Source organism: Heteronotia binoei, chromosome 21, assembly GCF_032191835.1.
Source record: "Heteronotia binoei isolate CCM8104 ecotype False Entrance Well chromosome 21, APGP_CSIRO_Hbin_v1, whole genome shotgun sequence".
Taxonomy (NCBI): Eukaryota; Metazoa; Chordata; class Lepidosauria; order Squamata; family Gekkonidae; genus Heteronotia; species Heteronotia binoei.
This window is the reverse complement of record NC_083243.1, coordinates 63,672,020-63,816,198: the sequence shown is the minus strand read 5'-3', so window position 1 is coordinate 63,816,198 and position 144,179 is coordinate 63,672,020.

Here is a 144,179-nt window from a genome sequence, read left to right as displayed (position 1 = left end):
AAAGTCTACTAATATGTTAGTCAATGCTAGTGTCCACTGGGCAATGCGTTGGTTGGAAACCTGCCCATCTTTTACTTTCCCTGACAAGATGTACTTAAGAGGAGAATGTGTGGTCTGCACTACTTCTCTGGCTCCCCCTATGATGAATTCCCAGTGAGTAAGGCTCCAGACAAGTGCCAGACAGACTTTCTCACATGGGGAAAACTTCTCTTCCACAGCAGAGAGGTTCCGTGAAGCATAAGTTATCACCCGAGTTCCTGTCTGCTGCTGGATCAGGGTGGCGCCTAAGCTGTGTTCAGAGATAGCCAGTTGAATATAGAAGGGCTGTGTCATGTCTGGGTGGAAGAGAGCACGACCCTTTGCCAGGCTCATCTTAAGCTCTACAAATGCTTTCTGCTGCTCAGGCCCCCAGCGCCAAGCCACATCCTTTTTCAATAACTCATAAAGAGGGCGTGCTTTCTCTGAAAACAATTCAATGAAATCTCTGGAGAAATTGAAAGTTCCCAGTAGGGCTTTCAGTGAATGAGTGTCTGTGGGAGCGGGGAGCTTGGAAATTACTTCTACTCTTTGGGAGTCTGGTGTCCTTCCTTCTGCCCCTAGAGTAATTCCTAGGTATTTCACCTGTTTGCACTAACTGAGGTTTTTCACGGCTTGCCTTGAACCCAGTTTCTTGAATGATACTGAGCACTTCCTCTGTGACTTAACAGACCTTTTGTTCTGTTTCCGCGTGTATAAGGCTGTCATCTATGTAACTTAACACGTGGTCCTTTGAATCAGGTTGCAAGTGGTCCCACATCTGTACCACATGTGCATGGCAAATGCTGGAACTTGAGTGGAAGTCCTGGGGTGTTCGCTTAAAGACGTACTGCTGGCCGTGAAAAGTGAACGCGAATTTGTACCAGCAGGACTCATGTAAGCGGATAGAATGAAATGCATTGGCCAGGTCCAAAATGCTGTAGAATTTGGACCCTGCAGTAATGGCGGCCACGATCTCATTTGGCAACCATGAGTGCAACTGGAGGAGTTATGGCATTTAAAGCCTTGAAATCCACTGTCATTCTCCATGTAACCCCATCTGCTTTCAAAACTGGCCACAAAGGGGCATTGCAGATGGATTGCATCGGGAGAATGACATCCCATTTTAAAAGTCCTTCAGTGGTTGTCCCTATGTATGCCTCTGCTTCGGCTGGGTATTTGTACTGGCGCTGCGGGCGGGGATCCTTGCCTTCTATTAAGACACAAACTTTCTTTAGAGTTCCGCACTCTGCTTTGTCCATAATCGATACCCCGGGAAACTTTTGGACCCGTTCAACACTGGTGAGTGTCAAGTATGTCTGTAACTCTGGCTCAGTCAAAGAGCACTCTGGGTAGAACCAAAGTATATTCAAATGCTGGCCTAGCCTCAAGTATCAGTATTAATAAAGTAGCTTTTTTGTATCAACAACGACTCGTTATTGAATCTGCCGACTTGACATTTTGAAAAGACTCCCGATCCAAAGCTCAACCATCCTGGCAACTTTGTAACCAGATAGCCGAAAAGATTCCGGGAGACGGGGAGCTTCCGAATGAGGAAGGAGAGCAGGAGGCACCTTGGCATGTCCTGGACACCAGGAGAGTGGCCGCCTCCCCTCTGCAGTTCCAGCTGGTGATTACCCCCCGGCAGTACCAACAGCGGACCTCAACCACCACCATGGATGAGGCGCCGGTCTGCTGGGATGCCATCGTGACCCGCCACATGAGGAGGGTGCAGATGACTGAACCAGAGCCCATCAACCCGAGCACCATCGAGCCGGATGAGGTGGACAGCATCATCGTCGTCAGGTACCAGAGGACGACCCTGAGTGTTCCAGGGAGGGAGAAGAGGAACCACTGCCTAAATACATGCACGAGGAGGATGCTCACATGTTCTGAGCAATGGTTCAAAAAGAGGTCGATGGGGTGATCAAGGGGCTGAAGGATGAGATGCAAGTGATGACCGCCCAGCTCTCCTGTGTCCTGGGCTTGGCTGGATCCCAGAGACCCCAACCGGCCCCACAGACTTGGGCCCCTACAGCCCCGCCGCTGGCAGCTCCCCCCGTGAGAGGGCCGATGCCGAGATCCGTGGGCCCCACCGCCCCGAGAGACAGGGGGCGAGGCAGAGAGCTGGAAGCCACCTTTGATGGGGACCTGGAGGAGGTGGACTACTTCGTCATCCAAGCGAACAGTTATATGTACTATTGGGGGAATACCTTCCCCAACGAGTTCAGCAGAGTGGATTACTTAGGCTCGAAGCTGAGAGGGGCTGCGAAGAGGTGGTACGTGAGTCTGTACGAGGCCATGAGCCCCGAACTGGACTATGTGCAAACTTTCCTCCAGGCTCTGATGGCTCAATATGAAGATCCCCTCCAAGAGACGCGTGCACTGGCAGCTCTCAGGGACATGCAGCAAGGGTCCCGATCCATCCGGGAGTATACTGCGGAGTTCCGGGCGAATGCTGCAAAGGTTCGGGGTTGGAGTGAGCTGATGAAGATCAAACACTTCACCCAGGGCCTGAACGCCAGTATCCTGGATCGAGCCCTCACCCAAGCCAGGCCCACCACCCTGGTGGGCTGGATACAACTAGCAGGGGAAGTCGAGACTAACATGAAGTGGGTGGCAATGCAGCGCCAGCACCAGTCAGGGAAGGGCCAGCAGAAACCTGCCCTCCCCAAATCCGAGCCAAAGAAGCCCGCAAGGGGGGGGGGAGGAGTGACTGCGGGGCCCCGTAAATGTTTCAGGTGTGGCATCCTAAACCACCTGGCCTCCAGCTGCCCGAACCCCCTCTTCCCAAAATCCCACAAGGAGGGGCGAAGACCAACGTCCCTACCCCTAAGAAGCCACCCAGCCGCCCTAAGGAAGCGGTGAAGACCAGCGTTGCTGTGGCCAAGGAACCGGACGAGGAGGTGCTGCTGTCAGCGGAATTGGGCGATCTGGCCTGGGCATCCGAGCTGGTGGGAAACGAGACCGACCTGCTTTGAAGGGTGCCAGCCAGCAGATTGAGCCGGAAGAGGCACCAGTGAGGGTGAGAGTAACAGGACGTTTATATTTGTAACAGTGAAACTGCTGAACACTAACCTGAAAAGGTTCATCCAGGTCTGGGCCTTAATAGACTCGGGATGCAATCGAGAACTGATATACCCCAAAATAGTGGAAGTGCTGGGGCTCGAGAGCTCACCGCTACCTTGCCCCATGCAGTTTGAACAAATGGATGGGTCAGTGATGTGAGGGGAACCCTCACATCACTACAGTGATGTAAACTAGAGACCCAGCCCTTACCGGTGGGAATCGAGGAGCACTGGGACCAGGAATCCTTCGTTATTGCCCCATCGTGCTCCTACCCGGTGGTCCTGGGGGTGGGCTGGCTAGAGAAACACGAGCCCCACATTAGGTGGGGAGCACAAACCATTAGGTTCATAGACCCCCTTTGTGCGAACCACCTGTGGAATCCAGCCTGGGGCCCACGAGCTCCGGTAGCTAAGAAACAGGCGTGCATGTCCGTAGAGGAGGTCCACGCCGTCCCGAGGGCCTATCGGGATCTGATGGGGGTGTTTAGCGAGCAGGGAGCCAACCAGCTACCCCCCCCCATCGGAACATGGACTGTGCGATAGAACTAATTCCCGGGGAAACCCTGCCCCGAGCAAAACTGTACCCTATAGGGTGGGCAGAGAAGAAAGAGCTCCACAAGTCCCTAGACCAGAACTTGGAGAGGGGCTTCATTACGCCCGCTACGGCTCCCCACACAGCCCCGGTCCTATTTAGGAAGAAGAAGGATGGCTCGCTTAGACTTTGCACAGACTTTCACGGGATAAATGCGATTTCCACCTCTAATGCCTACCCCATCCCCCTCATCCGGGACATGTTGAGCACGGTGTCGGGGGGCGAGATCTTTACCAAATTGGACTTGAGGGACGCATACTTCCGAGTACACATCAAGGAGGGGGACGAATGGAAGACAGCGTTCAATACGCCCATGGGACAGTTTGAGTATCTGGTCATGCCCTTCGGACTGCAGGGGGCCCCGGGGGTGTTCATGAACTTTATTAACGATGTACTCGGAAAGTTTTTGTACAAGGGAGTGGTGGTTTACCTGGATGACATGATTATTTACTCGCAGGACAAACAATGTCATGTGAAACTTGTGAGGGAGGTGCTCAGCACCCTGCTGGAGCATCAACTCTATGCCAAACTGTCTAAGTGCAAATTCCACCAGACCGAGCTAGACTATTTGGGGTTCCGCGTGTCAGAAAAGGGGTTGGCGATGGACCCAGCCAAAGTGCAGGCGGTCTTAGAATGGGCTCCCCCGAGGACACATAGACAGCTCCAATCATTCCTCGGGTTTGCAAATTTCTATAGGACCTTCATAGAGGGGTTCGCACAAATTGCCCTCCCTTTAACAGAGCTCCTAAAGACGAAAGGGAAGGGGCCCAACGCCAAGCGGCCGGGAGCCTGATTAAATTGGACACCGAAGTGCCAAGTGGCCTTCGACAAATTAAAGTGCCTGTTCAGAAGCGAACCAGTCCTGAGCCACCCCGATGAGCAGCGGGCCTTCATTGTGCAATGCAACGCCTTCGACGTGGCCGTTGGTGCCATTCTCATGCAGAAAGACGAGGGGGGGGGAGTTGAGACCGTGCACCTACATCTCCCAGAAGTTCTCGGGAGAGCAGAGGAATTGGTCGGTGTGGGACAAAGAAGCTTTTGTGGTGATGTTCACCCTAAAAACGTGGCGGTCCTGGTTGGAGGGGGCGAAAGTGCCGTTTGAAATCTGGACCGACCACAAAAACCTCGAAGCCCTCACAAGGAAACAAAAACTGAGTGAGAAGCAAATCCGGTGGGTGGGATTCTTCTCCAAATTCGATTTTACCTTGCGGTACATACCGGGGGCAAAAAACTTCTTTGTGGATGCCCTCTCGCGTCTCCCGCAGCACGAGAGCCAGAGGGAGGAAATAGTAGACTCCTTAGTTCCGCCCTCCCAAGTAGCAGCCATGGTCACCACCCGATCGCAAAAGAAGAGGGAGTTGGAGGGGCTGAGCAAGGAAAAACTGGCCGCGGAGACAGAGGGGGAAGGGGAGGAACGGCCCAACGGAGTGCAGAAGGGGAGAGACAGGTTGTGGTACAAAGGGGAAAAACTGTACATCCCAAAAAGCTTAAGAGCAGAGGTGCTGCACTTCTGTCACTCTAATAAGCTGGCGAGGCACTTTGGCTACGTAAAAACCCTATATCTAATTAGCAGTCAGTTCTGGTGGCCATCCCTAAAAAAGAACATGTCCGAGTACGTGGCTTCCTGCCCCATTTGCATCATGGCCAAAAGAAGGGGTGGGAAAACCCCAGGACTCCTCAAACCCTTAGAGATGGCGAAACACCCCTGGTCAGTGGTGTCTATGGATTTCATAGTGGAGTTGCCCCCCTCCCATGGGAAGACAGTGATCCTGGTGGTGGTAGATACCTTTTCCAAACAGGCTCACTTTATTCCTTGTGCGCAAGTGCCCACTGCAAGGAAATTGGCCACGCTGTTCTTTAACCACGTGGTTAGACTCCACTCATTCCCGGACAAGATCATTAGCGACCACGGGCCATAGTTCATTGCCACCTTTTGGCAGGAGTTCTGTAAATTGGTGGGGATTGAGCAAGGCTTGAGCTCTGCCTACCACCCCCAGACGGACGGACAGACTGAGAGGGCGAACGGGGTTCTAGAGCAGTACCTACGATGTTTTGTTAACCACCGACAGTCCGACTGGGCTGACCTGCTCCCGTTCGCTGAATATGGGTATAATAATAGTGTGCATAATTCCACCAAGGCATCCCCCTTCTCCACGGTCTATGGGTATGAGGGAAAGCCCATGCCCCTATTGCCAGGAGGGGAGCCCCCCTTGGAGCCTACCGCCTTTGAGCAATGGTGGCAGGGGCCGAGTGGGAGCTGGAAAACGATTCAGGAGAATCTGGAAGCAGCCAAAGAAAGAGCACTCTGAGTAGAACCAAAGTATATTCAAATGCTGGCCTAGCCTTAAGTATCAGTATCAATAAAGTAGCTTCTTTGTATCAACAACAACTCGTTATTGAATCTGCCGACTTGACAGCGAGGGGTGCTAGTGGGAGAGGTGCTTTTAGAGCTGAGCACCAGTGAATAGCATTAATGAATTCTAGCCCTCCTGGAATCTGCCAAAGGAGGCAGTTGACCATATCAATAGTTAGCATGTTCTTGGTTAGAAAAGGAGTTCCTATCATGCCATCATCTTCTCCCAGATTGCTGCAGGATTTCATGACAGCCTGAAGCTTGCCTACGGTTACTGGGATATTTTTCCAGATATGTGAGGCATGGCTACCACTTGCATATCCTGCCAGTTCCATAGTCCTTTCAGTTTGAGTCCCTTGTGATACTAACCTAAGATGGAGCACATTGATGGAGGCTCCAGTATCCACAAGCAGAGTGGCACGTTTACTGTTCCCTGGAGCCCCAATGCCTGCCTTTACCATTGGCCTCCTCCATGCATCAGGCTCTAATTTAGCTATGATTCCATTGGGAAGATCAGTGGGCTCCGGGCATCCCTAGCACAAATCTGGGTTTTGGGAGAAGGGGTTGTGCAGGCAGCTCTGTGTTTGCACAGCAGCCATGGGATTGTGAGGGGCTGGAGATGGAGGGAGAGGAGGTACTACACTTCCTATTTCTTTCAGTATCTGTGCTTGTCGCCAAAGCAATACTGAAATGGCTGCCTTGTCGTATGGCTCCATATGCTCTCCTGCATTAACCAGGAATCGCCAAACCTCCCTTCTTTTATCCCTTTCAGCCTGGTTTTGCTGACAGACTGTGCTTAAGTCTGGGTACAAACTTTGCTGTGGTCCAAGTTGATTGCTTCCTTCCTGGAGGGTTTTTGGGGTCCCCTGGCTTGGTATTGCTATGCCTTGGGGTGCATCGCCATTGTTCACAAAGGGATTATTGGGCTGAACGTTGGCAAGCTGCTTGAGTTTCCCTGACTTCCCTCCTTGTTTTCTTGGCCTCCTCCGCTCTTATGTGGTAGAGCCTCTCCAGTGTTTGGCGTGGGGTTTTGAGTGTTGGCTTGCCTCTTTTGGTACTGGGAATGAGGTCCATTGTTGGCATACGTCACAGTATTGGATGGCCTCCTTTCCTTTCTCCTTTTTCCCAGCTTTACTGTAACCTCTTTAATTTGTTCATGAACTTGCTAACATGGACTCAGGTCACCAATCCTGGTACTCCCACCCCAATGTTCTCTCTTTGTTTATTCTGTGTTGTGAGAACAAGGGAAATCTGGTCATTGCTACTTGTTTTTTCTACTTCTTCTCATAATTGTTATACAGAGCCCCAGTCCGGGTTCTACAGGCGTTATATGGATCTTAACAACGTTTTTTTTTTTACTTTAATGTATCTAAATTATGTCTGACTTAAAGTTAATTTCTCTCAACTGCAGAGGCCTTAACAACATTATTAAAGCCAAGCGGCTTTCTTCCGCTTTGACCAAATTACAACCTGATCTTCTTTTCCTACAAGAAACCCACATTAAGTCGGCAAGCTCCACCATACTTCGATCTAAGTGGTTCCATACACAGTACGTAGCTCCTGGTTCTTCTAAATCACGCGGAGTCGCCATTCTACTTTCAAAAAATACCCGGTTTGTTTTGTCGGCTCAAGAAGTCGATCCCCAAGGACGTTATATCTTTATAAAAGGTACGCTTAATGACTCTCCTTTCACTCTGGTTTCTCTATATGCTCCCAACTCCTCACAAATTACCTTTATAAAAGACACGCTTTCTAAACTTGCCCTTTTCCAAGAAGGGGCAGTCATTATAGGGGGGGACTTTAACCAAATCATAGACCCCAGGTGGGACAGATCCTTTAAGCCACACTCTCCCCCGACTTCTTCCCCAGCACCTATGCAATCTGTCCTTCATAATTTTAACCTATGTGACGTTTGGAGACTGCATAACCCGGGGGTTAAGGACTACACCTACTTCTCGGCATTACACAATACCTTTACAAGGATTGATTATTTTCTTATTTCTCCCTCCTTATTGAACCAGGTTTCTTACACCAATATTGGCCTCAGGACACTTTCCGACCACGCCTGGTTGGAGTGCACACTGCATGTTGGTTCTCAGGACAGGCCTTCATTTAATTGGACATTAAATAAATCACTCCTTCTGAACCAAGAATTTTGTACACAATTAGAGCAAGAGATTAATCTTTATTTCAAAAACAATTTGGATTGTGGGGTTTCCAAAGAAATTGTGTGGGACGCAATGAAAGCTGTTCTGCGAGGCAAGTGTATCTCCCTGCATTCGGCCTACAAAAAAAGAAAATTAGAACTGAAACAACTTATTTTAGACAATATTAAACATTTGGAACAAAAACACAAGCAAACCTGCTCTAGTAAAATTTACCAAAAACTTGTTCTCGAAAGACAGAAACTAGACTTATTGGAAACATCTAATATTCGAAAAAATCTACTATTCGTGAAACAAAAATACTGGTATAACCACCCCCGTTCGTTGAAGCTACTCTCGTGGAAACTCAGGAAAGAGCTAGGTGAGAGACAGATTAAATGTCTTAGAGGCAACTCTGGCAAAATACACTCATCAAATAAAAAAATCTTGGACACCTTCCATCAGTTTTTCCAACAGCTATATACCTCGTCCAATCCTCCTTCTCACCTAATAGACCACTTTTTTCAAAACCAGAAGATCCTTACCCAACTCTCCCATGAACACCAAGCCTTTTTAGATTCTCCGATTTCTTCCCTTGAAGTCGTTGATGCCATTAAGGCCTCCAAAATCAATAAAACCCCAGGTAGAGATGGACTACCTTCAGAATTTTATAAAAAATTCAATCTTTCCCTGGTACCTCACCTTACCACTGTTTGCATTCTTGTTCTGGACTCCGGCTGTATGCCTCCCTCCTGGTCCCAGGCGAAAATAGTTATGATTCCCAAAAAAGACAAAGACCCATTAAATGTTAAATCTTACCGCCCCATTTCTTTACTAAATAACGATTATAAAATATTTACTTCCATTGTGACTGCTAGATTGAACACAATCATAGGGCTCTATATTCACACCAACCAATCAGGATTTATTCCGAATCGCGATATCACGGACAATACTAGACAAACAATTAACTTAATTCAATATTGCACTTTTCAGCCATACGACTCCTGCATTCTTGCCTTAGATATAGAGAAGGCCTTCAATAGTGTAGAACCTCTCTTCCTTAAAAAAGTCTTACATCACATGGGTTTCGGACCTAGGTTCAGAACGGTTATAGATTCTTTGTATTCCTGTCCATCCGCGTTTATACAAATCAATGGGCAACAGTCCCCTTCACTTATCCTAGAAAGAGGGACTCGTCAAGGGTGCCCCCTATCACCACTGCTATTCGCCATTGTCATAGAGCCCTTTGCAAATTTGATACGGCTTTCTTCAGAGATCTCTGGTATCTCTGTCCAAAATTCTACTTTTAAAATAAGTTTATTTGCCGACGATATAGTCTTATATATTACAAATCCACTACAGTCTATTAAAGCCGTTTCCTCTCTCCTGTCTGATTATAGTAAACTTTCAGGTCTTTCAGTTAACCACTCGAAATAAATTCTCTACCCGATTAAAATTTCCGATACTTCTAAAAAAGACATAGTTGCAAACTACCCCTTTCATTGGGTCTCTGATTCCTGATCCTATTTGGGGCTGAAAATCCCCTTAAATATAGCTGGCCTATTAAAAACTAACTACACGGCCACGGCTTCTGAGATTACTACCACGCTCAAGCAATGGGATAAGTTGCAACTATCCTGGATGGAAAGAATCCATGTAATTAAATCCTTTATTTTTCCCAAGTTTTTATATCTTTTTCGGGCTCTTCCTATTGAGATCTCTCAGCCTACTTTAAAATCCTGGCAACAAATACTGACCTCCTTTATCTGGAAATATAAAAAGCCTAGAATCAAAGTTTCAACTTTATGTCAATCAAGACAAAAAGGTGGCCTAGCAGTTCCCGACATTGCAAAGTATTATAAAGCTACTATTTTATCCCAGATGACCAAAATATTGTACCAACATCCCCCGCCGCCGTGGATGCCCATAGAGGAAGCTCACTTTACCCCACTGAAATACTACGAACTATTATGGCTCAAGAAAAATGAACGCCCACCGTGGCAATTCATGAACCCATTCCTCAGGGCGCTCTTGTCAGTATGGGATTCGGAGCGTCATTTTCTGGCTCTAGGACTCTCTACTATCTCATCTTTTATAGGACAAAAATATTTCCTTCCTGCCCAACTACCCTTTTCTTTCAAGGTCTGGAGAGACTCCTCAAAAGTTTTTTTCTTTAATCTTCTTTCATCTTCTAAACAACTTCTACCTAAAAATGATCTAGACCAAGTTTTGACTAAGCCAGCACCTTGGTTTGAATACTTTCAAATCAGGCACTTTCTTCAGGACCCTAAAGTGATCTCTTCATTTTCTCGCCCTTCATCTGACTACGAACATCTGGTTCTTCATTTTCACGAAGAGACAACGCCTAAAAGTCTCATTTCACGGCTGTATCGAATCTTATTGTCTAAACTCGAAGCAACCTTACCCTCTTACACCACCCAATGGCATAAAGACTGTGGCATCATCCTTTCTCCCGACCAATGGGACTCTATATGGGCTAGTGATGCCCTACAATCTACCATTATAAATATATCTCAACAAAACTTTAAATTGATAGCACGTTGGTACCTTACTCCTAACCAGTTCTCCCATATGACCCAGTTAGGCTCTTCAGATTGCTGGAGAAACTGTGGGCTCAAAGCCTCTTATTTTCACTGCTGGTGGGACTGCCCCAAAATCAGACCATTCTGGACCTCAATTTGTGCCCATTTCTCCTCCCTAACTGGGGTCTTGATCCCAGATGAACCAACAAGGATACTTCTCAATCATTGGTCTGATACCCGTCTTTCATCTTCTAAAAAATCCTTGATAGTTAAACTCCTGACAGCCGCTAAAACCACGATTGCGCAGTCCTGGAAAAACTCATTGAATTTGACACTTGACAACTGGCTACTTAAAGTCTGGGAACACATTGTAATGGATAAAATTCAGGCAGCCATAGACCACAAAGACCCATACCAAGCCTACGCTAAATATCTGGCAACTTGGCTTCCCATTCTAGAAAAGCTTGACACTGATCCATTTTATGCTAACTCTTATTCTAAAAATAAAATGTATAAGGATTTCCTTTTGCTATAAAATTCTCTTAACAAGTTAATTTCAAGTTATTTAAAGTGTATTATATCTTCCTTTTTCCTTTCCCTGATCTTATTTTATTTTCAAATACTGTGTTATTATAATTATAATTACTATTACCTTCAGTTTGTATTTTGTTTTTAAAGGTTATTTTTGCTCTGTATTCTGTCTATTAAGCTTACGATGTTATTTCTGTTAATCTTGATGGTAAACTTCTTGCGCTATGGATTGTAAGCTACTTTTATGCCTTAATAAAATGTTTAAAGTTTAAAAAAAAAACATGTACTATGTTAGCCTCCAAGTTGTCCCACTCAGGATCTCCAACATTTCCTAGACCTAGTAGCTGCTGTGTGGGCATGTTAAGATCCATAATGACATCACTGACAAATCCTTCGTTATGGTAGTCAGGGTCTGCATTTTCGGAAGGAAATATAACATCCGCTGCCGCTGCTAAGAACTTTTTCTTTGTTAGATAGTCCACTGGATCCTCATTGTGACTCTGTATAGTATGATGGTAGAGGTATTTTATAGTATCTCCATCCCGTGTGGCAGATATTATTTCAGCCATCCACTCCAGGGTGGTGAGGATGTTAGCATCTCTGCGATCTATGGTTTGTTCTATGGCAGTCAATTCCTGACCTGTTGCAGCTACTTTTAGGATCTGGTTCAATTCATTGATTGAAATGCCCAGCTATTGCTTCCAAGCCTGAGCCATCCACATAATTGATGTGTCTTGGTTGTATGGATCTAGAAACTGGTGTGCCATTTTGATGTCTTCCAATCGCCATGCTCTAGTTTCCCACACCACTTTTACAGACTCAGATCCATCCTCCTTCCTGGATGGACTGGGGCTGCTTGTTCTATGCTGTGAAACTCAACTTCCTCGTCCTCTCCAGATTCCTCATCAGACGAGAAATCGTAAAGTGCAGAGGGTGAAATTGATGAGATCAGAGCTCCCTTTACTTCCAATTTCCTTTTGAGTTCTGCTATCTCCTTTTGACATGCCTCGTGACTAACCGCGTCACGTGTCTTTTTATTCTTTTCTGCCAAATATTCAGCAGCATGCTGTAGCTTGCTGACTTGAGCTTGGCTATCTAAGAATTTGTTCTCAAATTTGGCTACTTGTTGCTGTGCCCGTTTTAATGCCAGCAATGTGACTTGTTGAGCAATGGTTAAGGTGCACTTTTCCAATTTAAACTGGGTTACCTCTTCTTTCAAGTGCAGATTTTCTATCTCCAAGCTATTATTTTCCTGCATAATTTCTTGGATGTACACTTCATGGGCCCTTTCCAGGTCTGGGATCTTATTCTGGGCTTGGGCCACTTCTCTCTTATATGTTTTACGCATGTTCTCTTTCTCAGCTTCATGGCTTTTATGCATCTGTTCTGCCTCTTGGTCCTTCTGCTCCAGCTGTTCCTGCAGCTGTTTAATAACAGTGGAGTTATCCTTTAGGGCTGTGAACTGTCCCCAAGATGCAAAAAGGTCTCACTTGTTGGGGCTAAGCTTTGCCTTGGTGCAATGGTCTTGGAGTTGGTAGGGATTAGGACTTGTAAACAATCCCTTTAACCATGGGTTACTCCCCTTCTTCACAAGCCATTTTTCTAGCTTTAAAAGTTCCTTTTCTTCTTTTGCAAAGAATGCCATGGTAAACGTGTGGGTTGGTTTCTTGGGGAAACAATGCCCTACACTAAGGTCGCTTGCAGTAGCAAGAGCGGACCCCAGGACTTTTGGGGGAATCAATGCCCTACACTAAGGTTGCTTGCGGTAACTAAGCGGACCCTGGGACTTTTGGGGGAAGCAATGCCCTACACTAAGGTCACTTGCGGTAACTAACCGGCCCCCTGGACTTTTTGGGGAAGCAATGTCCTACACTAAGGTTGCTTGCAGTAGCTAAGCGGACCCCGGGACTTTTGGGGGAAGCAATGCCCTACACTAAGGTCGCTTGCAGTTAGCAAAGTGGACCCCAAGACTTTTGGGGGATGATGCCCAGAAAAAGCTGATCCTTTTAACTTACCCAGCTCTGGGACTTTTTCTCAGTGGGTGCCTAGTACAAGCTGATCCGTTTAACTTGCCCAGCCCTAGGACTTTTTCTTGGTGCCCAGAAAAAGCTGATCCTTTTAACTTGCCCAGCTCTGGGACTTTTTCTTGATAGATGCCTAGTACAAGCTGATCCGTTTAACTTGCCCAGCCCCAGGACTTTTTCAGTGTGTGGATGCATGTGCAATGTGCATGTGAGTGTGTATAAGATACACGGTGCTCAAAGTAAAAGAAAAAAGGGGAAGGGGTCTCTATCCATTCTTAAACAATCCTGACCAGTCTTCACAATCCCTCCCCAGACAGACGCGTTCAGAAAGGCCTCAGGAAGCGGCCGAACTTCACGTGATTCTCCCCTTGCGTTCCAGTCAGGCTCAGCCCCTGTACAGGTGGTATCTCTGCTCACAACCTGAGTTCGGACCCCGTGGAAGGTGGATTCAGGTAGCCAGTTCAAGCTTGACTCAGCCTTCCATCCTTCCAAGGTCAGTAAAACCCAGCTTGCTGGGGGTAAAGTGTAAATGACTGGAGAAGGCAACGGCAAACCACCCTGTTTGAAAGTCTGCCAAGAAAACGTCATAATGTGATGTCACCCCTTGGGTTGGTAACAACTTGGTGCTTGCACAGAGGACCTTTACCAACCCTCTATTTTCTGCTTTTCTCCCATTCCTTTTATCTATTCCCTCTTTCACTCCTTTTTCCCATTCTCTGTATCTACACCCATCTCTTTTGCCCTCCCACCTTTTCTCCATCAGTTTACCCAATCATTACTGCTCTCCCCTCCCAGAAGAAGAAGAAGAAGATATTGGATTTATATCCCACCCTCCACTCCGAAGAGTCTCAGAGTGGCTCACAATCTCCTTTACCTTCCTCCCCCACAACAGACACCCTGTAAGGTGGGTGGGGCTGGAGAGAGCTCTCACAGCAGCTGCCCTTTCAAGGACAACCTCTGCCAGAGCTATGGCTGACCCAAGGCCATTCCAGCAGGTGCAAGTGGAGGAGTGGGGAATCAAACCCGGTTCTCCCAGATAAGAGTCCTCACACTTAACCACTACACCACTCCCACCTCTCACCCTTGGCATTTCACTGACCTCCAGCTTTGGAGTTCACCCTATCTACCCCCACTGTTGGCATTCACTCACTTGTCATCCTTTGTACTCCACTGATGCCTGCCTTTGGACTTCTCACTACTACCCCCCTTGGCATTCACTCATCTCCCACTCATGCTCTGTTCCCATCTACTCCCACTCTTGGCATTCCACTAACCCCCACCCCTGGCATTCTAACCCCCACCCTCACTTTCTGCCCACCTACCCCCCACTCTTGGCACTCCATTACCTTATTTTTCCCATTCACCCACACACATCCTTGCTGCTTTCCCCACCTACTTTCCAGAAGGCTGGCAGTAGGCTGCTGGCTTCATGAGCAGGTGTCACGGGAGGGGAAATCACATCCCCTCCCCATGTGCTGCATCTCTCAGGTTCTGTGCTTTGCTGCTGTTGGGCCCAACACAGCTCCTGGGCTGTCATATGACTGCTAGGCCCAAAGTGGCTCATGAGAAACTGTGCCACCATTGCCAAGCACAGTGCAACTCCCAGGTTGCCATACTTCAACCACCGGGCCCAGCATGGCTCTTGGAATGCTGTGCCACCACTATTGGGTACAGCACAGCTCCTGGATTGCTGTGCTGCCACCACACACAGCTCCTGACCTGCCAGGCTTCATGAGGGGAAACTTAAATTCCACACTGTTTTTTTTTTCCAGTCAGATTTTCGGAGTGCCCCAAGTATGTAGAAAAATCTCATTCACCTTTAGCTATCCACAGATAGGAGACACGGGTGGCTATTAGAATATTAAGATAGCTTGTTATTATGGAATAATGAAATGACTGTTGCTTGCACAGGGGACTACTTTTTGTTTTTAGTGAAGAAAATTGCACATTTTCAGGATTTATATTTAGACTAAGGACCACCATCTACCATGTTAACTTTTCAAGGAAGGAATACTCATTCTACCCCACTCCTATAATTAAAATCCAAATAATAATAATTCATCCCTTGAGCAGGAAACTGAATTAAATTAATCACTCACATATAGCAGTAGTCTGAGGCTCTGTTATAGTCAAATAGTCAAAATTTAGATTGTCTAGTAGTGACTCCCTAAGCAGAGGTATATCCTTCTGACTCCTTTTAAGACAATAGGCTTAGAAGGTGTAATAATGCAGAGTAAGCTTCTTTTCTTCATTAGAAATGCTTGAACCTCTTGCTTGGATGCTATACAAATTCTTTGAGCAAAGTATGTGATTGTAAAATCAATTGTCAATCAAACAAAGGCACGGAGTGTTAGTATACCCAAAGGTGATCTTAGAAAAAAAGCTCTTAAGAAAGATGGGCAATTGAAAGTGCTTTGTTTCTATCACTGTTATGGAAGACAGTGAACAATTTTTCTTACAGTGCATCCAAAGAACTGTATCAAGTAGAGGTGAGGAAGTTTTAGAACTAATTGACAAATTAAAACATAACAAGTCAGTGGGGCTGAATGACATTCACCCAAGAGTTCTTCGAGAACTCAAATGTGAAATTCTTGATCCTTTAATTAAAATGCGTAACATCACTCGAATCAGGTTCCTGATCATAGAATTGAAAGAGAGCCAATGTGTGTGTATGTGTGAAGTGCTGTCAAGTCACAGCCAACTTATGTTGACCTCAGCAAGAGGCTTCCAAGGCAAGTGAGAAGCAGAGGTGGTTTGCCATTGCTTTCCTCTGCAGAGTCTTCTTTGGAGATCTCTCTTCCAGGTACTCACCCTCCTTAGTTTCCAAGATCTGACAAAATCAGGCTGTACCATGCTGTCTTCCCTCCTAGAGAGTCAATACAGCACCATTATAAAAAAAATTAAAAGATTGATAATTACTTAAAGGCAAGAAGCAGAGTACATGACCTGTTTTCAAAATGAAGTAGGAGTCCAGTAACACCTTTAAGACCGACAAAGTTCGTTGTTCTTAAAGTTGCTACTGGATTCCTACTTTGTTCTTTTGCTTCAGACCAACACGGCTGCCCACCTCAGAGCCATCTTAACAGCATTATGGGCCCCAGGCAAAGCAGTATACTGGGCCCCTACGACAACTACTCACAGGAATTGATGGGGTGTGAACTGGCAGAGACAGACCAAGAGAGAGATCTTGGGGTCATGGTAGATAATTCACTGAAAATGTCAAGACAGTGTGCGTTTGCAATAAAAAAGGCCAACGCCATGCTGGGAATTATTAGGAAGGGAATTGAAAACAAATCAGCCAGTATCATAATGCGTCTGTATAAATCAATGGTGCGGTCTCATTTGGAGTACTGTGTGCAGTTCTGGTCGCCGCACCTCAAAAAGGATATTATAGCATTGGAGAAAGTTCAGAAAAGGGCAACTAAAATGATTAAAGGGCTGGAACACCTTCCCTATGAACAAAGGTTGAAACGCTTAGGGCTCTTTAGCTTGGAGAAACGTCGACTGAGGGGAGACATGATAGAAGTTTACAAGATAATGCATGGGATGGAGAAAGTAGAGAAAGAAGTACTTTTCTCCCTTTCTCACAATACAAGAACTCGTGGGCATTCGATGAAATTGCTGAGCAGACAGGTTAAAACGGATAAAAGGAAGTACTTCTTCACCCAAAGGGTGATTAACATGTGGAATTCACTGCCACAGGAGGTGGTGGCGTCCACAAGCATAGCCACCTTCAAGAAGGGGTTAGATAAAAATATGGAGCAGAGGTCCATCAGTGGCTATTAGCCACAGTGTGTGTGTGTATATATATATATATAAATATATATATTTGGCCGCTGTGTGACACAGAATGTTGGACTGGATGGGCCATTGGCCTGATCTAACATGGCTTCTCTTATGTTCTTAGGAATAAAATGGTTATTAGTACTGCATCACACACAGATTAGTATGGGGGCCCCTATGCTCGTGGGGCCCATGGGCAAGTATCCATAGGGCCCAAGCATTAAGACAGCCCTGGCCCACCTGTTTTCACATTGGAAGGGATTAAACAAAGGACCTCCCATGGATTTGTATTGGAACTCATATTATCATACATGAATAGTGAATTAAAAAACATTCCCTCAGTTATCTCTCCTTCCTACCCTATGTTTCAACTGTTGCTTTTATGTATATTTTATTGCACTGTATATGTATTGCAGCTCAGTTCTAAATAAATAAGAACATAAGAACATAAGAGAAGCCATGTTGGATCAGGCCAACGGCCCATCCAGTCCAACACTCTGTGTCACACAGTGGCAAAAAATTTTATATATACACACACACTGTGGCTAATAGCCACTGATGGACCTGTGCTCCATATTTTTATCTAAACCCTCTTGAAGGTGGCTATATTTGTGGCCGCCACCACCTCCTGTGGCAGTGAATTCCACATGTTAATCACCCTGTGGGTGAAGAAGTACTTCCTTTTATCCATTTTAACATGTCTGCTCAGCAATTATATCGAATGCCCACGAGTTCTTGTATTGTGAGAAAGGGAGAAAAGTACTTCTTTCTCTACTTTCTCCATCCCATGCATTATCTTGTAAACCTCTATCATGTCACCCCGCAGTCGACGTTTCTCCAAGCTAAAGAGTCCCAAGCGTTTCAACCTTTCTTCATAGGGAAAGTGCTCCAGCCCTTTAATCATTCTAGTTGCCCTTCTCTGGACTTTCTCCAATGCTATAATATCCTTTTTGAGGTGCGGTGACCAGAACTGCACACAGTACTCCAAATGAGACCGCACCATCGATTTATACAGGGGCATTATGATACTGGCTGATTTGTTTTCAATTCCCTTCCTAATAATTCCCAGCATGGTGTTGCCCTTTTTTATTGCAAACGCACACTGTTTTGACATTTTCAGTGAGTTATCTACCACGACCCCAAGATCTCTCTCTTGGTCAGTCTCTGCCAGTTCAAACCCCATCAACTTGTATTTGTAGCTGGGATTCTTGTGCATTACTTTGCACTTGGCCACATTGAACCGCATCTGCCACGTTGACGCCCACTCACCCAGCCTCAACAGATCCCTTTGGAGTTCCTCACAATCCTCTCTGGTTCTCACCACCCTGAACAATTTTGTGTCATCCGCAAACTTGGCCACTTCACTGCTCACTCCCAACCCTAAATCATTTATGAACAAGTTAAAGAGCATGGGACCCAGTACTGAGCCCTGCGGCACCCCACCGCTTACCGTCCTCCACTGCGAAGACTGCCCATTTAAACTCACTCTCTGCTTCCTATTACTCAGCCAGTTTTTGATCCACAAGAGGACCTGTCCTTTTACTCCATGACTTTCAAGCTTTCTAAGGAGCCTTTGATGAGGAACTTTATCAAAAGCTTTCTGGAAGTCAAGGTAAACAACATCTATCGGGTCTCCTTTGTCCACATGTTTGTTCACCCCCTCAAAGAAATGTAACAGGTTAGTGAGGCAAGATCTTCCCTTGCAGAACCCATGCTGAGTCTTCCTCAATAACCCGTGTTCATCAATGTGCCTACTCATTCTGTCCTTGATTATGGTTTCTACCAACTTTCCCGGTATTGAAGTCAGACTGACTGGCCTGTAATTTCCCGGATCTTCTCTGGAACCCTTTTTAAAGATGGGGGTGACATTTCTACCTTCCAGTCCTCAGGAACGGAGGCAGATTTCAATGAAAGATTACTGATTTTTGTTAGAAGATCCACAAGTTCAACTTTGAGTTCTTTCAGAACTCTCGGATGTATGCCATCCGGACCCGGTGACTTATTAGTTTTTAATTTGTCTATCAGTTGTAGGACCTCCTCTTTTGTCACCTCAATCTGACTCAGGTCTTTCAACACCCCTTCCAAAATTAGTGGTTCTGGGGTGGGCAAAAAGTTCTTGTCTTCCACAGTGAAGACGGAGGCAAAAATTCATTTAGCTTCTCAGCCATTTCCCTATCCTTCTTCAGTAATCCTTTTACCCCATGGTCATCCAAGGGCCCCACTGCCTCCCTGGCTGGTTTCCTACTTCTAATATATTTGAAGAAATTTTTATTGTTGGTCTTTATGTTTTTTGCAATATGCTCCTCATAGTCCCTTTTCCCCTGCCTGATCACAGTCTTGCATTTGATTTGCCACAGCCTGTGTTCGCTTTTACTAATATCACTTGGACTGGTTTTCCACCGCTTAAAGGAGTCCTTCCTACCTTTTACAGCTTCCATTACTTTGTTTGTTAAGCATGCAGGCCTTTTCTTATGCCTGTTTGTGCCTTTCCTAACTTGTGGTATGTATTTTATCTGAGCATCTAGGATTATAGTTTTAAATAGCGTCCAAGCTTCCCCAAGGGTTTTGACCGTATGTACCTTTCCTTTCAGTTTCCTCCTCATATGCCTCCTCATCTCAGTGTATTTACCCCTTTTAAAGTTAAATGTGGTTGTGGCGGTCTTTTTGGACAACTCCCTATTTATACAAACGGTGAAATCAATAACATTATGGTCACTGCTCCCAAGCGGCGCAATCACTTTTACATCTCTCACCAAGTCTTGGGCATTACATAGGACCAAATCCAGGATCGCCCCACCCCTGGTAGGTTCTGAGACCATCTGCTCCATAGCACAGTCATTGAGAGCATCAAGAAACTCAATCTCTTTCTCTCGACCAGAACCATATTGACCCAATCAATCTGCGGGTAGTTAAAATCACCTATTACGATACAGTTTTTATGTTTAGCCGCTATCTTTAAGCCTTCCATCATATTATAATCGTCCTCTCTCTTTTGATTTGGTGGGCGATAACAAACTCCCATAGTTAAATTTCCTTTGGGGCCCTCTATTTCAACCCAAAGCATTTCTAAAAGCGAATCTAATTCTCTGACCTCAGTCTTACTGGACCGTATATCCTCTCTGACATACAGAGCCACCCCACCTCCAACCCTTCCCTCCCTATCCTTCCGATATAGCTTATATCCAGGAATCACCGTGTCCCACTGATTCTCCTCATTCCACCAAGTTTCTGAAATGCCCACAATGTCTATGTTTTCTCCCAACACTAAACATTCCAATTCACCAATTTTACTTCCAACACTTCTAGCATTTGCATACAGACATCTATAATTTCCCAGGCAAGCTAGGCCTGCCACCTTCATTACAATTGTGTGTAAGTTTAAAGCCTTGGGACCCCACCCCCCACCCCCATTCACCCAGTATCAAGAGTACAGAGAAAGGATTGGAGTCAGACTAGGGATGGGCATTAACTGTAAGAATGTGGTTCATAGCCAAACCACAAACCAAACTGAGAGATTTAGGTTTATTCAATTTATATCCCACCCTGCCCACTAAAGCAGGCTCAGAGTGGCTCACAATTCGTAATAAAACAACAATAAAAACATTAAGTTAAAATGACATTCAGGTGCTAATTTCTATACAATTAAACAATATAGTAGCTAAATACATAGATGGCATTTAGTAGTCTTAAAACATCAGTTCAGATCTAATGTCCTTGGCGATGGCAGTCATTTCAGTTAATTCTAGTTAATAATTAACCAAATACTAGCTGAAATAGCGTGATCTTGCAGGCTTTGCGGAACTGGGCAAGGTCCTGCAAAGCTCTGATATCCTCTGGGAGTTGATTCTACCAATAAGGGGTGGCAATAAGAGGTTCCTTTGCAAACTGAACCAGTTAATGGTTCGTGGCCATGCAAACCCCATTGAAAGGGACTATAGTCCTTTAAAATGTGGTTTGCAGAAATTCCCCAAAACAACTGAGTGGCAAGGAGCAGTCTGCTTCGCACTGCTCAGCTGTTTTGGGCCATCTTGTGCAGTCCCTTTAAAGGAAAGCACCCCCCCCCCCAAAAAAAAAACAACAACAACAACAAACAACACAGCTGAGCATCAGGGAGCAGGCACTCCACTGTTTTTTCCGGCTGACTTGTGCAGTCCCATTAAAGTTTAAAGGGACTGCACAAGACACCTTGCAACAGTCATTCAACTGATTTTGTTGCTTTCTGCTCTATCCACAAACCATCATAAACCACCACAAATGGCTTTAGAAGTTCATGGATGTTTGTGATGGTAGAACCATGAATAGGGCAAAATTCATAACAACTTTTGCTTTCAGACTAATTAGAAAAACCAAAAACAAAGGAACTCTTTTACCTGAATAGAATATTCCTTCTCACCTACTGCTGTTGTACATTCATCTCTCTGAAATGCTGCTCCTGTGGAGCAGGAGGCCCTTAGTAATGGCATGAGGTCAATTCAGGGATGTGTGGCAGTACAGGAGAATGTGTAGACATTAGGGAACAGGAAATTCCATTCCTGTTAATGGAAAATTTTGTCTAGATCCAGTTTATGGGATCTTAATTGGCTGAAGTCAGTTTTAAAATGCAAAAAACAGTGTTTGGGATTAATAATATATAAGTGGAAACCTGCAAGAAACTTGCAGGAGCAGCTATCCTACTCCCCCTATTTTTGCTTCCTCCCATTTCTCCCTACTTCTCTAGCTCACTTTCTCCCTTCTGCCACCCCTTTTTATACTCTCTCTCCTCTATGACTGTCACTTCCTCTCTTTTTACTTTTCTACCCTATCACTCTCTTTTTCTGTCTCCACACCTCATCACTTTTTCTCTCTCTTTCCACCCCATCACTGTCTTATTCTGCCACCCATCATTCTCCCAGTCTTCCATGTACTTCCTTTCTCCACCCCCACATGGCAGCAGTGGCTCTACAGGAAACACAATAGATCTCCCACTAGACAGATGGATTCCCATTAGGGCTGCCAGCTCCAGGCTTGGAAATTCCTGGAAATTTGAAGGTGGGATCTTTGGGAGGGTGAGGTTTTGAGAGAGAAACAACATCAGCAGAATATGTCAAAGACTCTATCCTACAAACCAGCCATTTTCTCCAGGGAACCAATCTCTGGATGATCACTAGATCTCACCTGGAAGTTGACAACTCTCACCTGGAGCAAATGGCTGCTTTGGTGGGTTGAGTCTATGACATTATGTTTATCTGATGTCCTTCCCCCTCCTCAAACCCCACCCTCCCCAGGCTCCACCACTCAAATCTTCAGGAAATTCCCAACCTAGAATTGGTAACACTGTCTCCTTCTCACCCAACAGTCAACCCATCTGCCCTTCTGTCTTAAGCTTTCTGTCTCCTACCCCCCCCCCCCCGGCAGCCTCTGCTTAGGAAAAGTACACAGCAGAGATCAAAGCAGCTAACATCCAATCCAATCATACCTTTATTGGCATAATGAAAAGAGATATACAAAGACTTGTCAACCAAACAAGAATCAGATATGTCTGTTCAAAGCATAAAAGGCTAAACTAAGATTAAGCTCACAATAAAACCTGCTTAGAATAATTTTTAACAATTTCAGCCAAGGATTTGGCAACAGCTTTTGTGATATCGATTATGTTGTCATTTAATAGGAAATGGCAATCAATCCTATTTTCTTGAATGTAGGACAGTAAGGAAAGACTATCTTCCAGAGATTAGTGTACAGTTGACAGTTCAATAAAATATGCAGCTAACATTATTCTTTCCTCCTTTTATCTACACAACAACCCTGTGAGGTAGGTTAGGCTGAAAGTATGTGACCCAAAATCACCCTGTCAGCTTTTACAGCAAGATGGGGCTCTGAACTGAGGCATCACCAACCCTCCTCTGCATCTCTAATTGCTATACCATACTGGCTTTCATAGGGTGGCTGCTGTTGAACAGCAGCAAGCAGCCAGGCCTAGGGTTGCCAACCTCCAGGTGTGACATGGAGACCCCTCCAAAATTACAACTGAACTCTGGATGGCAGACATCTGTCCCCCTGGAAAAATGGCTGCTTTGGGGGGGTGGATTCTGTCACATTATACCATGCTGAGGCCTCTCTCCTCTCCCAAACCTTGCACTCCTCAGACTTCTCCACAAAATCTCTAGGAATTTTCCAATGTGGAGCTGGCAACCCTAGTCAGACCTGGTCTCAATGAGTCCTTCCTCAAAGGTCAAAATAAACCTGGAAAGGGTTCTGCCTCTCCCCTGCCCCCAGTCTTTAATTTACAAAAACTGAAGCCTGGAATATTCTGTTTGCCTAGCAGCAGGCACTGTGGGAATCCATTTTTAAAAAAGCTGCATAAACTTCTTTTATCATTTTTAAGCCACCCATTGATTTTTTTTCCCTTTAGATTTCCCCCCTGGAAATCTGGGGCCTTTTTTGAGTTTCTAGAAAGATCAGTATTGCCTGTTTTGTAAGCCAAAATGCCCTCGAAACGAGGTTGGAGAATTGTCAGGTGGGCACCTGGCTCACTCAGGATCTTTTTACCTGTGTATACAGGATTCCACGTCCAGAAAAGTAATGCTTAAAATATTAGGGACTCTAATTAAGTAAACAATTAAAATTTATTAAGAAAAATATAGGCTTCCATACAAGATAAAATATTCATAAATCATTCATACAGTCCTAGGAAATATAGATAGATAGGGGAACACATAGGTAGACAAACAGGGTAATATTTACTGATCGTAGTCTTCCAGGAAGGCTCCAATGGCGACAAGCAAGGAAGTGGGAGAAGGGACCCGAACCTGATCAGGAATCGGGGATGGATCTATGCAGAGGAAGTTGGGATACTGATAGAAGCACACCTGTGGGTAGCTAGTCCACATATTATAAGGACTCTCTTGAGCCCTTAGGGAATGGGAGGGAGAAGGGAGAAGGAAGGTGATCAGCTGGTGTGTGACCTCACAAAAAGGGGAGGTTTTGCAGTGACCATAAGGGCTGGACTACTGCGACAACCAATAGAAAGTTCATTGGTGGCACCTAATTGGGTGCTTGCTCTTGACCAATGGACTTGCCTGGATCCTGGATACCTGAGTAAACTTTCAGGTGGAAATGGACCAGGGGGAGGCTCCAAAATGACAGTTGGGGAGAAGAATAGAAAGATTACTTGGGTGGGGAGATGCTTAGGACTATTGGACTTATCTAAAAGGGTGACAATAGAGAGTCATATCTACTGGCTCTGGCTGAAGATGGTCTTCCTCATCTTCTGTCTTCTTCTGGGCACCAGTCTTTGTCTTGAGTTCCGTCAAACAAAGAAAGTGACGGTTGGACGATTAACCACTCCTGGGGGGGGGGGGGTAGGTTGCTTGCAGGCATAGGTGACATCTGGTGTGTATGTGAGTCATCCGCTTCGCTGGAATGGAGTCGAGCCTGGTAGGAAGATGGCTGCGTGTGGTGTTAGCCCTCCACGGTGGATTCCATGGTCAGAACTTCAAAACCATTTGCCTGGATAGCTCCTAGCGGTGCAGTCTCTTCTGCTCCATGGCTGAGATGGACGTCATGCGGAACGACGGGAAACCATTTGTTCTCCTGGTGGGCACTCTTGTACCGGTCTAGAGTGCCTTTTTTAGCATTATGGCTGCTAGTACTGCATAAGTCCCTTTTGCCCCTGGATAGGTTTACCCACACTCTCTGGCCAGATGTGTGCGAGTCACTTCTCCAGGTGCTCTGGCAACCAAGCTGGTAATCACGATGTTCTGTAAGGGGGTTTTTCCTCACAGTTTACAGCTCTAGCTGCAGGATTTAAGTATCCAAAGATACTTGGTTATTAAAGTCATAAAGTACTATGTACACTTTTTGATGTCCCATGGGAAAAAAATACAGTAGAGTATGAAAAGTACAGGACAGCCAAAATGTTTAAGGAGTGAAACAGCTGTTGAGTGTTGTGCTGGCTCCAGATTGTTATCATCAAGCTGAATAGATACATTGTAGGCCAGAATGAATTTCTGCTTACAAAATATATTAAATTGTATTTTTTAAAGCTATTAATGCATTTTTAAAAAATAATGTGGTATGAAATCACACAATTTTAGAAGCGATCTTCACAAAACAGCATTAATATTTTTGGCAGAATATGTAGTTCTTAAGTAATTTCCCAAAGTATAATACTAATACTTTGCCATGAGGATGGATAGCTATCTTGCTTTTCATTCATTTCCCTGTAATATAAAATAAACTAGTTAATTTAGAAAGAAAAACCAAATATATTGTTTTTCCAGCAGTAGCCAACTCAAATAGACTCATAAGGATATTCCAGATTTAGGATACCCATCATCATGGGGCTGTATTGTCTTACAAATTTATATTACTTGATTGACAACACCTTTATATTAAAATATAACTGCTATTAGAAAGTAAGTCCAGAAACCGTCTTCTTGTTTTCTTAACTCTCCACATATATGGAGCAATTTATGCAGCAGACTTTCAAACCATTGAACTCTCCTATTTAAACTGAGAGGGGATACAATCCTGTGAATGCCCTGTGCCAGCTCAGTTGAATAGATATTTATGAATCTGTGCCACAGTTATTGTTGTATCCAATAAGAAATTTTCTTTCAGGGTTTGTCAGGTAGTTGAATATGTACAATTAAAAGCTGATAGCTAACAAACTCCCACACAATTCTGCATCTTCAGTGAAAAGAGGGAAAATATCTGTTTTCTATCATACATTTGTAAATACTATGGCAGACAGTGGGGTAATATATTGACATATTTTTAGAGGTTTTGTTGGTAAGTTGTAGATAAGGTTAATGTGTTGGTCGATAGATGTTTGTATATATTTTAGTAACAAAATAATAGTGACACAGTTTGTCATACTTTTCTCTTGCATAGCCTTCTATTGATACTTATATGCTTCATTAAGTAGTAAGCTGCCAAAATAAATATAGTAGTACACATCCTGTCATAAATTTGAAAAGGTTTAAAGGTTTAAGTTATTCTCCCCCCACACACACCCCCAAAAAATTACTTGCATTTGGCTGCATTCAACACAACTTCTCTTAGGTTTTTGGATCTGGTTTACTGTCATTTAGCAAACTGACAATATAGTTTTGATATCTGAAGATTTTTTGCAAATTGTTCTTTTTCCTTATGATGGAACATAAGAAGAGCCCTGCTGGATTAGGCCAATGGTCCACCTAGTACAGCATCCTGTTTCACACAGTGGCCAACCAGTTCCTCTGGATGGCTAACAACAGTGTATAGAGCAGGGGTGTCAAACATGCAGCCCGGGGGCCAAATCAGGCCCTCAGAGGGCTCCTATCAGGCTCCCAAGCGACTGGCTCTTTTCTGCTTCCTTCTGCCTCTCTCTTGCTTCCTTCTGCATCACAGCTTGCTTTTCAAGGCTTGCTCAATCACACAGGAGCTACAGAGCAAAATCTTGATTTTCTCCATTGTTTGAGTCTCCTTCCCCTTCTGGTTCCCTGGGGAGGGAGGGAAGGAGCCAGAGCTTCCTTTGCCCAGTTCCCTGGATCCCATGGGAGAAATATAAAGAAAGCATCTTTAAGACCAACAAGTGCTAATGTTTTAAGCATGTTTTATTTTAAGGTTTTTTTAAAAAACTTTAGTTGTGTTTTTTCTGTGTTGTTTATATCTCTAATCTTAAACAGGTACACACATGGCCCAGCCCGACATGGCCTGGCCCAACCCAACAAGTTCTCATTAATGTCAGATCTGGCCCTCATAACAAATGAGTTCAACACCCCTGGTATAGAGGCTAAGGCCTTTCCCTGATATTTCCCCCTGGCTCTGGAATTCAGAGGATTAGTGCTTCTGAATGTGGAGGTTCTCCTCAGTTACCATAGCTAGCGGCTATTGATAGACTTATCCTCCACAAATCTCTCTTATCCCCTTAAAAAGCTGTTTATTTCTGTGACCATCACTACATCATCTGTCAGTGAGTTCCATATTTTAATTATGCTCTATGTAAAGCAGTATTTCTTTTTGTCAGTCCTGAACCTACTGCCCATCAGTTTCAATGGATGCCCTCGTGTTCTAGTATTTTAGGAGAGGAAAGAAAAGTTTTCTTTGCCAACTCTCTCCACCCCATGCATAATTTTATTATCATTTCCCACCCTTAGTCATCTCTTTTCTAAACTGAAGAGTCCCAGACTCTTCAGACTTTCCTCATAAAGTGTTCCAGTCCTTGTCTCTTGGGAGACTGGCAACAAGCCCAGAATTTTGTTGTGCATTCTAACCATTTCTTCCTCTCTGAGCTAAGAACAAACATCAGGAGAGAGGATGCTAGCCCTTGGTCTTCCAGATGCATCTCTTAATAATACTAATTAATCTAGTAGGAAAGACAATGAGATGGGCCGTTCCACTCCACCTTCTTTGCTAGCAGGAAACATAGAGTTGGGGATGTCAAAATTCTAGAAAAGCTTGAGGAAGTAACTCTTAGGAGACAACAGGAAAAGAAACCTTGACCTGGGCTGACCGGGGTCAGGAGGAAGAGACACATATTTATTTAAACTGTCTTGTGAGGGGAAGTGCTCTTTCTTTCTTCTAGGGATGTTGAACTGAACTGGCCTCTTGTCAGAGGTGGGGATCAGTCAGCCATTCTGGACCATGTGGTGGTCCAATGGGAGCAATCATTAAGGCAATGAAAGATCTTTAGCAAACTAGGGCACATAAGATAAAGAGCCTGTCCCGATTTTAACATCTAGCCTGTCCCGATTTTAACATCTAGTAAGGGCATGCTTTGGAGAGAGGGATAGAGGATTTGTGTTTTACCAACTTTTTTTGTTCTTTCTTGCTTCAATCTGGCATGGTGCTAAAAATATGCTTGCAAACATTTTCTTTTTAATAAATACTTTATACTTTGGATTCTGGAAATGGTTCTGTGTACCACATAGACCCCCCCCCACACACACACACACACTGTTTTGGATGTGCTGTTTAAAGAGGAGCCCCAGGAGGGAGGAATGCAGACAGTTGGCAACTGGCTATTCCCTCAGCGGCACACAAGGCATTGATCTGTTCCCATGGTAGCCAGGTGCTGGACTCACAGGAAACACTCAGGAAGGCCTCTGAGCTGGGAAGGCAAGCTGGGGGTCCTGATCCCCTCAGTGAGTAATCCCTATATTGATAAGGTAGAGGTGGCCGCTTCTTGAAAGTAAAGGAAAAGCCCTTCCAGGGAGTTGGCAACCCCTGGGTGGGCAGGACAGAATAGAGCAGGCACCCTTAATCATCTTGGTTGCCTTTTCTTTTTTTTCAGTTCTGCAATGGCCTTTTTGAGATATAGGGACCAGAATTGTACCAGTATTCCAAATGAAGTTGCACTATAGATTTATACAGGGGCATTACAATAGCAGCGGTTTTCTTCTCAGTCCCTTTCCTAATCATTCTTTTTTCACTGCTGCAGCACACGGGGTTGACACTTTCACTGAGCTATCTACTACGACTCCAAGTTCTTTTCCCCTCTCAATCTCAGCAAGTTCATACTCCATTAGCCTATCCTTGAAGCTGAGATTTTTTTGCTCAGTGTGTATCACCTTACTCTAGCAGCTCTGAACTTAATTTGCCACATTGTCTCCTGCTCACCCAGTTTGTGGAAGTCCTCTTGGAGCTCTTCAAAATCAGCATCAGTTTTCACCATCCTGAATAATTTGGTGTCATCTGGAAACTTGCCCACTACACTACTCACTTTTATTTCCAGGTTTAATGGACTTATGAATAAATGACTTTAATGGACTTATGAATAAATTAAATAGTACCTGTTCCAATATTGATCCTTGGGGAACACCACTGCTTGCTTCTCTTCATTGTGAGAACCATTCATTGGTTCCTAGTCTTTGCTTCCTGTCATTTAATGAGTTTTTAATCCATAAGAAAGCCCATCCTTTTATCTTATGATTGCTAAGTTTACTCAGAAGTCTTTGGTGGTACCTTGTAAAAAACCTGACATGTACACCCTGACCTGGATAGCCCAGGCAAGCCCAATCTAGTCAGATCTTGGAAACTAAGCAGAGCTGACCCTGGCAAGTACTTGGATGGGAGACCTCCAAGGAGTACCAGGACCAGGACACAGGGGCAGGCAATAGCAAGCCACCTCTCTGAATGTGTGTGTATGTGCATACACACATACACACTTGACACGCACATAGCACTGCGTGCCTTTTAAACAGAAATGTACCATAATTGTTGAAATCACTCACATTTTCCTTCAGTTTGAGTCCAGTGGCACCTTTAAGACCAACAAAGGCCATCAGGCTACCCAAAGGCTGTTTGGCTATCCTCAACCAGGACCAGGGCTTTTTTGGACCTGGCCCCAACCTGGTGGAATGCTCTGTCCAATGAGATCCGGGTCCTGTGAAACCTGAAACAGTTTCACAGGGCCTGTAAGACAGAGCTGTTCCACCAGGTATATGGTTTAGGATGAGTAGTGGCTCCCCATTATGGACCAACTCCTGATTTGCCCTATTGTGCCATCTAATGAAGAACTGCTATGTTAATTTCCAATGTAAACTGTATTTTAATTGTATGTTGTTTTAAAACATTGTGACCTGAGTAGGGGAGGGCAGACTAAAAATCAAATCTACTAATAAATAAATGCATACTTATTTAGGGTATGAGCTTTTGTGTCCATGCACACTTTCTCAGATACAATGAAATGGAAAGTTCAAGAATAACAAGCTTAGTCTTTATGGTTCTGGATGATGTGTAATAGGGTCTCAGTTAATTATTCTCAGCAACCCACAAATAAGGATTCATCAGTCTCCAAAGTAGAGGTATTTATTTCCTCCACTATGTTTCCCCCCCAGAACTGAACCCAAACAAATGGTAACTATAGAGACTAAACTTGTTATGCTTGAATCTGTTAAACAAGTTCATTATGTTGCATGTTAATTTATTGTTCACCCTCTAGCTATATGTATGGACTAGTAATTTCCATTTCATTGTATCTAAGGAAGTGTGCTTGACAAAAAAGTTCATACCTTGAATAAAACTTAGCATGTTAGTCTTAAAGGTGCCTCTGGACTTAAACATCATTCTGCTGTTTCAGACCAACTTGGCTACCCACCTGAATCTATTTTCCTTTAGCGATACTGTGAAATTTAGATTATTGTATACAATTAATCTACTGTTTGTGTAATCTTTCATCTGTGTCCTATATGCCATGTGTGAGTTGATTGGTCCCCCTTGGCATCAGCAACAGGCTGTTGAATACTGCCTAAGAGGGCTCACAGGTTGATGTGAACCCTACGGGGAATGGGCATAATAGAAATGTATATACAGTATACAAATGTACAAATAAATGTACAATATATGTACAGTGTACAATATGTACAAATAAATGGACAGTGGTTTGTAGTAAGAGCAGGTGCAGACATTTGGGCTGCAGAAAGAGGATCAGAAGAGAAACAGCATTTCAGCTTAGAGAACAGGCTCTGGCAGTTTCCATTCTTGCTCCAGCTTACTTGCTCTGATAAACCAGGACATACAGCAGACACCTTATATCTAGGAGGAATGTGCTGTTGCACAGTTCTGAAAGAACTCATGCTCTAGCAGCTCCTGAGTCCCAGTTATTACATATTGTATATGACCACTCTCTGTTCTAGAATAAGGAGGAAAGCTCCAACTGACTCTTAACAGGTCACATTTCACATAGCTTGAGGAATGGCCCTTGAAGAAACTGAACTGTCTACTATGAGGATATTATGAGATGATCTTCCTAGGTCTGTCAAGCAATGGAACATAATGAAGGCAGAGAGCCACACTAGTCTCAATATAACATGTGATTTCTCATTCAATTTTTACAAAGGTATGTATTTAAAGATACTCTTAGGCAGTGAAGAAAGTAATGTTGCTACCATTGTGATCCTAATATGAGTCTGGGTATTGTAAGGGACACATGTCTTTTTAAATACTATAGTGGTGAAGAGAAAAGACAGAGCTTTCAGACAACTGAGAGAATGCTTCTGCCTTTACAGTACAATGCTAAGGAGAGTTACACCATTCTAAGTCCACTGACTTTAATGGACTTATACGCTTTATGATTGCACTGTTAGAAAACAAAATGCACACAGACTCCTTATACATTCTGTCATACACACAAGAGGACATAGGAATTGTTATATGGGATCAGACCAAAGGTCCCACTTCCTTATCTGTACCATATATAATTATATTCCTTGTACTGTTATGGCAAAATCTATGGAACAAATCCAGCCATAACTGACGCAGAGTTTTATAGATTCAGGGAAACCCGTAAGTCTGCAGAAAAATCTGACTTGTCTAAACAAATACTAATTTGGGGTTAATCTACCACCACCCTAAACATAAGAGTGACATCTTCATGTGCAGACAACATAAAAAGCAAATCACTGGAGTTTTGGCACCAGTTTGGGTTGATATAAATGCAAAATCCTGTGGTGGTCAGGAGATGAAGACTAGGGCAAGGAGGAAACAGTAACAAGGAGGGGGGAGCATCAGCTGGTGAGATGGAGTGTGGAAATAGGATTTCACTTCCCCTGATGTTCCTTGTGAATCTCCCTCTTGTTTTTTTTCCCCAACAGTCCTCCCTTATTACCCTTAGTGATCCTTAATGATGAACAGCATATAGTTCACAAACTCTTGTACATAATGATAGGAAAAATAAACTTCCCAAGTAGTGTGATTTCTTCTATATATCTTATGCAGGAGAGAATAATAGAGTTGAAAGGGATCTCCAGGGTCATCTAGTCCAACTCCTTGCACAATGCAGGGAATTCACAAGTACGTCCCACTAAGTTCACAGAAACAGCATTGCCGTCAAATGGCCATCTAGGCTCTGTTGAAAAACCTCCAAAGAAGGAGAACCCACCACCTCCCAAGGAAGCTTTGTCCATTGAGGAACCACTGTAACTGTCAGGAAGTGCTTTCTAATGTTTAGCTGAAAACTCTTTTGTTTTAATTTCAACCCATTGGTTCTGGTCCGATCTTCTGGGGCAACAGAAAACAACTCTGCACTATCCTCTATATGACAGCCCTTCAAGTACTTGAAGATGGTGATCATATCACCTCTTAGTCATCTCCTCTCCAGCTCTTTCAGACTTTCCTCATAGGATTTGATCTCCAGACCCCTCATCGTTTTTGTTGTCCTCCTCTGGACACATTACAGCTTGTCTATATCCTCCTTAAATTGTGGTGCACAAAACTGAGCACAATACTCTAGGTGAGATCTAACCAAGAGCATAGTAAAATGATATCATCACATTGTGTGATCTGGACACTATACAGTTGATACAGCCCAAAATTACATTTGCCTTTTTAGTTACCACATCATGTATGATTTAAATTCTTAGCTACCTTGATGACCCTTATGAGGGCAGAAAGGTAGAATATAGATTTAGTAAGTAAAATAAAATAAATACATTTCCTCCTCTTTGAGGCTTACCTCATGATTGTTGTGTCTATTAGGCATCAGGTGAAAGTATTCTTTTTATCTGGGCTCTTAAGTGAGGGATTCCATCTTTTTAAACTTGTATTCCTGTTTCTAATCTGAGGACTATGTAATGGATATGTGGCCAGTGCATCGGAGTAGGCAAGGTAGGCAGCTGCCTGAGGTGCCACCTCGCCTACAGGGTGCTGCTGGGAACCCCCTCCACCTGCCCTGCTGATCTCAGCTTCTGGTTGCAGACCCAGGAAGCTAAGAGCAGCCAGACAGCATGCCAGTTTGTGTTCTCCTCTGAGCCCAGCTTTCTTGCAGGGGAGACAGCCTTGGAGCAAGTCAGAACAGCCCCATTGCCCCTTTCACCGGCCTGAGACCCGGGCAGATGAAAGAGGCAGCACAGCCTTGCTCCTGGCTGCCTCCCCTTGCAGGGGAGACAGCTTGGGAGCTGGGCAGAATGGCCCCGTGGCCCTTTTCACCCACCCGAGACTGGGGCAGACAAAAGAGGTGGTACGGCCTTGTTCCGACTCCCATGGGGGGTGGTGCAGGCATGGGGGCGATCTGAGGCAGCAAAATCTTCAGCGCCGCCCCTGAATGGATGTCATTTCAGGCAAGAATATTATTTTTATGACTTGTTTCAATATGGATTATTTTGTGGGGTGTTGCTTTTATTATTTTGTTGTACTTACTTTCACTTCATGAACCACCTTCAGCAATTCTTTGGAGAGACAGCATGTTATTTTAAAATAAGTATATATTAAACAAAAAACTAATCACATCCAATGTTGTTGTCAATAAATCTAATAAAGAAGAATTTTACTTATATGATCTTTCATTAGATTCATACTTCACAGTTTTAGGTGTAAATCTTTTCTTTAAGTAGAACATATGAAGTGGTTCAAATGCACTGTTCTGTGTGACAAAGCTATAGATCTGTCCATATAAGTAAAACAAGTACAAACTTTTTTTTTAACAGTGGACATTAAGAAAAGGAAATGGGTTTCTCCCACAGTTATATTTCCAGAGCAAACAGATTGCTCCTGGGTACAAACTGTCAAGAAATACTTCAGAAGTGCTTGGAACAGCCATCTTCAGGTTATCCCCATCTTAAGTTAGCATTGAATTACACAAGGCCAGCTGAATAGGTGAGAGCTTGTTCATGATATGTAATTGAGTGCTATCCTGTTGCTACTTGAAACTTATTTGATCTCAGTGAAATGTTGTAGATTTCTGTTTATTTTCTTTATGTTAGCCCTAGAGATAATACAGGAAGATGTCTACAAGGAGACAGAAGATCCTGACATCTTATATGTCAGTCAAGCTTTACAGTTAATCATAGACATTGACAATTGCACCCATAATAAGCCAAGTGCATTAATCCAGTGTGAAAGCTGACAATATGGTATTTTGGTATTAACATAAATACGCAAATGTGCAGGTAAGTCTTACAGCTCATTGTAAATGGCAGGTTGCAAATGGATTTAGTGTCAATTTATGGCCTGAAAGAATGCCACTGATTCCTTTTCAAGTACCAAAATTTTTGTCTGAAGAAACTGTCAGTAGCAATGACTTTTGATAAGCATTCAGAAAATGCCACAATGACTGCTGAAACAATGTACAACCTGTTGCATTATGTCACTATGAGCTGACTCTGGTCATCCTGCCAGTATAGTGCAATGGGCTTTGTAGATCTGATTTATCACTGACAAACAAAGGATGCTGGACTAGAAGGACCATTAATGTGATTTTTCAGCTCAATCCTTATGTTCATATTCTCAAGGGTAAATGCCACACTGGCAAGAACCATCTTGTTCAGAAATAGCATAATAATATGTAAAGTCACTGGGTGTGCCATACTGAACTGAGTATAGATAGAACATTGAGATTTGGGTCCAGTAGCTCCATAGAGACTAATGAGATTTTTGGAGTATGAGTTTTCAAGAGTCAAAGCTCCCTTCAGCAGACATCTGATGAGAGGTAGCTATATTGGCACATACCTGTGCACCTGAAAGACAGTTAATGGTTGGGATTATAACCAAAATGCAACTTAGTAGGGTGGGTGTCATGCTAACCATATGGCTGTGTATATTAAATGGCCTATATTAAATTTCTATGAGGCTCACAATCTCCTTTACCTTCCTCCCCCACAACAGACATCCTGTGAGGTGGGTGGGGCTGGAGAGGGCTCTCACAGCAGCTGCCCTTTCAATGACAACCTCTGCCAGAGCTATGGCTGACCCAAGGCCATGCTAGCAGGTGCAAGTGTAGGAGTGAGGAATCAAACCCGGTTCTCCCAGATCAGAGTCCGCACACTTAACCATTACACCAAACTGGCTCTGAAATGTCAATAATTATAGGTTGGTATGATTTGGTATGATTTTGAAGTGTGTCTCACTTCAAAATAGTTCCATGAAACATTGTTCTATGGTTGACTGAACTGGTGGCTGACTGAGAGTGAAAATATTTCAAAATATTTTTAATTCACAAGATTATGCTCACAGCACTCTGTATTTAGTTTCCTCAGTTATGGGAATGCTTGAATTTTGCTACCTGATTGTCACAAGACAAAACAGTCACTTTTTCAGCTTGGATGCCCATATCTATAAAGAGAATTGTTGACTTAAATTGCTGCTATTTAAATTTATTTACCCCAGTTTTCATTATTTTATTTTTCTCTTTATCTTGAAGAGTATTTCATCCATTCACATTTTGGGAGGAAAGGAATCTTTAACAGGAACAAAATAACCAGAAGTACACTGCAGTGGTTCAGTGGTTAACCCTTAGAAAGGACATCTAAGTGAAAACAAGAAACTTCAATAAGCAATGAGTATTAATTTCAGCATCATGTTAAAATGTTGACAATTTGCTTATAATGAAATAACAGAACTAAAACTAGGCAAAACTAACATTTGCCCCCCCAGGTTGAAATAAAGAGTCAGACACAATAATTGGATTAAACTAAGGGCCACTTTATTTAATTTATTAATAAACGGCAAGGGCTAAACAGAACCTGTGGCCTGGTCAGGGCCAGGAGTCTCAACAGACACCTCCCCTGCCATTTAATGGGCAAGCAACTCTGCCCCTGGCTAGAGCTGTACACCACAGCTCACACCAGGCCAGCTCAGCAAATAGGCAACAAACCAGGATCCAACCACGAGCCGGCAACTCAATGAAAGGAACCTTCCAGGTAAGCCCCAAAGGATGGTCTGCATTCTCCCACCCCGGGCCGGCAAACCCAAAGTTTGATCCTGACAGACCCCTAACCCCACAAAAGGGGGATGCTTTCTGATCATTTGTTTAAGTTATCTGATTGTTCCAATAAATGGTTGCAAATTTATTAAAAGTAAATTGTCTTTTAGTCTTCTTCATCTGGAAGTAGTCAAATCACTTCCTAGGACATATTTTCAGGGATTTCTTACTCAAAGCTAGTATTGCTTACACGTTTCATAGGACCTCTGGGGTCATCTAGTCTGGCCCCTGCACAATGCAGGAAATACAAATACCTCTTCCCACACACATCCAGTGACACCTGCTCCACACCCAGAAGATGACCCCTCAAAAAAGAACTTATGGCAACCACACATACACCATCAAGTTTTTAAAGAAATAATCTAAATTCAAAAAGCAGATCTCTAACTTTTATATTCTGCTTTTGATTATGAATTCATGGACCTCTCATCAACTGCAGAAGTCACATAAGTAGAACTTTGTGATTTGTTTTAAAAATACACCATAATTGATCAGGAAAAGATCAGGACTCTACTTTCTGGGTTTTGGTCATATCATATTCAGTGGTCTGCATTTGAATATCCATCCCCCATTACAAAATGTAAAGTGAACTTTGGTCTTAAAAACAACAACAAGAACAAAAAGATCCAAAATTACCTCATGGTTACTATTCTTCATATATATCAGGGGTGGCCAAACTGGCTCGGGAGCCACGTGTGTCTCTTTCACACATATTGTGTGGCTCTTGAGGCCCCCACAGCCCTATCAGCTGGCTTGGAAAAAGCATTTTTCTCTGTTAATCACTTCGTCAAGCCACTAGAGAATGCATAAGAACATAAAAACATAAGAGAAGCCATGTTGGATCAGGCCAATGGCCCATCCAGTCCAACACTCCGTGTCATACAGTGGCCAAAAAAATTATATATATATATACACATACACACACACACACACACACACACACACACTGTGGCTAATAGCCACTGATGGACCTCTGCTCCATATTTTTATCTAACCCCCTCTTGAAGCTGTCTATGCTTGTAGCTGCCACCACCTCCTGTGGCAGTGAATTCCACATGTTAATCACCCTTTGGGTGAAGAAATACTTCCTTTTATCCATTTTAACTTGACTGCTCAGCAATTTCATTGAATGCCCACGAGTTCTTGTATTGTGAGAAAGGGAGAAAAGGACTTCTTTCTCTACTTTCTCTATCCCATGCATTATCTTGTAAACCTCTATCATGTCATCCCGCAGTCAACGTTTCTCCAAGCTAAAGAGCCCCAAGCGTTTTAACCTTTCTTCATAGGGAAAGTGTTCCAACCCTTTAATCATTCTAGTTGCTCTTTTCTGGACTTTTCCCAATGCTATAATATCCTTTTTGAGGTGCGATGACCAGAACTGCACACAGTATTCCAAATGAGACTGCACCATCGATTTATACAGGGGCATTATGATACTGGCTGATTTGTTTTCAGTTCCCTTCCTAATAATTCCCAGCATGTTGTTGGCCTTTTTTATTGCAATCGCACACTGTCTTGACATTTTCAGTGAGTTATCTACCACGACCCCAAGGTCTCTTGGTCAGTCTCTGCAAGTTCACAACCCATCAACTTGTATTTGTAGCTGGGATTCTTGGCCCCAATGTGCATTACTCTGCACTTGGCCACATTGAACCTTATCTGCGACATTGACGCCCACTCACCCAGCCTCAACAGATCCCTTTGGAGTGCCTCACAATCTTCTCTGGTTCTCACCACCCTGAACAATTTAGTGTCATCTGCAAACTTGGCCACTTCACTGCTCACTCCCAACTCCAAATCATTTATGAACAAGTTAAAGAGCATGGGACCCAGTACTTAGCCCTGTGGCACCTCACTGCTTACCGTATTCCACTGCGAAAACTGCCCATTTATACTCACTCTCTGCTTCCTATTAATTAGCCAGTTTTTGATCCACAAGAGGACCTGTCCTTTTATTCCATGACTCTCGAACTTACTAAGGAGCCTTTGATGAGGAACTTTATCAAAAGCTTTCTGGAAGTCAAGGTAAACAACATCTATTGGGTCTCCTTTGTCCACTCCCTCAGAGAACTGTAACAGGTTAGAGGCAAGATCTTCCCTTACGGAACCCATGCTGAGTCTTCCTCAATAACCCATGTTCATCAATGTGCCTACTCATTCTGTCCTTGATAATGGTTTCTACCAACTTTCCCAGTATTGAAGTCAGACTGACTGGCCTGTAATTTCCCGGATCTCCTCTGGAACCCTTTTTAAAGATGGGGGTGACATTTGCTACTATCCAGTCCTCAGGAACGGAGGCAGATATCAATGAAAGATTACATATTTTTGTCAGGAGATCCACAAGTTTAACTTTGAGTTCTTTCAGAACTCTTGGATATATGCCATCCGGACCTGGTGACTTATTAGTTTTTAATTCATCAATCAGTTGTAGGACCTCCTCTCTTGTCACCTCAATCAGACTCAGGTCTTTCAAAACCCCTTCCAAAATTAGTGGTTCTGGAGTGGGCAAACATTTCTTGTCTTCCACAGTGAAGACGGAGGCAAAAAATGCATTCAGCTTCTCAGCCATTTCCCTATCCTTCTTCAGTAATCCTTTGACCCCTTGGTCATCCAAGGGCCCCACTTGGATGCATTTCAAGTTGCTTTTCCAACCCTCTCTCCATCATCTTGTGGCTCTCAAACATCTGAAATTCATGTACTGTGGCTCTTCAACACCTGACATTTATTCTTCATGGCTCTCATATTAAGCAAGTTTGGTCACCCCTGATACATTGTTCATATATATCATACATCCATTATATAGTCCTCAGATTAGAAAGGGCATACAAGTTCTTTTTAAAAGATGGAATCCCTCACAGAAGAGTCCAGATAAAGAAAATACATACGCTGCCGTACAGTAGTGTACCTAGCCTATTTGGTGCTCAGGTGGATAATTTTTTAACACTCTCTCTCTCTCTTTTTTGCCATCAAGTCATAGCTGGCTTATGGTGACCTTGTAAGGCTTTTAAGATAAGAGATGTTCAAAGGTGGTTTACCATTGGCTGCCTCCACATTGGCCCTTTTTAGCTTCTGGAATCTGCCAAGATCAGGCTAGGCTGGGGCTATCCAGGTCAGAGTCCCTCCTGTATACAACAAAATTATTTGCAGTAATAATCATGAAATAAAATGAATAATTATAATGACCAGGAAATAAATTCAGGATGGTAGCCATGTTGGTCTGAAGCAGCAGAACAAAATTGGTACCACTGGACCCAAAATTTGTTTCAATGGCCAGAAAAGAAAGGCAGACTGTGAAAGATTTCTTTTATTTAACTTTGCATATATAATCATGCCATGAAAATAATTTTAAATTCCAACATGCTATTCCATCATGAGAGCCAGTGTGGTGTAGTGCTTAAAGTGTTGGACTAGGATCTGGGAAATCCAGATTTGAATCCTCACTCCTGCCATGGAAGCTTGCTGAGAGACCTTGGGCCAGTCACATTACTCTCAGTCTAGCCTTGACTTGAATAGTCTGATCTCATTAGATCTCAGAAGCTAAGCAGGGCCAACATGGAGGCACACAAGGGAAAAACATCTCTGAACATCTCTTTCCTTGAAAATTCTACAGGGTCATTATAAGTCAGCTGTGACTTCATAGCAAAAAAAAATCCATCACACCACTTATGTTCTGAGCAGGCACTTTGGAGGGCTTCTTGAGCTGATCTTTGTACTAACACTTAACAAAATAATGATCACAAGCTTCACCAGACTGCATATTAAGAAACACACTACCCCCACACCAAGATGCCTCCATCCTCCATTGTTTCCAAAGGACTGGATTCAAATCAGAGAATCTCTGCAGTAGAGACTGAAGGGGGGGGGCATTTTTGCAAGCCCAGCAGAACCAGTGCAATATACAGAGTGCCCAGCATAACCCAGTGCCACTGTGGCAATGCCTGCTGAGGTCAAGCACAGGATCATAGCCCATGCAAGGGGATAGGTTGGAAGTCCAGCAGAACCAGTGCAATGTATCATGCCCTGTAAATCCAGTGTGTTGTGTTCATAATATTAACAAAGGTTTGCTCCTATACTATTTTTAAATACATTCTGTCACCAAGCAAGTCAAGGATGAGGTCTTGAGACCAAGAAGTGAAAATAAAGGGGGGGAGTTATGAAAAAATTAGTTGAAGGGAGACAGAAATGAGAAATGTGTGGAAAAGAGGAAGAGAAATTAAAAGAGTGAAAAGTTGTTTTATCTTGCTGCAACATCCTAATGGCTGCCATGCAAAATCTGACTGAGCTGGGTACAAAGAAAAGAAGAGAGAAAGGCTAGACTTCTGGAGAAAATTACCTGCAGGCTGGAAACTACTGTAGCAGCTATCAGCATGCTGGCTTGGTTGTGGGATCTCTTAAGCAAGTTTGCTTGAGTTTCAGAGAAAGAGAAGTCTAGCTGATCCTAGAATGCCTTTTTCTATGCTCAGTCTCTGCAGCCCTAGTGACTGCAGCCAGAACTGCATCTTAAAATTAAAAGTGAAGACATTCAGGTGGACACAGTATGATGAAGGTTTCAAGGGCCCCCCTTCAAGGGCCTTCCTCAAGCTGTGCCCTGGGGGGACTACACCTTTAGTACATCATTGCTGCTATACTCCCTCCACATGAACATAATTTGACTTTCTTGGCCCTACAAATATATGTGTACTTTCCAGAAATTAGATTCAGTTCTATTAAAGTTAACATGATGTCATAAGAGAAGTCTTTGCTGGGGGCTTGGGAAGGTAGCTAAGATCTCTAAACTACTGCAATTATTATTGCGGTATCACCTGCTTTTATAGCATTGCCTCTACTTTGTAATCCATGTTCAGTATTATTTAAAGGTTATTTTGCCTTAGGTGCCCTGACCTAGATGGTTCAGGCTAGTCTGATCTTGTCTGATCTTAGAAACTTAGCTGGGTTGGCTCTGGTTAATACTTGGATGGGAGACCACAAAGGCAGTCCTGAGTTGTTTTGCAGAGGCAGACAATGGTAAACTACCTCTGTTTGTCTCTTGCCTTGAAAACCTCACGGGATCACTGTAAATCAGTTGCAATTTGATGCAATTTGACTATACTACTCTTATATACATTTTGTCACCAAGTGGGATAAGGATGAGAAGGTCTTGAGACCAAGAAGTGAAAAATAAGAGGACATAGAAAACCATCTTGCCTTAGATAATTTTTTTTTTTTTGGGGGGGGGAGAGGGTTGCATTAGAAAATTTCTAGTTTTGTAATCCTAGTCCTATTACATTGTTCTTTTTTTTTTTTTAGCAAGGCGAATGGGTTCCCTGATCCATACAATATCTCCAAGGTGTGTGTCAGAACTTGTAACTTTCCTATGTGCTGTTAGCCCAACCGCCTCCATATTGAAAGCAAACACTAACCCAAGCAGCTTTACCCAAATAACTAACCAGTCCACATGTTGTGTGTGCCTGTGCATTTCAAACAAACTGTGATCACTGAAGTGTGACAGATAGGCCAGGGTCAACATCTGCAGATGGCCTTTGAAGCCAGGCCGGCCTGCACTTTCCCAGCGGGATTCCATCCTCCCTACCTGATAACAAACCCTGAGAAACAGACTGTTGTCTCCACCCGTGTGAACGATCGTTTTATTGTTGTCAACAGAATCACATAAAGTGTATCGAATACTAGCTGTTGTTATCAGTGTTATTCTGCACCTCAAGCTCTGGAGTTCTCTAATAAATGCCTATACTTGCAACTAAGTCTTGCGCTTTTCTTGAAGTTCTGTCAGTTCTGACAGTGTGCAAGGCAGTCTTGTGGGATTGTGTCCATTTAATGTTTTTGTTGGGTTTTCTGATGCAATTTCACTTCCTGTTGTCATGAGTTAATTAAATGAATGTATATGCATGCTGATGTTTAGCCAGTGAGAGGTATAGCCAATGAGAATGTTTGCACGTACTTCCCGCTCAGGCTAGGTGTCGATATGTATAGTAACCATTGAAGGAAAGCCCTAATTGGCTAATCCATATATTTGGGAGGTGGTCTGGGGGAAACTATTTGGTCAGTTTTATTGCTCTTTGTCTAAAGCCCTCAGATCTCCATGCAGTTAGAGTTTGGACTCCATAGAGGCGAGATGTAGCTTAGAAGCTAGTAAGGATATTGAGTCCTTATTTGTTTTCTAGAAATCCCAGTTACCCTTTCCTCATAGTAAAAGTAAACTACTTTATTCTTAAACTAAAATGTGTGCCTGGCTTGTTTATTGTGGTTCTCTCCACGCAACTCTGCTAAAGTATCTCTAAACCCTTACAAAGGTTATGGGCCCAGTAAGCTTCAAAGCTGTGCGCAATAAGCCAAGGCAATTAGCTAAAGAAAGGGGCAAAGAAGAGCTCAGGTCTATTATTCACGTATTTGCATCTGAAGGAATTCCTTCCCCGTCGCTCGTGGTCGCTGGCTGGCCACTTGGGAACAAAGAACAGATTCTCTTTGATGTCCTGTCGGAGAAGAAGACCCAGACAGAGGCAAGCGCCTGCAAGTTCTGCCAGAGCATCTTCCACTGAGGAAAGTATGACGTTACAGCCACCAGAGCAGGTTGTATACAATATGGAAAATTCCCCCAAGTTAAGCATCCCTAAGCCGAGCAGGGATAACTTCCTTTTATGGAAATTGGGAGTTGAGTGTGCTTTGGGTGTACAAAAGATTAAATATGTGCTGGATTATGTGATCCCAGAGGATTTATCTCAAGATCAAAGAGAAAAATTTGATCCAGACGAACTTAAAGCCAAGCTGCTGATTCTAAGTTCAGTCTCATCCCAAGAGACAGCCATTGTTGTTAATTGTGACCATGTAAAGGTGATTTGGAATAATCTGAATTCAAAGTATGGGCAACGCACCTTTATTCAGAGGCAGTATCTGCGCAAATGCCTCTACTCCCTCACTCTTGCCCCAGGGGGTGATATCTCAGATCACCTAGATAGAATTCTGGCTCTTGTAGCTGAATTAAGGTCAGCTGGAGGTACAGTTTCCACTGAGGAGCTACAGGCGGTCATTGTGTCATCATTTCCAGAATCCTATGAGAGTATTTTAGTGCCCGTTGAATCCAGAGAAGAGATTGATATTGATTTCATGATTGCATATTTGAGAGATTTGAGTGTTAAATGGAAACTCTCTAAAATGTCAAGCCAAATGCAAGCGTTGGCTGTGAAAGAGGAACAAAAAGGGGGCAGAGATCAAAGAATCTGCTACCGATGCCTCAGGCCAGGGCACATAGCGAGATTATGTAAATCAAAGCAAGGAAGATCTAAAGGTGATAGCCCGGCCTTCTCAGACAAAGGGGAGAGAAGTGTTTGCCAGCAGGGGTCCAAAGGCTCACAAACAAAGGAAAAGCCTCATGGTGCTGAAGTTTCCTTTATGTTAAGAGCCACTGACGTAGATGACAAAGGGGCCTTTTTATTGGACTCTGGATCAACTACCCACATATGTGGATCGAGAAGATGGTTTGTTTATCTAGATGAAGGCGAGCGGAGAACTCTGAAACTTGCAAATGGTGATGTTTTGCAAACAGATGGGGTTGGAGACGTTAAGTTTTCAGTCTACTCAAAAGATGGAGAGCTGATTGATGTGTAGTTGAAAGACTGTGTTTACTCTGAGCAAGCAGATCAGAATTTAATCTCTGTAATGAAATTAACAGATCAAGGAAATGTGTTTTTGATTGAAGATAGAAGATGCACCATTGCCCACTCAGGGAGTGTGATTTTTGAAGCAGATTTGATGGAGCATAGAATCTGAACCCTGTAGAAGTGGGTCATATCTATAACGTGAGATCTGTTGAGAAGTCACTGAATACACGCAAAGAAAAGTTTTCAGGATGTGGCCAAAAGTTGCAAGCTTGTGATGTGAGAAGGGGAAAGGCACAGCGCCACCCTTCAGCAAGAGAAAGCCAGTGCACAATGAGAAGTCTCTAGAGACTGTAAAAGGTGATGTGATGAATGCAAAGACTATGTTATCTAAAGAATGCAATGTTGTGCATATTGATGAGAGGAGTGCACCCCTGATATCTGAGACAGCCACAGTGCAGGAAGATCAGGAAGCTGATGCAGGAATGTCATTCACTGAAATGGCCGATTGGCTGACTGCCAATAGCGCCGACCCTCAAGGTAGGCCAGAAAGCACCCCAGAAGCAGAAGGGGAGGCAGATCAAGCTGGGCCAGAAGGGGAGACAAGCAGTACTGTGAGGCAATCTCAGAGGAGCAACAAGGGTGTACCACCTGCCAGATATGGACTTTGTAATGTTCTGCAAACTGCAGAAGAATCCTCAGACAATAAGGAAATCCCAAGGGAGCTGATTGTAAAGTATGCCACTCTCAGAACCCTACTGAGTATAGCAGCACAGAAAGGAATGCATGTGCAGCACCTTGAGACTGAAAAGGCAAACCTCAAGGAAAACTTACCTGATAAAGGACTGAGTGAAGTTCTAACTGCTTTTCTGCAGAAGCAAGGGTTCCAGCAAGGGAAAGTAGAACCCAGCCTGTTCTTCAAACTGAAGTCATGGAGTAAAAGGACAGGTCCTCTTGTGGATCAAAAACTGGCTGAGTAATAGGAAGCAGAGAGTGAGTATAAATGGGCAGTCTTCGCAGTGGAGGATGGTAAGCAGTGGGGTGCCGCAGGGCTCGGTACTGGGTCCCATGCTCTTTAACTTGTTCATAAATGATTTAGAGTTGGGAGTGAGCAGTGAAGTGGCCAAGTTTGCGGATGACACTAAATTGTTCACGGTGGTGAGAACCAGAGAGGATTGTGAGGAACTCCAAAGGGATCTGTTGAGGCTGGGTGAGTGGGCGTCAACGTGGCAGATGCAGTTCAATGTGGCCAAGTGCAAAGTAATGCACATTGGGGCCAAGAATCCCAGCTACAAATACAAGTTGATGGGGTGTGAACTGGCAGAGACTGACCAAGAGAGAGATCTTGGGGTCGTGGTAGATAACTCACTGAAAATGTCAAGACAGTGTGCGTTTGCAATAAAAAAGGGCAACGCCATGCTGGGAATTATTAGGAAGGGAATTGAAAACAAATCAGCCAGTATCATAATGCCCCTGTATAAATAGATGGTGTGGTCTCATTTGGAGTACTGTGTGCAGTTCTGGTCGCCGCACCTCAAAAAGGATATTATAGCATTGGAGAAAGTCCAGAGAAGGGCAACTAGAATGATTAAAGGGCTGGAGCACTTTCCCTATGAAGAAAGGTTGAAACGCTTGGGACTCTTTAGCTTGGAGAAACGTCGACTGCGGGGTGACATGATAGAGGTTTACAAGATAATGCATGGGATGGAGAAAGTAGAGAAAGAAGTACTTTTCTCCCTTTCTCACAATACAAGAACTCATGGGCATTCGATGAAATTGCTGAGCAGAAAGGTTAAAAAGGGATAAAAGGAAGTACTTCTTCACCCAAAGGGTGATTAACATGTGGAATTCACTGCCACAGGAGGTGGTGGCAGCCACAAGTATAAAATAAAATAAGTATAGCCACCTTCAAGAAGGGTTTAGATAAAAATATGGAGCACAGGTCCATCAGTGGCTATTAGCCACAGTGTATGTGTGTATATAAAATTTTTTGCCACTGTGTGACACAGAGTGTTGGACTTGATTGGCCGTTGGCCTGATCCAACATGGCTTCTCTTATGTTCTTATGTTCTTATGAATGATAAATGCCAGTATGTACTGATGTCAACTGATGGACTGTTGTTATGCTGTCAATGTGAATCTGATGTGCAAGAGATAGTTGACAAGCTGAATGCAGAAGTAACACGTTTTGGAACTTTGAACCACTATCTTGGAATACAGATAGAAAGAACAGAGGATGGAAGTTTTCTTCTGAGTCAAAGAACCAAAATCCTTAATCTTGCTAAGGCACTGAGCCTGGAAGATATCAAGAGAGCAAGTTTCCCACTTGACCCATCTTACCTCAAGCTGGAAGATGGAGTGCCTCTAAAGGACAATTGTCTGTACAGAGATACCATTGGGAAACTTTTGTATCTAGCTCAACTCACCCGACCTGACATAAGTGCAGCCGTTGGAATCTTGAGCAGAAAGACAAGCTCACCTAATCACCATGATTGGAAAGCAGTGAAGAGACTTGTTAAGTATCTTATTGGGACAGCTGATCTGAAACTGAAGATTGCAGCTGATGACGACTCAAGATTGGTTGGATACATGGACACAGATTGTGCCGAAGACACTACTGAACGCAAATCAGTTAGTGGGCATCTGTTTTTCTACTGAAGCAACCTGATCAGCTGGACAAGTCGCAAGCAGAGTATTGTAGCTATGTCCTCAACGGAAGCTGAGTTTGATTCTGCAGCAGATGCCTGCAATGAGCTTGAATGGATCCTACACCTGCTGAGAGACTTTGGAATAGAAGAGCCTATTCCAGTAACCCTGTTTGACGATAACACACCTTGCCTAAGTTTGATCAAGAGTGAAAGTGTCAAAGGCAAGACCAAGCACATTTCTGTACGATACCACAAGGTGAGGGTGTTGCAGCAACAAGGAATGATTGAAGTAAAGTTTTGTCCTTCGGAAGAAATGATTGCTGATATCCTGACCAAGCCGCTCACCAAGAAGAAGTTTGAGCACCTGAGAGAGAAGCTGAAACTTCATGACTTCAGTTCGTGAACTTGAGAAGGGGATTGTTGGGTTTTCTGATGCAATTTCACTTCCTGTTGTCATGAGTTAATTAAATGAATGTATATGCATGTTGATGTTTAGCCAGTGAGAGGTATAGCCACTGAGAATGTTTGCACGTACTTCCCGCTCAGGCTAGGTGTCGATATGTATAGTGACCATTGAAGGAAAGCCCTAATTGGCTAATCCATATATTTGGGAGGTGGTCTGGGGGAAACCATTCGGTCAGTTTTATTGCTCTTTGTCTAAAGCCCTCAGATTTCCATGCAGTTAGAGTTTGGACTCCATAGAGTCAAGATGTAGCTTAGAAGCTAGTAAGGATATTGAGTCCTTATTTGTTTTCTAGAAATCCCAGTTACCCTTTCCTCATAGTAAAAGTAAACTACTTTATTCTTAAGCTAAAACGTGTGCCTGGGTTGTTTATTGTGGTTCTCTCCACGCAACTCTGCTAAAGTATCTCTAAACCCTAACAGTTTTATGCTCTTTGTCTGCGCTGCTTTATATCCTAATCTGCCTTAAGACTCAATGAGAAAGGCAGACAATAAATAAATAAAATTTGTTTCTTGAGCTCCTAAATATGTAAAAAGCTCTAGGTCTGTTCTGGCAGTATAGAATGTGGTATTTATTCTGCTATAGCTCACATCTATGGACAAAAGCAATTTATATCTTTGTCTATTTTGAGAATATTAAAAATATTAAATGCAGGTGACAAAGAGGGATGTTTGAAGTGGAGTAACATACAGTCTTCAAATAGGATGTTATTGGTGTTGATTGTCCTCCAGGCACTAGACATTTCACCCAATGTTACTTCAATTGACTCTTCACCTAGAGCAACACCATAAATTTATTTCCACCTTTGGTTGGCTACTGGTCTTTCAAGGAATATTTGTTCTATTTAACACTGGAGAAGTATTTGATTAACCTCTGACTTTTATGTAATTCTCTTTCTCTTTTTCTTTGTCCCAGCAGACTTTGGTACAAGTAAAAACCTGTCCTGCACCCAAAATAATCTAATCCAATTAGACTGCAACCAGTCCTCTATTACATTCTAAGATTTACAAGCTTTAGATCTGGGGCCATTCTATAATGCCATGAAACACATTTTTATTTTCCCTCCTTTTTCAAACAATAGTATTTAACAGCCAGACTAATGGAGACTTCTAGGAAACCTGAAAGCTTAAGAACATAAGAGAATCCATGTTGGATCAGGCCAATGGCCCATTCAGTCCAACACTCTGTGTCACACAGTGGCCAAAACCCCCAGGTGCCATCAGAAAGTCCATCAGTGGGGCCAGGACGCTAGAAGTCTTCACACTGTTGCCCCTCCCAAGCACCAAGAATACAGAGCATCACTTGCCCCAAAGGGAGAGTTTCAACATTAGCTGTGGCTAATAGCCACTGGTGAACCTCTGCTTCATATGTTTATCCAATCCCCTCTTGAAGCTGGCCATGCCTGTAGCCGCCACCACCTCCTGTGGCAGTGAATTCCATGTGTTAATCACCCTTTGGGTGAAGAAGTACTTCCTTTTATCCATTCTTACCCGACTGCTCAGCAATTTAATTGAGTTTCCACAAATTCTTTTATTGTGAAGGGAGAAAAGTACTTCTTTCTCTACCTTCTCCATCCCATGCATAATCTTGGAAACCTCTATCATGTCACCCCTCAGTCGATGTTTCCCCAAGAGCCCCAGGAGTTGATGTTTCTCCAAGAGCCCTAGGAGTTTTAACTTTTCTTCATAGGGAAAGTGTTCCAACCCTTTAGTCATTCTAGTTGCCCTTTTCTGCACTTTTTCCAATGCTAATATATCTTTTTTGAGGTGTGGTGACCAGAATTGTACACAGTACTCCAAATGAGGCCACACCGTCGATTTATCACACACTTATGTGACTTAAGTGTCACTTGTGTGACACTTATTCACCACTGTCAATACTGCCTGATCGTTACACCAAAACTTCACCTTCCTATTCTGAAACTCATCTCCCCCCATATGACAGCCACTACTAAAATGGGAAACAGTGCCAAGAAGGTAATGTCTTGTTCTATGCCTGTCTCTGCCCACCACAGCAGCCACTGGCTGGCACACCAATGCCAATTAAAGTACACTCTGAAGCCACTGCTGCCTATTGCATCAGAATGAACCTGGATGCTGTCAGCCAATTCCCGTGGTGTCTGCCAAATGCTAACCCCATTATAGGTAGAAATAAAAGCTAACCACACTCTGAGGTCCACTTCCATGCCCTTCATTAGGAGAATTCTAGGAATCCTGAAAACTTGCTCACTGTTTTGTGGTATTTTGGATGATCTTAAGAAAAAAGCACTGCATGAGTGATTGTAACAGTATCCCCATAAAATGAATATCACTTTAATATTTGGGAGATATGAATTATTCATAAACAGGAAAAGAGGAGAATTAAGGGTGGTGTCTGCAAGATCAAGTTCATTTCTGGAATAGCATTATTTTTTAAGTAAGTAGCCTTACTTTGCAAGAGATTAAACATGGAAACAATCATGCTTTTATAAAATAATCATTTGGGGCATCATTTTCTTGGATAACTTACTAATCTACATTTGTTAAGTCATGTCTAGCAATAGACATATTATTAGGATAATAACTAGAAACTTCAGCTAGGTAACATTTCTAGAACAAGTTTTCAGATCTTCATCAACTATTCTCCAGAGAATAGAAACTCATAGTATTCACTATTCTAGTATAAACCTGGACAAACTTTTTTTAAAAGTAACACCAATTTCAATATTTCATCTCAGAATAAATTATCCATACATCGGGTAAAAATTGTAATTATCTGCAATCTTTTTCAGCTAATGTCAACCCCCTAAAATAGAAACACTTTAAGTCTAATTTAAAATACAACTGAAAATCTGTGTTTCAAGGAAGAAATGTGATGCATGATTTGTTTAAGTGTGTATGTTTGCAAGAGATTAACTGTCTATTAGCCTGATCTTAAACATGCTAAATAGAAGTAAGAATTATTTAATAAGAACTTCTGGAGAAATGGTGTCCCAAACAGGAGTGTTTCTAAAGGTTTCAGACTTACTCACAGAGGATAGAGAGAATTTATTCCTCTATCTCCATCTCTCCCCCTGTGGGGGAGATCCAATTGACTGGTGCATCCATGGAGGGGGCCTGATTTATACAGGCTCCACTAGGGGTCTGATAACACCAAGATCATTAGAGAATAAGTGGCACTTGCCCTCAAGGCCAACCTCCCATTTACTCCTACTCTTACATTTTTTCCCCTTCACTTTTTACAAATCTGTGACCTTTTTTCCTAGCCCTTAGTGAGCTGCTTTGGGACTGTAATTTATTCCAGAAGATTGGTGGACTGCCAGCTCCATTGCATCTCACCAGTAATTTTTTTTTTTTTAATTGCAGAGAACCAGCAAGAGATTTATGAGATTTTTCTCAGGGGAGTAGGTATTAAACTGTACTTAATTTAACATGTCCCCTCAAAAATAAAACAAACAGATATAGAGGTTTGATTCAGATGGGAAGGTCTGATCTGGCTGCAGTCTGCATTTTCATCACTTGGATGAACTTTTATTGTTGTTTATATTTATGGAATATCCTTTCTATGGACTATACAATCAGCTATTTCTTTTCCTTCTTCCTCAAAAATTTGAAGAAAAATGTTCATTTAAAAAGGTCAGTGCTTGGCTCTCTTGGGTTGCAACAATAAAAGCACAACATACAGACTGGCATGGATTGGTGGATTGGCCAGTTAGATGGCCTAATGGGAAGGTATATTACCTACTAGAGTATTGTTCTTCATAATTCCCAGCAAATTAAAATAATGAGAAGACTTTAGGCTCTGGACTGATTTTTTACAATATTTCTCTGACAAGTACCACAGATGAATCAGCACCTTGGGAAACAAAAGCATGGTAGTGGAGAAAGCTCCCCCATCCATGTTTTTATTCCTTTGCCTTCTTTGGGTGAAATACAACAGACTAATATAGACTTTTAAGAGTCAATAAATCAAGTAATTGAAAGATCACTTGGATGAACTTTTTATTGTTGTTTATATTTATGGAATAAAGAACAAGCCAAGCTACTGGCTGATGAACTGCAAGCAGATCTAAATAGAAGAACTGAAGGAAAAACTGAAGGAACAGAAGGAAAATCTTCAAGCAACTCAAAACAAATTTTGCTTAATAATTCAGAAGTAGAAACAGTGATGGCATCAACATCTGGACAAAATGGATACACTGAAAATAGTATCAGTAAATATTAATGGACTGAACTCTTCCACAAAACATAGGAAAACTTTAAACTAACTTAAAAAGCAAAACACAGATGCCTGCAAGAAACTCATATAAATAAGAAACATGAACATACTTTACTTAATAAAACTTAGGTAAATTGTATCTTGCTTCAGTTCAAAACAAAAAGCATGGAGTAGTCATTTATATAAACAACCCACAATTAGAAGTATTAGAAAAATTAAAAGAGCCAGAAGGAAGATATATAATTTAAAAAATTAGATTCCCGGAAAGTACAATATGTATATTTGCAATAATTTATGCACCAAACAATAATAAAGTTGTCTTTTTTGAGAACTTTTTCCAAACTATGCTAGTATTTCAAGATGAAGATATAATGATTTTTGGAGACATGAACTGTGTACTAGATCCAACGGAGGACAGATCCAGCAATTTTATATGTGAGAAATTACCCAAGAACATATTCCAGTATTTGGAAATGCTAGAATTAAAAGATGCCTGGAGGATCAAACTCTCAAAGGACAGAGACTTTACTTTCTTCTCTGATAGATATCAAACAAACCTAAGAATAGATATGTGCTGGATATCAAAAAACCTAAAACTACATCTAGACAAAGCAGAGATTTAACAGAAGATATTTGGCAGACCATAATCCTATAGAAGTAGTTTGGCAATGGAACTGAAAACTAAGACGAAGATGGAGACTAAATTACACTCTTCTATTACATGATGACATAGCAAGCATGTGTAAAAAAGATCTGGAAGAATTTTTAAAATAAATAATACAGAACGAATGTTCTCAGCTACAACTTGGGAAGCAAGCAAAGCTTATATCAGGAGAATCTTCTTAGCAGCTGCCTCAAAAAAGAAATTAGAAACCTCAGAACAACCCAAGATAATAGCAGAAAACTCCCAGTGACTGGAACAAGAACATTTTAAAAATCCCAATAAAGACATGTTAGCAGAGATCATACAACTAAAAAAACCTAATTAGACATGTTAAAAATGGAATAGGTACGGAATAAACTAAGAGTGCAATCCTGAGGGGGCGGAGGACTGAAAGTGCTTTGGAGGCAAACTTACCACTACGCCAGCAGGAATGGGAGGTAATCTAACCCCTTCCCTGCCAGTGCAAATGGGACTTACTCCAGTCTGCACACACCGCAGCTTGTGTCCATCCCAGTCCGCAGGTGGAGCATCACCCCACCTAGCCTGGGGTGCAACTAGGGCGTAGGAAGGTACACTGGCATGTGAGGGGGCCAGCCTAGGGGTGTGGCTGGAATTAGGCAGCTTCCTAAGATCTCTCTGCTTGGGCACGCCCCCTGTGAGAGGCATAAAGTTATGGTGAGGTAAATCATGGTGGATCCCATAGAAACCCATGTGCCCCAAAAACAAAGGTTCCCGATGCTCCTGGCGCATCCTCAGAACCTCTCAGGGAACTGACTAAACAGCACACCAATCCCAGTATGCTTGGGATGGGGTGAGCCCCCTGTCCAGTACCCAGTCATAGCATCCCCTCTCCTACAAAGGCTGCAGGTCCTGCCCCACACACCCTTTCGGTAGGGCCGGCCATGCAGCAGGGGGATTTGCCAGGGAGCTCTCTGCCATGTAGACTTAGAGCAAGGGGGGGTCACTTTAGTGATGGAACTTGCACAGCGAATTTGTTTAGACAGTATTGGGCAGGCACTTTGGCTTGCAAGGAGGAGAGCAAGGTCTCTCCTCTGTGGCTAACTTCTTATTTCCGAATTCAAACAGGTGCCCAAAGTTTGGAGTGCAGAGCTGATGGTGCACCGATGGGAAGTGTGAGTGCATGCTCCAAACTCACCTCTCCCACCTTGTTCACAGTGACAGCGTTTTTGGCACTGGACCCAGGCTGCAAGCCCAGGCAGAGGCACTTGCCATGGGCACCACATGTTGCTGGAGGTCCCCCCCTCGGTCTATCCTCTGCCTCATTCCCACCACTGGCAGGGGAGGGGTGGTGGTCTGGCAGCTCCTTCGATACCTGTGGGGAGGTGGGTCAGGGACTGTCCCTGTCTCTTAGATTCCCTCAGCCCAACACGTGTGCATGCTGCAGCTGCCACCCCTTCGAGTGCTCTTGATCTCTGTTTCAATTTTGCAGGTGGGAATGCAACAGAGAGGCTTCCATGTGGGGTACTTCCTCCCCCCTCTCCTCTGCCAAAGTGTGTGTGAGTGTGCTTATAGCTGCACCACCTCCTGTGGCAGTGAATTCCACATGTTAATCACCCTTTGGGTGAAGAAGTACTTCCTTTTACCCGTTCTAACTTGACTGCTCAGCAATTTCATTGAATGCCCACGAGTTCTTGTATTGTGAGAAAGGGAGAAAAGTACTTCTTTCTCTACTTTCTCCATCCCATGCATAATCTTTTAAACCTCTATCATGTCACTCCGCAGTCAACATTTCTCCAAGCTAAAGAGCCCCAAGCATTTTAACCTTTCTTCATGGGAAAAGTGTTCCTTGTCAATATTATGGAAGCCAAGCAGTTTCTAAGCACATGCTGGGAAAGCGAAAGTAACGATCTGCCAGGTAGATCATCTAAGTGACAGAAGGTGGCTGATTGCCAGATTGCATCAGCCTGGACAATGTCAGCATGACTCAGCAGCAAGCTGATTGGTTACCTGGGTGCATGGAGTGTATAAATGTACAGACACTTTACTATGTGTGGGTTATGTATGGTAGAGTTGCAGCGGAGCATTTTGTCGGTTTGGAGAGTGGAGGTGTAAATAAATTGTATATAGTAGTTTTACCACAGCTGTGTGCAAGCCTTCATTCTTTGCGTCACCTAAGACCACCCTCGCTAAACACAGGCGCATCAACAGGTTAATGGGCCCAGCACACTTCCGCTGCTCCTGTAAGCTCTGAGAGAGGTTGTGAAGAAGGATGCTGAGGTTGGAGGAGAGGACCAGCAGTGGCTGAACGTCAGAGGCTGAGCAGGATGGCTACAGCAGCAGCTACTGTTCTGGTGGATAAACTTACTACCACCAACTATAGTATATGGTCGTTGAGGCTTGAGCATTTCCTGAAGCGAGAGGGGCTATGGGACTGTGTGTCTGCTCCTCCCGAGGATCCCACGCTGGCAGAGACCATCCAGGACGAGAGGGCTCTTGCCACAATCATCTTGAGTATGTCTGACGACCAGCTGGTGCATGTGTGAGGACTCCAGAAAGTGAAGGAGGCTTGGGAAGCCCTCAAGGCCGTTTATGTCCAGAAATCAGCAGACTTATTGATATCTCTAACTCAGAAGCTGTACAGGAAATGAATGCTGGCCGGGGAGTCGATGAGGGACCACCTTGACGGTATGTCTCTGTGTTTCCAAGAGTTAGAGCAGTGGGGGAAAGCTATGCCTGATGAGGACAAAGTCTACCTAATCCTCAGCTCTCTTCATGAGAGATTTGACATACTCTTAATGGCATTTGAGGGCCAGGATGCAGATAAGCTGACATTGCCGTACATAACGGGAAAGCTCCTGGCTGAAGACCAGAGGCAGCTGGAATGCAAGGAGCAGGCTGACCGCGACCGGCGGGAGAAGCCGATGAAGTGTAAGCAGAAGCCTGGAGGAGTCATTTCCAGCTGGCAGGCAGAGCCAGAGGAGAGAGCTTTACAAGTTAAAAAGAAAAGATATTACATCTGCAGTGAGGCCAGGCATTTGTGGACGAGTTGTCTCCAGCAAGGGAGAGGCCGTCAGCCATCTTCAAGGATGCAGCAAGCAACTCTGGTGAGAACTAGCTCAAGGCTACAGAGTGTGCCATGGATTATAGACTCTGGAGCAACGCAGATGTTTTGCTGCAAGGAGGAACTGTTGCAGGACACTAAGCCGTCAAGCCTAAAAACTGTAAGCCTAGCAGACGGCCAGGAGGCTGATGTGCTTTGCTAAGGCACGGTGCATTTTCCGGGACTAAAGTATAGCTTTGCTAATGTGTTGTGTGTGCCAGCTTTGGAGACAAGCTTGTTGAGCGTCTCTGTCCTAGCAGCAGCTGGTTTCACAGTATCCTTTGATGTTAATGGCTGTAAAATACTGAAAGAAGGTAAACTGTTGGCAAAGGGTGTGTTAAAAGAGAATGTTTATGTATTAGACCAGACGGTGGGGAAAGCACAAACAGTGTATAATAAGCAACCCCACAGTAGGTGCATTCATCGATTGCATAGATGTCTGGGACACGCAAGCTATAACACCATCAATAAGACACTGGCTATATTGCAAGGGGATAAGATTGATAAATGTGATGTGTTCCTAGACTGCAATATATGTAAGGAGGCAAAGTCTAAAGCATTCCCAGTAGCTAAAAAGAGTGACCGGGTGTCAGAGAGGCCACTCCAGTTAGTGCATGCAGATGTGGTGGGGCCGTATGTACCCAGTGTATCAAAGAATAGATATGGTTTAATCATAGTGGACGACTACAGTCGCTTTGCGTGGGTGTATGCAATTAAGCAAAAATGTGATGTGTTTCCAACCTTCCGGTACTGGGCAAAAAGAGTACAAAAGCAGTTAAACTGCAAAATAGCAGCTCTTCAAAGTGATATGGGAGGTGAATTTATTGGCAAGCAGTTTGAAGCTTGGCTAAGAAAGGAAGGCATTAATCACCGAGTTGCCAACATCTTCTCTCCAGCCGAAAATGGGATCGGGGAGCGAAAAGGAGGTACTTTACAAACCATGTGTCATGCCCTACTGGCAGACAGTGCACTCAAATTGGCATATTGGGGAGAAGCAAAACAGCTTGTTTTGTTACGAATAGATTATGGACTCAGGCTCTGGATGATATACCATACAGAGTACTGTATGGAAAAAAGCCAAACCTGGACTACCTTAGAATCTTTGGGTCTAAGGCATGGGTGAATATTCCTCTAGACAAGAGGAGGAAAGGGGGAGCCAGAGCCAGAAAGCTATTATTTGTAGGCTATCAGAATGGCATGAAAGCATATCGGTTTGTGGACTCAAATGATATGGTAAGGCTGAGTAGAGCAGCTTCGTTCTGTGAGGATGAAAACTGGTCTAGAATTCATGCCAATGAAATGCCTAAGAGTGTTGAGTTACAGCTATCTCTACAAAGTGAGGAGGGGCAAAATGATGTAAACAGAGAAGCTCCCTCACTGAGACAGAGAGAGGAAATTGCTGGCAGTTCAGACAGTATAAAGCAGGAAAGCTCTGAAAATGTAAGGTGCAAAATTCCTGAGGTCAGAGTGTCTGCCAGAGAAAGCAGTATGGATATGACAATGACATAAATTATCTGTCTAATGGGGAGCGCAGGTGTTACCAGAGTGTACTGGATCTAGATTATGGCACCTCTTACACAGAGGAGGAAGAGTCACAAGCTAAGAGTTCTAAAAAGGCAGAGGCTCCAAGAAGGTATCTTGAGAATGGACTCTATGTGCCAGCAGACTGGTAGTGTTAACGCATTGATTGAAACTCCAAAGGTAAAGCTGGCTGCTACAAATGTATTAATTAAAGAACTAAACTGAGAATGTAACTGCAATAAATAAACTCAGAATGTCAAACCAATGTGTAAGCACCAAAGAATGATATGAGTGCTGGTAAGCTCAAAGCTGTAAAAATAGTGTGCCTCTGTAATACGGATGATATGGTATGTGCTCTGGCAGAGCGGCCAGAGGAGGAAAAAGGGATGAGCCGAGGGAGACTACCTAAGTAAACTATCTAACTGATAAGAATGTACTTGGAACAGTAATAAAGTAACAGAACTAAATGTGTGAGCCAACAGAGTCACAGAGGCAGTATAATAAATGATGATGATTGTATATCTGAAAGCAATGTAAAAATATGAAAGCAAATGTGAATATAAACTGTGTATCAATGTTTCTATAGAACATGTGTAATGTTAAGATATGTTGCAGCTATGTGCTATATAAACTGAGGAGGGGTGTCAATATTATGGAAGCCAAGCAGTTTCTAAGTACATGCTGGGAAAGCGAAAGTAACTGATCTGCCAGGTAGATCATCTAAGTGACAGAAGGTGGCTGATTGCCAGATTGCATCAGCCTGGACAATGTCAGCATGACTCAGCAGCAAGCTGATTGGTTACTCGGGTGGATGGAGTGTATAAATGTACAAAGACACTTTACTATGTGTGGGTTATGTATGGTGGAGTTGCAGCGGAGCGTTCTGTTGGTTTGGAGAGTGGAGGTGTAAATAAACTGTATATAGTAGTTTTACCACAGCTGTGTGCAAGCCTTCATTCTTTGCGTCACCTAAGACCACCCTCGCTAAACACAGGCGCATCAACCTGAACCTTTAATCATTCTAGTTGCCCTTTTCTGGACTTTTTCCAATGCTATAATATCCTTTTTGAGGTGTGACTACCAGAACTGCACACAGTACTCCAAATGAGACCGCACCATCGATTTATACAGGGGCAGTATGATACTGGCTGATTTGTTATCAATTCCCTTCCTAATAATTCCCAGCATGGCATTGGCCTTGCAGGCGGCGGGCATGCACTGGGCACCTGGCTGGTGCCTTGCACTCTGTGCCCTGCTGCCAACAGGGGCAGGGGGAGGGTTCCCCACAAGGGGTGTGTGTAAGACTCTGTGTCCATGCTGGGCAGAGCTGTCCTGTGGGACTTGACATGCTGCGGCTCTGTCTCCTCTTTCCTGGACGCACATTTTGCCTGGTTTCCCTAACTGCAGACTCCTTCCCTATGTTTCCCCGTCTGTGTATGGTGGGGGTGGGGCTCATGACTTCTCTCACCTGCTTGCCATTGACACAAGTCTCTGACAGTGGGCAAGGGCGTGGGACTGGCCAATCCCACAGCTCCACACTTCCCCTTCCCTTTTCCTGCCCCCACCACGGAAGCTCACCAGGCTTCTCTGTCTCTCTTGCACACATGCCCAGCCTGACTCCTTTCCCTTCACTGCATTGGTGGGACTTCTCTCCCTTGACTGTGACCGTCTGGCCATGATTGGCTCAGGTCTCTGTCGGGACGGGGTGAGGAAAGTGATCAGCCTCTCCAGGGCTGCCTCTTCCCACCCCCAACTGTCATCTGCCACGGCACCTGGCCAATCCGGGAGGCCTGAACTGGTCCTCCCCTCCTCCTGCGTCCGCCTCACCCGCACACTCCAGCGGGGTTCCAATGGTGACTGCCTGACTTGCAGCTGCCTTATGCCTCTTCCCTTCTCCCCCCCCCACCCTATGCCTGAACATGCCAATCTCCTTAGGGACTTGACGAGCAGCACCGGTGGACTTATGCCATGGCGAGGTGCCATGTATATTAGGATTGGGCTGCCCAATTTCTAAAATAAAGGCATTTCAAACATGCGAACAAACCCAGAAGATAGTTGACATATTATTTTAGGAAGGAGAACGAAAAAATAATAATAACAGGTATAAAGAAAGGGGATCAAATTACATAAACAAAAAAAGAAATACAAGAACAATTTATTGGTGCTTTCTAATGATTATAGAAGTCTGTTTCAGAAAAAGTGTTAAGAGAATATTTCAAAGACATCCTGACCATAAAGTTCATGCCAAAACTCAGGAAAATTTTTCCATCAAACAATAACAATTCAAGAAATTTACCAGGCAATAAAAATATGAAAATGGACAAAGCTCCAGACTCAGATGGGCTAACAGCAAGGTATTTTAACAAAGTTCTAATGACATCATTACAAAACATTATGAATGAAATAAATGAAGAAAAGGCAATACTTCCAATATATAAAGATGGCAGTGATCAAATGCTATCACAGTGATATACATCTGTTTCTCGGCTGAATATAGATTACAAAATCTTTGCTACAGTACTGGTAGAAAGATTAAGAAAATGTATACCAATCTAATTCACACTGATCAAACAGGCTTTGTACCAAAGAGGTATATGAAAGATAATACGTGATTTATAATAGATGCGATCAGATTTGTGAACAATAAGACAAAGAAAGCAGTTTTTTATTTTTGAATGCAAAGAAAGCATTTGACAATTTAATATGGGTTTTTTTAAAAAACTGAATGTACATCAGACTTTGAACTGTGGCCTTGAATTCTGGAACTCAATGCAAAGTATATATTTGAACAAACAAGCAAAAAATATTCATAAATGGGAAATAAAGAAAAAGGAACACATCAGGGATGTCCTTTGTCACCTCTACTTTTGTCCTAGTGTTACAAGGATCAGACAAGTCACAAGGGTTAAAATTAGACAATATATAATTTACCACAAAAAGCAATCAGATTATGTGATGCTAACAGTCATGGATCCCAAAGAATCACTGCAATATGTAATGGAAATATGAAAGAATTTGGATCATTTTCAGGATATGAAATCAATAGAAAAAGACAAAAATGATAAAAAAAAATTAATGCAACAACAATTATGGAATGCACAGTAACCAAAGGTCCCATAAAACATTTGGGAATAAATGTGACTAGGCAAAAATTGTAATATTTTCAAAAATAGAAGATTTGGAAAATGATACAAGTAGACTTATCTAGAGAGAGAAAATAAAAACTTAATGGCCAGAAAGAATCTCTGCTTCTTTATGCATTATGCAAGCAGTAGACAAATTCAGAATGAGAAATAGTTCAAAAAATTGTAAAACGTATTGAAATGTAAAAGCAAAATAAGTTTTAAATGCAACATCTTGAATATAAATGTATAAAGAAGTGAATCCTGAGCAGAAATATAATCTACCTTCTTATTATGAGATATATAACATATTTTCTTCCTGTACTCTGATATGTTATAGTAAAAAGTTATGCTGAATTGGTAGAGGTGGCAAAATATATGTAACTAGAAGTAAGGCCTGTGAAGAAAACTACAACGGGCTCTAGAAAGAGGCCCTGGATGAGTGCCCACCACCCTTGCTGTCTTCCCACCCACCCAAGTGAAAGCATTGACTCCCCCCCACACCTCAAGTGGAGCTGATCTCTGCCATATAGAGAGCAGTTGTAAATCTGAGTGATCTCCAGTGGTTCCCTAAGAGGAAATGGCATTTTACATGTCTGAGGTCCCACCCCTCTTCAAACCCCACACTCTCCAGGCTCCATCCCTTAAATACTCTGGAATTTCCTGGAGTTGGCAACCCTATCTCCTTCCCTTTATCTGCCCCTCTGACTTCATCTTTCCATCACAGATCTTAACCAGTTCCGTAGGGCTTGTAAAACCACCCTCTTCCAACTTGCCTTCTAAGGTGGAATCTTGTAATGATATCCAGCCATCTTTATTTATATATGTACTGAAACTGTAGCACCATTAATTTATACTGGTTTTAAATTATTTACTTAAATAAATTCATGAATTTGTATTTTAACTGTATTTTATTGTATTAATTGTATTTTATTGTTATCTCATGGTATATGTATCATGTCTTGTAAGCCGCCCTGAGCCTGCCTTGGCGGGGAGGGCGGGATATAAATAAAATTTATTATTATTAACTTCTCCCTCCCTGCAGCTTCTACATAGGCCTTCTCCACAGTGTGTGTGTGTTGGGGTGGGGGGGGGGGGACTAAAGCAGCTTGCATCATTCTCCTCTCATTGGAGAGCCAGTTTGGTGTAGTGGTTAAGTGTGCAGACTCTTATCTGGGAGAACCGGGTTTGATTCCCCACTCCTCCACTTGCACCTGCTAGCATGGCCTTGGGTCAGCCATAGCTCTGGCAGAAGTTGTCCTTGAAAAGGCAGCTGCTGTGAGAGCCCTCTCCAGCCCCACCCACCTCACAGGGTGTCTGTTGTGGGGGAGGAAGGTAAAGGAGATTATGAGCCGCTCTGAGACTCTTTGGAGTGGAGGGCAGGATATAAATCCAATATCTTCTTCTATCTTCTTCTTCTTCTCACAACTTGTGAGGTGGGTTAGGCTGGAAGTCTGTGACTGGTCCAAAATCACCCAATCAGCTTCCACAGCAAGGACCTGGTCTGGCAGATTCCACTCTGAAGTCCTAACTTCTATGCCAGAGTGCCTGTCATAGGGTGGCTGCTGAACAGTAGCAAGCAGTCAGGCATAGGGTAAGTAACCCACAAGGGAGTTATCTGCCCCTCTGAATTCAGACTTCCATCATCGTCACCTTCCCTGCTGCCTCTACATAGGAAAAAGACTGTCTTTCTTCACAGTGTGGGGGAGACCAAAACAGCTTACATCATTCTCCTCTGCCTCCTTTGATCTGAACAACAACCCTGTGAAGCAAGTCAGGCTGGAAGTCTGGTCCAAAATCCCCCAGTTAGCTTCCATAGAAGGAACTTGTGCCTTGCAGAGCCTGTTCTGATGTCCTAACTTGTATGCCATCCTCAAACTCCACCACAGAATGTCCAGGAATTTCTCACCAACCTGGAAAGGTACCACTAAAGGCTTTTGTGCAAGTGCCCCCCTAGTCTTGCTGTCTTCCCACCCACCCAAGTGAAGGCATTCATTCCCTCCCACACACACACACCTCAAGGGGAGGTGATCTCTGCCATCTGGAATTTCCTAACCTGGAGTTGGCAATCCTGCAGCCTCTACATGGGAAAAGGACAGTCTTTCTTCACATTGCGGGGGGAGGGGGGACAAGCACCTGGATGTTGACAGCAGTGGTTACCTGGGAGAAAATGGCTGGTAGCATCAAGCAGCTGACACTGTGAAGAAAGCAACTGCAAGCCTCCCTTTTGTTCCCTCTGTTTCTCTGCTGGTGCTGAAGTGGTGCCTCCCTGCTGTGAACAAACATTCCTTGTCAGTTGATGTAACTACTACTGTTTGTGTGTATTAAAGGTAGGAAGGTAGACAGACAGATGAAATAAAAAGTCTGAATGACAGAAATACAGAGAAAGTATGGGAGAAAGAACAGAAGGAGGAGGTAGAAAAAAGAGGGGGAGAAAGAAGTGAGAGAGAAAAATGAGAAGAACGAAGATAGACAGGGCCTTGCAGAGAGGCAGTACTGATCAGTAAGCCCACAGGAGAATCTGTCAGCAGAGAACTGTCTTGCTCAAAGGTCAGTGGCCTTCTGGTAAGGTTCTTGCCTGATGGGGCTGGTGGTGGGCGGGGGAGAGCAGAATGAGCCAATGGTATGCCAGAGACAGATTGTGAGCCAATTCTGCAAGAATGTGGAGAAGGCTGCAGTGGGCAGGTGACAGAGAGGCTACTCAATGGTAGTGGGAAGTGGTGACAGACAGAGTGTCAGCCAATAGTTGGTGCAGTACAGTCCTGGAGACTGCAATGAATCAGTATGGCGGGATTTGCCACCACAGCTTCGGTTTTATGACTAAAGGATACTGAATATGTAATAAAGATAAAATATAAAACAGATTAGTTATGGAATTTGAAATCCAAAATGTTGAATTTAAAAGAACTCCAACAAAAGTATTATTCTATTTTGTGTATAAAGACAAAGGTAAAGTTAGTTCCCTGTGCAAGCGTCGAGTCATTAGCAACCCATGGAGTGATATCACATCACAACATTTTCTTGGCAGACTTTTTCGGGGTGGTTTGCCATTGCCTTCCCCAGTCATCTACACTTTAACCCCAGCAAGCACAGAGTGGTAAGCTGCAGTACTGCAGTCCAAGCTCTGCTTACAACCTGAGTTCGATCCCAGTGGAAGCTAGGTTCAGGTAGCCAGCTCAAGGTTGACTCAGCCTTCCATCATTCCAAGGTAAATTTTATGGATAGTGTTTTAAAAATTATTCTGAAGGGTGTGTTGGGGAGAAATGTTTGTTTTTTATATTCTGTGTTACATACTTATTTTTATATACATAAAGGTGATATGCAACCCATTTTTTTCATTTCTATATCCCTTTCACAACTTTACTTTGTTTTCTAAAAAATAAAAATATATCTTTTTAAAAAGTAATTATTTCTTGTGGTCAGAGAAAAAGTAGCTTGTGTCACAGTACTTAGCAAGCCAGCCTTATGCTACATATGCTTGCTAACGTGAAGAAGCTTTTAATGGGTCTACCATGGATTAGAGCTTGCATGACCTTACTGTTTCCTGTGTCCGTTCTACAGCTAGTTGTTGAAGTAGTACCTCACAGGATATTATGGAGACTTATAAGAACAGGAAACACCAAGTTTCCTGTTTCTTTCTAGCCTTTTGCATACCTGAAAGTCAATTATGACATAACCCTACCTGCTCATGATGAGATTCATGACTATCTGATGTGGGGGCACTTATTAATTAAATTGTGGCAATGTGGGCTATTACAAAGAGGCATAAGAAGCACTTGTACTTCATGTTCCTCCTTTACCTCCATGGATTCATATACGGTTGCCACTCCCAGGACCCAGCAGGGGATCCCCCCTTTGGGGAGCTTTGATCCACCACAGCCAACTGGCTGGTGGGGAAAAACTCACCCTCAGACAGAGCACCCTCAGACACCCTCCAATGTCCCTGATGCAATGACATCACTTCTGGGTGATGTCATCATGCTAGAACATTGCACAGAACATTGCTCTGTGTTTTTTGGGGTGTTTTTTTTTTTTTTAGCAAACTATGGTTTTGTAGACAAAAAGCCATAGAGTTTTGCCCCCAAACCAGAGTGTTGTGAATGACATCACCGATGTGATGGCATCACTTCTAGGTGATCATGTTGGGGGTGTCATTACATAGGGGACAGCACTGTAGCTCTCAAAAGGCCAGGGGGCATGGCCTCCTTGCATTTTTAACAGGCCCTCTCACACAGCCTTTTCAGTAATTTTCCTTTTGGTGTGTGTTTTCAATGCAGACTAATGTCAGGCGTTTTAATTCTGGTTTAGTGAAATTTGAGATTCCCAATTCCAGCTGCAGATCATATCTCCCTGAAATTAGCATTTGTTGACATCTTTAGGGCCATAAAGGTAACCATTTGCCAGATCAGTTGCTTGTTTTGTTCTCAGGTCTCTGTTGTGGGGGAGGAAGATAGATGAGATAGTGAGCTGCTCTGAGATTCAGAGTATAGGGCAGGATATAAATCCAATATCTTCTTCTTCTACTACTACTGAATCAGACAGGAATTATTGGCATTTAACAGCATATACAATATTGAAGATGAGCAGGTGAACAAGCATATCTTAGTATCTCCAGTGATTGATTTGTCATTGTTTTGGGAATCTGAGGTTTCAACTGTCAAAGCTTGTCTGTTCAGACAGAATTGAATGGAAATCTTTGCTATATCCATATAAAAGGATACAAGGACTATTTAAAAGAAAGGATGCAAAGTTGCAATGTGCTTTCAATGTGCTTGTGAATGAATTTAGATTCAGGAAACTCAATTTGGTATAAGGAACTGAAGCATTTCTGAAGAGTGTTAATCCTCACTTAGCAGTGAAATGTAACATTTGAGGAAATCTGTTTCAATATATTTGAAGAAATGTGTAGATGCTGAGAGTCTGTTATCACATGCACTCTGGGATGACTTTCGTTTGGCTTGGGAGTTCTGCAGGACCCTGGTTTCATTCTCACATCCCTGTTACCTGTTGCATTTATGTGCTAATTTGCTGCTATTAATTGATTTTACAGGCCTATTTCAGCTCAATGCATCTTGGTTCTGCATGGCCCTTTGTAACAGTTACCCCCAGCCTCTCTTTTCCTTATAAGCAGGACTTGAGGATATTTTATTTTATTGTTTGTATCTGAGGAAGTATGTTTGCACACAGAAGTTTCTACTTTGAATAATACTTTGTTGGTCTTAAAGGTGCCAGAGCATAGTGATGTTCTGTTTCTGCCTGTGTAATTGTCCTGGGGGCACTTGGTTTTTGAGCAACGGGCACAAGAACTGCTCTTTGAACAAGAACCCAGCACATGTTCCCTAGATGGAGAGAATCCCTTGGATGTGGGGGCATATGATATATCAGGGATGGCCAACATAGGAGCCACATGCAATAAACGTCATATGTTTGAGAGCCAAAAGACATGAATGTCAGATACTAGAGACCCACAGGGAGAGAGGGGGAGAAGGAAGGAAGGGAGGCAAATAGATTGGGGGGAGAAAGAGGTAGACAGAAAGCAACTTTAAATGCATTCTCCAAGCTGCCAGCTTGGTTGGCTTGGGGAAGTGTTTTAAAGTGAGAAATGCCTTCTCCAAGTTGGCCAATGGGGCAGTGTGGGCTTTGAGAGCCACATAATATATGTGAAAGAGCCATATGTGACTCCCGAGTCACAGTTTGGCCACCCCTGTGATATATGGTGGTCCAGACCTTACTTTGGAGTTAGCTACTACTGTAATAAATTATAATAAATCTGAAATATTATTATGCAATAAACCACTTTTATTTGAAATAATAATAAAAACCCTAAAACATTTTTATGCAATAAACCACTTTTATTTATTATTTATTTATTGGTTATTTATAAGTATAAGCATGGTGTGACAGCTCCACACAGTCATATAATAGCAGGCCCCACTTGGCCCCCTGAGCAAAACGTTGCTGGCTACAGGGCTGATTGGGGATGTTGCACACAATGTCCCTCCCACCCCAGAATCCCCCCCCCCATGATAGTGAGCATACCTGACAACCCTATATCCACGACTCCTTTCTAAATCGTGCTGGATTTCAATTGACTATAGATTTGCCAACTCCATGTCGGGAAATTCCTGGAGGTATAGGTTTGGAGCTTGGGGAGGGCACAGCTTGGGCAGGGAAGGGTCTTCCTCTGGTAGAATGCCATAGAGTCCACCAAAACAGCTATTTTCTACAAGGGAATTTATCTCAGTTATAATTCCAGGTGAGTCCTTATAGACCAACCTTCCTACATGGCCATCAGTCAATTCAGAAATCTGATATATCAGTACTGAGAAAATTTCAGCAGTGGAAGAGGGGTTGAAAAGTGCTTTAAGTGGCAAGCATGATTTTGGTCATAGATTGGGCAGGATGTATGACACATTTAGTTCTGTACAATGCCTAGCCTACTAAATCAGTATTAAAGTAATGGCAGCACAAGAAATTCTCAGCCTTTGAGAATTTACATCAGTATTCTTTCTAAATTTCAAAACTGCCTGTAATCTAGTCAGGATATATCAAGAGAAGTTGCTCTTTTCTTTATGTTTTATTTTTGTAAGGTGGGATGCAACCCTTTGTGGTGGAAATAAAAACATGTAGTTGTGGTCTAATTCTACCAGTATTCATGGGTGTCACTTCAGCTATTGCAAAAATGTGTTTTCTGTTTTTCACACCTAAATTTTTTTCAGATCAATATTCAGATTCATTATAAGCCTGTCTCCTCTAGCACAAGGTATAATAGAGGACTACTTATTGTACCTTAGTTTCTAAGTCCATTATACACACTCTAATTTCCCTTGTTAACTCCTTTTCTCATCTTCCTTGAGTGCTGTTATAAATGTGGAAGAAATGCATCAAATTTAATGAGCATCTCACTCTTTTAGGCTGTCAGAGGAGATATTCTTAATGTTGGACCCAAATTTTCAACATGCTACTCAGAGAACTTTTGATTATTTTTATGGCTGAATTGACATAGCTATGAACCAACTAGATTATGATGCTCTTATTCAGTAGCTGGATAGACTTACCAAAAAATGAAACAAACCCCATGCCTGCTGCTATGGTTGCTCCTATTAGGACTCAAAATGTCAGAAGGAGAAAAAAAAAAGAATCATAGTACACTGATATAATGATTGGCAACATTAAAAACCCTTTAGTGTGGTGGAACCCAAAGGTTCAGTGCATAATTATCCTGTCTTATCCACAGATTCCAGTTGTTGGTAGAATAAAGTCAACCTACTGCTCTATTATCCAATAATTATGCTTTGTCTTGACTCTATGAACATATGTTATGTTATAAAGTAATACTGCTACTAAATTGGCAGTACGCTCCCTAATTCCACAGTAAGGCACATACCCTTCCCCACTTTCTGACATTGATTATGGCTGTTGGAGAACAAGAGCACAAATGTGTCTAATGGTACATCCAAAGCAGAGCTACACCCTTCTAAGTTCATTGATTTTAATGGATTTAGAAGTGTGTGCTTAATAGTGCAGTCTTCACTATCTCATTTTGAAAGATATGGATCTCTTGGAATTACAGTTTGTCAGGGAATTGGAAAAATTATGAATTTTTAAAATTATAAAATGGGAAAACATCTCTGTCATTATAAAAAAAATATGATAGAAATTCTCCTTTATGGAATGGCTATTCCAAAGTTTATTCCTATCCAAAAGTGATGGACTGCACTTTTAAAAGTGTGATGTGATGGATGGCATTTTTAAAAACTTAGAAGTGCTGTGTAAACAGATAAAGGACTGTGAAGGGTTAATTTTGCACAGAGCCAGGGAGCCTTGAGTGTTGGCTGCTCCAAGGAATCTGATTAGCAGAAAAAGACTTGAGAGCTGCACACTGAAGAGAGAGTCAGTCAGATTTCTGCCTTGACTGAGTTGAGTACTGACAGTCTGATTTCAGCCCTAGCTGAGAAGAGTCAAGTACTGACAGTTTTGGAATTCAGCCTTAGTTGAAAGCAGTTTAACACAGACATGAGAACTGGGGGAAATTTAACAATGAAGTTTGAGAAGTAAGTGAGGACTCTCATTCAGCCAAGAAAAGAGGATAGATGTTGGAGAACAAGAGCACAAATGTGTCTAATGGTACATCCAAGTGGCAGAGCAGTTTTTGAACTAAATCTTGGGGGATAGCCAACAGGAGATGAAATGTCTCTGGTTCGGGAGGACTCATCTCAAAGAGATGAACATAAGAACATAAGAGAACCCATGTTGGATCAATGGCCCATCCAGTTCAACACTCTGTATCACACAGTGGCCAAAAATTTATATATATATATATATATATACACGCACACACACATACACACACGCTGTGGCTAATAGCTACTAATGGACCTCTGCTCCATATTTTTATCTAACCCCCTCTTGAAGTTGGCTATGCTTGTAGCTGCCACCACCTCCTGTGGCAGTGAATTCCACATGTTAATCACCCTTTGGGTGAAGAAGGACCTCCTTTTATCCATTTTAACCCAACTGCTCAGCAATTTCATTGAATGCCCACGAGTTCTTGTATTGTGAGAAAGGGAGAAAAGTACTTCTTTCTCTACCTTCTCCATCCCATGCATAATCTTGTAATCCTCTATCATGTCACTCAGCAGTCGACGTTTCTCCAAGCTAAAGAGCCCCAAGCATTTTAACCTTTCTTCATAGGAAAAGTGTTCCAAACCTGTAATCATTCTAGTTGCCCTCTTCTGCATTTTTTCCAGTGCTATAATATCCTTTTTGAGGTGCGGTGACCAGAATTGCACACATTATTACAAATGAGACCACACCATCGATTTATACAGGGGCATTATGATACTACCGGGTAATAGATCAGAGTTGTCCACTGAGATGGTGACAAACAGTATGAAGTGTCTGCCAAAGTCTCGAGGCAGCAGGAGGAAGGTTGCGGGCCTAATTTGCCTGGGAAATTATAGATGTTTGTATACAAATGCTAGAAGTGATCAAAGTAAAATTGGTGAGTTGGAATGTTTAGTGTTGGGGGAAAACATAGACATTGTGGGAATTTCAGAAACTTGGTGGAATGAGGAGAATCAGTGGGACACAGTGATTCCTGGATATAAGTTATATCGGAAGAATAGGGAGGGAAGGGTTGGAGGTGGGGTGACTCTGTATGTCAGAGAGGGTATACAGTCCAGTAAGACTGAGGTCAAAGAATTAGATTCCCTTCTAAAAATGCTTTGGTTCGAAATAGAGGGCCCAAAGGAAATTTAACTATGGGAGTTCGTTATCGCCCACCAAATCAAAATATAGAGGATGATTATAATATGATGGAAGGATTAAAATTAGTGACTAAACGTAAAAACTGTGTCGTAATAAATTATTTTAACTACCTGCAGATTGATTGGGTCAATATGTTTTCAGGTCGAGAGAGAGATTGAGTTTCTAGATGCTCTCAATGATTATGCTATGGAACACATGGTCACAGAACCTACCAGGGGTGGGGCAATCCTGGATTTGGTCCTAAGAAATGCCCAAGACTTGGTGAGAGATGTAAAAGTGATAACACCGCTTGGAAGCAGTGACCATAACGTTATTGATTTCACAATTTGTATAAATAGGGAGTTGCCCCAAAAGACTAGCACAACCACGTTTAACTTTAAAAGGGGTAAATTATCTGAGATGAGAAGGCATGTGAAAAGGAAACTGAAAAGAATGGTAAATACAGTCAAAACCCTTGGGGAAGCTTGGGGGCTATTTAAAACTACAATCCTAGAAGCTCACATAAAATATATACCACAAGTTAGGAAAGGCACAAACAGGTATAAGAAAAGGCCTGCATGGTTAACAAACAAAGTAATGGAAGCTGTAAAAGGTAAGAAGGACTCCTTTAAGTGGTGGAAAGCTAGTCCAAGTGAGATTAATAAAAGGGAACACAGGCTGTGGCAAATCAAATGCAAGACTCTGATCAGGCAGGCAAAAAGGGACTATGAGGAGCATATTGCAAAAAAACATAAAGACCAACAATAAAAATTTATTCAAATATATTAAAAGCAGGAAACCAGCCAGGGAGGCAGTGGGACCCTTGGATGACCAAGGGGTAAAAGGATTACTAAAGGAGGATATGGAAATGGCTGAGAAGCTGAATGCATTTTTTGCCTCCATCTTCACTGTGGAAGATGAGAAGTGTTTGCCCGCTCCAGAACCACTAATTTTGGAAGGGGTGTTGAAAGCCCTGAGTCAAATTGAGGTGACAAGAGAGGAGGTCCTACAACTGATAGACAAATTAAAAACTAATAAGTCACCAGGTCCGGATGGCATACATCCAAGAGTTCTGAAAGAACTCAAAAGTTGAACTTGTGGATCTCCTGACAAAAATATGTAATCTTTCATTGAAATCTGCCTCCGTTCCTGAGGACTGGAAGGTAGCAAATGTCACCCCCATCTTTAAAAAGGGTTCCAGAGAAGATCCGGGAAATTACCGGCTTGTCATCCTGATTTCAAGACCGGGAAAGTTGGTAGAAAGCATTATCAAGGACAGAATGAGTAGGCACATTGATGAACATGAGTTATTGAGGAATACTCAGCATGGGTTCTGTAAGGGAAGATCTTGCCTCACTAACTTGTTACAGTTCTTTTAGGGGGTGAACAAACATGTGGACAAAGGAGACCCAATAGATGTTGTTTACCTTGACTTCCAGAAAGCTTTTGATAAAGTTCCTCATCAAAGGCTCCTTAGTAAGCTCGATAGTCATGGAGTAAAAGGACAGGTCCTCTTGTGGATCAAAAACTGGCTAATTAATAGGAAGCAGAAAGTGAATATAAATGCGCAGTCTTCACAGTGGAGGACAGTAAGCAGTGGGGTGCCGCAGGGATCAGTCCTGGGTCCCATGCTCTTTAACTTGTTCATAAATGATTTGGAGTTGGGAGTGAGCAGTGAAGCTGCCAAGTTTGCAGATGACACTAAATTGTTCAGGGTGGTGAGAACCAGAGAGGATTGAGAGGCACTCCAAAGGGATCTGTTGAGGCTGGGTGAGTGGGCGTCAACGTGGCAGATGAGGTTCAATGTGGCCAAGTGCAAAGTAATGCACATTGGGGCCAAGAATCCCAGCTACAAATACGATGGGTTGTGAACTGGCAGAGACTGACCAGGAAAGAGATCTTGGGGTTGTGGTAGATAACTCACTGAAAATGTCACGACAGTGTGCAATTGCAATAAAAAAGGCCAACGCCATGCTGGGAATTAGTAGGAAGTGAATTGAAACAAATCATCCAGTATCATAATGCCCCTGTATAAATTGATGGCGCGGTCTTATTTGGAATTCTGTGTAGAATTCTGGTCACCGCACCTCAAAAAGGATATTATAGCATTGGAGAAAGTCCAGAAAAGGGCAACTAGAATGATTAAAGGGTTGGAACACTTTCCCTATGAAGAAAGGTTAAAGCGCTTGGGGCTCTTAGCTTGGAGAAACATCGACTGCGGAGTGACATGATAGAGGTTTACAAGAGTCACAGAGTGGTCACAACCACCTTTACCTTCTCCCACCCCACACAACAGACACCCTGTGAGGTAGGTGGGGCTGAGAGCTCTGACAACAGCTGCCCTTTCAAGGACAACTTCTACAAGAGCTTTGGCTGACCCAAGGCCATTCCAGCAGCTGTGAGTGGAGAATCAAACCTGGTTCTCCCAGATAAGAGTCCACGTACTTAACTGCTACACCAGACTGGCTCAGTCAGTAAAGGGAAAAAACAGAATGGAAAGCTTGCCTCTGAGGGAGGGAAGTTGACAGGGTCATCATAGCTAGATACAAAAATATCATGCTACAGTTTTTGTAGCACAGCATTTTCATACCTGGTATTTGGGAACAATAAACCATTGAACAGCCCAGAGTTCACCAAGGTAGTGCCTGTGGACACCATGACGTCTGCCAATATTTCCCTTCATGTCCACCAAACCTTTCAGAAAGTAGGTGGAGTCAGTCAAGGATTGTTATTTGCTCATCTTGTTATTTGTTATTTGCTCATCTTCTTTAAATAAAAAGATTTTTAATGGCTGCAATGTAGGGAAGGAGGTATTGCATTTGGCACCATATCCCACAGCAGCCATTTTAGTATTTGGTTCTGACTCATGCAGCAGCAATTTTAGAGTGGAGCTCTCCACTCCTTCTCAAAATTCTGTTGCAGCTCACAGTCTTTAAAAAGCTGGGATCCCTGGAATAGCCATTGTCACATGACTGAATCCTACCTCGATGTAAAAGTATAAATATAACCCCAGAACAGTATGAACCCTACTCATATTTGGCTTTGAGTTTTAGCATGGATTTAATGTAGTGGAATGATAACAAATGAAAGCCATTTGAGAAAAAAACATGACTCATAAATGGTAATTGATTTTACAGTGTATTTTCATATTATGTTGCAGCAGACAGAACTAAAACAAAATTGAAATTAAGTTTCAATAAAATTAAGACAACTGGCATGATGTACCCAAAGCGAAGCATGTTTAAATGCCTAACTAGATAGCCATATGGGACTTGATTCTGATCAGGGCTAATGCATAGAGATTGGAAGGGATAAGAGAAGAGTTAACTCCACACAGTTTTGTCATTCAAAACTGAACCTTTCCCATCGCTACTAGACTTTTTCTTCCTTTCCAGGGCCAATAACAGCAAGAAGTGGGATGGTTTTGATCAGGGCTTTTTTTGCAGGAACGCACAGGAATGAAGTTCTGGCTGGCTTGGTGTTAGGGGTGTGGCCTAATATGCAAATAAATTCCTGCTGCTTTTTTATAGAAAAAGCCCTATGTGGAACAATGGTGACATCAGGGGGTGTGGCCTAATATGCAAATGAGTTCTTGCTGGACTTTTTTTTTTTTTTTTTACAAAGAAAGCTCTAGTTTTGATCATTGAAATCATGCAGGAATGGAAAAGTCATCTCTCTTTCCCTCCATTGGACTGCCCTATTCCCAATCTGGATCCTGTGTACCTGCTATTTGACTTATAAAAATGCTGGGAAGATCTGATTTTGGATCTTACAGCCTGTAGGCTCCAAATCCCACTGTTTTCAGTGAAAGAATTATGCATTATATATGTATGTGTGTTATATTTACTTATTTAGCAAATGTATGTCCCATTTTTCTATTATAAATAATACCCAAGACTGCTAAATCACTTCAATTGAAATCAGTGGGGTTTAAAGGTACTTTACTTTGGTTGGATTGTGCCCACAGAGAGTATTTAAGAATGTCTCCACTTCCTTTCTTTTATCCTTTAAAGGTTATTGCGGCATCCAGCTGGTCCCATATGATTATTTTTTGGGATCTTATAATTTTCCAACTTGCAGGACTGCTGGTTTCACCGAATACACACTCACTGCCACCACTGACACTTTGTTGGAATAACAATCTTGCCTGCAACTTCTGTCCCTGCTACAATGTAACTGATACCTTTGGTTGCTTATTTAGTAAGAGGTCTTTCCCTCCTTAACTAAGAACTTCAACAACCTTCTTAAAGAGAACTTTTTGCTAATGTGGTAAGACACAAACCAGAAGGGTTTTTACAACCCAGATCTCTTATGCTGTTTTAAATAATCAGGTGTTTACTGTAAAATGCATATTTTTAAAAGGGTCAACAGTAAACAAAATCAGTTCCCTCCTCTTTTAGATACATTTTAAGTATCCCAGCTCCTGCCATAAAAAAATCTAGCTTGCCTCTAAGTGGAGATTTAAGCCTGGGCTTCCCAGATCCTACTCTGACAATCAAACTACTTATACAATGTTGGTGGATTGGGAGAGAAGGAAGCTGGGGAAAGAAGCTAAAGAAGAGAAGGAAATAGGGAAAGGGAAGAGGTTATGAGGGCCAGATCTGACATAAATGAGACCTTGTTGGGCCAGGCCATGTCTGGTTGGGCTGAGCCATGTTGGGCTGGGCCATGTGTGTACCTATTTAAGATTAGGTAGCAAAGATATACATTTTATAAAGAACAAGACAAACACAAATATATATTTTTAAAAACTTAAAATATGCTTAAAACGTTAGCACTCATTGGTCTTAAAGATGCTTTCTTTGTATTTCTCCCATGGGATCCAGGGAACTGGGCAAAGGAGCTCTGGCTCTTTCCTTGCTAACCCAGGGGACTGGGGGGAGGAACCTCAGCCAATAGAAGGAAGAGAGACTTTGCTCAGTAGCTCTGCTGTGCCAATGAGAGAGCCTGGCAAAGCAAGCTCTTCCTCCACCCTTCCTTCCCAAGGGAGGAGCCTCAGCCAATGGAGAAAATAGAGGTTTTGCTTTGTAGCTCTTGTGCAATTGAGCAAGCCTTGCAAAGCAAGCTGTTATGCAGAAGGAAGCAAGATATAGGGAGAAGGAAGCAGATGACAGCCAGTTGCTCATGGGCCTGATAGGAGCCTTCCAGGGGCCTGATTTGGCCCCCAAACTGAATATTTGACACCCCTGGGCTAGGGGCTGCTGAGGAAGAGAAAGAGGAAATATTGTGGGGTGATGATACATGGGAAAAATAAGATTCAACCCATGAGTCCTCATGAAACTCTACTTGTAGCTTATATTCCAAGGAAATCTTACTTTTTATCTCCAAATAAACACACATCCTTTCCTCCTTCCCATTCCAACTAAAAATAAAGCTATGGTGGCCCATCCACTTCCCTTCTTCAGAGGCAAGAGTTTCCCTCTGTTTTTCTTTCCCTTTACTGATGAGGCAAGCGTTTCCCTGTAATTTTACTACAATTTTAATTGATAGGAAAGTTATCGTCTCATTCAATGATACTTCTGGTGACATCAGCAAGAAGTGCATGTCTGTAACATTCAATCATTTATATTTCACACTCAAAATAATCTAAAATGAAGACACAATTTGTGGTTTAGAATGAAGAGGAAAAACCTGGACTTTGCTTGTAGCTGATCTGGAGGAAACTGATGCAGTTGTTAAGCCTGCTAGTTCTAAATTGGTAAATTCCTGGAAATTTGATTGTAGTGCCTGGGCAGGGTGCTCATCAGGGATATGACAGCAATTCCTGTGATATCCAGGTCAAAGGTCAAGTCCTCTCCTTTTTATGAGGTCATTTCCTCCCACATCAGTTTCACCTGCCTTTTTCTCTCACCTCACATCACTTGTATTCTTCTGTATGCCAGTGTCCTCTGGAATAATAATTCTTTGATCCTAAATATATGTGTTGGCATGTTTGTATGTATGTATGTATGTATTAGATTTTTAGTCACTACTCACCGAAAAGGTCTCATGGCAACGTACAACATTAAAACTAATAAGGTAAAAGAACATAAAAACAAATAAGAAATATAGGTGTGTAGGTGGCTGCTATCTAGTTATATTCCACCCAACCTTTAAAATCCTTATTTTTTCCCCTCAGCATTGAAAAGAAAAATCCATTCTGAAGACTCATGCCAACAGCAGTCCATCCCTCTCACAATCACCAACAATCTTTTGGTCTTTAGTGTCTTTGCAAATGACAATCAGTTTCTTTTTGTCTGAATGATATACCATAGAGTTTCTATGGATACTGTAGGAGAAGTGAATACTTCAGTATCATCTGTAAACTTGGTTATTATCACTTCAAATTTGAAATCATTTATGAACAAATGGAATAGCACTGGTCCAAGTATGATTCCTATGGGACTGCAGTGCTTATTTCTCTTCATTGTGAGAACTATTTATTTATTCTTACTCTCTGCTTTATAGTCATTTAGCAAAATTTTAAACCACAGAAGGACCCATCCTCTTATTCTGTGATTGCTAAACTTACTCAGGAGTCTTTGGTAAAGTATTTTGTGAAAAGCTTTTGGAAGTTCAAGTGGTGTCTTCTGGATCACATTTATTCAAATGCTTGTTAACCTGCTTAACTTCAGCCTGGATCTCTATAATCATACTGGAAAAAAAAGAGTAAAAGTTGTTTTTTTAGGTTATCATATTGAATGAGATCCATGCTGTTTCTTGGTTCATGAAACATAATGCCCACATGGGTTCTGTAGGTTCATGAACTGCCTTTAGGTGAAAGCTCACAAATTAGACATAGATTTCAGTTCAGTTGTGACATAATTCTAAAGCAGATCTATCTAGTGAATTAAAGACAGCCATTTCACTTAAATAAAAAATAATTATTGAGCCACATTCTGAGAAAAATCTGCTGTCATCAGATAGGCTTTGGTCTAGAGCAATATTTCTCACCTCCCTTTCCACTGCAGACAAAAATTCCCTTCAGATGTTTTGCCTGGGGTTCCCCCATCCTCTAATAGTAGTGTTTTGGGGGAGCATTTGGGGCTGAAGTGGGAAAGTAAGAGAGAAAATTACACTCCACCTGCATAAATTCATCTCTCCCCCTCCCCAAAAAAGTGCTGGATCCAAGCCATTCAGTATTAGTGTTAGTGAGATGTGTTTGATATAAAGAATATTTGGATTCAACCTGAAGATAGGTTCAAATCAAAATTTCCTTTGCTATCATGCAAGAGATCTTTGGGTATCCTAGTCTAAATGATTTATTGTGCAGTCTAATCACAGGAGAACATGAGTTCAGTACAATTCCAAAGGCAAGACCAGAAACAAGGTGAAATTCTATTGCAATGGCATTGCAGGTGATTTCCTTGTTGGGGAGGATGTGATGTGAAGTCACCCTTAAAATAAATTTTTAGTAGTATTCTTCAGGAAAGTGCCCTTTAGCTCTTAGAATCTCCTACACTTGGATAATGTTTCTTCTATGTTATTTTTCAAACATTGCTGTCAGTTCTATTCAAAATACTTCATTGTGCTCCTTGCAGGCCTGCTTCATTCCAGACTTCTCAGTTTCATTGTTTATCTACTTTGTTCTTGTTTTTATTACTAAGAGAACTGAGATTTTACATACCACATCCTATGTATTAAAAAAAGTAAAAATAAAGCCCTGATTAAATGATTTTAGACAGCTATCATGTATCAGGTAAGAGGTTTATTTATGACTGTGAAAGCTCTTGGAACAACAGTGTGCTTAGTTTTGTTTCCATGGGAAAAATATTTAAGCAAAATCAGAGAGAACAATATATCCCAGTGAATATTTCTGTTTAGGATGGAAATAAATTGTTTCTAATCCTTCTGCAGTAGAGTCAGATTATGTTCATTTATACCTATAAATGAAGGCTACAAACCAGCTAAAGCTCAGCTTGTTCATATCTTACTGATTTCAGTAGGAGTGTTATTTATATACTTAATATTGTCCCATTAAAATAAAAGATGTGTCTCTTTGGCTGGATTATGTTTTAACAGGCTGAAAATATGGCTTTAAATCTGAAAGGTGTCTGTGAATTAACCACAATATGAAACCTAGTAACTTTTAAGGGAGTACCTTCTCTGCAAAGTTTAAAGCATGGAATAATTTCAGATTTTTGGCACTGAGAAACTATTTTCACATTTTAGATATTTGGAATAATAGCCAATATTATAGCCATGGGATAATAGCCAATATTCTAATTGGTAGAAATATTTGGTTTCCTCTCTGTCAATTAAGTCAGTCCTGCTAGAAAGTAGTAATTTGAGTCGCTGTGATTGGTTCAGTAATAAGTTACTGGCACAAATTGTATACTTTGGTAGAAACCTTCTGATTTTTAAAGAAGAGAGGGCCATTCATTTCAGCAGCAATGAGATGGGGTTTTAGATAAAGCACAGAGTTTTTTTAAATCTTAATGTCACTAACCAGTATCTCAGTAATATTTAGCACATAGGGGATTTAGCCTAACTTTCCCCTTATGATGCTAATTTTCTGTGTGTAGAGAGACAGTTGTATAGGGAAGCATCATAAAACTTAATTTCTCTCCTTGAAATCTGATGGTACAGTTCAGGGGGAAAATTTACATTTTGCCAAATGTGCAGTCCAGACAAAATTCTCCAGAGTTCTGGACATGATCAAAAAAGCTGTGAGTTCACAGGTGTACAGGAGCTTGAGTCCTAAGTCTTCTTTCTGCTTTTCATCCCTCTTGGCCTGGTGCAGAGTCAGTCCTGTACTGTGGGCTACATCCATCTAGCAATACTAGATTTTTTTTTAATTATTGAAAGATGGTCTTCCTTACAGAATTTATATCTCACTTTTCAGCCCATGCCAGGGCAGCTAACAATTAAAAGCAGAGCATCATAAAACCCAACATAAAATAAGTTAAAAACCAAAAATAAAACATGCATTAAAAACAGCAATTAAAAATAGGGTAGAAAGGAACAATCATTAAGGGAACACCAAGCCAAACTAAAAAGTCTTCACCCATCAGCAGAGGACAGTGACAAAAGGGATCATACAAATATCCCTGGGGAGGGTGTTCCACAGTTTTCTTGCCACAACCATGAAGACCCTCTCTCAAGTTGCCACCACCTAAACTCAGAAGGCAGGGCCACCCAAAGCAAAGCCTCAAAAGACTACTATAGTATTTGAATAGGTTTGTAAGCGTATCCTTGATATGCTGCTCCCAAACTGCATGGAGTATTAAAGATCAGCACCTTGATTTGGGCCCTTTAACAGACTGCGAGCCAGTAAAGATGGACAAAGAAAGACATTATATGATCCCTATGACACACATCAGTCGACAACCTGGCTGCAGCACTTTGTAACAAATGAAGTTACCAGGGGTCATTTTGTAGAAAAGGAGGTGCTGGAGCTCATTAGCACAACTTATTTACATACCTATTTGCATATGCCATATACCCCCTGACATCACCAGAAAGTGTATTAAATTATATCAGCTCAGCATCAACCTAAAATGCTTCTTGAATTATAATTGTCATAATAAAACCTTCCTCCCATCATACTTTTTAGATTACTTTCTCCTATGTGGCCAAAGTGGCATGATGAAGATTTCCATCTGTCTGCTTTATCTGTTTTGGTTATTTTCCATTTTTTTTTTTTTTTGGGGGGGTGGAATATAAGAAAGTTTGTCAGATTGTAGAGTCCAGCAAAATTCTCACGGGGGTTATGAGCCCAGAAGCAAATATTTGGGTGTGTGTGTTTAAGAAAGAGCACAATAACATTTATAGGCTACAGAGCTCTGCTCCTGTGAGCTCCTACTCAAAATGAGGCCTGGAAGTTACTGAACAATTTTCAAGGACAGCCCTGCATAGCACACATTGCAGGAATTTAGGTGGATGCTATGGAAGCATCCGCCACAGTGGCCAGTCCTTTCATCTAGGAAATGCTGCAGCTGGCAAATTTGAGTAGCCAAAAGAGCAAGGGTCATACAAGTTGGTGGTAAACTTTCCAGAATCTTGTCCATATCCTCAACTGAATAAACTGAAAAATATCCCAAACAACTGGACAAGTTGGCACCCTGATGTGATCTGACTCTGTCACTACTAATGTACAGTCCAAGTCAGAATAGATGCAAGAGATTTTATCTGCAAAGTGTTGAGCAAAATGCTCACACCAGGTCACCAATCAGTCTACCTCAAGAATTCAACAGGCCTCTGACCACCCAGAACAGCACTGCTGGCCTATACCATCAGTGCCAACAGTGGTGAAAAAGTGCTGATTCTTTGCTGCCATCACTGCTACAGAGTATGCCTTAAAATGAGCCTTTGCCTGTGCATTGAGAGCATAATAATAATAATAATAATAATAATAATAATAATAATAATAATAATAATAATAATAATAATAATAACAACTTTTATTTCTATCCTGCCCTCCCCGCCTAGGCGGCTCAGGGCGGCTAACAACAACAAGAATAATTCTTAAAGCAAACAGATAATACACAATGAATCCAGTGGTATAATTCATGATTCTGTTTCATTTATAAAACACTCTTTCTGAACCATTTCATTAGGGACCGCCTCTCTCCATATGTTCCCCAGAGAGCACTGCAATCCAGCTCACAAAACCTGCTGGAAATACCTGGGCCAAAGGAGGCCAAACTAAAAATAACGAGAGAGCAGGCCTTCTCTATAAAAGCACCCCAATGGTGGAACCAGCTGCTGGAAGAGGTGCGGGCCCTACGAGACATTAGCCAATTCCATGGGGCGTGCAAAACCGCCCTCTTCCGGCTAGCCTTCCAAGATGGAACCTGAAACAAACACCATGCCATCACTAACATCAACATAAGCGAGATTGCAATAAGATAAAATGAGATTATTTTAGAGTGATTTTAGATTTTTACATTATGTAAACTTAATGCTAAATTTTTAATGTATTGAAATGTATAACTGTATAACTGTTTTATTGTTCAAATGTGGCTTTTGCCACATTCTGTAAGCCGCCCTGAGCCTGCCTTGGCGGGGAGGGCGGGGTATAAATAAAATTTTATTATTATTATTATTATATAACCCTATTTCCTTCATAAAGAAGATCACAGATTTATACCCCACCCTTCTCTCTGAATCAGAGACTCAGAGTGACTTACAATCTCCTTTATCTTCTTCCCCCACAATAGACACCCTGTGAGGTAGGTGGGACTGAGAGAGCTCTCCCAGAAGCTGCCCTTTCAAGGAAAGTTCTGCAATAGCTATGGCTAATCCATAGTTACTGTGCAGCTGCAAGAAGGCAATTGCGTAATTTAAAAAGAAAACTTTGGACATGTTAGAAGTGATCCCCAACATGTTAGAAGTGATGTTCCACTCTGATTTAGAAAAGTGTGTTGTTTTTTAAAAAATGTAGTTGCAGAATAATACTCCAGAGGAAAAAGAATGCTGCATAAAACAGGCACAGAATTTAAAGTGAAGATTAAAGGTTTACTGCTCTGAAAATCTGTAGTAAAAGGTGTGCATAATGGGTCATAGTTTTCAGTATAACAAAAGCATGGTAAACTTCCTGATCTCCTCAGGTATGCTGCTACACAAGGTGAGCGCCTCAACAGAGAATGCACGCATACAGGCCGTTGTTGAACTCGCACATTTCCAGGGTGGCATATGCAGATGCTATGCTCAGATGAGGGAAGCTGTTGTAGTATAGCATAGCATGACTGGCAGTCCTACAGATAACAGGGCTCAAGGTCATGAAGTTGTATGTGATAGGGCTGACAACAGGAGATGGGAAGAACTGCTACAATACAAAGCTAAACGGAAGTGTCCCAAAAGGGTTACATGGTCTTCTTCACCAGTAGCAAATGAAGTGTGTAAAATCATCAGAAAACATTGGTATTTGGTGGAAGACATCCCAGGGTATAAGGAGCCACCACTAAGAACATAAGAATATAAGAGAAGCCATGTTAGATCAGGCCAATGGCCCATCCAGTCCAACATTCTGTGTCACACAGCGGCCAAATATATATATATATATATATATATATACACACACACACACTGTGGCTAATAGCCACTGATGGACCTCTGCTCCAGATTTTTATCTAACCACTTCTTGAAGGTGGCTATGCTTGTGGACGCCACCACCTCCTGTGGCAGTGAATTCCACATGTTAATCACCCTTTGGGTGAAGAAGTACTTCCTTTTATCCGTTTTAACCTGTCTGCTCAGCAATTTCATCGAATGCCCACGAGTTCTTGTATTGTGAGAAAGGGAGAAAAGTACTTCTTTCTCTACTTTCTCCATCCCATGCATTATCTTGTAAACTTCTATCATGTCACCCCTCAGTCGACGTTTCTCCAAGCTAAAGAGCCCTAAGCGTTTCAACCTTTCTTCATAGGGAAGGTGTTCCAGCCCTTTAATCATTTTAGTTGCCCTTTTCTGAACTTTCTCCAATGCTATAATATCCTTTTTGAGGTGCGGCGACCAGAACTGCACACAGTACTCCAAATGAGACCGCACCATCGATTTATACAGAGGCATTATGATACTGGCTGATTTGTTTTCAATTCCCTTCCTAATAATTCCCAGCATGGCGTTGGCCTTTTTTATTGCAAACGCACACTGTCTTGACATTTTCAGTGAATTATCTACCATGACCCCAAGATCTCTCTCTTGGTCTGTCTCTGCCAGTTCACACCCCATCAACTTGTATTTGTAGCTGGGATTCTTGGCCCCAATGTGCATTACTTTGCACTTGGCCACATTGAACCTCATCTGCCACGTTGACGCCCACTCACCCAGCCTCAACAGATCCCTTTGGAGTTCCTCACAATCCTCTCTGGTTCTCACCACCCTGAACAATTTAGTGTCATCCGCAAATTTGGCCACTTCACTGCTCACTCCCAACTCTAAATCATTTATGAACAAGTTAAAGAGGATGGGACCCAGTACCGAGCCCTGCGGCACCCCACCGCTTACCGTCCTCCACTGCGAAGACTGCCCATTTATACTCACTCTCTGCTTCCTATTACTCAGCCAGTTTTTGATCCACAAGAGGACCTGTCCTTTTACTCCATGACTCTCAAGCTTTCTAAGGAGCCTTTGATGAGGAACTTTATCAAAAGCTTTCTGGAAGTCAAGGTAAACAACATCTATCGGGTCTCCTTTGTCCACATGTTTGTTCACCCCCTCAAAGAAATGTAACAGGTTAGTGAGGCAAGATCTTCCCTTGCAGAACCCATGCTGAGTCTTCCTCAATAACCCGTGTTCATCAATGTGCCTACTCATTCTGTCCTTGATAATGGTTTCTACCAACTTTCCCGGTATTGAAGTCAGACTGACTGGCCTGTAATTTCCCGGATCTCCTCTGGAACCCTTTTTAAAGATGGGGGTGACATTTGCTACCTTCCAGTCCTCAGGAACGGAGGCAGATTTCAATGAATCACTGATAGGTTATAAGAGAACAAAGAACCTGAGAGATGTCATAGTACATTCTGATATTATTAGAAAAAACAGGGATGCAGATGTGTTACCAGGAAATTATAGATGTGGATATTCTTTAGCGTGTCAGTTCTGTATACAGATAAGAATTCAATCGTCCCCAAACAGGTAGCAGAATAATATTGAGACAGCATACTACATGTTCAATGAAAAAGGCCATATATGCGGTGACCTGCCCATGTTCACCACCCCAGATGTATGTCGGGAGCACCATGCGAATGGTGAAGACACTTGTGTTAGAACACAAATTGAGATTGAAGAATTCAGTTTCAGAAGCTCCTCTTGTGGACCGTTACAATACAGTAAGTCATCCTTCTGATTCTTTAAGATTTTTTGTCTTAGAAAAGTTAACATTGACTGATGTTCAACAGGTAGATGCAGCAAAAGGTTCGGCCCCTCCCAGCCAAGCCGGCTCGCCGGCGCTCGAGCTGGGGGCCGCTTTTGCCTCCCCGGAAGGAGGGAGGAGCTGCATCACCCGATATACGGGTGTTTAGTTCGGGCGGGAGTCGGGGCTATATAAGCCCCAGCTCCCCGCCCCTTCTCACGCAGTCTCCTTTGGCTCTCTGTGTGAGAGCCGCGTGCTGGTCGCAGCGCGGTCGAGGCCTTCGACGGAGGACCGGTGCGACGGAGACTGCTGCTTCGGGAGGCTTGTGGCGCTTGCGAGGCTGAGTTGTTTGTTTTGTTGATTAGCGCGCGGCTTAGTAATCGGCCGGGAGGTCCGAGCGCGCGGAGCTTGCACAGCGGCCCTGGTCTTCTCTAGCCCCTTGGTTGCTTAGGGGCCGGATTGGGGGGGTGATTTCTGGCGGCAGCGTGCGGTAGTCATTCCTTCCTTTTCCCCTCGGTGAGAGGGAAGCGCGCAGCGGCTCCTGATAGGGGCAGATCGCAAGCGGCTGGCCAGTTAATGGTTGTTCCCTGCCTCAGAGTAGGCATTGCTGGTGCGGCCCGTAGCGGCCTTTGGCTCATTGGAGCTAGTTGCTCCCCCCGCCACACACACATTTGGTAGGAGTTTTTATTGCAGGCCCGCAGGGAGCTGACATCTGCCTACCACTCCCACTTCCCCCTCCCACCCCCTCCTCTTTTGGCTGGAGAGCCAGTTTGGTATAGTGGTTAAGTGTGCGGACTCTTATCTGGGAGAACCGGGTTTGATTCCCCACTCCTCCACTTGCACCTGCTGGAATGGCCTTGGGTCAGCCATAGCTCTGGCAGAGGTTGTCCTTGAAAGGGCAGCGGCTGGGAGAGCCCTCTCCAGCCCCACCCACCTGATATAAATCCAATATCTTCAACTACCTCACAGGGTGTCTGTTGTGGGGAAGGAAAAGAAAGGAGATTGTGAGCCACTCTGAGACTCTTTGGAGTGGAGGGCGGGATATAAATCCAATATCATCATCATCTTCTTCTTGGATTGCCTGAAACCTGTTCTTGGGTGCATTGGGCTGGGTTTTTTTTTTTTTCCAGTCCTTCCCCCCTTCCCCTTTTCTCTTTGGTGGGTGTTGGGAGCTAGTGAGCCATTGGGTGGTTGCTTGCTCGCCAGACTGTGCCTCTGGCCTTTTGGGCGGTGAGCTTTGCCCTCTGCCTTCATTTTCTTAATATTCCACCTGTTAGGGGCAGTGGTAACTTTAAGTGCAGATACTGTCATTGGTGGCTCGTGCCTATAGAAATACTTGGGATGGTGCCAAAAAAGGGGCAGGGCAAGTCTAAGGGCAAACAGCCCGCCCGCCCACCCCGTGGTCGGGGCCAGCAAGGTGCCCAGGTTGAGGAGCCTGGGCAAGGTGAGTGAGTGAGGCTTGCCATTATGAGTCAGCTGGATGCATGGGAACAAGATAGGGTCGCCAGGGGGGCTCCCATTTGGGAAGGGCGTCGCCGTGCCTCTGGCCGGTCGGCGCGGCTGACTTTTGAGGCAGACGTGCTCGCACGTCTATCTGCGTTGCAGGGTGGGCCACCTGAGCCTAAAGCACCGCTGGATTCGGACCAGGAGGAGGATCCAGAGGAGGGCCCATCGGTTGCGGCAATGGGCGGCGGCGCATCTGGTAGTGGTGTGCAGCAGTCCCCTGGAGGGGCTGGAGTTTCCCCGGGTGACGGTGGTAAGCCCCCTCTTCTGCCAGTTCAAAGGTGGCCGTGGGGTCCTATTCAAATGACTCCCCCCCCCCCGCCGGTGTCAGGAGGGGTGGCACGGGGCGCTGAGCAAGTTGGAGTTGTTGGCAGTCAGGTCCTGGCCAGACGTGGGCTTGGGGTTTTCTGGAGCTAGCCCGCTTGCCAGTCCAGTTTTCTCCCCAGTGGGCCAACAGGCATGCGCTGTGGCGCCGCCTGCTGTCCCGGCCTTCTCCCCCCCCCCCCGGGCATTTTGCCTTGGGGCAGTCATCAGTATGCCCAATTTCAGGGGGCATGGCCGGCGGCCCAGGGTGGCGGGTGGTTTTACCCCCCCCCCCGAACCCTCATGCTAGCATTCCTAGGGCGTATACGGACTTTGTCGGTGCAGCATGGCTGCAATACGACGTGGCCTTCAGTATGAGGGCTGCCGTCAACCCTGGTATGCCGTGGGGCCAAATAAATCAGCAGCTGCGGCTGCAGTTGATGTCCTCAGCAAAACCAAATGCCGGAGACAGATCTGACAGTGGCCATCTAGTGCAGAGGTTGCAGCAACAATGGTTTTCCACAGGGGCCCGCGTTACCGAGGGCCAGCCGGTTCATATCTGGCTGTTATGTTGAGAGTTCGCATCCAAGGGTGTGTGCCCCAGGAAACCCCTGTAAGTTCCGACATGAGTGCCCGCCCTGCAGCGGGGCCCACGCACTTTCTGCCTGTGGCAGATCAAAGCCCAGAGTGGGCGGGTAAGCGCCCCGGTGGCGGCGGTGGCGGTCAGCACCCCTTTGAAAAAGGGGCCCAGCCCCATTCGCCTGACGGCACTCAATATGCTGGGGAGTACATACCCGTGGAAGGCAGACGATCGATACTCACAGGACGGGTTTACCTGGTGTTTTCGAATTCCATATCGGGGGCCTAGGGCCCCCCCCCCTTTTTAGCTCCTAATCTGTTCAGTTGTTGGGCTCGAGCAGGTGGTCCGGGCAAATAGCCAAAGAATGTCAGGAAGGCAGGGTCCTTGGACCCTTTGATTCACCGCCGGTCTCCACGTTGAGGGTATCCCCTTTGGGGTTGTGCCCAAGAAGGCAGCAGGGGATTATCGTATTTTCCACCACCTGTCTTCCCCAAGGGAACATCGGTGAATGACACCAGCCCTGAGGGCTATGCTCGGTGTGCTATACTTCCTTTGACTAGGCGGTCAAAGTAGTTCGGGGTGTGGGGTTGGGGGGCCGAGATGGCGATATGCGTCACCAAGTCAGCATTTCGCCTCTTGCCTGCCCGCCCCAAGGATTTTGAGTTATAGGGCTTTCCTTTGAAGGGAAATTCTATATGGATCGGGCATTGTCGATGGCTAGTCAGTGGCTGGTCTTGAGCACGTAGTTGGGGCTAACATGGCCAAAGAGTGCTAGGAAGGCGGGGTCTTAGGACCCCCCTTTGGTACGCCGCCGGGACCCACATTGTGTGTATTTCCCCCGGGGTGGGGCTTAATGAAGTGCCTGGGGAATATCGCCTCACTCTTTTCCGTCCTACCCAGAGGGGCGACGGTGAATTATGGAATTGTGTTCGGTATGAAGCACACTTCCTTTGTTCTGTCGGTTAAAGTGGGGTTTATGGTGTTGGTGCAGCAATTGCAATATGCCATTAAGGCACCATTTCGCCTCTTCTCAGTTTATCACAAGGATTTGAGTTCTGGGGTTTTTCTTTTGTTTTGATAGCAAATCTTACATGGACCGGGCACCCCATCGGTCTCCCGCGCTGCATTCAAGCGCTTTGGCTCTTGGTCGGAGTGGGCATTATAGGACAGGACCGGGTTCAATGACATGGCGCACTATCGGGGCGCCTACCTTTGTCGGTCCAGCAGGTACAAGTTGATGCGCTGGCTCTTGCATGCTTTCAGGAGTTGGCCATCAAGTTGGGGGTACCTTTGGTGTATGTGAACTCTGAGGGGCCTACTACGGCGTTTACATTCCTTGGGCATTGAACTCTATACCCACCAGCAGGCATTTCGGCTGCGGGTGAAAAAGGTTGCTGATTTTAAGGGCCGGTTGGCTGCTCTTAGTGGGCAATGCAGGGTGTCGCCGCTTTAAGTACAGTAAAGGGTTGGTCACCTTGACTTTGCTTGTAATGTGGTGGCACTTGGCGCAGCCTCTTTGAAGCGTATTTGGGACGCTAGGGGTCGACTGCGTGGACAGCGGGTCCAGTAGGGCTCTGCCATTTTTTGGATTTTCCCAAGTCTAGTGGCCGTTTGCCTTTGGTATGAGCTACTCTCCAACTGGTTTTGGACTAGTCGGGGGCAATAGCATGGCAGTAGTATATGTTACCAACTCCGGGACTTCTGAGTGGTGTGGGCAATGACCCTGGTCAGGTTATTCACACTTCGTTACCTCCGGTGGAATATTTGGTTCCTGGGAGGGCACGTACCCGGAGGCTGTAATGGGGCAGTGGACGCTCTATATTGTCAATAGCTGTAGTGCTTTTGGCAGCGCGCCCCGGAAGTGGACTCGCGGCTGGCGCGATTCCCCCTGGACCCCTGGCGATTTGGGATGTTGAAGCTGGTAGGGACATTCAGCTGGCTTTGGCACCTAGTTCCAGAGGGGATTATAGTAGAGCGGCTTTCCTATGCAGGAGTTCCATGGGGCCGCGGGCTGCAGGATTACTGGCCGATTTAGACGGCTCATATTATGCAATCCTGCGAGTTGCAGTGAGAGAAGTTGGAGTGGAGGACTATTCGGCTTCCCAATTCCGGGCAATTGGTAGCACTGCAGGACGCTGTCCCCCTTTCGGGATCGGCTGCTTCATGCGGCCTTGTTGATGGCTTGTTTTGGGTGCTATGTATTAGCTCGTTAGCTGTTCAGTCTAATGACTGACACTGCGGGACGGGCGCCCCAGGTCGGGATTCAACATTGGTTGGCCTGCGGTGGGCAGCAACCTGTTGAACCAGGCGCGCCCGCTGGTTGCCTAGGGGGCATTTTTAGTGGGCGAGGGTTTTTATCGCCTCTTGGTCATGATTTGTTCTGACAATTTTTCTGTTTTTCAGGTGCTGTGGCTCGTAGTGAGTGGCGGCGTGTCCTCATCTGCGCGCACAGCAGGGCGTTCCAGCAGCCCCTTGGGCCAGGCGGTCTTCAACAGGCACCCAGCTGGGCCTCAGCATTGCGGCAGTTGGGGAATGGCTGGGTCGCCAGGGGCCAGTTTGGCCATAGTGCGGAGTGAGGCAGGGCACCTTCTCCGCTCATCTGGGTCTTTCGCTTGGGCGTTCAGGGGAACACCTATGGCCCAGCACCATGTGTGCAGGTGGTATGTATGAACCGCAGATGGGCTACACGGCTCAGTGTGGGGACTACCGATCACTGGACAGCCTCACCTGAGCGTATCTTTCCATAGGGTATTGACGCTAGCGCAGGTGGTGAATGGCTGGGGCCTGGCCGCTCAGCAACAACCCGAATCTGGTGGGCTTGTGCTGAGGGCAGGGTGGTTCACCCTTTGGACAAGGCGGGGTCCAGGGTTGACCCCAGGGCTTGTCCTTCTTGGCTGGTCCCGGTCGGGGCAGCTAGATCGCCATGCAAGACCGGAGGTGCCCCCCCCCTTTTTTTTTTCACCTGGGTGGATGGAGCGCGCTAGGCGCAAGGCCGATAGGGCCATTCAGAAAGTTATGGAAGAGGTTCTGGGAATCTTCTCCCGCATCCAGCCATACGGGTAGAGCAGGCTGACCTGTATCGGCCGGATGGTATTCATCTTTCAGAGTTGGGCAACCGGGCCTTTTTAGACGAGATATGGCAGGGTTGCGGTTGGCTCTGGGCCACCCGGTGGGGCGCTAATGCCTAAGCAGAGGCTTGGCATTGGCGGTGGCTGGAGGTGGTTTGGCCACAGGTTTTCAGGGGAGCACCTATGGCCTAGCACCATTGGTGCGGTGGTCTGTATGAACCGTAGATGGGCTACACGGCTCAGTGCGGGGAATGCAGATCACAGGGAGCCTCACCTGGGGCGGATCTTTCCATGGGGATCGAGGCTGCCCAGGTGGTGTATGGCTGGAGGCCTGGCCGCTCAGCTACAACCCAAATACGGCGGGCTTGTGCTGGGGGCAGGGTGGCTCGCCCTTTGGACAAGGCGGGGTCCGGGGTTGATCCCAGGGCTTGTCTGGTTTAGGTTTTCACCCCTGCCGGTTCTCAGTAATTAAGTTTAATAAAGCGGCCCGGTTTAAAACCCAACACTTGTGTCTGCTTCTTCATTCCGACTGGGGGGGCAATTGCTTTTGCAAAAAGAAATGCGGTGGATATTTTATTTGAAAACATTGGAACCTTTAGGTCTCAGTAATAATTGGGACCTGTCGTGTTTTCTGTAAGAAATGTGGGACTATTTCCAATGTGGTGGGTAGTAAGTTTGCTGTAGCTTTAACAGTGTGGGTTGTAGAGTCGAATAGAATGCACCTGGTAGTCGCTATATGATTGAGCTGCAGAAACGGACCTCATGCATCATTTGTATTGAAGTCTGAGAGTGAAGCAATGTGAGATTGATGAATTGTTTTTGGATGTAAGTATTTTAAATTGTCTTTTCATTTTGAAAATGTGTAAGTATATTGTTAAATGCATTTGTAAAAATGAACTGCCTTTTAAAATTTAAGCGATGTGCATTCTAGGTTGTAGTGATCTAAATGATTAATATTATAATTTGTTATACGATGCAAGCTGTTGCTGGAAAAAGCATTTGAGTGAAACAGGAAGTTATACTGGTAAATCCTGTCGCAGTATGATTAGTATGCTGCTGTGGAATTTTCTATGCAGCTAAGGAAAAGGATCTTGTTCAGTGGATGAACTGCATGGCTGATTTCGCACTGACCTTTTACTGGCGCGACCACCCTCCTCACGCCGGCGGATCTGCAGGGATTTCGCACCAGAAGCGCCGGCGCAGCCAAAAGAGCCGGCAACTTCCGTCGCGAAACCAGCTCAAACGGAAACCGCCAAGAAGCAGGAAAACGTTTGAGCGGGTTTCGCGACGGAAGTAGCCGGCTCTTTTGGCTGCGCCGGCGCTTCTGGTGCGAAATCCCTGCAGATCCGCCGGCGTGAGGAGGGTGGTTGCGCCAGTAAAAGGTCAGTGCGAAAACGCCCCATGTGTTTTCCACACTTTTCTGAAGGCTTGGTGCCATATACAAATAAATTGGACTTGATTCATATTCAGTTTGACCTCATAATTGAAAATATATGTTGTGTTTGAAAACAGTTATTTTTTCAGGCCATTTATACACGGAGCCTTGGGCTTTTTCTCCACACCCCATCTGGGAATTGGCAACCCTATTTCAGTTCCATGTTCAGGCCTGAAGTTTGCTTCATCCAGGAAATCCTGGAGTTGTCCAGGCAGCACTAAACAAGCTTTGTTTAACTGTAGTACCAATAAATGAGTTATGGAGAAACCCAGACTGGCATTTTTTGTCTGACCTCTGGCTCCAAGTACTAGAATGGGAATCGGATTAAAGCCATCACACCACAGTTAGAGACAGACTAGACCTAACTGCTGTGAACCGAGCTAAAATTGAAATTTGGTTTATACCTACCTCTAGTTGAAAAGTTGATGAAGCTATGCATGTGGGCACTCCAAAAAGATCACATTGAAAAGTAGTTTGGATGTGTTCAACAGAAAGTTTAAAAACTGGGTTCCAAATTGGAGCTCTGTTTGATAGCTGAGCCATAACTTTTACTTAGACACTTGTAAGGCTGAAGGAATATAATGGCCACCAAGGGAAAATAGTCACAAGATTTATTTTGGTACTGGCCAAAGCTCACTTGCAAGTCCAAGAAAGAAATGAATGAAAATAGAAGTCCAGAATATTGATGGAGCAAACTTGTTCAAGCAACCAGGACATGAAGTACACTAACATAGTCAGGGTGTGTGTGTGTGTGGCATGATCACACACACACACTGAGCCACTTCGGTGGGAAGGGCGGGATATAAGTCAAAATATAAATAAATAAATAAAATAAATGATCATTAATTTTTGATAGCTGAAATATAAAGCTTTAGAATTCCAAATTCAGAAAATATTTTAAAAGTTTGACAATACCAATAGCAGAAAGTGAAAGTAAACCAGCATCATCAGCATATAAAAGAATGTATATTGGATGACCAGCTAGTTTAGATATGAAGCGGGGGGGGGGGGGGGACTTCTGTAGAAGGTCATATAGGAAAAGACGGAAAAGATGGTGAGGCCCTACTGTACCTCACCCCCAGTAACTGTAACTAAATTAGAAATACAGCCTTGGGAATTATATCATAGTTTCAATGATGAAGACTTATGTAATTGCTTACATAGTAGCTTTGCTACTATAGTTATGGCATCTAGTTTCTTCTGTACTCTCAAGGACTCAGTCTTGCTTTTGAAAAGTGGTTGGCATGGTAGCTGGGAGCACTTTCTATCAGCTTCATCTGAGTTGTCAACTTTCTTTTTACCTAGAGTCACCTGATCTGGCTATGCTCATTCATGCTTCTGTAACTTCACAGTTGGATTGCTGCAATATGCTCTAAATGGGGCTGCCCTTGAAGACATTCTGCTGGTCCAGAATGCAGCAGCCCAACTACTTTCAAGGGCTAGTCACTGGGAACATGTTGCCAATTTTGAAACAGCTTCATTGGTTGTCAGTCTGTTTCCTAGTTCAATTCAAGGTGCTAGTTATGACATTTAAAGCTCTTCACAATCTAGGACCAACATATTTGAAGAACCGTCTCCTTCCATATGTCCCTTTGCACTAACTATTGTCATCAGGAGGCCTTGAATTCAGCAGGAGCTCACAGAAGCGCAGCTCCTGAACCTTTCTGACCCCCACCCTCCCCATCTGCCTTGTCCACTGAATAGTAGGTGCAACTGCACAACAATCCCTGGATTAATAAAGCGGGCAGCCAGCCAGCCACCAGGAGCTTTGCCACACCCCCAGCAGCCCTCATTAACCCCTGGAGAAATCCACACCACCCTTTCTCCACTTCTTATGTGATTTTCGGTGATGGATGGCTTGCTGGCCTTTTGACTATGGGGGCAGGGGGCCAAGGAGAGCCCCAGGTGAGTGAGGCTTGCTTGGGCTGGCTGGATCTCTAGCCAATCCAAGCAGGCCTCACTTGCCCGGGGCTCTCCTTTCTTGTGTCAGGTTGCTTTTGGTTGGTGGGGGGGCAGCATATGTTAATGAGTTATGCTAATGAGCGCTGTAACAGAACCGGCCCAATTCAACCTTCAGGCTCAGTCCCATCAGCTCCCTATTGAGTTGCCAACTCCTGGAGGGAGCTATTCTTACCCCTGCCCCTAGGGCACACTGCCACCACCTGCTCAATTTAGAGGCTCCTGACTGAGAGGAACAGAACTCCCAAGCCCCCTTTCCAGTTCTGAGGCCTGGCCTCAAGGTCCTCTGCTACCCAGCACTTGGTTATCACAGAGACCAGAATTCTTCTTTGGGAAACCCCTGAAGGATTGGCACCCTTGCCAACTGTATGCCTTCCTCCTTCCTGGGACTCCCCTCTTACAGTAGCGTGGTCTAGGGGGGTTGGGGAACTATGTGGTACAGAGCTTTACTGCCAGCCTTCAAAATAGTAAAAATTTTATTTAAAAAAGAAATGAAAAGTTACAAGCATAATCTTAGCACAGCACATGATCAGCAACCAGAAGATCAAATAAAAGTTGGTCTGAAACACATCCTTCTCTCCCTGGTTTAAAAACTTCCTCTACCAGATTTTTAAGCAGAGCAGGCACATCTAAGCTTAACAAATTACAAAATATTCTAATGATACCTCATTGCTTCTGGCTTCCTGCATCCAGCCAGGCCCAGCCACATGGTCAAATATGGCTGCTGGCTACTGGCTGAAGAGTAGCAGTCTGTTGTCTTCCAGTCCCAGCTTCCAGAGAGAAGACCACCTCCACTGTTCTTCAGAGCAAGCACTTTTACTAATCCTCTGACTCCACCCACTTTACATCACTCTCCACCCCTTGTTACCTGGTCCGCCCAGGTTTAGGCTTCTTTTCCTGTTGTCCCCAGAAAGCCTCCTTTCTGGTAGGCATTCTGGGAAATCCCAAGCATTCTGGGAAATCTCCAGCTCATTCCTGGAGATGGTCTCTGGGGCTGCTGAAGCCCAAAGTCCTCCCCACTGTTTCCAGCCCAGGCGGAGAAGGACGGCCATTGTTTCTTCAAGTACCTCCATTAGCATCTCTTAAGAGATAGCCCAGATGCTGTTGTAATGCCAGGGGCTACATTCTCTGAGCTCAGACAGAACCTTTTAAAAAGCCAGCTTGCCACCTCTCCATTTCTTCACAAGCGCCACAATCTATTTTTCTACAAAACAACTCCTGGTCATCAGGTTACCATCTGTTGGCTATTTCACCATTTAGGGTGGCACATATGCCATATGGCATCAACCAGAGCCTAGACCTTTTTCATCATGGCTCTGATTCTTTGGAATGGGCTCCCTAAAGATGTAAGAGGCTACCTCCTTGGAAATATTCAGGAGGCACTGCAAGACCTGCCTGCAAGACCTGCCAGGGTATTTGAGGGGTTTTGAACAGCAAGGGAACTGCTCTTTATAATCTGGAGATCAGCTGCTGGGAAATCTCCAGGCCACACATAGAGGCTGGCAAATAGTGTTGCCAATTCCAGGTTGGGAAACATCTGGAGGTTTTTGGAGTGAGCCTGGGGAGGAAAGAGACCTCAGTGGGGTATAATGCCATAAAGGCCAAAGCAGGCATTTTCTCTAGGGGGGGGGGGGGGGTGGTATGATAGTGCAAAATGGGGCTACCTGAGCAGAAGTGGCTAACACCAGAGGAATGCACTCCACAGTGGAGAACTGTGATGTGAACGCCTCCTAGTGGGGCTTTTTTTTCTCATAAATGGAATGGTAGCATACAATACATAATTAAAATGCAATTGGTACTGATGGCGATGTACTATGTGAAGTAAATTGTAGATAAGGGGACAGCACCATATGGTTCCCAAGGTGAATTATTTTTCCTCTCTCTCCCCAGTGACTCATATAGATGCCTTTAATTCAACAGAACAAGAAGTTTATTGGCACTTACAAAGAAGGGTAAAAGCTATATTGGATGTCAGATATTAACTTAAACATGTCCCCAATATTTATAGCTAAGATGGATGGTAGTTTATTTCGGCACGTGACAGTGTCACAATATGCACTCACAGATATATACTCAAATGCAGGACTTTTTTTTTTAGCAGGAACACACAGGAATGCAGTTCTGGCTGGCTTGTTTCCAGGGGGTGTGGTATAATATGCAAATGAGGTCCTGCTGAGCTTTTTCTACAAAGAAAGCCCTGCTCAAATGGCAGGCTACTTTGCCCTGGTGAGATAGGAGTTTGCTTCTGAGGCTCAATAAGCAAACTCCTTTCTCTCATCTTGGGTGAAGAATAATAACAAATCCAGCTTTATGAAGAATTTCAGAGAATTCTAAAGCATTCATTCTTGTTCTTCCAAGACTTCCAAGCACAATCCTTTTAAAAAGTTAGCACCAACATTTCAGGGCATCAAACTACAGGACAGCCAGGAAGTGGCCCCATGTGATGTCAATGGCAATTGTGAAGCCAAATAACAGACTCAGGGGCAACAGAACATGGCAAGAACTGCAGCACTGACCCAGAAGGGAAACACATACTAACAACCTCTCTCTCTTTAACACTTCCCCAAGACCTTATAAAATAAGAATGGGTTTTTGGAAACCTAAGCTATCCTCTCTCTGTAGCCTAGGGTTGCCAGCCTCCAGGTGGAGCCTAGAGATCTCCTGGAGTTACAGCTGACATCCAGAGTAGAGAGATCAGTTCCATTAGAGGTTGGACTACAGTATTATTGTTATTCTTGTTGTTATTTGGAGGTTGGACTATGTTGTTGTTTCAATTTATAAATTGCCCAGTCTCTGCTACTGCAGTGCTCTGGGCAATGTACAGAAGCTTTAAAAACATTAGTCAAATAAAACAAAGAACAAAATCAAAATGCATTATAAAAACAGATGGCAAATACTAATACATTAATTATTTAAATTTGCAGACTGCTGGTCACTCTACAGGGAGGGGGGCAAAGCAAGCATGAAGAACAAAGGAGGGTGCAAGTCAAGATGGAAACCATCACTGTCCTCACCCAAAGGTCTGGAGGAACATCTCTGTCTTGCAGATGCTGTGAAATTGTATAAGGTACCAAGAGGCCTGATGAAAATTGGTGGATAATTCCACAAGGCTGCCACCAGGACCAAAAAGGCCCTAGCCCTAGCAGAGGGCAGCTGGATGTCTTTAAGGTTGGGGACTACTAGCAGATTACTGTCTGAAGAGCATAATGGCCTCCTGGCACATAATGGAGGAGATGGTCCCATAGATACATTGGTCCTTGACCACTCATATGCTGCAGAGGTCTAGGGTTGCCAGGTCCTATCTGGCTGCCAGTGGGGGGGGGACTTCCCTCACATGCACAAAGTTCATGTGGTGTGATGGCATCACCCAGAAGTGATGCAATTGCACCAGGCACATCTCATGGGGATGCTCTAGCATTTTGGTATAAAACTCTATGGTGCCATAGAATTTTATACCAAAATGCTAGAGCATCTCTGCATGATGTGCCTGGCGTGATTACATCACTTCCATCAGCCAATATACTATTGTGTGGTTCTGCCACTGTGTCTGAGATGTGGTATTGCCTTTGATTTTATAATATCTGTTTTTATGATGTAAATTTTTAAACTGTAATATGTGTTGAAATTGCTACTGTAAGCTGCCTTGAGCCCACTTTGTGGGATAGGGTGGGATATAAATAAAAAATAAATTAAATGTCATCATGCCGGGTATGTCAGCCGCTAATGGAGCTCTTCAGGGGCGGGGCTCCCCCTGCTGGCCAATCCTGTGTCAGTGGGTTGGAGGCCCCAAAATTGGAGGAAACCCTGCCCCCAGTGGAAGGCTGGGAACCCTACTGAGATCCCTCTCCTCTCTGATCCTTGCCCTTGCCAGGATCCACTCCATAATCTCCAGGAATTTCCCAACCCTGGGTTTCCTCCAGCCCTATATACTGTCACTTGGAGAAGCTTCAAGATGAGGAGGCATGTGAAGAGGAAACTGAAAGGAAAGGTAAATAAGGTCAAAACCCTTGGGGAAGCTTGGAGGCTATTTAAAACTACAATCCTAGAAGCTCAGATAAAATATATACCACAAATTAGAAAAGGCACAAACAGGTATAAGAAAAGGCCTGCATGGTTAACAAACAAAATAATGGAAGCTGTAAAAGGTAAGAAGGACTCCTTTAAGTGGTGGAAAACCAGTCCAAGTGAGATTAATAAAAGAGAACACAGGCTGTGGCAAATCAAATGCAAGACTGTGATCAGGCAGGCAAAAAGGGACTATGAGGAGCATATTGCAAAAAACATAAAGAACAACAATAAAAATTTCTTCAAATATATTAGAAGCAGGAAACCAGCCAGGGAGGCAGTGGGGCCCTTGGATGACCAAGGGGTAAAAGGATTACTGAAAGAGGATAGGGAAATGGCTGAGAAGCTGAATGCATTTTTTGCCTCTGTCTTCACTGTGGAAGATGAGAAGTGTTTGCCCGCTCCAGAACCACTAATTTTGGAAGGGATGTTGAAAGACCTGAGTCAGATTGAGGTGACAAGAGAGGAGGTCCTACAACTGATAGACAAATTAAAAACTAATAAGTCACCAGGTCCAGATGGCATACATCCAAGAGTTCTGAAAGAACTCAAAGTTGAACTTGTGGATCTTCTGACAAAAATCTATATTCTTTCATTGAAATCTGCCTCTGTTCCTGAGGACTGGAAGGTAGCGAATGTCACCCCCATCTTTAAAAAGGGTTCCAGAGGAGATCCGGGAAATTACAGGCCAGTCAGTCTGACTTTAATACCGGGAAAGGTTGGTAGAAACCATTATCAAGGACAGAATGAGTAGGCACATTGATGAACATGAGTTATTGAGGAAGACTCAGCATGGGTTCTGTAAGGCAAGATCTTGCCTCACTAACCTGTTACATTTCTTTGAGGGGGTGAGCAAACATGTGGACAAAGGAGACCCAATAGATGTTGTTTACCTTGACTTCCAGAAAGCTTTTGATAAAGTTCCTCATCAAAGGCTCCTTAGAAAGCTCGAGAGTCATGGAGTAAAAGGGCAGGTCCTCTTGTGGATCAAAAACTGGCTGATTAATAGGAAGCAGAGAGTGAGTATAAATGGGCAGTCTTCGCAGCGGTGGACGGTAAGCAGTGGGGTGCCGCAGGGCCCAATACTGGGTCCCATGCTCTTTAACTTGTTCATAAATGATTTGGAATTGGGAGTGAGCAGTGAAGTGGCCAAGTTTGCAGATGACACTAAATTGTTCAGGGTGGTGAGAACCAGAGAGGATTGTGAGGCACTCCAAAGGGATCTGTTGAGGCTGGGTGAGTGGGCGTCAATGTGGCAGATGAGGTTCAATGTGGCCAAGTGCAAAGTAATGCACATTGGGGCCAAGAATCCCAGCTACAAATACAAGTTGATGGGGTGTGAACTGGCAGAGACTGACCAAGAGAGAGATCTTGGGGTCGTGGTAGATAACTCACTGAAAATGTCAAAACAGTGTGCAATTACAATAAAAAAGGCCAACGCCATGCTGGGAATTAGTAGGAAGGGAATTGATAACAAATCAGCCAGTATCATAATGCCCCTGTATAAATCGATGGTGCAGTCTCATTTGGAGTACTGTGTGCAGTTCTGGTCACCACACCTCAAAAAAGGATATTATAGCATTGGAGAAGGTCCAGAAAAGGGCAACTAGAATGATTAAAGGGTTGGAACACTTTCCCTATGAAGAAAGGTTGAAACGCTTGGGACTCTTTAGCTTGGAGAAACGTCGGCTGCAGGGTGACATGATAGAGGTTTACAAGATAATGCATGGGATGGAGAAAGTAGAGAAAGAAGTCCTTTTCTCCCTTTCTCACAATACAAGAACTCATGGGCATTCGATGAAATTGCTGAGCAGTCAGGTTAAAGCGGATAAAAGGAAGTACTTCTTCACCCAAAGGGTGATTAACATGTGAAATTCACCGCCACAGGAGGTGGTGGTGGCTACAAGCATAGCCAGCTTCAAGAAAGGATTGGATAAAAATATGGAGCAGAGGTCCATCAGTGGCTATTAGCCACAGTGCGTGCGTGTGTGTGTGTGTGTGTGTGTGTGTGTGTTTTTTTGGCCACTGTGTGACACAGAGTGTTGGACTGGATGGGCCATTGGCCTGATCCAGCATGGCTTCTCTTATGTTCTTATGTTCTTAACTGCTGCTTCCCTTCCCTTCCTTACTGGCACTCCTTGGAGACGTGGGGCCAGAGACTAAAGGTCTACAACCAGCCATGGATTGAAGTTCCCTGGTTTATTGGAGCACAGATGTTGTTCATAACTTCATAGGTTTGCACAATAGACATAATTCTATACATAGATTTTTGTGTATCATGAATTGAGTAGCTGCAATTTATTGAAATCAATATCCAAATGTATATTGATTACCGTGGTCACACCATGGACTGAACTCTTATACCTTTATGTCGTATCATATGTCTAGAGAAAACAGCCTTTGAAATTTCAATTCAACCAGACTGTATAGAGAAGCATATGCCAAGCCATAAGAGCATAATGATTGTTTTATATAGTACAGTATTTAAATCTATGTCTTGAATAAGAGTAAAAGAACCTTGATAGACAGTCCTAAATTACCACGATGCGGCTGATAATCAGTCCACTTAGTGTACAGGGAGGTCTCCAAAGAAATCCATGAACCATTTTTAGAATTCCAGAAAGCATCTGATGAAAAATAACTTTAAACGAGTCCAGCCCAGAATGAGTGATGACTCAGAGTACTATTTTGCAGTTGTGTCAAGCAAAGAACATTTGAAATCTGATGAGGATTGGCATTAATGCAGAAAAGGCCATGATGAGTATGAAACAATATGTTGAATTTACATGTTCAGACTTTTTGTTGGTTTTGACAATTTTGCTGAAGATTATTTAAGAACTCCATAAACATCTGGATGCAGGGGGAGGAAAGTAGTTTCATACTAAAAGGATGAAGTTAATATTGGGCTACAAAACTAAAAATGGAAAAGAAAGTAGTCTAGCACAGCTGTTTCCAATTTTGTTGAATATATCTTTCAAACCAAATGCACTGAGAAATTATGCCACAAAAATCTTTACTGAAACCATATTCTGTGCACCCAGTTTAATCTAGAAGACCAAGCTTCTAATTACTCAGTTTTCACAATAGAAAAGAACAGAGAAGGTTTTTGTTGTGTGACAAGGGCATCTTTACAAAAGAAATGAGTGCATGGAAGCCATAGGAAAAGCCTGCTTAGGTTGGTTTCCAGCCCATGAAGAGCCAGACAGCTGCATCTGCAATTGCATACAAGGTTTAACTTTCAGCCTGCCAACTTGCCAAGGCAAATACTTTTTTAAAAATGACACTTGAGATGACCCAAGCCATTTTTGGTGTGTGAACTTATAACTGGCTTGCCAATCCTCTGGAAACCAACACTTGGACCCTGGCTGAGTGCTATATGCTCAGATAATAGTATGAACAGATCTTCCACAAAGCAATGCAAATATGTATGAATGACTTCTGCCTCGCATATTGACAGTTTACGGAAACCAACAGAAAAGTTTGCATTGATTTGTATAGTTCTAAATGATACTGTTGGTTCTTCAAAGGATTCTGTTGTGTCCTAGGCTCAAATGGGAGAACTGTTACTTTTGGAGGGAACTGTTACTTTTGGAGGGAAGCTGAACAAGCCAAAGCTTGTACTCCACACCAGGGTTCCAGAGAAGGCCTAAGCGTGCCCAATCAGGGGAAGAATTGAAACATAAGTAGCCAATCAACATCTAGGCTCATACTGTACCCTGATAGGCCCTTAGGGCCCTGTAAATAGCCAATCTATGTACATAGTTAAGGACCAATCAGAAGGGGGCAAGAATTGTATAAAGGAGCGGGAAGTTTGAATAGAGCTCAGTCTGTGTGGGTGTTCCTGAAGTAAAGCTTGCTGAAATCACTCTCCGACTCTGGTCTCTTACTGCGCCGACCCCAGTACTTTACACTGGCGACGAGGATGGGATGCCAGTAAGAACCAGCAACAGAACCAGGAACACGGAAAGGTGGCTAAATCCAAGCCATCTGGGTCCGCACCTCCGCTCTGCGCACACTCCAGCTCGCAAGCCGCCCAGACACGCTGCCAAGAATGGAGGCTCCAGCCAACCTCCTACAGCCCTTTAGCATCGATCGCCCCGAGCTGTGGGACTCGTGGGTCGAAGGCTTCCAGTCATACCTGACCTTCTGGAAGATTACAGAGACTACCATGCAGAGAGCTCTGCTTATCAGTACGTGTGGCACGGAGACCGTGGACTTAGCCAGGGCTCTTCTCCAACCCAGGAAGCTCTCAGAGACACCGGTGGACGACATCATCAGCACTCTGGAGAAGTATTTCCAGCCCCAGCCAACCAAGCTCACCCGGCACTGGGACTTCCGACAAAGGTCACAGAAGGCAGGCGAAACCACGATGGCGTTCTTGACAAGCCTGCGCCAGGTGGCAAGCCGATGCAGTTTTGCAGACCTCAACGAAGCCCTTCTCAACCAGTTTGTATGGGGCTTGAGGGACAAAAAACTAGTACAGAAACTCCTGTCCCTCTCCGAGTGCGACCTAACAAAGGCAATCGATGTGGCCACCAGCTGGGAGAAGGGCAGATCAGCAGAGCCACGGCTGACAAGACAGGCTGCGGCACACCAGATCAACCCTGAACCATCTACAGAGGACTCAGACGAGGACAAAGCTCTACAAACCGGCTATCGTTCAGCAGGAAGGAAGACCACCCATGCCCCACAGGGCATGAGACACAAGACACCACCTGCATGTGCAAGCTGCGGGGGCCAGCACGAGCGAAAGACCTGCCGATTCCGGAATGCCACCTGTCGACTCTGCAACAAGGAAGGCCACATCGCCTGTGCCTGCAGATCCACATCCCGAGCACGCGTCCCGCAAAGATCTGCGCACTCCGAAGGCCAGCCAGACTTCGAGACCGACGCTCTCCACGCCCACCCATACCCGGTACAGTACCTACCCTCGCCAGTCAGGCCCTCCAAAATCCGGGTCAATGTAGGGATCGGGGGGGTGCCCTGCCAAATGGAGGTGGACTCTGGGTCAGCATCATCTATTATAGCGGCAGAGACATTTTTTAAAATCCCCACCAGGCTGAGGCCTCGTCTCAGGGACCCGGGGTTTACCTTAGTGGACTTCCAGAAGAATAAGGTGCCTATCTTGGGAGTGGGCCCGGTCCCAGTCCAATACAAGGGGTTCAAGGGCCAGCTACAAGTGCCAGTGGTCAAGAACCACCTTACAAACCTTTTGGGTCTCGACTGGTTCAAGCCCCTGGGAATAGAGATCAGGGGGGTCAATAAGACTGTCGGAGTGGACTTTAACAAGGTTTGCGAAGAGTTCCCGGCCGTTTTCGATGGCACCTTGGGCTGCTACACGGGTCCCCCGGTTACACTACACCTCGACCCCACAGTGCGGCCTATTAGGCTTAAAGCGCAGCGAGTTCCATTCGCGCTCAAGCCTAAAATTGAGGAGGAACTGGATAAACTGATTGCACAGGGAATACTAGAGCCTGTCACCCACGCAACCTGGGAAACTCCCATTGTGACTCCAGTCAAGCCCAGTGGGGAAGTGCGGATTTGTGCAGACTATAAGTGCACCCTCAACAAGGCTCTTCAGGCCCACGCATACCCTGTGACCATCGTCAGCCACGTTTTAGCCACCCTAGCCGGCGCAAAAATTTTTGGCAAGTTGGACTTGGCCCAAGCTTACCAACAGCTGCCGGTGGATGAGGCCACGGCCAACGCCCAAACAATTGTGACCCACTGGGGGGCCTTTAGAGTAAAGCGGTTGCAATTTGGCGTGAGTGTGGCTCCGGGGTTGTTCCAGGAACTCATGGACTCTCTTTTAAAAGGACTTCCCGGAGTCACTCCATTCTTCGATGATGTGCTGATCGCGGCAGCCTCGCCTGAAGAATTCGCCGCCCGCCTTAGAGGAGTCCTACAACGTTTTGAAACAGCCGGCCTCAAGGTCAAACGGGAGAAGTGCCTCCTGGGCGTGGATCGGGTGGAATTCCTGGGGTTCTCCATCGATGCCCAGGGGGTCCACCCCTCCGACGCCAAACTGCGTGCCATCAGAGATGCTCCAGCGTCCACCAACAAGCAAGAACTCCAGGCCTTCCTCGGCCTCCTAAACTTTTATCATGCTTTTCTCCCCCACAAGGCAGCGGTGGCCGAACCCCTGCACCGGCTTCTAGACAAGAACCGACCCTGGGCATGGGGCCGCCAGCACGCTAAAGCCTTCCAGGATATCAAGGGCCTCCTGATGTCCAACTCCGTCCTTGCCCATTTCGACGAGACCCTGCCCTTGGTCCTTGCATGCGACGCATCCCCTTATGGCGTGGGGGCAGTTCTGGGCTACCAACTCCCTGATGGGACCGAAGTCCCTATCGCGTACTACTCGCGGACCCTCTCGTCGGCGGAGCGGAACTACGCCCAAATCGACAAAGAAGGGTTGGCAGTCGTGGCCGGCATCAAAAAATTTCATGATTACATCTACGGCCGGCCCTTTACCCTCTATACGGACCACAAACCCCTCTTGGGCCTCTTTGCATCGGACCAGCAGACCCCTCAGGTGTTGTCCCCACGGGTCCTCCATTGGTCCATTTTTCTAGCCGGCTACACCTACACCCTAGTGCATCGCCCGGGCAAGGCAATGGGTCATGCTGACGCCCTGAGCCGCTTACCCTTGCCTGACGTGGTTCCTGATCCAGCCCCGGCTCATCAGATCCTACTGATGGACATGCTTCCGGACAGGCCATTGCTCGCCCGCGACGTTGCTGCCCGCTCGGCTCGCGATCCAGTCCTCTCCCGTGTCTTGGACTGGGTGGGGAGGGGGTGGCCCAAGGGCTCGACTGGGCCGGACTTTACTCCATTTGCAGCCCGGAAAGACGAACTATCCACCCACAAAGGCTGCCTACTATGGGGCAACAGAGTCGTCATCCCCAAACCCTTGCAAGACCAAGTGCTGAGAGCCCTGCACGAGGCACACCCAGGCATAGTCCGCATGAAGGCTCTCGCACGGAGCTATGTCTGGTGGCCTGGCCTCGATGCAGAAATTGAGGCTTGGGTTAAAAGGTGCCCGACATGCCAGGTGTCAAGGCCTGACCCCCCACGTGGCCCAGTGCAATCATGGGAATCCACCAAAACCCCCTGGTCAAGACTGCATATGGACTTTGCTGGCCCCTTCCATGGGCGGACTCTACTCATACTAGTGGATTCATACTCCAAGCGGTTGGAGGTGGTCCAGGTGCCCTCGCCATCGTTGCAGGCGACCATCACAGCTCTGAGGGCCATCTTTGCAACCCACGGGTTGCCGGAGACCATCGTCACCGACAACGGCACAGAATTCACGTCCGCAGTGTTCCAGGACTTCTTGGCCAGGAACCTCATCAGGCACATTCGCTCTGCCCCGTTTCATCCAGCCACCAACGGCCAGGCAGAGCGGATGGTGCGCACGGCAAAGGAGGCCTTGAACCGTCTGGGCCCCTCAGACTGGCCAAAAGACATGGCGTGTTTCCTAATGACCTACCGGACCACACCCACCGCCTCCACAGGTCGCAATCCAGCCAAACTCCTCATGGGCCGCCGCATCACCACCCTGCTGGACAAGCTGCACCCTGACCGAGCCCCAGACAGGCGTCCGGCGCCGGAACACCTTAAAGCCCCCAGAGGGTTCTACCCAGGTGAGACAGTGTGGGCATGGAACTATGCCACCACTGGCCCCGCCTGGCTCCCTGGAAAGGTGGACCACGTCACCGGACCGGTCTCCTATGCAGTGGCCTTGGAGGGTGGACATCTCCTGAGGCGACACATCGACCAACTCCGAGGTCGCCTGCCTGCCGGGGAGCCAAGGTCAGAGGCTCCAGATCCGGACAACGTAAGTCCCCGAGAGCCTGACACAGAACAGGGTTCCGTGGAGCCTGCTTCAGCCCAGCAGGAGGAGACCCCCGACCGCGCAGTTGAACCCAGGTCTCCCGAGGCCGCCGTCCCAGATGTCTCCAGCTCTGCAGCCGCGGAACCACCAACCGAGTCGGAACGCCCAGTCCCCTCGGAGCTCCGACGCTCGACACGAGACCGCCGCCCTCCGGCATATCTCCAGGACTATGTCACCTGATAGCTGGAACTATGGGGGCAGGGGTGTTGTGTCCTAGGCTCAAATGGGAGAACTGTTACTTTTGGAGGGAAGCTGAACAAGCCAAAGCTTGTACTCCACACCAGGGTTCCAGAGAAGGCCTAAGCGTGCCCAATCAGGGGAAGGATTGAAACATACGTAGCCAATCAACATCTAGGCTCATACTGTACCCTGATAGGCCCTTAGGGCCCTGTAAATAACCAATCCATGTACATAGTTAAGGACCAATCAGAAGGGGGCAAGAATTGTATAAAGGAGCGGGAAGTTTGAATAGAGCTCAGTCTGTGTGGGTGTTCCTGAAGTAAAGCTTGCTGAAATCACTCTCCGACTCTGGTCTCTTACTGCGCCGACCCCAGTACTTTACAGATTCCCTTACCAAATGTATGTTGGCAACTTTAGTGATGTATTGAACCTTGGAGAAGATGGTGGAATATCTGTAATCAGTCCCTCTCCCACCAAACACTGTTTAAAGGTAAAGTTAAGAGAAAGAAGTTGGAGGGGGATGGGCTATATTGGTAAGTTGCTTCTTGTTCAGCTATTTCTTCCTACGTTCTCCTTCCCACCCCTTTTGGTGGCCCTGTAGGCATGAAGGACATATTTGTGAATCTATACAATCAAGTCTTAGCAAATGAATTTATTGGGATTGTCAGACTTCAGAAGACCACATCTAGTCATTAATTCATTTGGTCATCTTGGCTCCTGAAGGGAGCACCAATCATCTGAGTATCAAAGCAGCCTCTCCATCTTCACCTCTGTGTAGATAAATGAAGATGATGAAGAAGAAGATATTGGATTTATATCCCGCCCTCCACTCCAAAGAGTCTCAGAGCAGCTCACAATCTCCTTTACTTTCCTCCCCCACAACAGACACCCTGTGAAGTGGGTGGGGCTGGAGAGGGCTCTCACAGCAGCTGCCCTTTCAAGGACAACCTCTGCCAGAGCTATGGGTGACCCAAGGCCATTTCAGCAGGTGCAAGTGGAGGAGTGGGGAATCAAACCCGGTTCTCCCAGATAAGAGTCCGCACACTTAACCACTACACCAAACTGGCTCTCCAAATGAGACTGGCTGTGTAAGTCTACTGCTCTCAGAGGCAATGCCATAAAAAAGCTGTAGCCTTAACTGACACAGAATTATCCAAATTCATGGGTTTCCATTTTGAGAAGTCCCACATTTACAGCTCTTCTATCCTTTACTGCATATGTCAGAGGATCCAGCACACACATGATGCCATGTAAATCCTCTGTGATGATGCCACATATAAGATGACGTCTTTGTGTTAACTGATACAGAATACATAGCTCCCTCTGAGTCCATGTAAAAATAATGTTTTAATAACACTTTTGGAAATAAGATACCAGGGCAGTTTGATGGTACAAGTCTCAGTCAATAACTTTCACAGCTGCCTAGTAATGATCTCAAGCTATGATGTACTTGTTCCAGTGAAATCGGTGGAATTACTTCCATCTAAATGTGTTAAACATTGAGTTGTTAATTCAGTTGATATCAGTGGAGTGAAGAACATGATATTTACTGGGTCAGCAAATAAGTAATTAGGGTGAGATTGCCAGGTGTTGTACCAACCCACCACCACAAAACACATTACATCAGCATTATAATTGGAATGGGATTTGGTGCTTATCTAGGGTTAAGGGTTGGTATTATTATGAACTTCATTGCCACTCTTACCAAACATTGTGGGATAGGAGATAAGAATATTTAGATGTTGCTTTTTTATAATCTTAGCAGTGTTTGTAGTGCATTTGGCAACAATCCAGCCCACAGTTACGCATGCTTAAGTCCTATTGATTCAAATGGTACTTAAGCATGTGGTCTGGATTGCAGCCAAAGTGCAACACGTAAAAATGTCTACCAGTCCCTGTCACATGATATGAAGAGTGGCTTCAGTTGACTTGTTTGTCATAGGACAAAAGCCATTGTCATTAATTCACCCTCTTCCCAGCTCTGCTCCAAATAATGTTGTCAGCTGGTGGTCTTTTACTTGGCCAAGCTGCTTTCTTTATCAATCATATCCTTGATTCTAAAAGAATGTGCCATGACTCCTTTCAATTTTTTGTCTTATATGCATTTGATGAAAATACTCAAAAATGCAAATTTCAACAAAAAAACCCTTCTATTTCATCATCTTTAATAAAAACATAAACATTCAGTATATCATAAAAAATAAACATTCAGTATAATTGTCAGACAACAGTGTGGTACCTTTTATAGGCTCAAAATTAATATATACATGATTCTTTAAAAATACAAACATATTTATTAGTAAACATAGAAATAGAAGCCAGACACTACTCTGATTGCATTCACTGATGACACTATCTGTTCAATATTCATTAATATTGGCCCCTATAATCACAGTATTGTTTTTGTTTGTGTTTGTTTATAGGTATAACTGCCTTTATAAACCATATATTAGAGGACTTAAGAGAAAATACTAGAGCCTGATAGCTTAAGTTCTTTTGGGGCTAATCTGTATATTCAGAGAAATCATGGATCATATTGCTGAAAATCTCATCCTTTTGTTCCACATCATTTGGGCTACATTATATATGTGTGGATAGAAGCACCATTAGAAAAAACATTTAAAACATGCTCAGAAGTATTGTCTTTAGTGCTTCTGTTATTATGAGCAGCCTTTACCCTAGCACTGGCCTAAGCTAAACCAATCTTTTCACCAGCCTGCTGCTGCGATGGATGCTTTTATATTGCCACTACAATATAGAAAGGGAAAAATCAGCTACCAAGAGCAGAGGAATTGTATAAGTCAGCCATTATGGAATCCAGCTCTCTGAAACACTTAAACTAAATATTAGTCTGTATTTGATATATTTTTAATTACTGCTGTTGTTTGAAGAATGCTGATATCACATGTGAGTGTGGAAGACTACCTTATAATTATTCTTCATCTTAAATGAACTTAGCTCTCTCTTTCATTTGCATTCTAGTGGACTTCTCAAAATAATGTTGCTGGAGGCTGTGAACTCCTTTGACATAGGATTCTGTGGTGCACAAATTACTTGAAAGTCCACATTATGAATTAAAAACAGATCTGGGAGAAGGGAGGGAGAAGGTACTTTCACACCCGTAAATTATGAGCTAATAAGTTTCAAATATTGTGCATAGCTATTTACTCCTCAGTTCAATAAAGAATATAGTTACTATGGCAACTACTAAATCACATGTGTACATGACTTCAGAAATGCAGAACTTTTTTAAAAACAAAAAGAGACATTTAGCAATATGGCATTTGAGCTGCTGAGTTTAAAACACATTTTAAATGTCTTTGGGGAAAAATGACAGGCAACTAGTTTTGATTTTAAGAAACAGGGAAATGGACACACACAACCATCCTCATTTTTATTTTAAATGGTTCTTAGATGTGGACTTAATGAACCATATCACAAAACACACATTCTCTTTGCCTATGTAGGGAGCCTATTTCATAACAAATTGTGAATTGTTAAAAACAAAAATAGTTGCTTGCTCCAGCTTAATGAGCCCTCTCTAGGAGTATAGCAAACTTTAGGAGAGAAGGGCTTTTATAAAGAGAGAGACAGGAGCCTGATCAAAAGGATCCAAAAGTCAAAAGTGAGGAAATGAAAGTCAACAGGCTCAGCATGGAAGCTACCTAAGCACCCCATAATTAAACCACAAAAGTTTTGTGTGTCCCAAAACAAAAACAAAGTGGGAAGTCAAGACTTTAAACAACCCAGAATAGTTAACTGGCAAGCTTTAAGATTCCTGAGGCCAAATGGCAATCTCCTGAAAATTAGGAAATGAGGCATGTGATGGTAATTGAACAGGACGTATGATCCAGTAGACAAAATGTTTGCTAATTTGTAAGAGGAACAATGGATCTGAAACTTGCCCAGTAGCTTTGAGAAGAACTTGAGAAAATAAGGATAGCTGTGCTGCATCAAACCAGAGACTCAGCTGGTTCAGCATTCTGCCTTCATTCTGCCTATATCTTCTGGTCAGATATAGCTGTCTAGCATATTTTCTCCCAGCCTTCCTCTAATGACCACAGGACATCATACATCATTCTCCCTTCCCTGTTGTATCTTCACAAGTCATGTAAGGTAGGCTGAAAGAGAGAGTGACTGGCTCAAGGTCACTCAAAGGGTTTCATGGTAGAGAGGGCTGAACTTACCCCTCCCTGGACTCTAACAGCAAAACTACATTGATTTTTGTGCAGGTAGAAATTTCAGAAAGGAGGTATGAGCAATTTGCTGTTGTATCCAATAGGGTGGTCTTGTCTTTGGTGAGGAGAGATTCCCTATCTCATATGCATACCAGATAATGCCATCCAAATTGCCGCCACAAAAGCTAATAAGCAGCACAAGAATGCCTGGCAGTTTTTGGATGCTGCAGCAGAGATGACTGAGGCAGCTCTGTTTGGGAAGGAAGAAATTTCTTTCTGCTCAAGGAGAGAAATCCAGAACATCTTTCTTACCCCCTTCATGTTCAGCTCCAAATTACTGGTAATAGCAAGAATCCTCTCTTAATGACTGGAGAAAAGGTAATTCATTGCTCATGGAAATTCATCCTTAATGAACAATGAAATAACCATGAATATCTCTCAGTAAATGTCCTTAAAAATCCCCCATTTCAACTCAAAACTTAAAACAGTTATTTAATCAAACCAGACATAGTTTTGTGGTAAAGTACACACTTTGCATGTATGTGTATGACCTGCTAATCAGTTCCTAGCATTTCCAGGTATCAAGGATCTGAGACCATAGAGAGCTGTTGGAGTGCATAGTTGTGAAGGATTAATTGGCTCATTTATTAAAGTAAGTAAAGTTGTTCTGTTCGCATTTTGGGCCCATTTCTGTGACTAAAGAAGATGGACAGCTAGTTTATGAAGTAAGGGATGTGCCTCAGTGTTAAAACTCCTGCTTTGTATGAAGATTTTGCCAGGCTCAGTTGCTATCATCATCTGGATCTCAAAAGGCAGATGACAGGAAAGACCCTTCTCTGCCTGAGGCCCTAAAGTGCCCTGGCCAAACAGAGATAATACTGAGCTTGATGGATCAATGAGATAAAGCAACTGCATATGTTCAAAACTGAACTTTTTTTTTGAGGGGGGGGGGGATTGATTTAGTACAGGTGTTTTAAAAAAGAGATATATTTACATATTTGAAAAAATAAATTATCACTTAGGAGGTTTTCCTAAATTTTAACAAATAGATTGTCTCTCACTAGCAATATCTGGAGATCCATGTACAAGAGAAGTCACTGTTTTACTGGATAAATTGGTCATGCCCCAAATAGGTCTTCCAAAAATTCCAGTAATCTAGATTTTGCAATATAACCCCAATCTTTAATGAAATCACTCTCTCATTATGATATTTCATTCTCTTAAATATAATTGTTCATTCCAAAAAAAAGGTTCCCATCTGTTGCTTTTGTCTGTGCACTTTCTCTCTTTGAATCATTTGCCCTTCTGTTGTGCCAAAAATAATTGTACTTAAACTAGCTCCATAGTGAAATGATGGTGTAACTAACCCAACTGGAATCTCACACATAAAAATATCTCTAGTATTCTTAAAGCTATTGTTTTATTATCAAACTACAAAGAAAGTACTGAGATTTGTCTCTCTGCATTCATAGCGCAGGTGCTGTTTCTCCCATTTCAGGTGTGTGAAGAATAACCCAAGATAATAACATGAAAAAGAGATAGAAAATTGTATCTTTAAAAAGTATATTAACAGTTTCCTGAAATCTTTGCAATGAATGTACCTCTATAGAAATTCCAGTTGTAGATTGCAAAAAGTTTTTAGTATTACTTGACCTCTGTTTATATATACATACACACACACACACACACTGCAAGTCACCATTGAATTTTTTTCATCACTAATAGGACAAACTGCTGTAATTAAGCAAATGGAGCTTTGTAAGCCGCCCTGAGTCCGCTTGTGGAGAGGGCGAGGTAAAAGTTTAATGTAATAAATAAATAAATAAATTTTCAAAACATCAGTTCGTGACTCAAAATAAGAGCTCATATTGGAAATAACTACAAGATTAGAATGTGGATAGGCACTAGGGGCAGGATTTACTTTTTTATCTGACCTGGTCCCACACAGTATACATAAGGGAGTTGTCAGCAAATCAAGTTATCAATTTTCATTCACGGAAGTACTTAATCCCATGAGAATTCTATATAGCCATATTTGTGTGGGAGTCAGGCATGACTGTGCTGAGTGACTTCTAGGCAGATTAGGTGCAGCCTTTCTTGTTAAGTGAGACTAGCACATTTCCAGAAGGCTTTCAAAGACATGAATGAAAATGCAATGATTTCTTTATAACTGGTGTGCATCTCCAAGACTATCTCCAAGCTCAGAATAACTGTGCTTATAGTTTCTGTGCTTTTAAAATTTATTTGACTTCATTTGTACCCTGCCTCTCTCCCCAATGGGAACCCAAAATGGCTTACAGCATTCTCTTCTCCTTCACTTTATCCTCACAACAATCCTGTGAGGTAGGTTAAACTGAGAGTGTGTGACTGGCCCAAAGTCAACCAGCAAATGTCCATGGCAGAGCAGGGATTTGAACCTGGGTCTCTCAGAACACACTCCAACACTCTAACCACTACACTACACTGGCTCTCATGTTAAAAAACAATTCAAAAATTATTTATATCAAATACCTTTTTTAAATAAATTGGACATGGTTCTGGATGCCTCCTTATCAATGGAGGCCCAAGTCACAAATGATACCAGGCTGGCATTTTTCCGACTATGACAAGTCAGGCAACTAACCCCATACCTGACTCGTCCAGACCTAGCCACTGTAATCCATGCAATGGTCACCTCCAGGCTGGATTACTGGAACTGCTCTATGTGGATTTACCCTCGAGGCTGACCTGGAAACTCCAAGCGGTGCAGAATGCAGCAGGGTCAGTCTTCACAAAGAACCATAGCACAGCACACATTCAACCTGTGCTGTATGAGCTGCATTGGCTTCCGGTGAGTACCAGATCTGGTCCAATATTTTGGTGCTGATCTTTAAGGGCCTTAATGATCTGGGATCTACATACTTTTGGGAGAGATTATACTCTGCAGACTAAAATCTACTGGTGGTCCCTGGCCTGAGTGGTATCTGGCTGTTCTTGATCTAGGGCAGGGGTGTCAAACGTATGGCCTGGGGACCGAATCAGGCCTGAGCAACTGGCTGTTGTCTGCTTCCTTCTGCATCACAGCTTGCTTTACCAGTTTTGCTCAATCGCACAGGAGCTAAAGAGCAAAGCCTCTATTTTCTTCATTGGCTGAGGCTTCTCCATTGGAGAGGAAGGGGAGGAGGGAGAGCTTGCTTTGCCAGGCTCTATCAATCACACAGCAGGGCTACTAAACCAAGCTTCTCTTCCTTCTATTGGCTGAAGATCCTCCCCCTCCTGGTCCCCTGGGGAAGAAAGGAAAGAGCCAGAGCTATCTTTGCCCAGTTCCTTGGATCACACAGGAGAGATACAAAGAAAGCACCTTTAAGACCAACGTGCTAATGTTTTAAGCATTTTTTTAAAAAATAAAAAAATCTTTAATTGTGTTTGTCTGTGTCTTTTATAAAGTTTATATCTCTGCTACCTGGCATTACATTTTAAGACACACATGGCCTGGCCCAACAAGGTCTCATTTATTTCAGATCTGGCCTTCATAACAAATGAGTTTGACATCCCTGATCTAGAGTTTGTACTGTAGCTAACAATCACAGGTTAAGTTAAAGACAAAACACAAGGAATATAATGTGACAAAATAACAAGGAATAGAAATATAATAACTTCAATGAGCTCATTGTATTTGTCTTCACATGGGCCTTACTTCTAGTACAACCATAAATCACATTCCGATATGCCAACTATGTAAACCATTAACTTTCACTTAGCAGGAATGATAACCTCTTATAAATAACCAGAGTATGCATGAATTTAGTCCCACTGGAGCAAGAGAATTGAGTTTATGGACCCAGAAGGACTCTTCTTGTAGTAGAACCCTTCTAACATCCACATTCATGCCAAATCTGCCAGGATATTTATATAATACACCGAATTTTATATCATCCGTGTTGTGCTTGGCTGAAATATAATGCTCAGTTAAAGGGGCTTCCATATTATGATGTTTATAATATCATCATTATAAAATGATGACTATCCACCATCATTAAATATACCATCATTTTAAGATTGTCATAGCACCTGAAATTGTTTTAGAATTTTATGTTTTTAATCTATTAGGGATATATTGGTTTAACTGGTTTTATGTGATATTCCATGAATAGGTAAGCCGCCCCAAGCCTGCTTTGGTGGGAAGGGTGAGATACAAGCCAAATAAATAAATAAATTAAATACAAGAGCAGTGTTCAAGCACATGAATCTTGGTCTGTCTGCAGGTGCTTCCCACATAAAGCTTTTTACAAGAACATACCAAACACTAAACAGAAATGGGTGTTACAATTTCTGAACAACTTCAAGGGCACTGTTATACTATTGTTGGTTGGGTGTACAAGAACCTTAGTTTGCAAAACCAAAGGGCATACCAGGTAACTCCCACAAGGGAAATGTCCCTAAGCCTTATCTGTAGACACTGGTTTCAAAATCATATCTGAATGCACCAGGAGATCCTTAATGTTTCTTGTACATTTGAAACCCACAAAAGGCAAGGTTTCACATCCTGGTATGTCTCAAAGAAGATGCCAACGTTTGAACAGAATCATTTTTAAAGTATTAGCAAAAGGAGAATACTTAAGATGCACAAGTGATATTGTTGGCAGATTCTTAGGTCTGCAGTTTAAATAACTCATTGCATTCAATAGAATCTACACGTGCTGCAGCCTGCTGAACTACTGCTAGATGATAGCCTCGAGTTGTAAATTCTTTAGCTAAGTGATCTTGATCTCTAATGTAATGTCTCATTTTAGTGGAGTTGTGCTTAACTCTTATAAATTGTGAAAATGGAAATTATTATGTAAATGAGAGGGGTGGAAGGACCGGAAATGTAAATAAGACCTATGGTCTATGGCCTTACAATACAACCTCATAGCCAGTTTATTATCCATATCTTTATAAACTTGCATATCCAAAAAGGGCACAGATTTCAGATTGCCTTTTCCAGAAAATTTAATATCTTCATGAATGCTGTTTAACCATGCAATATAGGGATCTACAATCTGCTGTGTCTCAAGGACAATAAAGAGATCATCTATATATCTAAGGTCTGAGGCTGGATGAGTCTACAGTGATCAAGCCAGCAGACAAAGTGGGAGGTGTTGTGATACAAGACAAGGCAGAACAAGGCATATTACAATCTCCTTTACCTTCCTCTCCCTACAACAGATACCCTGTGAGGTAGGTGGGCTGAGACAGCTCTTCAATAACTGGTCTTGAGATAACAGCTCTGAGAGAACTATGACTGACCCAAGGTCACCCAGCAGCCGCATATGGAAGAGTGGGGGATCAAACTCGGTTCTCCCAGATTAGAGTCCGTGCTCTTAACCATTATACCAAATTGCCTTTCATATAATTCACAAAATGACCTTTTCAGTTTGGCAGTTAATCAACCTATGTTATGACCAGCTTCTTTTCGTCTTGGAATCAACTCCATAATTTGCTGGTATCTCTACATCACTACCCCCTGGTGCTACAGTGAGGCCTGTATGACCTTTTGGAGGACAGTAAGGTTAGGACTCATAATTGGGTCATTTTGTAGAAAAGTAGGTGGTGAAGCTCATTGTTATGCAGCTGCACATACTATTCAATGGAGAAGGAGGTGGAACTCTCAGAAGGAGGAGGTGGAACTCTCAGAAAGGTTCAGGAGTTGTGCTCCTGTGAGCTCCCACTGAATCCGAGGCCTGCTCATAATGCTTTTGACACCAGACAGTTTTCAAAAGTACAACAGAATGTTCGGCCCCTTCCCAGCCGAGCCCAGCCAGCTGGCTATAGGCTGGGGGCCGTCGTTGCCTCACCGGAAGGTGGGAGGGGCAGCAGTATCACCCGACATACGGGTGTTTAGAGAGGCGCGGAGCTGGGGCTTTATAAGCCCCGGCTCCCGCCTCGCCTACGCAGTTTGTTTTCGGCTCTCTTTTGAGAGCCACGTGCGTGGAGCTGCAGCAGGGTCAGGGCCTGTGCAGCGTAAAGGCGGGCGTTCGCGCGGCGAGGCTTGAGCGCGGCGAGGCGGCGGATCAGCTGTTCGGCGGCGGCGTTGAGCGCGGCGAGGCGCGCTTGCGAGGGAGACGCGGCTGCAGTTTAGGCTCATCAGCTGTTTGGCGCGAGGCGCGCTTGCGGCGGCTGGGACGTCTTCCAGGAATCAGGCCATATCATTGAGTCTGGGGGGAGGCCGGGGCTTATCGGGCGCGACGCTTCCCTCGCAGGCCCCTCGGGGGGGTGGGGCTGATCCCAGGCGGCAATTATTGGGCATTCCCACTCTTCCCTAGTCAGCCCGATTCAGGGCAGCGCGCGGCGGCCCCTGGTTGTTTTAGCGCAAGCGGCTGGCCATTAGCTCCTGGTGTTGGGGCTCGTTTGGAGACCCCCCCCATCCTTTTTCTTCCTCCCCCTGCCTCCTTGTTGGGGTTGTGAGCAGTAGGGGTTGGTGCCTGCTTTGGTGGTTTGGCTTGGGGTTTTGGGGTCTTCCCCATTGACCACGTTTTCATCCCCCCCCCCTATTAGTGGTGGTGGGGTGGTACTATAAGGTGTCTTTTGGTGCCAGGTAAGCACCAGCATTTGCCATTCACGGTTCATCACTCAAGATGGCACCAAAAAAGGGGCAGGGCAAATCCAAGGGCAAGCAACCCGCTCGCCCACCCCGGGGGCGGGGCCAGCAAGGAGTCCCTGCTGAGGAGCAGGGGCAGAGCGAGCAGGTCCGCCTGGCTATTATGAGTCAACTGGATGCCCTCGAGCAAGAGCGTGTGGCTAGGGGTGCACCCATTTGGGAGGGGCGTCGTCGTGCCACTGGCCGGTCGGCGCGGCTTACCTTCGAATCAGAATTGCTCGCACGGCTGTCTGCTTTGCAGGGTGGGCCGTCGGAGGCTGAAACGCCGTTGGAGCCGGACCAGGAGGAGGACCCAGGAGAAGGCCCATCGGGCGTGCCATCGGGCGACGGTGCATCTGGCAGCGGGGGACCGCAGCCCCCTGGAGGTTCGGGCGGCTTACCGGGAGATGGTGGTAAGCCCCTTCCTCTGCCGGTTCAAAGTTGGCCTTGGGGTCCCATTCAGCCGCCCCCCCGACCGCTGGGGACAGGTGTTGGGGGGTGGGGTCCCGGGTTGATGGGAGCTAGCGAGCAGTTGCCCCCTGTTCAGCCAGGGGCTTGGGGTTTCCATACGCCCAGCTTGCTTTCCAATGCGGCTTTTTCTTCTCTGGGCCAACAGGCGGGCGCCGTGGCGCCACCTGCAGCCCCTGCCCCTCCGCCCACACCTGGCATTTTGCCGTGGGGTGGCCAGCAGTGGGCACAATTACATGGGGCTTGGCCCGCGGCGCAAGGGGGTGGGTGGTTTTATCCCCCGAACCCCTATGCAAGTATCCCCTTTCACTCTCTCCCTTATGGAGATACATCTCTGCCGTTGGGGGATCACTTGACGGCGGCCACGCGAGAGAAAATTCTCCGCGGGGAATATGTGGATGTGTTTAGTCTACTGTTCCGTGAGCTCGAGAAGAAAAGTAAGGACGAGCTCGACGACAGGGAAAAAGAAAAGCTAAAGCGTAGAAAGATAGACAGGGCTTGGGCAAATTGGTTGCCAGGATTCTTGATCTACGCCGGTGTCATCGCGAGGGCGCAGCCGGCTCGGGCGGCCGCCCTCTTCCAGTACATAGACATCGTTTATAGGGCTTATACGGACTTCGTCGGTGCAGCATGGCTGCAGTACGACGAAGCCTTCAGGATGAGGGCCGCCGTCAATCCAGGTATGCCTTGGGACCAAATAAATCAACAGCTGTGGTTGCAGCTGATGGCCCCGGCGAAACCAAACGCCGGGGATAGGTCCGACAGTGGCCATTTAGTACAGAGAGCGCAGCAACAGCAGACTACCGCAGGTGCCCGCGTTTCCGTGGGCCAGCCGGTTCAAACCCGGTTGTGTTGGGAGTTCGCTTCCAAGGGGGTGTGCCCTAGGAAGCCCTGCAAATTCCGCCATGAATGCCCCCTCTGTGGCGGGGCCCACGCACTGTCCGCCTGCAGCAGATCAAAGCCTGGGGCGGGCAGTAAGCGCCCCGGGGGCGGCGGTGGAGGTCCGCAGCCACCTGGAAAAGGGGCCCAGCCCCATCCGCCTGCCGGCCCTCAGTAAGTTATTGGCGGCATACCCGTGCAGGGCTGATGTTAGATATTTACTGGAAGGTTTCACTTTAGGGTTCCGAATCCCATACAGGGGGCCCAGGGCCCCCTTTTTTGCTCCCAATCTAAGGTCGGTGGTTGGGCTTGAGCACGTTGTCAGGGAGAAAATAGCTAAGGAATGCCTTGAAGGCAGGGTCCTTGGCCCCTTCGAGGCACCGCCGGTCCCCAATTTGAGGGTATCCCCGTTGGGGGTTGTGCCCAAGAAGGCATTGGGTGAGTATAGGATTATCCACCATTTGTCTTATCCAAGGGGAGCATCGGTGAACGATGCTATCCCCGAGGAGCTTTGTTCAGTGCGCTATACTTCCTTTGACCAAGCGGTCAAAGTAGTGCGCGGCTGCGGGGTTGGGGCGGAGTTGGCAAAATGCGACATTAAGTCTGCATTTCGCCTCTTGCCTGTTCACCCCGAGGATTTTGACTTGTTGGGCTTTGCCTTCGAAGGAAAATTTTACATGGACCGGGCGTTGCCGATGGGCTGCTCCATTTCTTGTGCTGCGTTCGAGCGATTCAGTTCCTTTTTGGAATGGGCGCTCAGGGATAGGACTGGGATTAACGACACGGCGCATTACCTGGACGACTACCTTTTTGTAGGTCCAGCAGGATCAGATCAATGCGCCCAGTTGTTAAGCTCATTTCAGGAATTAGCCCTCGAACTTGGGGTGCCATTGGCACATGAAAAAACCGAGGGCCCCAGCACGGTCCTTATTTTTCTAGGCATAGAGCTGGATACTCTCCGGCAGACATCACGTCTGCCGGAGAATAAGGTCGCTGATCTTAAGGGCCGGTTGGCCACCTTGAGGGGACAGCGGAAGGTTTCCCTTTTGGAACTGCAGCAAGTGGTCGGCCACCTCAATTTTGCCTGCAAAGTGGTGGCCCCCGGCAGAGCCTTTTTGCGACGCCTGTGCGACGCTATGGGCGGGCTGCGCCTCCCCCACCATAGGGTCCGAGTCACTGCTGGAATGAGAGCTGACTTGGAGGTTTGGGAGGAGTTCCTGGAATCCTTCAACGGGGTTTCTTTCTGGAGGGAGGACCTAAAGATTGAGGCTGAGCTTCAGGTTTCCTCGGATGCGTCCGGGGCTAGTGGGTTTGGGGTCTACTTTAGGGGCCATTGGTGCGCTGAGCAATGGCCCGCTGAATGGTTGGATAGCGGGCTCTGTAGAGATCTCACGTTTCTGGAATTTTTCCCCATCTTGGTGGCTGTTTGCCTCTGGGGTGAGCAGCTTGCCAACCATTCAGTCCTGTTTTGGTGTGATAACATGGCTGTAGTACATGTTATCAATTCCTTGTCGTCTAAATCGGTCGCGGTCATGAATTTGGTCAGGTTTTTTACCCTGCGTTGCCTCCGGTTGAATGTCTTATTCCTGGCTAGGCACGTACCAGGAGTATGCAATGGTGTGGCGGATGCTCTATCTCGCCAACAGATGGAGCGTTTCCGGCAGTTGGCCCCAGAGGCAGATCCATGTCCGGCGGAAATGCCCGCGGAGCTCTGGAGGCTTGGGAAAAGGAAGCCGGTAGGGCCATTCAGTTGGCGTTAGCCCCTAGTACGAGGAAGGCATATGCTAGAGCGACCGCTCAGTTTGGTGAGTTCAGGAGTGCTGTTGCACTCCCGGATTGTTGGCCGATTCCTGTGGCGCACATTTTGCAATTCTGCGTGCATCAGAAGGAAAGAGGCTTGGGGTTGAAAACTATAAGGGGACATTTGGCAGCTCTGGCCTTCGACAGCAAGGCCCGTGGCCTCCCAGAGTTCACAGGGGACTTTAGAGTTAAGAAAATGTTAGAGGGCTGGGCACGGGAGCGGGTCCGGCAGGTAGATGACAGACAGCCTATTTCGCCGTCGGTCCTCCGTGGATTATTTGGGGGTTGGCCCAGTGTTTGCTCTTCCCCATTTGAGGCGGCATTGTTTCATGCCGCCTCGCTGTTGGCCTTCTTTGGGGCCCTGCGTGTAAGCGAGCTGGTAGTGCAGTCAAAGGCTGACACTTCTGGGAGGGCGCTCCAATCCGGAGATTTAAAAATTACCAAGAGTCAGCTGGTTCTGACAATCCGGCGGTCCAAGACTGATCAGAGGCAGAGGGGAACCATCCTCACGATCGGCATGTGTGAATTACAGGAATTATGTCCGGTCAGGGCCGTTCGTCACTACGCCCAGCTCAGGGGCGAGGCCCAGGGTCCGTTTCTCAGGCATGAGAATGGTTCCCCCCTTACCAAATATCAGTTCTGGTCGGTCACGAGCAAGGCCCTAGCACGATTGGGTCTCTCTGGCGTCAAATTTGGGACGCATTCCTTCCGGATCGGGGCGGCCTCCACAGCTGCTTCTATGGGCTATACGCCATCTGCCATCCAGCATATCGGCCGATGGCGGTCGGCGGCGTATAAGTCTTATGTTCGCCCCCTGGTCACCTAGTGGGTAGGTGGGGGGTTGGTTGGTCGCATTGTGTTTCTTATGCTGACAGTTGTTTGTTCTTTCAGGTGCTGTGGCTCGTGGTGAGAGAAGGCGGGTTCTCATCTGCGGGCACAGCATGGTTTTTTGGGCTGCCCATTTCGCCAGACGGTCTCCTGTGGGCACCCAGCTGGGGCTCAGTGAGTGGGCTACCGTGGAATGGCTGGGTCGTCGGGGGCTGCGCTGGCCCGGGATCATGCCACTGTTGTTCAGGGAACGTAAGGCGTCGCCTCCACACATTCTTGTCGTTCACTTGGGAGGGAACGACTTGGGTTTGCTGAGGGGTAAGGCCCTCTCCCAGCAGGCGTTGGCTGACCTCCGGGAAATTCGGCGCAGGTGGCCGGGGGTTATTTTGGTATGGTCGGCAATTCTGCCGCGCATTGTGTGGAGGCATGCCTTTTCGCCTGGTGGAATTGAACGGGCCAGACGTAAGGCCAATAGGGCCATTCAGAAGGCCATGGAGGAGGGATTAGGAATTTTTCTGCCTCATCCGGCCATACGGGTCAACCAAGGTGACCTGTATCGGCCGGATGGGGTGCATTTGTCTGATTTGGGCAACCGGGCCTTTTTGGAGGAAATTCGGCAGGGGGTGCGGCTGGCTCTGGGCCACCCGTTGGGGCGCTAATGCCTAAGCAGAGGCTTGGCATTGGCGGTGGCTGGATGAGGTTTGGCCACAGGGTTTCCCAGGGGAGCACCTATGGCCTAGCACCGTTGGTGCGGTGGTCTGCAGGAACCGTAGATGGGCTAAACGGCTCAGTACGGTGATGCAGATCACAGGGAGCCTCACCTGGGTGGATCTCTCCATGGGGATTGATGCCAGCCCGGTTGGTGATGGCTGGAGGCCTGGCCGCTCAGTTACAACCCGATTGCGGCGGGTTTGTGCTGGGGGCAGGGTGGCTCGCCCTTTAGACAAGGCGGGGTCCAGGTGTTGACCCCAGGGCTTGTCTGGTCTGGTTTCCCCCCCCCCCTGCCAGTTATATTTGTTACCTTTAATAAAGCGGCCCGGTTTTAAACCCAACAATTGTGTCTGCCTCTTCTTTCCGACTGGGGGGGCAAACAAAACAAATGCAATATTCGCATTGACTGCATGAAAACATAAAACACTCTTAGTCAATTCAGGTAAAACATTCCTAGCCTTTTAAAGCATGGTTTGGATAACTGGGAATGTGCTCTTTTTATCCTTTTTCTCAACAAATTTTAGTTTGCTATTATTTCTAAACTGGGCAAGCTACGATTTGCACAAATCATAGCTTGCACCCAAACAATGAATAAATGGTGCATGAACATTAGACTAACATATGAACAATGAATTAAGCTTATATCACATTAACATGCAGTACAGGTTGTATGGTTCTAAAAAGTATTCATCATCACTAGACAATGCACACCTGATAGAAACTACAAAATATTATTTGGTGTGCAGTTGGCAAATCTGGATGCTAATTATATCCTTGCATAAAATACACTGGGCTATAATCTGTGTGGGCTGTTGTTAGGGTTACCAGGTATGGATTGAGAAATACCTGGAGATTTTCAGGGTGGAGTTTGAATAGGGCAGGTTTTGGGAAGGAGAGGGACTTCCATGGGGTATAATGCCACACAGTATAATGCCATACTGTTTGGTGTAGTGGCTAAGTGCACAGACTCCCCACTCCTCCATGGGTCAGTCATAACTCTGTCAGAGGCTGTTTTGCTCAAGAGCAGTTTCTGCCAGAGCTCTCAGCCCCACCTACCTCACAGGATGTCTGTTGTGGGCAGGCGATGGGGAAGGAGATGGTACGCTGCTCTGAGACTCCTTTGGGTAGTGAAGGGTGGGGTATCAATCCTATCTCCTCCTCCTCTTCTTCCTCTTCACCCAAAGCAGACATTTTATTTAGGTGAACTGATGTCTGTTACCTGGAGATCAATTGTAATCCCAGAAGATCTCCAGCCACCACCTGGAGGTTGGCAACCCTAGCTGTCTCCATTAATCTTTAGATATTAATCTGGGTTTTAATCTTTCACTTGAAGGACTGGTTTGCATGTATGCTTCTGCTCACTTTGTATATGGTTGTTCTACCTCTGCTCCCTTCCAGTGCTACATTTTATTTTTATTTATTTTTTTTTATTTATCTGGGATTTATATCCCGCCCTTCCCATTGAGTGGCTCAGGGCGGCTTACAACATATGTAAAACTAACATAAAAATAAATTACACTATAAAATTAACATTTCATTAAATAATTAAAATCCAACGTTTGTTATAAATGTACATGTCGTTAAAATCAGACAGCGGTCGTAAAGCTACACTCTATTCAAATTCAAATACTGATTCGGTATACCGTCTTCAACATTTCGATGTTCCATATTCGATATTCAGTAGTCGGTATACAGGTATACAAGGATACAAGGCCGGTTAGTTGTGGGCCAGCCGGAAGAGGGTTGTCTTACAGGCCCTGCGGAATTGAGTAAGATCCCGCAGGGCCCTTACCTCCTCCGGCAACTGGTTCCACCAAAATGGAGCCATTACAGAGAAGGCCCGGTCCCTTGTGATCTTCAAGCGGGCCTCCTTTGGCCCGGGGACGACCAAAAGATTTTGAGATCCCGATCGCAGTGCTCTCTGGGGAACATGCGGGGAGAGACGGTCCCTTCTTCTATAGTGCTGAAACAAGAATACAGACTGTTGTCTCTCTGTATGTATGCATGTATGTATGTTAAATGACATCCAGTCACAGCTGACTTTAGGTAACTCTGTGTGTCTTTTTTGTCCTAAAGTTCTACAATTGCCTTCTGCGTTTATCTTTCCACCATGTCCTCAGACTCTTATGTAGGCAAGATTCCTTTATCAAATTGCGGAGCCCAACAAGCACAATATTTCAGGATGGCTGCATCATAAAAATACAGCCTTAGTTTAAAATGGAATAGGTTGCTATATTTGACAATAACTAAAAACATTCAGAACCGTGACTTGGTTGTTACTGTTAATGGTGCTATGCAGAAAATGTAGAAGGGAAGCAGATTTATCTGCAATGCATTATACTCTGTTGATAAATTTCAAACTGAAGTTGGTCGTATTGCTTTTCTTCATCAGTCATAGTATGTTCTTAAATTCCCTTCATTGTTGAGGTGCAATAGTGCTTTTGTTCATGCTCATCTTTGCTCTCAGCACAGTGCATATAATTATAGCTTGTAAGGCCTTAATCTTCCAAATGTTTTTGAAATTTGTTCAGCACAATGTGTTTCTGAAGAAACTGCTATTGCCTCAACTCATCACACTGAGGTAGTAAATGGAGAATATCTCATGACAATTCCTTTGCTACTCTAATTTGTTTTACTGGATGGTAAGTGAAATGACAAAATGCAAACGCATGGGTCACAGTAAAGATTTGTAGGTAAAAAATGGATGCAAACCCAGGGAAATTTGGGATTTCCCAGTTATTATTGATACATGGCCTTGACCTCATTCTGCAGGATTCTTATTCATGTATCATTGTCAGTTTATGGTGACCTCACAGGGTTTTCCAGGCAAAGAGGCAAACAGAGGTGGTTTGCCATTGCCTACCTTTGCATAGTATCCATGGGGATAATCCTGCTTTATCTTGGAATCAGGAGAAGCCTGACTTTCGCCAATTTACTAGGCCTGATAGCAGCTATCTCCTTGTTTACTTCAGGGTGAACCATGGCCATTAAGGTCCATGAGAGAAGTGGTGCAGCTCCACCTTTTGTGCTGATATTTTTAAGGAAGGAGCAGTCAGAAAGCAAATTCCAGCAGGATAATTATATGTGCGGCGTTCAATGTGCAGGACCATCTTGATCCAGGAATTCAAAATGCCAGGAAATGTGCAGTGAGAAGTCAGTCCAGAAACATTTTTATTCACTTTCCATGAGAGAATTTTGTTCCTCTAGCATTTGTTATGGATCTGACTTCTAGCCTCAGGAAGACATTTTTAAACTTAGAATCACAGAGCTGAGTAATCCACATAGCAACCACTATCTTTTCTGGGTAGCAGAGATTCCAGCTGAGACACAGATTGGAAAGACAGATTTCAGAGAAGCTGATTCAACTGGAGATGCAGAATTTCAACATAAACTCTGAACATACACAGAGTACCAGTCTGTCATTTCTATTAAAAGTGTCATTTTGTGGAAATTACCTGTAGAGTGAGAAAACATTTCATCTAATCTGAGAAGTATTTGTTGGGCAACATCTCTTTTGATAAGGCCATCCACAGATGTTGGCATTGTAGAAAGAAGTCACTTATGGTATCAAAGCTTTTTGCCTTGTTTCCATCCATTCCTGCAGATTGTGAATAGTTGACTGTCTTATTCAAAGGCAGTTTTGGGGCTTTTAAAAAAATTAATAAGGCACATTTAATGGGTTAAGAGTAAAAAGGTAAAGGTAGTCCCCTGTGCAAGCACCAGTTGTTTCCGACTCTGGTCAAGAAGGCCCATCTCGGGTGACGTTGCATCACAATGTTTTCACAGTAGACTTTTTGTTATGGGGTGGTTTGCCATTGCCTTTCCTAGTCATCTACACTCCCCCCCCCCCACAGCAAGCTGGGCACTCATTTTAGCGACCTCGGAAGGATGGAAGGCTGAGTCAACCTTGAGCCGGCTGAACTCAGCTTCCACTGGGATCAAACTCAGGTCATGAGCAGAGTATTCAGGACTAAAAAATTTGGGAGGTCGTATATCTCCTACTAGCAGATTCGGTAGCTGAATCTGATTCTGGAGATATTCAGTTATTTCCAAATATATGACCCCATTATACCCTATGGGCCATAGAAGTCAATGGCTAGGGTATAATAAAAGGCAGCTGGAAGGGAGGGGGTTTGAGGTAGAGATTCTAGTTCCCCAGGGCTGCTGCAGGAGCCTCTCCCCTACAGAACCCCCAAGGCCCAAAAAGATTGGACCAGAAGATCCAATTCTGTGGGCACCCAAAGAGGGTGCCCCCATCTCGCCATTATACCCTATGGGTCATAGGTCAATGGCAAAATAGGGTATAATAAAAGGCAGCTGGAGGCAGGGCCGGCTCATCCATTAGGCAAACTAGGCAGTTGCCTAGGGCATGGGGAGGCAGGGTGCACCAAATTGGGCTCCCCCCCCCTCAGTGCCCAAGGCAACCACCTAAATTTGCCTCCCTCCCCCCCTGCAACCACCAGCCCTCTCCCTTCTGCCACTCTCCTGCCACCCCTCCGCTGCGCTTCCCCCCTCCCCGAAGCTCAGCATGACAATGCTGAGCCCTACTACTGGCTTCTCGCAGCCGCGTCTGCACGTTTTGTGAAGAAACGGATGGAGGAGACTTCACTCCCCCCTCACTTCTGGTTCTGGAAAGGTGGAGGGAGAAGCCTCCTCCTTCTGTCTCTTCACAAAACGTGCAGATGCGGCTGTGAGAAGCCGGTAGTAGGGCTCAGCATTGTCATGGTGAGCTGGGGGGGGGGCGAGCGGAGCATGGCAGGGGGTGAGCAGAGCCCGAGAGGCAAGCAGAGCATGTGGGGAGTGAACGGAGCATGGCGGGGGCAGCTGTAGAGCCGGTGCTGGCTGGAGGGGAGGAAGTTTGAGGTAGAGGCCCCATATTTGCAGGGCAGCTGCAAGGGCCTCTCCCCTACAGAACCTCCAAGTTCCAAAAATATTGGACCAGGGGTTCCCATTCTAGGGGCACCCAAAAAGGCCCATTTCTCCCAATGGTGGTGGGGGGGGAAGCAATTAGTCAGTTTTCCCACTGTAATAACAGTGGGAAAATTGATTCTGGAGAACAGAGGGTTTGAGGGTGAGCCCCCACATTTGTAAGGCAGCTGCAGGGACCTCTCCCCCACAGGCAGTGCCATGTCCCCAAGCAGAACCAGTGCCACCATGCCACTGCCATTGGCACAAACAGTACAATTAGATCAAACTCTTTCAAAATTTGGGGTGGTGGCTCTCTGCAAGGACTGCTGAACAAAAGCAGTGCATTATGCATTATTGCCATGCAAGCAAGGGGAGGGATGGTGGCTTCAGGGGAGGGATGGTGGCTCAATGGTAGAGCATCTGCTTGGGAAGCACATCCCAGGTTCAATCCTCGGCATCTCCAAAAAAGGGTCCAGGCAAATAGGTGTGAAAAACCTCAGCTTGAGACCCTGGAGAGCTGCTGCCAGTCTGAGAAGACAATACTGACTTTGAAGGACCAAAGGTCTGATTCAGTATAAGGCAGCTTCATATGTTCACTGGTTCTGTGGTGCAGTCCCAACAGAAAGTTCCTGTCCCAATTTTTAAATCTGAGGAATTCTCTAATTTGAACTAAGGTCCTGTGCATTGTAATACCATTGCCAAAGTAGACCTTATTCTGCTGGGCAACTATGTTCGTTTCAAGCTAGTACCCTCAGCACAGTTGACTTGACTGCAGAGATTCTGTAGGAGAATCTGACTGCTGCCTGGGGTAGGTTTTCCCATCATAGATGGTGCCCCTAGAGTTGAACCCCCTGATCCAATGCTTTTGAAAGTTGGGGGGTTAATGGGAGAGAGGTACCAGAAGCAGCCCTGCAAATTTGGTGCCTCTCACTCAAACTTTCTCTCCCCCAGAGGCACTTTTCCTACTGTAATTACAGTGGGGAAAGTGACTGTTTTTTTTCCCATCATAGGGGAAAAGGGCCCTATTTGGGTGCCCCTAGAATTGGATCCCCTGGTCCAATCTTTTTGAAACCCCTGGGGTTCTTTGGGGGAGAGGCTCCTGCAGCATCCCTGCAAATTTGGAGTCTCTACCTCAACCCCCTTGCCCACAGCTGCACATCATTATACCCTATTTTGACATTGACTTCAATGGCCCATAGAGTATGACCTCCACATTTCGGTGACAATTCGCAGCTGCAGTATACGGCTCCCAAATCAGATCAGAGAATCTGATACAACTCTATATATCCTGATGTGAGGAAAAACCTCTTACAGAACATCGTGATTACCAACTTGGTTGCCAGAGCACCTGGAGAAGTAGCTCACACACGTCTGGCCAGAGAGTGTGAGCAAACCTATTCAGGGGCGAAAGTGACTTATGCAGTACTAGCAGCCACAACACTACAAAGGCACTCAAGACCGGTTCAAGAGTGCCTGCCAGGAGAACGGAGGGCCTTCCGCCGTTCTGTATGACGTCCATCTCGGCCGTGAAGCGGAGGAGACTGCGCCGCCAGGAGCTATCCAGGCGAACGGTTTGAAGCACTGACCATGGAATCCACCGTGGAGGGCTAACACCACATGCAGCCATTTTCCTACCAGGCCAGACTCCGTTCCAGCAAAGCGAATGGCTCATGTACTTGCTAGATGTCACCTGTGATTGTAGGCAATCAACCCACCCCAGGCGGGGCTAATTGCCCAACTGCCATTGTCTTTGTCCAGCAGAACCCAAGACAAAGACTGGTACCAAGAAGAAGACAGAAGAAGAGGAAGACCAGAGCCAAGTTCCTTTGTGTAAACTGGGTGTTACCTTAGATAACAATTTGGCTCTCTATTGTCACCTTTTTAGATAAGTGTGATAAACTCAAGTACACCTCCACCCAGTGATTTCCCCTATTCTTCTATAGACACCCCTTGGAGCATCCCCACCCTGGTCCTTTTCAACCTGAAAGTTCACTCAGGTATCCAGGATCCAAGTCTGTTCATTGGTCAGGAACAGGCAACCAATTAGGTGCCACCAATGAACTTTCTATTGGTTGCTGCAGTAGTCCAACCCTTATGGTCACTGCGAAACCTCCCCTTTTCGTGAGGTCACGCACCAGCTGACCATCTTCCTCCTCCCTCGTACCTCCCATCCCCTAAGGGCTCAAGAGAGTCCTTATAACCTATGGACTAGCTACCCAGAGGTGTGCTTCTAGCAGTATCCCAATTCCGCTGTCTAGATTCATCCCCGATTCTAAGGCCAAGTTTTGGGTCCCCTCTCCCACTTCCTAGCTCGTCACCATTGGAGCCTTCCTTGAAGACTACGATCGGTAAATATCGCCCTGTTCATCTACCCATGTGTTTCTCTATCTCTCTATCTATTTTTCTTAGGACTGTATATATGATTTTATGAGTATTTTATCTTGTATGGAAGCCTATATTTTTCTTGAATAAATTTAATTGTTTTACTTAAATATTAGAGTCCCTAATATTTTAAGCATTAATTTCTGGACGTGGAATCCTGTATACACAGGTAAAAGATCCTGATTAAGTCAGGTGCCCACCTGACAATTCCCCAACCTTGTTTTGAGGGCATTTTGGCTTACACTGAATACTGCCGAATCAGCTGGTTTTCAGGGGTGTATTTAGTTCAGCTGAACCAAATGCACACCCCTAGTTAAGAGTTCCAGTGAATGGGTTTTGAAAAGATAAACAAACAAAAAAAAGACAAACAGTCTGTGGTTCATTTCAGGGAAATTAGTTTCCTTAAATGGTTGGATAGATTAATATGACTTCATTTCAGATCAGAAAATTCAATAAAGTAGTCATATTATTTAACCTAAGTAGTAGCCCATGCATATTCATTCTTGAGTCAATGGAACTGCACACAGTGAAGCTCAGATTGCCATCCAATTAATGTCCTAACTAAATACATAATCAAGGTTTAACAATGTCACCTTGTTCAAAACCAATTGCTTCCTTCCACATAGAACCTGAACCTTTCTATTCAGGAAAATTGTACAATCCAATTCAGTAGCATTTCAATTTGGTGACTCTGGACAAGAAGTAGGGCTTTTTTTGTAGAAAAAGACCAGCAGGAACTCATTTGCATATTAGGCCACACCCCATGATATCACCATTGTTTCACTTAGGACTCTTTTTTGAAGAAAAAGCCCAGCAGGAACTCATTTGTATATTAGGCCACACCTCCTGATGCCAGAAATGTGTTCCTGTGCATTCTTGCTCAAAAAAGGCCCTGACAAGAATTACTAGGTTAAGACTATCTGCTTCTCTTGACTGCAATCTAGAAATGTACCTTTTCTTTATCCTCTCTTGGCCTTCCTATGAAGACTGGAAAGACATCCTACAGTCCTGAAAACTAATACAATGATTTATGCAGGCATGGTAGCTTTAAAGTATACGGGTACCACTTCCCAACAGTCCATGATTCCTTTTGGAGTGTCAACCATCTTCTGTTGGAATGTGTGTGTGGGGGGAATACACGCAAGAATTGCACATCCCTCTGAACATACACTTTGCCTATCTTTAGACAGAAGCTGAGGTATAACCTTTATGTTAGAAGTCAGGCTTCTATTTTTTATACCACATATTTGTAAGCCTGTTTACCCAATTTACATAATTCATGGTCAAGTTGCAATTATTTATATGTGTGCTTATTTATGCCTTTTTCCTGATCAGAGCATTTACGATTTTCCTTTTTTCTCCCTTTCCTCTCTCCAGCTAACAGAATTGAAACTTAAGAATTCTTGCAGAGCAGTGCCCTTGCAATTGTAGAACATTTATTTGGATAATGCTTGGCAGAAATCTTTGTGAGGTTTGTATCTTTAGAATAATTACACCATGATTTTAATGGAAATTGTAAAGAAGTATTTTTAAAGGGAATGGCATATTTTATGTGCAGTTATATGTAAATTTACAGTTATAAATATGCAAGTTTTCTTCTCTACATGGGTATTTGCTTAAGGATCACTTTGATAAATGCAAACAACACTCTTATGTTATTTATTGGAAGATTGCTGAGATATATAACAGTAATTGTTATGCCTCTCACTAGAATTCCCAACTAGAATGTACAGCTTTTCTTACTGACTACTAGCACAAAGCAAGAAAATATTACATTTAAGGAAGCTATTAAAATGCTAATAAAAGAATGTTTCCTTTGCCACTTTGATTTCCATAATAATAATAACCTTCCATATTATCTTTGGGGAAAAGCTTTAAAATATCATCTTTAACCAAATTAGTTAACACCAAGAAGAAATCATTTGAAGACATTATGGGACAGTGTTCTGGAAGAAGGAATATGCTGAGGTTTGTAAGCCAAAATGCCCTCCAAATGAGGTTGGGGAATTGACTGGTGGGCACCTGGCTTAAAAAGATCTAGAACCTATGTATACAGGATTTCACCTCCAGATGTTATTGCTTAAATTTACCAATGACTCTAATTAAGAGAAACCATCAAAACTTTATTACAGAAAAATATAGAACACACACATACAAGGTCATGGATTTATACAACACTCATACAGTCCTAATAAAAACAAATAGAAAAATATAGAGGTAACATAGGGATGTACAAACAGGGTGATAATTACCAATCGTAGTCTCCAAGGAAGGCTCCAATGGTGAAAAATGAGGACTAGGGGGAGGGGACCCTCAACTGATCAGGAATCGGGGGTGGATCTAAATAGTGGGAATGGGGTACTGCTAGATGCACACGTGTTAAAACTTGGGTCAGAGGTTATAAGGCTTCCCCTGAGCCCTTAGGGGATGGGAGGTACAGGGGCGGATGACAGGTGGTCAGCTGGTGCATGACCTCAGAAAAAAGGGAGGCTCCACAGTTACCATAAAGGCTGGACTTGTGCAGTAGCCAATGGTCAGCCTGGAGGGGGCATCTTATTGGATGCCCGTTCCTAGCCAATGAGAGGACTTGGCCCTGATTACCTGTTTGGACCTCCAGGTAACAGTGGGCTGAGGTGGAGGCTCCAGGATGACCATTAAGGGAAAGAATGGGGGAAACTCCTGGGATGAGGGTGATTGAAAAGCTGTTAAACATATCTAAAAGGTGACAATGGATGGCCAAATTGCTACCTAGGTGACACCCGAGCTACACAAAGATACTTGGCTCTAGGTGAAGACGTTACTCCTCTGCTGGCACCATCCTTTGTTTTGGGTTCCGTGGGACAAAAGATTAGGCAGTCTGACAGGGTCCCCTCCTGGGGTGAACTTGATTGCCTTATGCACAGGTGACATCTGTTGAGTACGTGAGCCTCCCGCTTCACTGTTATGGAGTCTGGCGCTGTGAAAAGATAGTTGCTGGTGCTGTTAGCCTTTCCCTAGAGATTCTGTGGTTAAGGCTGAAAACCGCTTGCTTGGACAGCTCCTGGTGGCTTAACGTCTTCCGCTACAACGGCCGAGATGGGGATCACATGGAGCGACTGGAAACCATCTGTTCTCCTGGTTAGCACTCCTCCAAAGTCACGGAGTGCTGCTGCAATGTGGTGGCTGTTAGTACTCATAAGTCCCTTCCAGTTTGGTAGACAAAACCCACGTTCTCCTGGCAGATGTGTGTGAGTTGAGTCTCCAGGCATCCTGGCAACCACGTGGGTGACTACGATGTTCTGGAATTAGGGGTATTTTTCTCACTGGTTGGACCAGAATAGAGGTCTGGTAACATCTCTGAATTGAAGAGTCTAAAGTAAGATGAGTGATGGCCAGGAAACTAAAGCTCATTCCACAAGAGACTGAGATGCTCTTGTTCAGTGACAAAACTTGGAGAGGCTGCTGGATCTTGGCTATGACTGAAGGCTCAGGACTCCCCTCTGGCATGCAGCAACTTTCATCAGGTTTGGTTGATGATATGTAAGCAATGGTCCATCCAGAAAAACCATGACTTGGCCACAGTGATACATTCTCTGATCACATGCAAACTAGATTATTGTAATGAACGCTACATGAAGCACTGTTTGGAATTTTCAGTTGATCCAAAATGCCATGTCCATGTTATTGTCAGGAGCTGGATATAGAGATTGCATCATCCTTTGAAGACCTACTTTGACTATCCATAGGGTCACCAGATTTTGGGGTGGACCCTGAGGACAGTGGGATCTGGGCATAATGCCATAGAATCCATCTTCCAAAGCAGTCATTTTCTCCAGGTGAACTATTCTTTGTCACATAGAGATCAGTTGTAGTACCAGGAGATCTCCAACCAGCATCTGGAGGCTTCATCTAATACCCATCTGTTTCCAGGCAAAAATTCGAAGGGTTTGTTCTTACCTTTTGCCAGGAACTTAGTGGCTAGGACATGGGATACTTGAAGGACTACCTTCTCTCAAATTGCCGTGCTTACTGGCTGGGATTCTCTTTTCATGCCCTGCTCTCGGTGCCCAGCCTGCAGAGGTATGGCAAGTGATGACTAGAGAAAGGGCTTTTTGTGTTGCCTTTGGAATGCTCTCCCATTGAAGATCAGCTGGCATCTACTGTGCATGCTTTTAGGCCCCAGGCCAAAAAAATACTCTTTATTCAGGTGTTTAATCATCTTTTATAGCTGTATCATGGGCTGGTCCTAGCCTGTGGACTGTTTTATCACTATTGTTTGTGACTGCTCTGTTCTATGTGCTTCCATGCCTTGGCTAGGTTTTAGTGGTGTTTTTAATTGGTATGTTTTCTATTATTGACTTGGATTGTTTTATTATTTGGATGTATTCTGATTTGTTTATTTGTTTTATTGTATGTTTAGTTTTGTTTTATAGTTGTGAGGAACTTTGAGCAAGTCTGGATAGGTGCCATATACATTTTCTAAATAAAACATATACATAAAAATATATTTATACGATGAGTCTTGAGAGGGCACAATACTATATCCTAAACATAACATATAGTGCACACATCTATACAGAGCTTAGGATTTAAGAGACTTAGAAGGGACTTAAAAGGGTATGACTTTGTTTACAATTGCACAAATACTTCCCTAGGCATAGCTCTCCCTCAGCCTCAGCTATGAAAAGACTATGATCTTTCACTCATATGCCCTCACCCCATCACAATGCATTCTCTGATTCAGTCAACAGAGTTGGTCAAAGAGGTGCTGCAAAGGTATATGTGTTTTAGCATATACACTGTGAACTGAAGCTTTATATTGAATGCTGTTGGACAAACACAATTTCACTGTTTTGTTCTAATCATAGGAGAAATCAAGAAGATCCAGTTGCCATCATGATGTATTTGCTGTTACAAAACTCAGATTTCTTATAATATTCAGGATGATGAGCTAATTAGAATGGGCCCACCCTTGGAAATGAATGAAATCTGCTCCCTCTCAATCTTTCTGATACCAGATCATATTCTGATAAGCAGCATAGCTTTAGCCATCAGTACCACTGCTCCTGCATACCCCATTCCTACCACCTCCTTAGGATATGTCATCTGGATTACACGATATCTAAGATATTTGGAACACAAGAATCATTTCCAGTAATTATGCTCTTACTGAATCTGCTTTAAAAACTTATTTTTCTGCTTCCATTATGTCTGTGAAATAAAGTTCAGGAAATCTTCTCTGCCACAGTGCAATTGTATGCAGAATTACTCACCCAGATACATCAGTGGGCAGATTGGAGCAGGTGAATCTGTCGGTGAACATGGCTTGAATCAACACAAATATCAAATCATTTGAAACCTGCTTATTTTGCTGCTTATTTTTATGACAAATTGTTTTCTCTTTGGTTCAGCTAAGAAACTTCTGGCAGGGAGATCACAGCTGCTTTCATAGTCCTGTTAAAGCTCCACCCCCTTATCCCCAGCCACCAAACAGCTGTTCTTCACCTCCATTCCCACCAAGATTTTAAAAGGACCAGGATCTTCTGGATTGGCTTGTCTTCTCAGCAGTTTCATACACACCTGTACCATCACCAGCTGATTCATCTAGGGCTCTACCTGGTGGGTTTGAGAGGGCACACTAGCCATTGAGAGAAGGGTTGAATAGGGGAGGGACAGTGGCTCAGTGGTAGAGCATCTGCTTGGTAAGCAGAAAGTCCCAAGTTCAATCCCTGGCATCTCCAACTAAAAGGGGTCCAGGCAAATAGGCATGAAAAACCTGAGCTTGAGACCCTGGATAGCTGCTGCCAGTCTGAGTAGGCAATACTGACTTTGATGGACTGAGGGTCTGATTCAGTATAAGGCAGCTTCATATGTTCATATGAATCCAGGATTCATATCTTCCCCAACAAAATGGATCTAGAGTAGAGAATGTTGTACAAATCTCTCATGGAAGATGGCCTACACATTTGGATCATGAGCTAGCAAATATTTAGCTAGCCAGACTGAAAAAACAAATATTGGCTTACATGATTCATGATGCCAGGGTCTCATGGAGCCCTCTTTACCCATAATCCAGTTCCTCAAAATTCCACATGAAGTTGGAATGTTGGATTAGGAGTAGGGAGACCCAAATTGGATCTCTACCCTGACACAGAAGCTTGCTAGGTGATGTATTCTCAGCCTAACCCACCTCAAGGATTGTTTTGATGATAAAATGGAAGAGGGAATGCTGCAAATTGCTTTGGGTCTCCGTTAAGGAGATAGGTGGGCATAAATGAAATAAATAAATAATGCATACAAAGCAGACTAAAAAAAAAATGGTAGTTGATTTGGGAAGTAGATAGAACTAGTATGTACTGATTATGACAGTGGCAATGACAATATCAGCTGTAGAATTACTGGTACTTTTTCCCTATTAGAAGCAGCAGTTTGTAATTAGTATACACATAAGCAAGTGTTATCAACAACCCAACAATGAATCAGTGAGTAATGTTGTGAGCGTTATGTGGGTGTAATTCCAGAATTCCTTTTACTAAATTGCAAGCTTAACTTACTGCAGACTATTTTTTAAATGCCTGACAACATCGTGTAGATTTTTATAAAGACTTTGCCAATGAATACTGAATTTGTATTCATTTTCTTTAATTTGTTTATATTGAAAGCATTTCATAATCCGCTTAATACTGCTCATATAGCTCATCAAAGTGGGAGGGGCTGCATGATGTATGTATATTTGCTTCACAAACACATCTGTGAGCTTAGATTGGATGAAAGGTTATAAACACAATGAATGTTGCTAGGTAACTGTGCCTTTTAGTCAATGTAGTTGTGAAAATGAGAGGGTTTTTTTCCCTTGCACAAAGATAACCTATTTGGATAATACAATGAATGGTTACTTTTTGATCCTCAGATATGTAATTTTAAAAACAACAAAGCTTTCTGTCTTGGAAAAAAATTGCATATTTTTTAAAAAAGTATTTTTCTTTTAAATTGTTCACATTCAGAACTGAAAAATAAGAAGATATTGATCAATATATTGTGTAATCTGTTTTTAAAATATATGGGCTTAATTTTTAGTACTAAGAATGAGAACTAGAATGAGAACTAAAAATAACATGAATGTTTATCCAGATCATTCTCTAAACCTCTAAGCACAGACTTTAGATGTAACGGTGCAATTAATGGTTCAAGCAGCTAAAATGACATCTTTTCCTGTAAAGGAAGATCCAACATTTAACCAAACACAAGAGACCAGACAGACCTTGGAGCTTTGTGACTAACTATGCAATCTAATCCAATATCCTTTTTCTTTCACACCCCTCCTCAAAACTACCTTGTCATTGAATGTTTTGGATTATCTCTGTACCCACCCATCCCATCTGAAACAACGCCATATTGATTCCTTGTTATTCTTGTCCCTGCCATGCTTTCCTTACTTTCCCTCTTTTTAAAATCAGAGTTTCTTTTTTAATCAAATTTTAACTCATAACCTTCTTGGAGAAGGGTCATGGATAGTGTTTTGGGATTTTTTGTTTTCTTTTCTTTTCCTTGTACTGATCTGTACATTTATGGCGCAGAATCATAGCTTCCATTCTTGGTTTGTGTCCACGTGGTCTTCTCTCTAAAACATGATACTGAATGACTTTCAAGAACTCTTGAGAATGGATTTAAGAGTTCTCTGTAAATGTCCTGTTTCCTGCAGGAAACCTTTAACTTAACCATTGATGTGTTAGCAACCAGGCTTCTAATCTATTGTTACAATATAAAGGCTATGACATGAGGTTCCTAGAATGGAAAGATAGATGGTTAGAATATGAATGGTTTATGATTTGTGTTGAAGGCTGGCAATTGTGAGATGTATAGATATATATAAATTAAAGGCTGTAAGATGTTGGTAGCTTGTCTTGTTGGTACCTTAAAACTTCCAAAGAACCACCCAACAATTTTGTTCTCTATAGTAAACAGTGTGTAACTCATTTAGTTGCAATCAGAATCACTGATGTGTTAGACTTCACCATTCTTGCTTAGTATGGTGTGGGGACAATAGCCCTAACAGCATACACTCAGCTCAATATGTTTGGAACTGGGTGGGAAATTTTTCTTATCGTGCTGTTAAAGATTAATTCCAATTCACACTATTCACAGAAAACATTTCCTTCAGTGGACATCTTCCCCTAGAGGCTGTTGGAACTGCATTCTTGCACTGTGCTGGGACTTATAGGCCTTTACCAACTCTAGGACTATATAATGCTTTAGATTGGATTGTTTCAGGTGAGTAGATATATTAGTCTTTACTAGTAGGGAAAAAAATGAGTCCAGTTGCACCTTACTGGCCAACAAAATTTTCCAAGGTATAGATTTGTGAGTCAAAGTCCACTTCATCAGATACAAATAGGAATAAAGTCCTATCAGCTGTTATGTCCAGGTCAGTAGGTGGGAAGGATGTTGGAATTAGGGTGCAGAGGTACAACACAAAATGCAACCTGCCTGATTAGAGCTGAAAGATATGCATAGAAGCAGGAAATGCAGGAAATTAACATCTGTAAAGAAATAAGAATCCTATGTTCCTATTCAGCCCTTGATTGTTCATTGTCCTGGATTTGTTAATGAATTTAAGTTAGACAATCTCACTTTCAATTTCTCTTTAAAACTTATCTGCTGGACAGGAGTCCACAACCTTTTTGAATCTGTGGGCAGCTTTGAAATTCTGACACAGAGTGGTGGGCATAGCCACAAAATGGAAGTGGAGCTAACCAAAAAATGACTGCTCTGAGAAGCAGAGCCACAAAGGCAGAGAAAGTCAAAAGAGAGATAATTAAAAAAAAAAAACACTGGGTAATTTAAAAAAAAATCCCCAAAATGGGCAATTAGGAAAGAGTGAGAGATAACAGAACCAACACTATAGTAGCAGCTGCTATTGAAATAATCTTATCTTAATCTGCACAGCCAACCAGATCTCCAGTGACCAAACTGAAACTGGGAAAAAGCCCATTCACTTTGTAAGTTATTGGCAGGTGCCGGGAAAGGTGCTGCTGAGCACCATGGCACCCATGGCCACTACATTCAGAACACATGTTGTAGAACTGTCACTATTAGATCAGCAATAGTATGTACTGGAATACTAAAACCCACTGGTTTCTGAGTACTGCGATTTTCAGTGCCATATTTATGTCAATTAATCCTTCTTCATACGGACTGGCCTGCTTGTCTGATGTAGAGTGGAAAGGCATTGTTGACACTTTATGGTGTATATAATGTTAAGAGGAAGTGACTGAACTTAAGGGCATTAACTGAATCTAATTTAGCATGGTTTTAACATTTTATTTACCACTGCCATTACAAACAAAGGCATGGAAAGCAAATTAATGACGGAGTATACAGAGGTGGATTTAGAGTTTGCAAAAAGTGCAAGGTAGCACAAGCTACCATAAGGACCATAAGGAAGGCTGAGAACAGAATACTAGATGCTTTCAAGCTGTGATGCTGGAGAAGAATCTTGAGAGTCCCTTGGACTGAAAGAAGATCAAATCAGTCAGTCCTAAGGGAAATCAACCCAGACTGTTCCCTGGAAGGTCAGATGCTGAAGCTGAAACTCAAATACTTTAGCCACCAAATGAGAAGGGAGCACTCACTGGAGAAGATCCTGATGCTGGGAAAGACAGAAGGCAAAAGAAGAAGGGGATGGCAAAAGATGAGATGGCTGGACAGGGTTACTGATGTAACTAACACAAATTTGAGTAGACTGGTGTAACTAACACAAATTTGAGCAGAATTTGATGATGATGGGCCTGGCGTGACTTTGTCCATGGGGTCGCAAAGAGTCAGACTTGACTGTGGCTGAACAACAACAAAACACAGGCATCTATATCATACCTTTAGTACAATTTTAAAGGTATAAAATATTTTGCAAGAATAGACAGGGTTTGTGTGTCACCTTACAGACTAAGCTTTGTGAAGTGGAGCCCATTTAGATCTGATGAAGTTGGTAGTGGTCTGTGAGAATAAAAAAACTTGTTAGTCCTTAAGGTATACAACCAGACTCCTGTTTATTTTTGGCTTGGGTAGCTGACAGTAACTTATCAAAGTACAGAAATTGTTTCCCATGCTTATCAAACAGTGATAACAAGTGTCACAACAGGACTACTGAGAGGTAGAAGTACCACTCCAGTAATTTAGTGGCATATCTGCACACAGTTTGCAAGACTTATATCTCTTGCCTAACCCCACAAAATGACAGGGAACCAGAGGTGTACATGCCACTGCCTTCATGCAGCCTTGCAATTTTGGCAGCAAACAGTATATATTTTTCTTCATCTATGAAAATTTCATTGTAAGTGTGAAAGGACACCTTGAACACATTTTATTCAGGCAGTGATTATGAAATAATTCATACCTCTGAGTTTTCCTTGTGTAGAAACCTGAGACTTGTTAATGGAAGTCTCCTGTACAATTGACTCAGCATCAGAGCTGGTCCCAAGATAAGGATGCCTCCCTCTTCAACACCTTTTGCCTCATGTAGGACTTCATCTGAAAAGCTGATCTGCATGAGCTGATTTCTACCTACAGATAACTTTTCCTGGGTAAGGATACTGTCACCTTATAACTCCCAACCTTTTCTAAGATCATCATCTTTTTGAGGTGTTTTCATACAGACTTACTTCAACCTCTCGGGTGACTGACAATTTCAACAATGCCTCTTAATCCCATCTTTCAGTAAAAAAGATTGGCTGCAACAGATTACCACTGTTTTCAAGTCTTGCAGCCTCAAAGAGGGATACATTTTCTGAAAGCCTGGCATATTAAAATGTGCTTGCTTTTTCTTTGAACTCATAAAGAGTTATATCATTTTATGAATCAGTTATATTCATAAATATTAGCATACATTGATAGCTGGTTTACTAACTGTTCGATAGCCAGAGTTTGCTCCACACACCTGTGGACCTAGCAGATTGTTTTCTCGTTATCTACCATCCATTTCCTTCCAAAGCATACAAGTAAAAACTTAGGACCATTATTGGGCCAAAGGTGTTTTGAGCCCCAATTACTTTCATGGAAGTGTTAAGTGTGAAACTAGTCTTTTCTTTTTGAAATGAAGGTTCATATTAAAATTAACAGTGCTATCCTAAGCTATTGTTAGCAGGGTTGCTCACTTCAAAGGCCATCGATCTCAATAGAATTACCCAGTAGCTTTGTTTGGGTTGTGCCCCTAGTTCTACTAAACTATTTCTGCCTCTTTGTTTTCTCTACTCTTGTACTGGCTTTCAGACATTCTTCCTTAGAGTTGCAAGCCACAATTTCAACATAGAATCATAGAGTTGGAAGGGACCTCCAGGGTCATCTAGTCCAACCCTCTGCACAATTCAGGAAACTTACAAACACCTCCCCCTAAATTCATAGGATCTTCATGTTGCACAATGAACATGTTGCACAATGTCCTATGTGTCTTCATGCCAAATATTTGCCAGCCATAATTTAAGGGAGGAGGTCAGAAATATACCTGAAAAAGGTATTGTGTTGCCAAAGTAGGGTTAATCTATAAATCTAGACAATTAGAGACACTAGTGTAATGCTTGTGCTGGCTGGAAGCTTCACAGAAAGATGTACTCAGCAATGGAATATGTAGTTCCTTAGTGAATAATGATACCACTTATATTTCTTTTCTTTTTTAAAAAAAACATCAGGATATGTGATCAAATTCACCATTCTGTATATCATTTATCTTTACCATTGAATTATTCACTTTAAAAACCTATTTTAATTTAAAGCTTCTGGTTACTTTTCCAGTGGCGAGGTACACATTGAACTGCATGAGCAATCTCTTGGTGTAAGGCTCCTCTTGCCTGTAAGTGGGGTTATCAGAATCTGGTCCATTCTGAATAGAGCTCAATAAATCTTCCCTGAATTGCTCTCTTTAGAGGAATCTCGGTAGCCAGATGTTGATTGTGTACACATTGTTTTGTGTTGCTTGCATAAACATTATAATCACATATAGACAACAGCAGAGCTACAATATTTAGAAAACATTTCTCACACCTCCTTATTAAGCAAGACTATGAAAATTATGACTCATCACTGCACCATTGTTTTTGCCTGTTTTCTTGTGCTGGTTGAATAGTCATAGACAGCTGGTATTAATACAATAGGTAGTGCTTAGGGAATTAATGGGTGATGTAGAATATACTACAAAGGTATCTGTCAGCTGGAACAATAAGCCCCATGATCGAAGAGGTATATATTTGAAAATTGTGTTCAAATGAGAGTTTTTCCAAACAAAAAGCTATACCTTGACTGTGATGCAAAATTAGTTTTTAACAATTGTGAGAAGTCTGCCCAAAAAAGTGCTTTTATTTTATTTGTGATCATGAGAGCATTTAAGTGACTAGAAGTAGGCATATACGTGCTCCTTTTCTCTTTTCTCCTATCAAAACAATACTAGAGCGCTTATGCTCCAGGGAGATTTGTATAGAATCTGACGTTTGTATCAGCGCCGAAAAAAAAACAACAAAATTACAGTCTGAGGTGATGCAAATGATATCCTTGGTGCATCTTCCCAATGCTCCTGTGAGGCTCTTGACAGCTGATGGTTGGATTAAACAAAAAGACCAGTAACTTATGACTATTAGCTCAAAGCAATCATCTCTCATTATTTCAATTACATGGGTAAATGCATGCAATCATGTATCAAATCACTTTTCCCTTTTGAAGAGGTTCTTTTCAGAGTAGGATTTCTGCCAGAAAAAAATGTGCAAATATTTACACTGGTTTTTCATCCAACTGCACCTTTGTTTGGCAAAACTACCCAATGGCTACAATTCTGAGTGATATTTTGGGGGAGGGGAGAAAAACAAAAAGGGGGAAATTGGAAACAGGGTACAGGGTGGGGTTTGTTTTTTGGGGGATTTTTTTGGTGCCTCATTAGCAGTCTGAAAGGGAGACACCTTCCATTACCTATTGCTATCTGACCTGTCAGGATGAATGTGGCTCCTTTTCCTTAAATCACCCTACCTGTGAATAGAACTCTGCTGGCCAATTCAAGGCTCTTTAGGCAACTGTGATTGATGACTCAGTGACTAGGAGAAAATTGCCTACAATGAATTATTCATCAAGCTATCTCTTTGCTGTTAAAGTAGCTGACAGGAAAGTTCTGACACTGCCTAAGCACAATTCACTTACAAATCAGTTACAAGGAAATATTAAAAATAGCTTCCTGCTACAGCATACCAGCACAGTATCAAGTTGGGGCTTTTTGCTGCCTGCATCACAGAGAACACGATCAGTCCTTCCTGTGGAACTAATGGCAGCAAAGGCTGCAGTGAAAAGAAAAAGCAGTGTCAGCCAGAGAGGCTTTGAAACAATATGTTGTTTTTGATGACTTTTTGCTCCATTGCAAGGCAGACAGTTAATCAAGCGTGTGGCAATACTGAAATATTTGCACATTCAAATCAATACTAATTGTTATTTGGGTATGTCTCATGCTTTAGCGCATGCAAAACTATACACCAGGAACAACAACAAGCAACTAAGAGAAATCTTTACCAGTCAATTTGACTAGCAAATGACAGGAAATATCATTTTTTAATGAAAAAGGGTTATCATTGGTCCTCAACTCACAACAAGGCAGGTCTAATTTTGGACAGGAGCTCACAAGAGTGGAGCTCTGAAACCTCTGGATTTTATTGTGCTCTTTCTTTGTTTAAACCCACCCCAATACTTGCTTCTGGGCTCCATTGTTCAAACCACCATGAGAATTTTGCTGAACTCTAAGATTTGACAAGCTTTCTAATATTTTCCCCCACAAAAAATGGGGAAATAACTCAAACATAAAACAGACAGATGGAAGTCTTCATCATGCCACGGTGGCCACATATAAGAAAGTAATTTAAAAAGTATGATGGAAGTAAGGTTTTATTATGACAATTATAATTCAAGAAGCATTTTGAGGTAGATGCTGAGCTGATATAATTTAGTATGCCTTCCAGTGATATCAGGGGTGTGTGGCATATGCAAATGAGATATGCAAATAAGTTGTGCTAATGAGTTCCAGCACCTCTTTTGCTACAAAATGATTCCTGCAACAAGGATTGCACAAAATGCCATTTGAAAGCCCAGGGTTTGGTGATGCTGCAAATGGTTAAACTATTGCATACAATGCACCAGCCCTTCAATTCAAAAAGCAAAACTTGCACTGATTTTAATTGAGCTGGATGACACCCATTGTTACTACTATTGGGAATCATCCCATTCTCTCTTGCTCTAATCAAGCTCCAGAAACATGATGTGCTAAATCAGGCAGATTCTCCTTTTTAGCCCATGTGTCAGCATCCCAGCTTTTGACTGCTGACACAATATTTCTGTATAGCTAACAATGGGGTGTGGAGCTTACTAGAGAGCAGCCTTTTACAGAACATCTCAAAGATGTGCAGGGAGGCATAATCATTAGGTAGAAACTTCTATCTAAACACGGCCAGTTCAGCAATAGAATATCCTTCCCAGAGAGATGACGACGACCATTCTTCAGAGGATCCAGAAAAGTATGAACAGAAATGCTTTTGGTGTACAGTATCCTGCATTAGCATTAGGGATTAGATGTATCTTCCAGCTGTAGTCATAGGATCCATCTTGTGACTCAAAATTTACCTAGAAATAAGTTTCACTGAAATAAAAGGTAATTCAGGTTGCCAGACTTTATTTTTTATTTATTAATTTTGTTTAGTCACTGCTCGCATGAACGATCTTGTGGTGACTTGCAACATTAAAACTGGTAAGGTAAACCAACATAAAAATAAGCAACAGATATAAAATATGAACATTAAAGTAGTAAAATATCAAATTACTAAAATACATGGCTATCATCACACCAATATTAAAACAGCCCAAATATGTGGTTACCCTCCAAAGGCCAACCTAAACAATTCAGCCTTGCATGCCCTGAGGAAACAAAACAAGTCTGGCAGGGCATGGTTGTCATCTGAGAGTGCCTTTCACAGAGCAGAGGCTACAGCTGAGAAGAATAGTCCCCTGGTGACAGCTAACTGAGCCATCTTGGGGCTGGGCACCTGCAAGGGGCTGCTAGATGATGACTGAAGCAAGTGTGGGGGACTGCAATGGGAGAGATGGTTCTGTAGGTATAAGAGTCCCAGATGGTCACAGGCTTTAACAGATAACACCAACAAAGAAGAAGAAGAAGTTGGATTTATATCCCACCCTATACTCTCTCAGAGTGGTCACAATATCCTTTACCTTCCCCCTCCCCCACAGCAGACACCCTGTGAGGTAGGTGGGACTGAGAGAGCTCTTACAGCAGCTGCCCTTTCAAGGACAACTTCTATGAGAGCTATGGCTGACCCAAGGCCATTCCAGCAGTTGCAAGTGGAGGAGTGGGGAAATCAAACCCAGTTCTCCCAGATATGAGTCCACACACTTAATCACTACACCAAACTGGCAATCTGAAGACTGGATCTGGAGACTATTTGGTAGCCAGTGCAGCTGCCGCAGAATTGTAATCATATGAGCTGACCATGATGTTACAGTCAGCAACCTGGCAACTGCATTCTGGACCACCTGCAATTTCTGAAGTATTTTCAAGGGTAGCCCTACATAGAGCAAATTTCAGTAGTCCAATCTGGAGGTGACTGTTGCATGAATCAATGTGGCAAGATCAGACCAGATAAATAAGGAGCTGGCTGGCAGGCCTAGTGTAGGTGAAAAAACACTGTGCTACCATGGGCACTTTTTTATCCAGTGACAACATAGAATCCAACCACATCTTTGCAGGGCTGTCTTAACGCATGGTCCTGATGGGCACTTGCCCGTGGGCCCCATGAGCATAGGGGCCCCTTACTAATCTGTGTATGATGCAGTACTAATAACCATTTACATTTTTATTCCTGTGAGTAGTTGTCGTAGGGGCCCAGTACACTGCTTTGCCCGGGGCCCATAATGCTGTTAAAATGGCCCTGCATTTTGGAGCTCTTTACAGAGTTTATAGCTGTCAACCTGACACCGTCAAGTCTCTGGAATGACCCTCCAGCTGACATCTCAGTCCTTCCCAGCCACATGACCTCCCACTTGGATGGATTCAGCTTCAGCCACCTTCCTCTTAACCATTGGATATCTAGGCTCTGGGATAGTGCCAAGAGCCCTGCTACTGGCTGCTTATTCAGCAGGAGGAAGAGCTGAGTCTCATCAGCATATTGATGGCACCCAAATTCAAACTTCCTGATGATCTAGGTAAGAGGGTGCATATATATGTTAAATATATAAAGGATCAAACCATGTGGACCCCCCCCCCCAATTTGGGTCTTGTCTGGAAGACTTCTCCTCAATAGCAACCCTATGAGACCATTCCTAGGAGAATAAAGAGAACCAACTAAGGACAGTCCCTCAGGGAGACAAGGTGGATGATCAGGACAAAATTGTCAACTGTATCGAAGGGCACTGATCAGATGGTTCAACAGGACTGGCATGCCTGTATTGAGATGTAAATAGAGGTAATCAGCCCAAGTGATCACTGCTGTTTTGGTCCCAAAGCCAGGCCTGAAGCCCAATTGAAAAGGGTCATAGAATAATAGAATAGAATTATAGAATTGGAAAAGATCTCCAGAGTCATCAACCCCCTGCACAATGCAGGAAATTCACAAATACCTCCCCACCCCAGGGTCTAGGGCAGATCTCTTATCCAGAAGAACCTGGAGCTGCTTGGCCAGTGATTTCTCAATTATCTTCCCCAGAAAAGGTAGATTAGGCTCTGTGTGGTAATTGGCCAGCTCCTTTTTATCTAAGGAGGGTTTCTTTAGCAAAAGTCCAACAATCACCTTCTTAAGAGAACTGGAGAAACAGCCCTGTGAGAGAGACAAATTAATGATCAGTTTTAAAGGGCCACTTACTACTTCAAGGCATGATTTTACCAGCCATGAGGGACAAGGATCCAAGAAGCAAGTAGTTGGCTTCACAGCTGTCAGAATCCTGTCAACATCTGCAAGGGTGAGCAAGCCAAAACAGTACACAGAAGAACTAGAGAGAGCAATTAGAACCCCACTCCCATTCAGTAGCCAACTGCAGGAGGAGCTTAGAGATTTTATCTGAAAAAAATTACAAATGAATCACAGCTGAAAGCCAAATCAGAATCAGTTTTAGGACACACTAAAGGGGTGGTCAATTATCACACAAATCTGAATAACTCAGCCAGTTGCCAGCTAGCAGATGCAATGGAGGCAGCAAAATAATCCTTTTTCACTACTACTTCATAGGCCTTCAATGGGGCTGTATAGTGTGTTCTCACAGCTTTGTCCCATGTTCATTGCCAATTCCACTTTAGCTATCTGAGCAACCTCTTAAAATTTCTTAGACTCTCATGATTCCAAGGAGCCACAGAGACACAAGAGCACCGAGGGCATCGGGGAGCTTACTGAAGATCTCTATTCCAAAATCTCAGTCAGCTTATCAAGGGAACTGCCGGCAGGTCCAGAGAAATCCCACAGAGCATTTTGGAAACCATCAGGATCCATTTGTACCCATGGGTGAGCATAAATGCACTCATTGCCCCTGCAAAGGAGAATGGCCACCCCCAAACTGACCTTTATGAGGAAGTAGTCTGACCATGGCACCAGTTCACAAACAACCACACTATTCAGATCAAGCCCTGTGCAAAAGATCAAATCCAGCATGAGTCGTGCTTCATGGGCGGGGGTCAATATAACCTGGGAGTATCCCAATGTTGCCATGGGGCCATGAATTCTGATGCTGCACCAAGTAAGGAAGTCTCTGCCTGGATGTTAAAGTCCCCCAAAGCCAACAGTCTAGGGAAATGCACTGTCCACCCTGCCACTGCCTCTAAAAACCTCAGAAGGGAGTCCACTGGTGAGCTGGGCAAACAGTACACCAGCAGGACTCCCAACATCAGGTTGTTATGTATGTGCCTTAAAGTACGTATTTCCTGCCGGCTCATTGGAGCCAGGAAAGCAGAGCTTGGGGACTGTATAACAATGTGTAGTGGGATCCAAATACCTGCCGCCCTACACCAATCACAGACCCCTGCCTGTTTGAATGAACCAATGTTAAACTAGCTAGATTAGAATTGTATATAGGTTTGGCCCACAGGCCCTTAGTCAGTCTTTGTTGGAAGCAGCCTTCGCCATGCTGTCCTCACTATGATCTCGTCTCTGAAATGCTTTGAACCCACTATATTATAGTGACAACGAGGATGGGATCCTGATAGGTGACGCAGCAACCAGCAACACAGCGTGCCTCGCAGCAAGCTTCCGCTCCGCGCATTGCTATTGCTCACAAAGGTCGCCACGCCAGGACAGGAGATGAGTCAGAGCCAAGCTTCTGGCTCTGCCAGTGCCGGAGAAACAACTTCTCCAAGGACCAATCCCGACCAGGCCACGGTGCCTGGCCCCCACGGGCAACTGCCAGAGTTCAACCCCAATCAACCCGAAAGTTGGGACT